This window comes from Rhipicephalus microplus, chromosome X (genome assembly GCF_043290135.1).
Source record: "Rhipicephalus microplus isolate Deutch F79 chromosome X, USDA_Rmic, whole genome shotgun sequence".
NCBI lineage: Eukaryota > Metazoa > Arthropoda > Arachnida > Ixodida > Ixodidae > Rhipicephalus > Rhipicephalus microplus.
The window spans coordinates 320169253-320313431 of NC_134710.1; the positions used below are offsets into that span (position 1 = coordinate 320169253).

At 46.5% G+C, this 144179-nt stretch overlaps 5 protein-coding genes and 1 long non-coding RNA gene across 13 annotated transcripts in view; 2 read left to right on the forward strand and 4 right to left on the reverse strand.

Annotated features, from left to right (window-relative positions):
- Positions 1–16480: 16480 nt before the first annotated feature.
- LOC142776254 (uncharacterized) lies at positions 16481–51661 on the reverse strand. 3 transcript variants are annotated; one of them, XR_012887392.1, is made up of 4 exons: positions 51550–51661; positions 38704–38786; positions 27741–28973; positions 20451–22871 (listed from the first exon to the last, which is right to left on the reverse strand). XR_012887392.1 is itself a non-coding variant. In XM_075879588.1 (3 exons), the coding sequence occupies exon 3, from the start codon at positions 17128–17130 to the stop codon at positions 16555–16557; it is 576 nt and encodes a 191-aa protein (XP_075735703.1). In that variant the 5' UTR covers positions 17131–22871; positions 38704–38786; positions 51550–51661; the 3' UTR covers positions 16481–16554. The 3 variants fall into 3 exon arrangements, 2 of the variants coding, with proteins under 2 accessions (XP_075735703.1, XP_075735704.1); XM_075879588.1 differs by lacking the exon at positions 27741–28973 and having other exon boundaries at positions 16481–22871; XM_075879589.1 differs by lacking the exons at positions 27741–28973; positions 51550–51661 and adding an exon at positions 38872–50597 and having other exon boundaries at positions 16481–22871.
- Positions 51374–93609, reverse strand: LOC142776252 (uncharacterized). Of its 2 annotated transcripts, XM_075879586.1 has the most exons (5): positions 93084–93609; positions 92665–92754; positions 68858–69633; positions 67222–67243; positions 51374–51661 (listed from the first exon to the last, which is right to left on the reverse strand). In XM_075879586.1, exons 1-3 carry the CDS (start codon positions 93455–93457, stop codon positions 68859–68861), a joined length of 1239 nt encoding a protein of 412 aa, XP_075735701.1. In that variant the 5' UTR covers positions 93458–93609; the 3' UTR covers positions 51374–51661; positions 67222–67243; position 68858. The 2 variants fall into 2 exon arrangements, with proteins under 2 accessions (XP_075735701.1, XP_075735700.1); XM_075879585.1 differs by lacking the exon at positions 67222–67243.
- On the forward strand, positions 53335–53727 carry LOC142775314 (uncharacterized). The gene has a single exon (XM_075876663.1). It carries the CDS (start codon positions 53335–53337, stop codon positions 53725–53727), a length of 393 nt encoding a protein of 130 aa, XP_075732778.1.
- Positions 93610–93727: 118 nt separating the features above from the next.
- Positions 93728–103443, forward strand: LOC142775315 (dihydrofolate reductase-like). The gene is made up of 3 exons (XM_075876664.1): positions 93728–94595; positions 99882–99993; positions 102524–103443. Exons 1-3 carry the CDS (start codon positions 94369–94371, stop codon positions 102734–102736), a joined length of 552 nt encoding a protein of 183 aa, XP_075732779.1. The 5' UTR covers positions 93728–94368; the 3' UTR covers positions 102737–103443.
- A 4075-nt stretch (positions 103444–107518) lies between these two features.
- LOC119183739 (uncharacterized) lies at positions 107519–120598 on the reverse strand. Of its 4 annotated transcripts, XR_012887396.1 has the most exons (8): positions 120433–120598; positions 120131–120268; positions 119940–120054; positions 119754–119831; positions 118521–118753; positions 117262–117396; positions 113574–113620; positions 107519–111835 (listed from the first exon to the last, which is right to left on the reverse strand). It is a non-coding gene; the product is annotated as an uncharacterized LOC119183739 (long non-coding RNA). The 4 variants fall into 4 exon arrangements; XR_012887395.1 differs by having other exon boundaries at positions 107519–113620; positions 117286–117396; XR_012887393.1 differs by having other exon boundaries at positions 107519–113620.
- Positions 120599–138629: 18031 nt separating this feature from the next.
- Positions 138630–144179, reverse strand: part of LOC142776251 (uncharacterized) — a 6383-nt gene continuing 833 nt past the window's right edge. Inside the window, exons 2-8 of one of the 2 annotated variants that reach the window (XM_075879583.1) lie at positions 143655–143784; positions 143352–143525; positions 142835–142894; positions 142704–142763; positions 142536–142640; positions 142367–142480; positions 138630–142076 (exon numbers count right to left, since the gene is read on the reverse strand). In XM_075879583.1, coding sequence (XP_075735698.1) covers positions 141412–142076; positions 142367–142480; positions 142536–142640; positions 142704–142763; positions 142835–142894; positions 143352–143505 — 1158 coding nt within the window. In that variant the 5' untranslated portion in view covers positions 143506–143525; positions 143655–143784 and the 3' untranslated portion in view covers positions 138630–141411. Of the gene's footprint in view, positions 142077–142366; positions 142481–142535; positions 142641–142703; positions 142764–142834; positions 142895–143351; positions 143526–143654; positions 144045–144179 lie in introns of those variants that run through there. The other variant, XM_075879584.1, reaches the window with a different exon arrangement.

A 144179-nucleotide genomic window follows, 5' to 3' on the forward strand; every position in this document is an offset into this window, starting at 1 on the left:
ATTTTGCTTTGTTTATCAACTCTCGGCTCTGACTTGTTCTTTGGGCCACAGCCGGCATCCGCTGGTGCGCCAAAAAGGACCACTTATAAATTGTCCACGCTTTCGTAGTGCGGTTCGGGGGGCCGATACTTCGGCTCTTGGAATTAGCCCGGCGATCGCCTCCCGAATTACCTGTGTGAAAGCGTTGTTCGTCTCCCCCGCACCGGTCTCCATCTCCTTCGGCATTGACTGCACCACGAAACAGCCGAAACACGAGACGCCGCTCACCTTCGCCCTTCCGCCGTTCCACTTCTCCACTTCGGCCCGCCTCATTCTCATCTGATATTCATTCGGGAAACTAAGTGATGCAGTTTGTGGAGGAAAAACTGCATTCGGAGTTAGAACTGAAATTCCTCCACCAGGCCCGTGTAACACGCTTTCTGTGGAAGTGGAAGGAGTGCGAGTCGATGCTTTGGTGGACACAGGTGCGACATTGTCTGTGATACGTGCTGATTTGTGCGAACATATAAGGAAAGTAATGACGCCTTACGATGGCCCTACGTTAGTTGCTGCCCAGGGGAACGTCATTCGCCCTTCCGCGCTTTGTACTGTGCGTGTTTTCATCGACGGCATCTGCCATCATGTCCAGTTTGCTGTCCTGTCCCGCTGCTCTCACCAACTAATTTTATAGTGGGATTTTCTATCATCCGCTTCCGCGGCGATTTGTTGTGGACAACGCGTCGTTCACCTCGCTGACACCGACTACATGCTTGACGATGACACTCACAAGCCACTTCGTCTGGTCGCTGCGAAAGACATCGAACTGCCTCCACTACAAGAGCAAATTATCAGCATTACGTCCAATGACATCTATCACGGTGATGTATTGGTCTCACCGTCACCACTTTGCGTTCGTAAAGGTATAGTTCTTCTGTCCGGTGTCGTTCGTTTTTGCAATGGCTCTGCACTTGGCACCGCTGTCAACTCTACCCCGGAGAAGATCTTACTGCCACAGGGGACTACTGTGGCCCGTGTTGCCGACTTCAAGCCTGTATTTGTCACGCCACTTCAGGCCATCGCATCCAAAGAACCTTCCCTCGGTGAGCATGTTTCTTCCTCCGCCTTTACCACCGCTATCAGCATCGAATTGACATATTCACAGAAGCAGCAGCTGCTCGCATTGTTACAGAAACATGCAAATTCTTTCGATTTTTGCTCGTCTAAGCTGGGCCGCACTAATACTACGGCACATCGAATTCAAACTGTTGGGACATCTATCGTACACCGCCGACCCTACCGCGTGTCTCTAGCTGAAAGAAAAGTTATAGAAGAAAACGTTGCGGACATGCTTAAACGGGAAATCATCCGTCCCTCATCTAGCCCTTGGTCGTCTCCTATTGTTTTGCTCCACAAAAAGGATGGCTCTGTGCGTTTTTGCGTGGACTACCGGGCGCTCAATAAGATCACACGCAAGGACGTGTACCCTATGCCACGCATTGACGACGCCCTTGATTCCCTACAAGGCGCGGAATTTTTTTCAAGCATAGACTTGCGTTCTGGGTACTGGCAGATCCCCATGCATGAAGACGATAAGGAGAAAACGGCGTTTGCAACCCCCGACGGGCTATATGAATTCGACGTGATGCCTTTCGGGCTCTGCAACGGGCCCGCGACTTTTGAGCGCATGATAGATACCGTGCTGCGCGGCCTGAAATGGAAAAGTTGCCTTTGCTACCTGGACGACATCATTATCTTTTCGTCAACGTTTCCTGAGCACCCAGAACGACTGGATCAAGTTCTGACGTGCCTTGCCGGCGCCGGGCTTCAAATAAACACTAAGAAGTGCTCTTTTGCTAGCAAATCTATCAAGGTCTTAGGACATGTCGTTAGCAAAGATGGCATCCGGCCCGACCCTGACAAGATTTCTGCAGTCCTTCATTTTCCGCGTCCCGAAAAACCAAAGGAGCTTCGCAGTTTCCTTGGCCTCGATTCCTATTTTCGCTGGTTTATCCAGAACTTCCCTTCTATTGCTGCTCCATTACACCAACTACTCGCTTCAAACGTCTCCTTTCTGTGGTCTCAAGAATGTCAAACGACATTCGAGCTGTTGAAGCGGGCACTCACGTCTGAACCTCTGCTCTGCCACTTTGACGAAGCCGCACCGACTATCCTTCATACCGACTCTAGCGGCCTTGGTATAGGAGCCGTTCTTCTACAACGCGACAAGTCTTCCCTAGAGAAAGTTGTTGCATATGCCAGTCGCGTACTCACCCCTGCTGAAAAGAACTACACTATAACTGAGCAAGAGTGTATGGCTGTGGTTTGGTCGGTCCAGAAGTTCCGTCCCTATCTCCACGGCCGTAACTTCACAATTGTTTCGGGCCACTATGCCTTATGCTGGCTTTCTACACTGAAGAACTTGTCCGGACGCTTGGGTCAGTGGATACTACGCTTGCAGGAGTACGACTTTGACATAACTTACAAGTCAGGCAGAAAACATCAAGACGCCGACGCTTTATCTCGTTGCCCGCTTCCAACTACACATATGAGCGTTGGTGAGAACTCAACCGCCACATCTACCAAAGTTCATACGCTCGCATGAATAACGCAACCCTTTTCGGATGACGAGCCAACATTTATCTCCAGCCAGCGGTCCGATTCATACTGCAGACGCACGATGGACCACCTTTCGGGAGTTTCTCATCCACCAAACGCGCGACTCCGTCGTCAACTCCTGCACTTTAAGCTGGACAATGGGGTTCTCTACCGCCACGTCTACCACCCTGACAGTCAGCGCTGGTTTCCTGTACTGCCACGCTCTCTTCGACTTCAGGTGCTCGAAGCCTTCCACGACGACTCGACTGCTGGTCATCTTGGTTTAAAAAAAACTCTTGACCGCATTCGATGTCGTTATTACTGGCCTGACCTTTCTTCTAGTGTAGCTCGGTACGTCGGTTCTTGCTACCCATGCCAGCGTCGTAAACTCCCCACGTCTGTACCTGCTGGACCTCTACAGCCACTTCCGTGCCCTTCAATGCCTTTCGAGGTTGTAGGTGTTGACCTTTACAGGCCTCTCCCCGTCACATCTGCTGGCAAACGATGGATAGTGACCGCCGTTGACCACCTGACACGCTACGCTGAGACTTCCTCTGTTATTACAGGCTCAGCTGTGGAAGTTGCAGACTTTATTCTTCACGCCATAATCCTGCATCATGGGGCTCCCCGTGTACTACTTAGTGATTGCGGCTAAGTGTTCCTGTCACAAATGGTAAATGACGTACTGCGCGCGCGCTTCTGGAACTACTCACAAGACAGCTTCAAGCTACCACCCTCAGACAAATGGGCTCACAGAAAGATTTCACCTAACCCTTGCAGACATGATAGCCGTTTGCGTCCAACCCGACTACGAAAACTCGGATACTCTTTTACCATTCCTGACATTCGCTTACAACACCGCCGTTCAGCGAATAACTTGCTACTCACCGTTTTACCTCGTGTACGGACGCACCCCGACTACCTTTTTTGACGTCTCCTTCTTTAGCAGCCATGGGAATTCATGTCAGTCTTTTAGCGAAGAATACATTTCACGCCTGGCCCAGTGTCGCCATCAGGCTCGCATCAATACTGAAGCGAGACAGCACGAGCGGAAGATCATCTATGACGAAGCCCACCGCGTTGTGTCTTTCCAACCTGGTGACGAGGTGCTGCTTTTGACACCTACTCGCACTCCTGGTCTCTGTGACAGATTTTAACCACGCTTCATCGGGCCATACATTGGTTTAGAACAGACTTCGCCGGTTAATTATCGTGTGACACCACTCGTCACCCCAACAGACCGCCGCTACCGCAGCACAGAGATTGTCCACGTTTGTCGCATGAAACCTTTCACGCGACGTTCCCCGTCACTTTGACTTACGGCGGCCCGGGTGTCCGCTTCCAAGTGGGGGGAATCAGTGTGGGCATTAGTTACTTATATTGTCCTCATCCCTGCATGATCACAATCACCATCATCCGCTTGTCTCTTTGTCCTCACTGCCACTCTGGGTCATCATCGTCGTCATCGTCTGTGTACTGGCTCTGCCCGTTCGTTTTGCGAGGACTTTCCTCAATTAAACGCTGTCGCAGCCAAGACTACCAAGACTTCATAGTACTGCCATCCAGCGGACATTTGAAGGACTACACTAGAGGTGGCAACTACTACAAACACGGGATGTATGACCCACGTCGTAAGGAGCTTCGCCCTTAAAAAAAGGTTGCCTTTTTACAACTTGGTTGTAATTGACTTCTAGTGTTTCCGATGTTGACATGCAGTGTGTGGTCAGTAACGTAACATGCGTACTTTATCACGGTTTTTTGGCAGTCGTCGCCTTGTAACTGGTGTGGAACTGTGCAAATGACAGATATAATACCGTATTTACTTGAGTTTGATGCAAGGTTTATTTTTCATGTGTGTACCCTCTCATACCAAGTAATAAATTGTGATTTTGTTTCCCTGGACGTAATAAAAGACACCCGCGCGTTACGATCGCGGTCAAGTTACAATAGAATATTTATGGTGCCTGTAATATACGGTATGATGCTTGCGCAACGTAAGTTTTGATGTGCTTTCTTGAAAGTTTGCAGCAAATTATATTTAAACGCTTGGGATATTTTTCAGAACACCAACCCGTGTGCTCTGATGAATATCGATGCCGGGAATCGTCTACGAGACAACTATGCATGGTCTGGATTATTTTTCCTGTTATTAAAATATTTTGTGATTGTGAATTCATGAATTCAACGATAATGTTTGTCTCGAAGATTCTTTCTTCTCGTCCGATCATCGCACAAGCCAGCAGGGTTCACGTTAGCAATTGTTTCTGGCTGCGAATGTTCCCGGCGGCGCTTGCCAGGGCGGCGCTCTATGTCCACGGAAACTGCAGCGCTGTTTCCACATAGGCTTGTGTAGGGTCTTACTATAGGCAGCATTTTCTTGAAGTTTATTTAGAAAAATGATAGTCTTTTTTGGGGTACTTCGACGCAAAACTTGGTCTGTCTGTCTGTCTGTCTGTCTGTCTGTCTGTCTGTCTGTCTGTTTGTTTGTTTGTTTGTTTGTTTGTCTGTCTATCCGTTTGTCCCCCGAAACGAAACCAAAAACGGTCAAAATTCAACCCCATCCGCAGCGCCCACCAATATTGCTTAAGTTTCATCGTTCATATTTGTGCGATTGTCAAGTAAAAAGCAATTATTTCGCACATCTGAGGAAAAATAACAACGCTTCAATATTCTGTATGTGTCTCTTTATAGAAGAGAGGCATACGTCGATAATAAAAAGGACAGTAGCATTGATCATGCTGCGCTGACAATGCAACGCTATGCACAAAAAGGCAAGTGTTTCCAAAGCTTTGCTAAGACGACACGGTGGTGGTACGAGCCCGTCACTTAGCGTTCTATACCTTATCGCCTCCAAGACAGGCGCAGATGCCATCCTTTGTTTTCGAAAATGACTGCCAGATAGCGCTCGTGTCTCACGTTCCTCGATGCACTCGTTTTCCTCCGCTTCACGGATCGAGGCACTTTAATTCAGCGCCTCCAGAATACAATTCACCGATTTTCTCACGCAGAAAATTAAATAACGTTTATTTCAGTCTCTCCAATTGCAAGACTAACGTATTTTGACGACATTAACAGCGAAACATGCGGATATGGGGCCATTTTTTTGTTCAATTACAGTATCAAGGTGTATTGTTCAGATGAACGGATCTGTCTAAGATCACACATGGCTACAAATATTTTCATCACGGCCAGACGGAGCTCTTTTATAACGATCTCTAAGAACGGCGCATTTGCAGTACCTCTATTCAGTGCGCATTTTAGGGTGTAAATGTTGCTGGGACACCTTTATTTTATTTATTTATTTACAAATACTGCTGTCCCATGCCTGGGACATTGCAGGAGCGGGTACAGAAAATCAACGAAAGCACAGAAACAAACAATAGTGGGCACAAATTTATGGGACTAACACATAAAATTTTTCCCGAACTCTAACAGTGTTCATTCTACGCAATGCACCATCAAGCTTGTTCCAAACTTCCACCACACGCGGAAAAAAAGAGAATTTGAAACAATCCAAACGAGACCTGAAGGGTACAAGGTTCAAAGCGTCTGTACTACGTGTTGTACGCGCTGGTATATCAGCGAAAGATAAGGGCGCGTGAACGCTGGTCATTTTGTGTACAATCTTGTGCAACAAGATAGTACCCTTACGTGTACGGCGGTGTTCCAGTGAATGAAGTGACAACAAATGAGCTTTAATTTAAACTTTGTGCTGTTAACTCATAAATAACTGTAGCTTTCCACGGCTCCTTTGCAGCTGTTGCAATGGTGCATGCCCGGCTTGGCATCAATTAAAATAAGCTGTCTGTAGCTTAGCAGCGGGTCTTGTTGCCGAACGCGGCTCAGAGGTGGCTTCTTTGCTGCTACTGATTCAACGCATGCGTAGCTTGGCAGTGATGTCATAACAGCTGGCATGGTTCCGAGGCGAAGCCAGGTGGTGGTTAAGCAACGGGGGGGGGGGGGGGGGGAAGGCGAGGTTTTTAAAGCGGAACAGCTGTATTGATTACATGGTTGAACGCTTCGCAGCAAAAAAAAAATAAGGAAAGGGACGGAGTGCTTCAAATTATGACCTGCCTCTGATCTTTGACATTTCTGTAGTAATGAAACAGCCAAGCCTGCGTGGAACGCACAGCATAGTCACAGCGAAAGCTGGAAGAGCTGCTTTTCTGAACCATTTTAAACATTCTCTGGATAAATGTCACAAGCACACCTGCAGGGTACCCGCTACCGCATATATCATCATTTCTTTTTGTTATAGCGATGCGGTCACTATGCCATCCCTCATATTCGTCGGAGATCGGCAATACCTGCTCCACGCTTCCAAGGAATGTTCTGATTTTTTTTAAGGTGTGGCCCTTGACGATGAAGTATAATGCCTGAAGCTTTTGTAATGGTTTAGGGAATTCAATTACCACCTTCTAACACAATTTAAATTGTGACGTTTGGCCATTCCTTCGCTGTTCTCAAACGCTTTATTAGTGGTACTACCGAGATTCCTTTCCCGACATTAGGTCTGCCTAAGGCCAATTAGCACTGACTTCCAAGCGACGTCGTGGATTGGTGGTAGACGGCTTGAATAGCGCGGAGGGGACAAGGGGGTTACTCCATTGTGTCCCTAGTGTTTTTTATTTAGTATTTTTTGCTTCTTTCGCACGATAGTGATTACAGACACCGGGGGCGGCAGACAACACGCGACTTTTGTTGTGACACCATAACAGCTTTCGCTGTAAAGGAGGAGAAGGCCGTTCTTGGCGATAATCAGGTGAAGCAATGAGGCAGTCTTTGCGTCGCCCTCCCTCCTATGTGCATAAAGTGGGGGGGGGGGGGGTAGGGGGTACGAGACCTTTTTACCCCATCGTGGGAATGTCTGGGCTTTTCTAGCACCATTTCTAAACCCTTGTCATCATCATCATCAGCTGATCATGGGAATGTCTGTGGCCTTTCTAGTGTGATTTCTGAACCCTTGTCATCATCATCATCAGCTCATTGTGGGAATGTCTGTGGCCTCTCTAGGGCCAGTTCTAAACCCTTGTCATCATCATCAGCCTGACTACGCCCACGGCAGGGCAAATGGGTCTCTTATGTTCCACCTATGAATCCGACCTAAACCCTCTTAGGGCAGCTTATACGAGTAAACATGCCAAGTGTCTACCAACGCATATATGATACTTTTGGGAAAGGTGGGAAGCATCCACTATGCCAATATTTCTCATTCTACAGATGAGTCAAGCACTCGCTATAAAGAGTGTTTCAAGAAATGTGTCTAATATTGTTTAAAAAGCTGCAAAAGACGATATTTGCTCGCTGTCTTCAGAGTTGCCTTTTCTGTAACGGCACACGTCTTAAGAAGGTTGAAGACTTATTTTCAAAGACAATTAGGACAGTAAACTAATTTTTTTATTACTGGAGTTCGGCAGTTCAGATAAATAGGAGAATTGAATTCCTTGACGTAAAAAAAAAACTCATTGCTGCTTTGAGATTACAGAAAAGAGGCCCCTAGTAAAAACTAGGAATTAAAGAAATTTTCCTGAATTTTGCGGTGAAACCAAAACCAATAGAGCGAAGAAAAAAAGAAGCAGACGACTACAATTACGTCACAAGGCTGCAGTTGTGTCCCGTTCGATAACGTGTCTACGTAATGTGTGTTGTAATTGCGAGCGCAGCCACGCCCACACAACGATGTCGGTTGATGGTCCCTCCTTTCATTTGCGCTCTTTCGCGTTTCGGTTCCAGTTTCGCCGCAGACTTGGGGAGAATTCAATTATTCCGCAATTAATATTAGAGGCCGCTTTACAAAAATCTCAAAGCTTCAATTGGTTTTTCACACGAAGGAATTCAATTCTTCCATTTGACCAAACTGCCCCACTCCACTAATTTTAACTTTGCTAATTACCGTTCCAAATAACGATATCAACACCCTTAAGGTGCCTGGCACTACCTAAAAACCAACTATGAAGACAGCGACCAAATACCACTTTTTCTTGATGTTTTCAAGAGTACTGTACATATTTCTTGCAACACCATGTACATCGTAAATTGGTAAGTACATTTCTATGATGCTGTGGCTGATGAGGAATCATGGCTCATCATTGTAAGGAGAGGGAAGCTTTACACTACATACTCGTTGCACGATTCACTATGTGTGGTTACTGGTGGTTATCTTACTTTTGGCCACTCTATATTGTTCAAGCCCAATAATTAATATTATTAATATTACCACGCTATATTGCATATGTAACGCGATGTCTTGTCCCTACACAAGCCCCCGACATGGGTCTTGTGTAGTGTCTGAAAAAAGTTTCGAAAATACTCCCCTGCCAAGCAAAGGCCCCGGCCTCAAATTCCTCATGATTGTGCATTTTTTAATGCGAAGCATATTGCCACGTTCCATTTCCAAAGTTTTTGTTATCGTCCCAAAACACCACGCGACTCTCAGCGCAAACCGCGCCTGCAGTTTTCGAGAAGGTTCCGGACTGTAGTAGATCATTTCGATAAGATCACGCCCACTGTGCGAACGGTACAGATTGTTCTGGAACCTACGCCACCGCCAGCGATAACGCTAGAACATTCGACGGCAAGAGTATAAATGCCGACGCGCTTCGCCGCTTGTCAGTTGTTGATCGTAGGCCGACGCTCCGTTCGCCGCTATCAGTCCGAGACTGCTATCTGTGCGAGACTGCTGCTGTAATTGGACTTTCCGTTTACCGGGCACAGGTTCGCCCAAATAAACAGTTAAATCCCAACACGAAGTCTCCTGCCTTCGGCCACGTCACGACCCCGTGACATCTGGTGGAGGTGCTGCTTCGTTCATGTACCGGACGCCCCCGTCAAGCCGTGAACCCAGCCCACGTCGCGGAGAAGACACCGACGCCAACCAGGAGCAGCGAACAAGCCGCCGACAGCAAGGGCTACCACAGGAGTACGGGCTTTTACAAGACAAGGCGCGGAAGCCCAAAGCCATGACCACGACTGCAGCGACAATGACAACCGCAGCGTCCCAGCCCACGATGGTCATGCATCAACCCAGGGAACCACCAATTTTCCATGGGTCATCGTTCGAAGACCCGGAGTGCTGGCTAGAAACATACGACCGTGTGGCCGCCCTCAACCACTGGGACCATGACGAAAAGCTGCGTCAGGTGTTCTTCTATTATGAAGACACCGCAAGGACCTGGCTCGAAAATCGGGAGTCCACGCTCCGAACGTGGGATGTTTTCTGCAGCGCATTCCTGCAAACGTTCGCGAGCGTCGCTCGCAAATAGAGGGCCGCTGCTTTATTAGAGACCCGGGTTCAGCTCCCAAATGAAAATCTCGCCATTTTCACAGAAGAAATGACCCGACTATTCCGTCACGCTGACCGAGACATGTCTGAGGAGAAAAAAGTTCGTTTCCTCATGCGAGGGGTCAAACAGGAGCTCTTCGCGGAACTGATGAGAAACCCACCAAAAACCGTCCAAGAATTTGTAACCGAAGCGACCACTATCGAAAAGACCCTGGACATGCGCACCAGACAGTATAATCGTCGCCTGACTGCAGACTGCGCTGCTGCTCAAGCCAGTAACTCCGCAGACCTGCGTGAAACGATCCGAGCGATCGTGCGGGAAGAGCTGCGCAAGCTGTTGCCTTCGGCGCAACCTCAAGTGGATTCAATTGCCGACATTAGAGAGTTTTAGTACTGCGGAATGGTGCTACGTACGCATCACGCAAGCGCCTTGCGTTACGTGGCGTCGTTTGCCACTAATCGGCTTTTAGTACGCCGTAGTACCCGCGTACGTAATGAGCGTGAAGCGTGTTGCGCCATCTGGTATATCAAAACAGCAGCACGTGTTGTTGACAGCCAATGTGAGCCAATCCAAGTGTTATAGCCAGTTTATGGCCATATTTTAAACCACAGAGCCGGTCGGTGCTTGCCTTCGATGCCGCCATTTTGCAAAACGAAGTCTCGCGCTGTCGCGAACTTCGAGAGCGGCGCGATCAGCTCATACGTACGCACGCACGCATCTCATGCGTGCGTACGTAGCGGCCGCGTACGTAACGCGATACATGCGCGTTGCGGTCTGCGCATGCGCACTACGCAGAACGTGGCGTCCTTGCGTACGCAACGCCGCCACGTACGCTGTGTACGCAGTACTAAAACTCTCTATTGTGCGAGAAGAAGTTTGGCAATCGCTTTAAATTTTTCACGCACCGCTGCCGGAGCCGGAAGCTATGAGCTACGCCGCTGCACTGCGCCACAACGCTCCTCCCCGTCCACGCCAAAACGCCACCCCATCGCACTTCCGTCGACAGACGCCACCGCCGCCATCACCCCCACTGACGTCATACCGTTCGCCAGCGGTCCAGCGCAGTGCACCGAGGAAGACTGACGTCTGGCGCACCCCTGACCATCGCCCACTCTGCTACCACTGCGACGAGGCCGGACACACATACCGCCGTTGCCAGTACCGACAGATCGGACTGCGTGGCTTCGCCGTCAATGCACCGCGTCCACAGCCAGGAGAACGACCTCGTGACATCGCCGACTACCTGACAGGAACTCGGTGGACACCACGAAGCCCTTCGCGTTCGCCGTCGCCCCGCCGCCGCACGTCACCGCACCACCGGCAGTACTCTGGCCCAACGCGGGGCCGGTCTCCTAGCCCGTATCCGGGACTAAGGGCAGCAACCGGTGGAGGTGCGGTTGCTGTGCGACGAACTACCGAAGATCCTCCTCCGACGACGACGCCGCGACAGAGCTTTCCGAACACAACGCCAATCAGGCAAAGCCCTGACGGCGAAAGCTCACTTACCGAAGGTGGCCTGACGACGCAACATGGAAGCAGCGGAACAAGCCGACGCAGCCGTGACCCGACGCCACGCCCTAACTGTAATGCGAGACGGCGAACTAGCGACCTTGACGTTCTTATCGACGGCCACAGTGTGACCGCTCTCGTCGATACTGGAGCCGACTATTCTGTCATCAGTGGGTCGTTCGCCGCGAAGTTAAAGAAAGTTAGGACAGCTTGGAAAGGCTCTGAAATCCGCACAGCCGGAGGTCATCTCGTAGCGCCTGCAGGAATCTGCACAGCGAGAGTCACCATTAACGCCCGTATTTATCCTACAGACTTCGTAGTCCTACAGCGTTGCTCGAGAGATGTCATCCTTGGCATGGACTTCTTATGCCTCCATGGTGCTGTCATCAACCTAAAAACAAAGTCGATAACGTTATCCACAGAAGAAGCACTACCGCTGAGCGGCTTAACAAGACGATCGCCGACATGCTGTCAATGTACGTCGATGTCGAACACAAGACGTGGGACGCCATTCTTTCGTATGTGACCTTCGCATACAACACGGCGATGCAGGAGACGACGCAGATATCTCCATACAAATTGGTCTACGGAAGGAGCCCGGCAACGACGCTCGATGCCATGTTACCAAACGTCACTGACGAAGAAAACCTCGATGTGAGCGAGTACCTTCAACGCGCCGAAGAAGCCCGACAACTTGCGCGTCTCCGTATCAAGAATCAACAGACGACCGACAGCCACCGTTACAACCTTCGACGACGCTTCGTAGAATACCAGCCCGGTGAACGTGTTTGGGTGTGGACGCCGATACGCCGACGTGGACTAAGTGAAAAGCTTCTGCGATGGTACTTCGGACCGTACAGGGTGGTTCGACGTCTCGGCCCACTTGATTACGAGGTTGTCCCCGACGGCATCACGAACTCTCAACGACGCCATCGTGACCTGAAGTCGTGCATGTCTCGCGCCTCAAGCCGTTTCATGCGCGTTAACACACTGAAACAGTGTTTTTTTGTATTATTGTTGTATCGTAATTTATTCAATGTACTTTCTTGCATTATTATTGTACCTTCATCTTTCGTTAAAGCATCGGGACGATGCCTTTTTTTCAGAGGGTGGCAATGCCAGGTTCCATTTCCAAAGTTTTTGTTATCGTCCCAAAACACCACGCGATTCTCAGCGCAAACCGCGCCTGCAGTTTTCGAGAAGGTTCCGGACTGTAGTAGATCATTTCGATAAGATCACGCCCACTGTGCGAACGGTACAGATTGTTCTGGAACCTACGCCACCGCCAGCGATAACGCTAGAACATTCGACGGTAAGAGTATAAATGCCGACGCGCTTCGCCGCTTGTCAGTTGTTGATCGTAGGCCGACGCTCCATTCGCCGCTATCAGTCCGAGACTGCTATCTGTGCGAGACTGCTGTAATTGGACTTTCCGTTTACCGGGCACAGGTTCGCCCAAATAAACAGTTAAATCCCAACACGAAGTCTCCTGCCTTCGGCCACGTCACGACCCCGTGACAATATCCTAATTACCTTCGGCGACTTTAAGCGTATCTATCTATCTATCTATCTATCTATCTATCTATCTATCTATCTATCTATCTATCTATCTATCTATCTATCTATCTATCTATCTATCTATCTATCTATCTATCTATCTATCTATCTATCTATCTATGCGCCTATGATTTGTAGTCTCTCCTGGCCGTTTGGTTGATGGGATCTATATAAAAAATTGGTATAGCATATCGTGACTATGATGAGCACAAGCGACTAGTCATAACATGAAACTCATGAGGCATGGCATGTGTGTCATAATTGTCATGATTCACATGTCATGGTTTGCTGCTCCTGTGGTGGTTTCGTTCACATGACATATCGCAGAACTGGTATGGTACGTGTCTGCATGGCGAACACAAGTGGCAGGCCCTCACGTTGAAATCATGACATGCGTGTCATGTAAAACATGAATACATGCTGCGCTCATAATGCACTCTGGGCTGTTTAGCTAGCTTCACATATAAAAACTTTGGTTGACGTGACGCGAACGGATGACGGAGGTGAATGACACGTCCAAATATAATAATCAAGACATGCCTGTCATGTAAAACATGACTACATGCTAAGCACAGAGTTTGCTTGCGGCCATTTCGCCAGCTTCACACATACCAAATTTGGTATTACGTGATGTGAATGGACGACGAACAGGATAATCATGTGAAGTCATGTACGGCATAATTTACGCCCCCGCTGGTAATGTGCTGATTTTAATGTGACAGTCCACCCTTCCTCATTCGTGCTTCACATATCATCGATTCCCACTGTACGTGGGATCTTCCTGTTTTTTTCTACAGACTGACGCAAACGATTATTGCCTTGGCTCAGTACATTTACAGCAATTCGCTGGCACTCTGAGACCATTTGTTTGTGCAAGCCACGCTTTGACCGGTGCGGAACGCAACTAATTGATTGATATGTGGGGTTTAACGCCCCAAAACCACCATATGATTATGAGAGACGCCGTAGTGGAAGGCTCCGGAAATTTCGACCACCTGGGGTTCTTTAACGTGCACCCAAGGCAGAACGCAACTACTCGGTAGCAGAATCTGGCCATATACCTTTTGTATTAAAAAGTTCGACATGTTTTTGTGATGACACTCGGTTTATTATTCAGACTGATCAAGCACTCTGTTGGCTGAAACGGTTGCCAAATTCCTCCAGACAATTGGCCCAATGGACGCTTATTTTGCAAAGCTGCGAATATGTCATTGAGTATGGGAAGGATACAGGTAGCAATAACAGAGTTTCTGACGCACTTTCATGTGCGCCGTTGTCGACTGGACCTCGGGTCGAGTGGAAAACTGTGTGCGGCAACGACAGCACTTAATACCATGCATTCATGTTGGTGTCTTTGGTTACTAAACAGGAGCTTCTTGCAACGCAGAAGAGTGATGACCTCTTTTTTAAAGTGTCAGAAAAGCTTGCGGCTCGTGATGCAGCTCACGCAAGAAGCGACGAGGAGACGTACTGCTAAGAGGAGAAAGCCTCTTGTTTAGGCATTTTACCCAGGTCGACTATGGTAATGCGGAATTACCATTTCGAGTTGTTATTCCTCACACGCTAATCCTCCATAGCGCACTACCACGACAGTGCCTTAGCTAGTCACTCTTCAGGACAGAAAACTTGAGAGAAGCAGTATTGGGTATGGTAACTTGGCTGGGCATGACAGAGGATGTGTTAAATTATCTGCGTTCCTGTTCAGTTTGTCAAAGGGCAAAACCACGTGGTGGTTGACCGCTATAGGCGCAATGGAATCAGTTAAGAGTATGTCACCTTGGCCAATAGTAGCATGTGACGCAAGGGTCCTTTTCCCATGACTCCGCGGCGAAACCAGTACCTGCTTGTTGTCACTGACCTTTTCACGAAATGGGTTGAATTGTTTTCTTTGTGCAAGCTGACTCTGCAGAAAGTATGGAGCTGCCTTCTTAAAACTTTCGCCAGGTTCAGATTCCCTGCCCAGCTGATCACGGACAGCAAGGTGTTCACGGATTCCTGTGAATTCGTCACAAGAGCACGTCTGTTTATTACCCGCAGGCCAACATCACGGCAAGGGTAAACCAAAATCTTAAATCTATGCTTGTCGTGCATACTGAGCGTCACAAAGACTGGGATCTGAAACTAACAGACAGCGTTTATGACTAGAACGCCAGTGAATCGCCCAACAGGTTTCACACCTGCGCAACTTAACCTGGGCAATGAATTGAGTTTTCTGCAAGACAGTTCTCATGACGTGTACAACTGCTCCTCCGAGACATTATGTAAAGTTTGCAAATGACCTGTGGCAGCGGCTTTCCGACACGGTACAACAATCCCGACAGCACTTCGATGTATCCCGCATAGAACAGGCTGGGAAGTAGAATGAGTGTCGGAAGAATATTGGTTGTTTAGTTTGGTGGCTTGGTGTTAAAACGCTCATATCTCCTGAGTGGCGCTTCAAAATGTTTTTCACATCTCCTAGTTGACAGGCGAGATGGGTATTTTTTGGAATAACTCGGAACTCGAAGCTTTCGTGCTTATTGACAGATTACCTAACTGATCAAGTTCAAGTGTATGACGCTACTCATGTCCCCACTCTCAAACTTTTTTTTTGGACGACAAGGTTCAGCTGCATGGTATCCAGACATTCCTCGTCAGAGTTTGGGCCCCGAGTCCCCAACACCGCCGAGCAAGTGGTACAATCTGCGTTCGCCATAACCTAAAATAGAGGGGTTGCCATGTTCACCTCGTTGTGAACATAGTAGACGTGCGTTGTGAACATAGATGTACTTTTGTTGTTGGCGAGAAGAAAATGTTTATTGGTTTTCTTTTCTCCTCGCTACGCTTTAGGGTCCCTGAGGCCAAACAATATGAGCCGACCTCCGGTCCCCACCCTGACTTCTTGAAGAGGGGTAGGGTTGAACTACATGCACTCGCTATGCAGAGATAGCGCCACGTGTGGCGCAGTAGCGGTGTGCATGGCACCTGCGGTCTTCAACAGGGTCAGCCTGCGTGCTGTGCAGTGAAAAGGTGTCCTGGCTGCCAGAAAGTATGAATGGTGTCACCCGAGCTGGCCAATCGCTGCTACCCGAGAATCATGGTTGCTGAATAGCTGTCTCGTTTCCATGGGCCGACCCGGACGTATGCCGCCTTAAGTTAAATAAATAAATTGTTGTTTGATTTCATGTGAAACTTCCGCAGTCCTTGCGTTAACTACGGATGGGACGCAGCAAGCCCGATACCAGCAAGGTGAGCTATCGGTAAAAAATTCCCAAGCATTTCCCCGAGGGTGAACATGGTCAAGTGCGAATGCATGGGGTGATGCTAAGAGGGGTATTTATTAATTCGTACTATTATATTTATTAATCACACTATGGTGCCTTTATGGTGTAATGGTTCCTGGGAATCGCACTTTGATCACACAGGGTAGTTTACGTTAACTCACTGGCGAATGCCAACGGATTTTAACTTTTCTCCCCCTCATAGCATCACCCCGTGCCTTCGCACTTAACCATGTTCACCCTCGGGGAAATGCTTGGGAGTTTTATTACTGATGATGATGATTAAAGTGTAATTATTGAATTTAAGTGTTGTTTGTCATGAACCATTTGTACACAGATACATTATATGCGAAGTAATATATATTTACACTTCACGACGCGTCCAGAGGAGCAAAGTCCAGGGCTCTCACCCTCTCCCGCGCGGCACGTTCACTGGCTCGAACGGCTTCGGGAACGTCCACTCGCCGTTGACGATTGCGAGCGGCGTCTTGACGCCGGCCTTCATCGCCCTTCTCCGCCTGATGCTTGCGTTGTCGTTCCGCTTCTTGGGCCGCGTTCGCGGCTCGATGCTGACGCCTCATCTCGGCCTGGCGAGCGCGCAGTTCACCATCCGCTGCACGCTTCGCCCGCTTGTCCTCGGCCTCGTGAGCGCGAAGTTCGGCATCATCTGCACGCTTTGCCCGCTTGTCCTCGGCCTCGCGAGCGCACAGTTTGGCATCCGCTGCACGCTTCGCCCGCTTGCACTCGGCCTCGCGAGCACGCAGTTCGGCATCCGCTGCACGCTTCGCCCGCTTACGTTCGGTCTCACGAGCCCTTCGCAGCGCCGCCTTGTCTTCCAACGTCGGCGAAACCACCACGGTACCGTCACCTCCAACGACGGGTGCAGTGCTGGCATTCGGTTGTACTGCATTCGTTGTTGATGGTAGCGTTTCCTCCGGGACATCCATCGCACGACCCGGAGAAGCGAGCGGAGGAGCGAGCGAAGGGGGAGGGGGTATAAGGCGCGTTACTGACACCGTTATCAGCGTTGCGTCCGTGGCTTATTTGGTAGAGCGTCGCGCTGCGGCCCGCCAAGTCCTCTTTCTTTTAAAAATAGAGAGAAGACTGCGGACGCCGCTGACGGCGGTGGATGGTTTGGGGTCGCTTATAAAGTGTATTCACCTTTGAAATATTCAAAGAAACAGGGCTGTTTTACACTATGGGGATCGCACTGCTTGATAGACAAGCAACCTGAAACGATAGGCATTTTTTTTCTTCTCCGTATTCATAAGCATTTAGGGCAATGAAGAAGTACGGGCAGCAGCAGGGATACGCCATAAAAAAGGTGTGATAACGTGCCCGCGTGCGTCAACGTCTTCGCTGTTTTCGTCTGCCTCTCAGCTTGGCTGCTGCTAGGTAAGAACGCCATCAATATTACTTCCAAGTGCGTATTGCATTTGTCACTGAAGCCTTAACCTAACATTTCTGGCATTGTGCTGCTCAGCGCAGAGATCTTCTTGTGCTTTTTTACTTCGCCTACTGTTTTCGTGAATGGTTTCGCAGCAAATATAACTATTTGAAATGCTTCGCAGCGTGTTTGCGAGAAGATTGTTTCTTGGCCCAAGAAATTGAGTTGCCGCTCGCGTTGTTAGGTGTTTTTTTTTTGTGCCACTATATATGTATTTGAATTCATTGCATGAGTGAGATTTTGTGAAAAGTGCAGTTATGCTCAATATCATTATCTGAAACGTTAGCAAATTGCTTAAAGCTCTAACGAGCGCAATAAGAGAGAAGTGGTCAATCTAGAAAAAAAAATGTGTGTTAGCTAAAGCTGGGACGTAACCTTTGAGTAAATACTTCTGCCTTGTTAACGGCTTGCATGACACTTAACATTGCTTTGCGTTCGCTGCGGCAATTGCTTGTGACTGTTTTTCGCGAAACAGCGATGTAAAGTGTGTAGGAGAAAATTAGTGAGAAGGGGGGAAAGAATACGTAGCAACATTCTTCCTTTTTCGGTTCATTCCGGAGTCTAGTGCTGAGGCAACTACTGCCGTTTCGCGTTGTGAACAGTATGTTTAGTTGTGCGCGTTCATTGCAGTTACAAACTGCTGCAGCTCTTCTTATATTGTTGCCTATATGTTTATTTCTGATGTGTAAATTATAATCATGATATGGCAGCTGTATTTTAGCCTCTCGCAGTGCAATGAACCTCTCTTTGTGCCTGCGTTTGTCGAACATCAACAAAGTGTACATGTACTTACCAAGAATATCACTTGAAAATAAAAGTTATCACTCCTCCAATGATTCTCATGTTTAAATTACAATGTGTGCACAGACACACATTGGCATCGTGTGCTTGCCGCTTTAGTGGTGCAGCTTACACGAAAACTCATCGATGCATGCGAACGACGCGTTAGAAAAATAAAGTATGGACTCGGAGACAAGACGCATGTAAAATTGGTCGCGGTGGCTGTATAATATTCTTAGTCAGTACAAAATGTTTTTCGAAAAATCATTTTCTCAGGTCTTCGATCTCTGAGGCTGCGAAAATTCCCTACGACCAATTGGAGCACTGCGAACCTAGGTCATCTAGAGTAAGGTCCTATATACAGTTACTCTAAAATCATCCGCAAGGGCCTATGGGAGTGTCCTCTCTATGGCTAAACTTTTTCGACTGTTTTTGGCTCTTCGTGCGGTGAAGCCAACGTGGCAGAGGAACTTTTAACTCGAGAAGTGCGCATAGATGGCGCATCACTGCAACGTGTGAGGTCAGACAGAAGTTGAGCCTTGTCGGGGTGATAAGATGCTAAACTTTTTGTACTGTTTCTTGGCGATTCCTGCGGTGAAGCTAACGTACCAGGAAAACTTTCAACTCGGAAAGTGCGCATACATGGCACATCGCTGCAAGGTGTGACGTCAGGCGAAAGTTTATCTTTATCAGATGTGATAAGAGGGTAAACCTTTTCGACCGTTTTTTGGCCATTCGTGCGGTGAAGCCAACGTACCAGGGGAACTCTCAACCCGGATAGTGCGCATATATAGATGGCACTTCGCTGCAAGGTGTGACGTCATACAAAAGTTGAGCCTTAGCGGGGGTGATAAGGGGCTAAACATTTTTGACTGTTTTTCAGCCAATGGACTTGCTAGAAGTTTGTAGCAGACTCAACACCACGACACAAGTTTACCGTGACCTGCACGCCTAGACTAACAACCCGTCTGCGTGTGTCATCTGCTGTATCCATGCGTGCCCTCTCCTTCCATGGGACCGCGGCTCGACGCCGAAGTGACACGCCACGGACGCGTTGTGACACGTCGGCTTGTGTAAGGCAAAAGAAGAAAAAAGATTCAACTGTGCCTCCAAGGCAAGGCAAGGGAACAACGGTAAATGTGCCAAACCGCGCCTTGTTGACATTGATACTCGATAGTAGCGCGCAAAGATTGATGAAATTTTATGCAAATATTTACACCTTCATTGGAATATCAGTGAAGGGCCACAGCGCACTTATGTACAATCAGGTGAAGCGTTAATTCTGAAGGTCTTTTTTTATTTGTGGGAAGGAACAACTACGGTTAATTTAGAGGGGTTAGGGAGGCTGGGAACTTATCCGATAAGTTTCGAATGATTGCTCTTGAGGGGTGGGGTGTTACAGAGGGGGCAGACAGTAATATTAGGCAGGCTGCTGCCCCCCTTTCCCCTTCTAACCAATTGCCATTAACTATGAGAGGCCAAACTTACCGTTGCAAAAGTAATTACTGCTGTCAATGCGATACTCAGCTGTCGATTCAAAGTAGGGAGCTGCATCTGATTCTTCAGTTTAGACTTGCCCACTGAACATCAGTATTCGAAGATGTATAATCAGATTTTTGGATAGGTAGAGAAATGGACACTTCCTCAGAAGGAAGAGTACAGGACAAGAAAAACTTTAATCTATTCGTAAAACAAGACTCGCAGGCAGAGCACAATTATTGAATAATGATTGCTGGGAAAGACATGTGGACAAACAGTGTTGTCTAAGCCTCTTGTCATGACTCGTCAAAGCAACCCCAGCAGCACGCAGTGATCAACGTTCATCTCGTAGAAACTCCATATTCTGAACTCGTTTGGATTACCATCTCTTGAATGTGAAATTTTATTTTAGCAATGCATCGTTCTAATGTCTAACAGACTAATTCATTAACGACTCTCTCATACAGGGCAACTGTTTGCCACCTTGACTGGTACTGCAACCGCTCTTGTGCAGAGATGTGCCCAACCAGTTGAACACCAGAAAACTTAAGAAAGGTAACATAACACGCAATGTAGATTTTATTTGAACAAGTTGCAGAGACCAAAATTTATTTTTGAAGCGAAAACTATAAAGTCCATCATGACAGCACAAGCAATTTCACAAAAAATGCAGTTTGGGAAGCTTCAAGTATAGTGTGAACTCAAATAAAGTAGCTACATGGGAATCGACACTTAACTAGCCGAAGACAACATGTAGTAGCACTACGTATTAGAATAAACAATATACTGCTTACCAATAGATAATCTCAATCAAACAAACCTTGTAGTGACAATAGGTGTTAGCCAAATAAAGGAAAAAAGTACAAGTATTGTGGAGGCCTAAACGATTTTGTAAATGTGGATCAGTACTAGCAGAAAAGAACTATATACAGCAGAGGAGCAAACAACCTAGTGATTCCACACAACCCTCAATATTTCAAATCCCAATTTCCCTGAATGGCGTGGCACTGAGAAAGGCATGGAACAAAGCTTTGTATCCTACTAAGCTTACAGTTACAATTTTAGAAGTCCGCGGCATTTTCTCTTTAAACGCAAAGTCCGAAGCCTGCACCGATGGGCATGCCCCCCCCCCCCCCCAGGAAAACTTCAGAAGCCTCACTGCCAGTGACCTCTCTATTCGAAAACATTGTCAAGTGCATGGCCAGGACTTTAGCCACCTATTTAGACACTTCTTTTGTCACCAAGTGACCGGCTGCCATGCTTCAATTATCTGGTGGGTCTCTCCAGATATATAAAGGTTGCCTTGCTATAGTGATTAACATATATTTACGAAAAGAATACATTGAATACATTTGTCTTTCTTGGAAGAACACATGGTTCCCACATATCGCCAGTAAAAAACCAATATGGCAAAAAATTGAAGAACATTCAAAATGTGTTATGTACTTGCGATACCCTGATGAGAAGTCTATCAAATTAACATTCTAGAACTTCACAGAAACAAACAGCATTCACTCATGGAGTACAAAACAGAGTTTCTCCGTCACACTGGTTATTGTGCACTAGCTCTGCATACGTTTTCTACCATAGCATAGAGAATAACCATATAGTTACAGAAAAAAAATGTGCAAGCATTGCACGTCATGCACACCAAAACGGACTCCCATCAGACCACAAGTTTTTGTTTGCCAGAATTATGGGTCGCCCCCCCATACCCCTTCAGTCATCACATTGTGCGCTTTTTGCCATAGTGATGCTCTTAGATGTTCCCCGACAGGGCGAAGCAAGACCAAAGTATGCAAAGTTGAATGCCCAGTTGGAAAGGATATACTACCAGCAACAACAGACTGCAGGACGTAACGGGTACTCATATGAAATCTTGAACCATGAGCAGGTGGCCGAGTGTTGCCACTGAACCGAATACTGATGCTCCAGACGCCCTTTAAAAAGGACAAACAGATTTCAAAGAAGTCAAGACTCGATCTTCATTACGCAGCAATTGGCCATGCTTTAGCTGAACTGCCTATAGGACAAAGAAGAACATGTTGGGCACGTCCGCACAATACCCTCGAGACTGAACCAAAGAAGAGCCAAGTTGAATTGTGAATGGGTGAAATGGAAGAAAGTGTCGGCCAAGATTCGCAACCAACACAAGTGCATGCACACACGAAAAGAAAAAGCCTCTCTGCTGCACTCATTGATAGATGAATGGGCAATGTTGCCCAGCTTTTCATGCAGTGTAGAGCAAAAGAGCATCACTATTCCACTAAATTACACCATGTTAATGAATGCCTCCATGGCTCACAAAAACACCCACTTTGGTCAATGAAACTCACTGCAGTTGTATATGGTGGCAAAATACAGGCATCAGGGTGGAACGTGGCGCCAAATGTTGCGCACTTGCATAACTTAATATTATGGGTTCAATATTTTAAACATAAGCACTAAAACGCTAAATTCCTTTAATGGCAACTAAACAGCATATCATTTTCAGGTGCGATAGATTCTGCAAGCCTCGGGACCACTCTTCTAACAGATCTTTACGATTGTAGGCAATGTATCACCGACGTGAAGGCGTTACGCAGCACTTTATGGGCAGCTGGCAGCCCAGCGCAACTCCAGAGAACGCTGGTAAGTGTCGCGGGGGCAATCGAGATGCAGTCCGTCATGCAATAGTCATCCACTAACGGTCACAGTGGAGGGGCGGCTAACAGCAACGCCAGAAAGCGCTCGCAAAAAGTGAGGACCAAAGGGAGGCCACATCACTAGGTTTTCTTGCATGATGTATTCCCTATAGGACAACCAAGAGGCAGGAACGAGAATGTGAACCCTTGTGAATCAAGGTTTACGCCACGGCAGCAGGGCAGGGGATGTCTTGAAGATTGTCTTGCCCATCCGAGAGGCCCAGGCCGGGTAACAAAGGCAGTGCGGGTTTGGATGCAGCATCGATCGATGGGATAGAAGGTAGTAGAGCTGCAAAGACTTCAAGATTCCACGATTAGATGTCGTGTCGATAGACAAGGTACACACAGCAATGCAAGTTCGCGGGGGCACACACTACCTGAGAACACCATACTTGGCCTAGGAATACACGATAGATTGAGATTTTTTTTGTCTACAATTGGTAGTGCATCAGAAGCGATACTGAAAGGTTGGTTGATTGATTGATATGTCGGGTGTAGCGTCCCAAAACCACCACATAATTATGAGAGACGCCGTAGTGGAGGGCTCCATGCTTCTTTTACGTGCACCCAAACATGAGCACACGGGCCTACAGCACTTTCGCCTCCATCAAAAATGCAGCCGCCGCAGCCGGGATTCGATCCAGCACCTGTGGGTCAGCAGCCGAGTACCTTAGCCACTAGACCACCGCGCTGGGGTGATACTACAAGGTTGTGAGTTCGAATTGCACCGATTTCATTCACTTTATTTCGCTTCAATTTACATCACAATTATTATATACACAACAGCTAAAGACAACAATATTGTCCAGGCTTTCATTGCGGAAATATTTTTCGTTTTGGTCATGTCTAAGAAAGAGATAAGCCTCTGTAAAACTTTATGCTGACAGACATGCTTTTTAATATTGATAAGTAGCACAGTTTGCCGACCATGAAGTTCTTACAACGTTTTAACAAAACTTGTTAGGCTGGTTGGTGCATGTTGCAAGAAAGTTATGACGCAAACCACTCAAGAACGATTGACGAAACAATGACCCTCTTTCCTTTCGCCAGTTCCCCCCCGGTGGTTCATGTTTTCTAATTTTTTTGTGACTGTGACCAACCCATCCATAGAGTTGGCTAAGAATAACTATACAGGACTCTGGCATTACGATGGTTCAGCGACCATGGGAATTATGGGTAGTACACGGATTTGCCTAGTCTTCGTATTTGCGGGCAGTGAATCACACTTGTGGCTTCGTTTATTGCTGTGTTTAGTTTTTTTTTTCAAAGAAAAGAACGAACCCTTTTGAACTTAACCCGATCTGAAATGGTAAGTTCAAAGAAATGAGAATGGTGAAGCGCAACGGCTCAACATTTGCTTATTTTTGTTTTGTGAGAAAACAGCTCCAAACCGCACGGACACACACGGAGCCAGAAGAACAAATATTAGTCATATCCGTGTGCTACCCATCATTCCCATGCTCGCTAAAGTGCGGTGCTTTGAAGATACCAGAGACACTAACGCCATATAGTGTATATTTAGGCAACTCACATTGCAAGGAAGGAAGTTTACCGTTATTCTGAGAAGACTACAGACTGTAAATATGAGTGAAAGGCAGGCGCGAATGTAGCGATTGTATCAGATTCATTGCCAAATTAAAGCGATGTTGGTACACTTAGTAGTACCATAGTTCGCCAAAACTTTCGCCAACAGGCTGAGCCAATCTCTATAATGAAAGTACTATACGAACTTTTCTCCCACCTTTGCTAGATTAAGAAATCTGTACACTTTTGAGTGATGCAGTCAACCGACTAAACGTGACCAATTAGATGTCTCGTTATATATAGCTCTGTTAAAGTTTTTTTTTTAGTTTTAGCGTGGACAAAACTAAGAATTGCAGTATGCACGACACTTAGAGATAACAGTAATTTAACTGTAAGTCCCGCTGCTAAAAGGAGTGTTGACTAACGAAAGTGCTCGCATAAACATTATGCCAACGAGGCACCAACTCAAGATTGCTTAATCCACGACAGCTGCGCTTTACCCTTGGTACTCAGTGTAGTACATATGCCCACGCAAGTCACTACGGATCTTCAAGGAAACGTCAGTAAGAACGCAAGGGGCGCTAGCGTGGAGAAGGACAGCCTGCTGAAGAAGGGCCGTATGAAGAACTGACTGGCGGAATCGTTCCTTCTATGTGTCAGGTGCTACCTTCTGCAACTTCTTGCGCACGTGCGGACACAGATCAGAAGGTATAGTCTTGAGAACCCCACGACCTCAAGCATCAGGAAAAGTCAGTTGACTGTGGTAGGAGATTGATCTACACACATACCACCATCACGTGAGAAGAGCCACGTCGGGCAGACGGAGCGCTGCTTAAATTAGAGCTTATTCGGCCACAGAGTTCCTTCGAATAAACCACCATATCCGACCATTACGCTGCATTGCAGGTACTGCGGCTGCATGTCTAGGTTGACGGAAGCAAGTGCTAGCAAGATTTAAGAAAAAAAAACGAAGCAAGAAATTAAAGATGCGTTCTATATCTACAGAGGTGGTGATGCGTGTGTCGCGAGGCAATCGATAGTATTACTCCATTTCGAAGCTGATTACCAAGTCCTTGTCACTAAAATACTTCCCGTTCTCCTTTTCCGTGGCTGGTTCCTTGAGGATATATTTGTGTATATCCATCTTTAAAGAAATGCTTTAGGAAGGAAGCTTAGGCCTTGAATAATGAGTGGTATTTTCGCCAAGTCCGGAAGTTCCGGACTTTGCCATTTGAAGAAGCCGCCTTTTTTTATAAACATACTCGGGGGGCTTTCCTGATCGAAATTTGTTAAACAAATTGTTCGGTCCCGCCTTTCAACTTGGTGTTCGTCAAAAGCTGCCAGAAACCTCCTTTTCCACTCGTTCCATGTGTCGGTCTTGTGTCCACCGTAGTGAAGCTCGTACCACCTTCGAACCAGTCCGGTAAGAAACGGACGCAAGTTCCTGATGCGCTCTCTGGATTCTTGCCACGAGTTGTTCTTACATGCGTGCTCGTAGAACTTGCTCCAGGTGCCCGGTCTTGTGCTTTCACCATCGAACGGATCAGGATTTGCTATCTCCTTGTTGGGTCTTTGCTGTGTCTGGACGACGGCAAGAAGACTTTCCATATGCATAGCTGCTCTCACTCTGTGTACTGCTGCTGACGGTAGATGATATCCATAAGGCATCAGCCAATGGATGATGGTTGATTGATTGATATGCGGGGTTTAACGTCCCAAAATCACCATATTTATGAAAGACGCCGTAGTAGAGGGCTCCGGAAACTTTGACCTCCTGGGGTTATTTGATGTGCACCCATATCTGAGCACACGGGCCTACAACGTTTCCGCCTCCATCGGAAATGCAGCCGCCGCAGCCGGGATTCGATCCCGTCACCTGCGGGTCAGCAGCCGAGTACCTTATTCACTAGACCACCGCGGTGGCGCCATCAGCCAACGGAACAATCTCTTTAGCGGTGAAGCTCCTTAAGGCATGGGTCATGCGTCTCCTGCATGTAGTAGCCACCTCTCGTTTTAGTCTTTGGAATGTCCGCTGAATGGTGGTACCTTATGATGAGTATATGATGAAAAGAAAAGATGCGATATGGCGGTACATGGCGTGTTCACTAAATGAACGGACGGACAGCCAGACGTACATACATACATACAGACGGACATATAGACATACAGACACAAACAGATGGACGGACGGACGCAGCCAGCGGGTGATTCAGGGGTCGCCGATAACACCCTTCGAAGCTTCTCCCCCCTCATCACCATTCACTCCGTAGATATGCTGCGACTTTTTTTTTGCTTGGCTGAATTTCGGACGGTTCCAAAAGTGGCCACATAAAATATTTTTGAATGTTGGCGTACTTACGTTTCAGCTTCATTGATGTTTGGTGGCCGAGCTGATACAATGTCTTCCAGGCTTTCTGACAGACGAACTCACGCAATTCGGAAGTCGTGGTAGGCTCAGGTAATTCATACGTGTTTCATCCACTTCTTACGTCGAAAATACGGCCTGTCACTTGAATTTCGGGGTAAAGTAAAAGTTATCCACATAGTTCCGTTCTTAATCCTGTCGAAGATTGCGCCAATATAACATTCCAACACTGAGAGGGACAAAAGATTTTTATTCATTCCAACACTGACAGAGACAAAGGATTTTTATTCATTCTCTTTCCCAGTTACCCACCAATGCAGTTCGTCGTTGTTAGGTCGCTACATTATATAATGAAGCGGAGTTTCTAATCTGCACCACAATTTACAACTACAGAAGTGTAAGCATTGTGGTCTATGCTAAATGCAGTCACTGTGGTTTTCGTCGTAGTGCTTATCGGTTCAGTGTCGTAGCTCTAAATCAACTGGCTGCAAGCGCCGTGAAAAGTCAGCATGCTTACACACAGCTAGGCGTAGGTGAACCAAGTCAAAGATTGCATACGAAGTTTTGAAACCTGGTTCCAATTGTCTGAAAGGGGCCCTGACACTGTAAGCAAAGAATTTCTGCTTTTAAGAAAAAATATCGACATATATTCTGTTGCGCTTGTATATATAGGAAGATTGTATTGAAAAATAATGCTTCAGAGCAAGATAAGCGCTGATGTTGCTGGATATAAATCTCTACAGCCACTGGCAACCACCATTGGTCATAGTTTCATTGATATGTGGGATTTCAACGTCCCAAAACCACCATATGAATATAAGAGACGCCGTAGTGGAGGGCTCCGGAAATTTCGACCACCAGGGGTTCTTTAACGGGCACACAAATCTGAGCACACGGGCCTACAACATTTCCGTCTCCATCGGAAATGCAGCTGCCGCAGCCGGGATTCGATCCCGCGACCTGGCGGTCAGCAGCCGAGTACGTTAGCCACTAGACCACCGCGGCGGAACCATTTGTCATGGCTTGTGTGGCGTGCTGCACGGAACCGTGCCGTCGTCTTCAAGCTTAGTTGAAGCAGCCGCAGTGTCCCGGCCCCACTTAACAAAAGGTATGCGGTGCAAACCGATATCGAGAAATAAGAGAACACCATATAAGAATCGGACACCTTGTCCCGGTTACTCTTTCTTTGGTCTCACTTTGCGCCACATATTTTGCAAAGCTGCACCAGCCCGCCCAACATTTTACACTCTGCTAAAGCACATTCACATAGTCATTTACCGTATTGCTCGAAGAGGCTCACGCGAGACAGCGTTGAGGGGATTTCAACCAGGAAGACCACTTCAGCGCCAGCCGGGAAGTGCTAGGAAGCTACGCAGGTGTCAACTTTCCTGACACAAATGCGGACTGTAGTAGGGGGCACTGGATTAGGACCTGTAATGACATTCGAGCCCCTCAACTGGTACTCTTCAATATGCACAATGTACTATGAAAGTGAACACATGAGCATGTGATGACTAGCCTCGAACCCCATTAGACGATCTGATAGCCCTGCAACAAATAAAGTGAACAGGGAGACTTTTTTGTGAATAGTCACTCTGACCACGTGTCTCTTATCATCAGGGGCGGATCCAGCCACTCACTTCAGGGAGGGGTTGGGCGGTCGCGTTAGGTAACACCTAAGAGGGGGTCATGGTCAAGACTGTCTTTACTAGCAGAAAAACCGCTTCACCGCATAAATACTGCTAAAGTGTACGAGCTCGCAGTGGTTTCACTCATCTGTCCTAACTGGCGATGGGAAGTGGACTACGAGCACCGACGTGTGAGGGGGAGGGGCTGACACAGACTTTGAGAGGGTGGCGATCACCCCTACCGCCCCCCCCCCCTGGATCTGCCACTGTTTACAATGCGGAAAACGTGACAAGAGCTTGATATTGCACCACCCTGCACAGCACTTAAGCGCAACAAGCTGTTGCTTTTTGAAGTATGCATCGCTGTATCACAACGCTGTCGCGTGAACACACCAGAGCTCTGCGCCATTTTGCGCAGGCCTATTGACAGCCCACTGCCACGTTTCGTTAGGCACACGTGCTTTATACTCGCGAATGGCCCGTGAATGCGATATGTAATTACCTGCGTTTTTTTTTTTTGCTAGAGAGGCGGGCGTGTCGTCATTTAGCGAAACCACAGCACCCTTCACAGTGTATTTCCGACAGCGGCCACCATGAATATGTATGCATACGCTTTGACGATTGACATGTGGCCGCATGTTTCCGCTCGCACCACCAGCCATAGCACTTTCATTAGTACAAGTTTACAGCGTACAGTCGCTCGCAAGAAGTTACCAAGCAGCCAATGAAGGCCAGATGTCTTGCCTGAATAAGATATACACTCCTGACAGCGAACGAACTTTCTTCCCAGCACTTGAACACCAGCTTCAGGACTTGTACGAACCAGCGCCGGAACGCCATGGCAGCCAACTCGCATTGAGCGTATCGCTAAGGCCACCAGAAACTGTAAGGCAGATGAGGGGAACTTTTGAAAGAAAATCTGAAAAACGTGGTCCAGGCACACCACGTACCAATGCCTACTGCAAGGCCCACAGGTGATCCATTCAAAATGTCCAATGTGAGTACAATTGAAGACAAGACTTGAAGACCAAACAGGAGGGCAAGCGTGACGGTAGAAAAAAATTGGGAGACCCTCAAGCTTCGCCTTTAGGAGTTGAACGCGATAGCGATATTCTTTCCCTAGTGTGTACTGAGCTAAAAATGGCTTGTGTCAGTGAAGCTTTCGCATACGGCTGCTTTCTGTGTAATGCATGGGCAATATGCTTTAAACCAGGGACAACTGTGCTCGTCAAATCTTTCCGAGTTTGCTATGGACACCCTGCGTGGGCTTAAGGTAAAAGGCGCAGTAACGTGTGTGCCTTTTGTAGTGAGTGGCCGGCTTTAAACCATCAAGTCATCATGATTACATGCATCATAACCTCGATATTACATGCCTTTGAAGCATGTACACAGGACGGGTCTGATTGTAAAGTATGCAAGTTACTTTTCCTGCATTTACAAGCAGAGGAAGTTAAAAATGCTGCTTGGGAGAGTTGGTTCATGATTACGACATCTATAGATATACCAGCGCAAACAAAGACGGAATATACAGAAAGGACACAGGCACACAGCTCTGTACATGTATTATTTCGACCGCGGGGCCTTTTTGTGGACACGCGTCGAAACAAAGATAACTCGAAGAAAAGGAGCGAAGACAACCGCGTGATAACTGTTTGCAAAAAATATAATCAACAGAAGGTAACTGCGCAGTCTTTGATTGATATGTGAGGTTTAACGTCCCAAAACCATCATATGATTATGAGAGACGCCGTAGTGGAGGGCTCCGGATATTTCGACCACCTGGGGTTCTTTAACGTGCACTCAAGTCTGAGCACATGGGCATACAACATTTCCTCCTCCATTGGAAATGCAGCCACCACAGCCGAAATTTGATCCCGCGACATGCAGGTAAAAAAATTCCTAAAAGTAATTGGGGCAAACACGTTAAATCTAGAGAAGCCAAGGCAGCACACATACGAAAGATAAAAAAATCTGTAAACTTTAAAAGCTAAAATGAAATATGAGAAAAGTGTGAAAAACGGTTTAAAACTATTGAAAAGGCAAGCGCTAGAGGTATCTTAATTTTTTATTTGAGAGGGAAATGGAAGGCCTGCTTACACATTTGTCCCCAGCCTCTGAATTTCGGCTGTCTCTAAAATCTCTCTAATAAGCTATTCACCGCGCCTGGCCGCAGTCTCAGCAGCGCACCGGTAAATGCATCGCACAGGTTGTCACAAATCCTCAAAAAGATAGCCACTCGTTGCGACATCAGGGTAGCATTTTCAATCTCTGAAAATGCTCCCCAGGTTGTGCCGAGTGGTGAACGCTCTCATTGGGAACAAAGACGTACGTACATGTGCGAAACAAGGCATCGCCATCCTTTTGTGTCGTGTGATCAAGGAGTTGTGTACTCCACGCTACTCTCATGCGGCAAGTACTATGTTGGCAAACGGGCAGGTGCCTTAAGAGCACAAGCTGAACCTGTCAGCCGTTGCCTGCAGTCATTTAGCTATGCACTGTCGAGACTGTGGCTGCTCCATTCGCCTTGGCTTCTCTACTTTAACGTGTTGGTTTTAGGATGCATGCATGCGTGGGTGCATAGACGGACGGAGGGACGGACGAAGGGAGGGACGGACGGACAGAGGGACGGAAGAACTTTATCTGGTCCTTCGGAACGTGCTTTAGCACGTTGCGGGTCACTCTCATGTCAGAACAGAAAGACCAAGTCTCTCTGCTGCGTCGCGGGCCCGGTGGACTATTTTTTAGTCTTCTTTCATGTGGCAATGGAAAGGACCTACGGCCTAACTGAAGGTAGGCCACAGGCAACCTCTTTTCGCATGCTTCAGACGGAAACATACCCTAGCAACGTAACCTATAGCCATTACTACGATATTTCAGAACTTTGTCCGGAATGCCACAATCGCAGTGATTTTAACCACATGCTCTGGAGGTGCCCCTCTGAGGGGCACCTCCAGAAAAATGAGGAATTTTTCGAAAATTGCTTTCATTTAATGCTCACGAGTCCGGCTCTCATACAACAACTCAAGGCTGTCCAGAAGGCCCACGAGGCGGCGGTGAGGCTAGGCCTCGCGGTCCCTACGTGGGAGCGGCCCGCGATCCTGCATTATAAAACGGGGGTGGAATCCTTCAGAACCCCAATAAAAGTTTTTATCCATCCATCCATCGCTTCTTTCATAATCAAGGAGTACCTTGTGGCGTGAGAATTCAGAGTGCGCGGTTACCTTTGGTTGATTATCTTCCTGTGGTTTCGACGCGTGTCTACGAAAATGCCCCGTGTTCGAAATAATAAATCGGTTGCGAATTCAGTGCTGTGTGTGTGCGAATCCTTTCTAGATGTTCCGTCTTTGTTTGCGCTGGTAAAACTATCGCAATCAGAGGAAGTGACTTTCACTTTATGATCAAGGCGACACGTGGCTCTGTGGTAGAACAACCGCTTGCCACGCAAACGACCCGCGTTCGATCCAATATTTTACACGCAATTTATTCTTTATTTCATTTGAATCGTTCTCGATTGGTCGGTCACGCATAAGAAGATTTTTCGCTCACAACTAACGACGCCACTGCAGACACGGGAATTTCTGCGAAACGAGCTCTAACTCTATCGCGTAAATAGAAAAGAGCCGTGGAAGGACAGAAACTGCAATACAGTAACAGGGACTTACATGTGGACCCGAGAGATAAAGAATAAGAAAAACTAACCCTCTGCTTCCATCGCGGCATGAACACTACTCAAGGCCTGAAACTGCGAATTCGATTTTATGGAGGTTAGCCAGCACGGAAGTCATGAAGCAGTTAACTCTGCGCACTATCTTGCATCCACAAAAACCACGTTCCGCATCCTTTAATCTGCACCGAAATCTAGGTATACAGTATTACGAATTGGAATTTGAGGTTAAGCAATCAATGGCTTATTTCCAGGTTTAACAGCTACCTTTAGCAGTCGCATTTGCATATACTTAGCAAACAGTACATAGTCCCAAAAAATGACGTTTGAAATCGCAACTTTGGTACACTGATGTTGCAAGAGTTCACCTAAATGAAAATAGTCATCATTTCAAGCTTAGAAAGAAGGCGGAGATCGGCCTTGCACTTCTTGCAGGGGGGAAAACTTTGGTATACTGCGATTCGAAAAGAACAATTCTGTCCTTCGGAACAGGGAGCATATCCCCGACAGTCGGAAGAATACTCGGTAGCCAACACCTCACCCCGCACTACATCAATTGGTTCCCGGCACATATGGGACCATTGGAAGGGCCGCTACCCAGCCTCAACGAGACAGCACACGAAACAGCAGGAGTCCTAAATAAATAACTCACCGCGCGAGCCCGGATTCCCTCTCGGCAGGATGATACAGCTAGTTTAGCTCACATGCTCTAGGGTTGCCCCCTCGCACCTGGGGTCAAGATCACAAAGGAAAAGTGGGACCGAGCTCTACGCAGCTCGATCCTTGAAGCACAGCTCAGGGTTGTCCATCGGGCCCGAGACACGCCGGAGGGGCAAGGTCTCTCTGTCCGGACGTGGGCACGTCTCGCTGCGCGCTAAACGCACGCACCGAAGGACCATAATAAAATTATTCATCCATACATTCAAGCACAATGCAGTAAAACACTTTAGATAATAAAACACTAAAACTGGTGTAGAGGTGTCGCACCACCTTAGTGTACAACTTGTACTTACGAGATATGCCGTTCGGCAGGCAACAGGCTCGAACCCGGAAAAACGCGGAATCAACTTTCGCCAGGAACGAAAGTCTACAAGCCGAAACACCGGAATAGCTGCTGTCGACCATTCACATGGCAAGAGGACTGTTTTTCGACTTGCATGAACTGATGTAGGGCAGCGTGGGGTCAAGGAGTCACGCGCATTGGTGCAGGACACCCACAACATTGCGCATGGTCGTTGAGCAAGATGCAGCACTCTTCATACACCTCATCTTCTCAAACAAATGAGAATATGAAGAACACCGATCATGCCACCTAAAACGAATGGGGTGATCGTTAAAAGGCTGAAGCGCACAGAGAAAGCACGACGGATATAATACTGCAGTTCTGAAGACAGAACAGAAGAGATTAGATTCGCATGCCCCGTTTTTCCAGTACTATAGTGCCATTTAAAACAAAGAACCTACTAGCCAAAAAAAAAATACTTTTTAAAGCATGATAGGGACCCACCTTCAACAGTGCTCTAGAAAGAATTTTTGTAGCACGAGACGACATACGAAAACGGGAAGGGATAGACTGGCAGGAAATAACGCTACTAGCAACAGCATGTTTATTTTCGAACACCAAGCCGTTTTTAAGCCATAATCGTCAAGCAGACAGATAAGTAGGTGGATTCATTCAGACAACAACGCGACAATGCGACCTACATGAGAGAAAAAAGAAAAAAAACATAACAGACAAAACCAGGTAACACCGCGTACGAAGGAACCCCAGCTTCATGAGTGACAATGCTTACTGATGCAAACATTGCCTAGAGCGTCAATGAGTTCGGCTTCTACTGTCAAACGAGTCATCTCATCTTTATGTCCACCAACAATGATTGTATTCTGGAACAAAGGTCAGCAACCACATGCATGAGTGTGAATAGCTAGAAAGCCTTCATGCGGCAGTTTATTCGACTTGTAACTGTGCTCTCTCAGTTGCTCATTCAAAAGAGCAAAAGATGATTAAAGACAATGCGAATTAGTGCCGAGGTAAAGACAAATATTAGGCAGAAGGCGAAAATCCTAGGTGGTGTATGAAGAGGAAAAACACTTGTGGCTTGAAGAGCCGTGCCCTAGAATCAGTAGAGTCGTACGAGCCTACTCGTGCAAAAGAAATTCACAGAAAAATAAGGAAGGGCTGGTGTGTATATGAAAGGGCGAGGAGCAGTTGCCGACGTCGATCGGCCACCATTGGCGACAGCGTCGCGAAAGTAGCGACCTCCACGCTGCCACGCTTGTCGTTGGTGTTGACTGCGACCCTGGCTTTCTCCAACGCTTGGCGGTGATCACTGGGCAATCCGAAAAGGCAATGATGACGGCGCCCTTTCGTTGAATCTGCCAGGAAGGGCAGCGCGACTCGTCCGCTGGGCGGTTTGCGCCACTGGTAATGATGCGAGGGGATCTCGAGGAACACAATCCCATTTGATTGATATTTGGTGTTTAACGTCCCAAAACCACCATATGATTATGAGAGACGCCGTAGTCGAGATCTCCGAAAATTTCGACCACCTGGGGTTCTTTAACGTGCACCCAAATCTGAGCACACAGGCCTACAGCATTTCCGCCTCCATCAGAAATGCAGCCACTGCAGCCAGGATTCGATCCCGCGACCTGCGGGTGAGCAGCCGGGTACCTTAGCCACTATAGACAACCGCGGCGGAGCTCCCGTGGGGTATCTGCCACCGCAACTAAGGCAGCGCTCGTCCCGCGAGCAGGTGACCTGGCATGGCTGAAGCAGCCGCAGCTGGAGCACTGAATGGCCTGTGACAGACGACAGAGCGGACCGGCCTCTTGAGCTTCTACAGGTACACCTCCGGCGGAACAATGATGCCCTCAAAAATGTTCGTGAAATATGGTGGTTTTGGGACGTTAAACCTCACATATCAGAAATGTTCGTGAAACACCTGCCTCAGCGGACACAGGAGACGACAGGGACGGCAGAAACCAGGTTTGTCACGTTGTCGTCCATGTCGAGGTTTGCGTCGATGCCGTAGATGGTGCCGATGCTGGTGTTATCCACGAGACGTTTCCCCCTGACGTGGATCTCGCAGAGCCGGCCCACCTGAAAAAAAGTGCAGGGTTCGCGAAGAGTTGAATGCCCACACCGACGACGTTGCAGCGAAAATTGGCGCGCACGCACCGAGTAGACTGGAAACCAGACAGAAATACCGCGTTGGCATCGCGGGTTGCCATCGGAAAAATGACCCTCTTCCTAACAGGGCGAAATAAGATGGTGCCGCCACGCTCTCCGACTGCTGCAAGAATGGCCTGGAGCGGTGTCACAGGCACCGATGGTGTGTCAGAGCCCGGCTGAGGCGTGGTGTCGCAGCTCTCTCTTACTGCTGCAGAAGGAGACGGGGGTTGTGGTACGGGCACCGCTATGTCAGCGTCCGGTTGGAGATGGGGTGGGGTGAAAGCGTGGAAACGGAAGCTGGGCCTCTGACGTCTTCCCCGTCATACAGAATGTGTTGGACGTCGACGAGGCTGGTGTGCGATGCTACCATGAGGAACTAGAGGTGAAGGATATTTTCGCCTCGGTGTTGCTGCGAGAAACTAGTCCCTCGCTGGAAGCCACGGTCGCGGCAAAGGAGGAGGAAGGGCCGGTTGTCACCTTCCCCTTGCTCTGAGCCCGGGAGGGGTTGGCAGCGACATGGCTGCTGTTCTCCAGAGGCTGGGATTTGGTGCATGCAGGCATCGGTTGTGCCTGCTGTTGCTGCGTGGACGCCGATGTCGAGGTTACCGAGACGGCTTCCTGTTGATTCGCCTTTCGGTGACATCTGTAGCCCTTAAAAGGGCTGCGCGCAAAAGAGCGCAGAGCGATGGGAGCGCAAGAAAACACGTCCTTCCTTGAAAACACACTCGGCTCCACGCATTTCTCCCTGGAGCGGACATACTTATTTTCTTACACTAGCGTATTGTAGTTTAAGTGTAGCGATGTCGGATCCAAAAGAGTTAGCTGTCAGCCTTCGTATTGCCGCGCGGGGTCGTGATGTCAACGAAAGCAGCCGCCGCTGCGTTCATAAGTGAACATTTTATTTGGGCTAACCCGTGTTCTACAAGCAATGCACGCTGTAGTCTGCTAGCAGGGAACATCGCAGTGTCAGCCGTCCATTATCTGCCAGCCGCAAAGTGCGTCGGCATTTAGACATGTGCCATCGAAAACACCAGCGTTATCAGTAGCGGCCGCGTAAGTTTCAGAACAAACCTTAATGTACGCATCGTGCACGTGATCTCATTGGAAGGTTTTATGATTATCTAAATGGTCTGCAGTAATTCGGGCGCGGATTGCTCAAGGCAGCGTTACGCTCGTAATGACGCAGCAACAAAAATAGAAAAGAGTGCTTGCGGCATCATCATTACAGAATTACAAATTGTTGCTATTTCAGTCATCGCTTTCCTGGTGACACTGATGTTTTTCTCAGTTTATATGGCCAAAAACTCCCCGCAACGGTTGCTGAGAAACTGCTGAGTACAGCACGCGCTCGGTGGTTGCTCGGCAACGGTGCGGCGAGTTTTTTGCAACACCACTGCCGTCTTGATAGTTTGCCTAACTTCTTGGCTGTTAAAATATACAGAGAGTCGCATAATGAGGTATGCAGACGAACGCCACCTTAACAAGAATCATGCATTGTGTTCACCTGGCGCAAGGCTCATGAATGATCTGAAATACGAGTTTTGGTATGGACGCGGAATTTTATATCTTCCTTTGTGTAGCCCACGCGTGTTGTGTGGTCGCTGATAAAGCTCTTGACTAAATTTGGCGCTGCACGGGAAAATTGCCGTTTAGGCACGGCTTGACGTAGCAGGTCGATTGGCGCAGCATGGCGCAGTTGGTGCCACACTTTCACCCTTGGACCGCAAAATAACTAAATTGATTAACGAATACCGGCAAAGAAAACGAGCGATAAGAATGGCGTTGGTTTTTGAATGCGGGTGCGAGAGAAAGAAATAGAGCTGCACAGGTCATGCTATCAGAGGGACAGATTCGCTGCAATGGACACCAGGAGGTGGAAGGCATGGGGCAGCACTCTGTTAGGTCAAGCAATGAAGTTACAGTTCCAAACACGGAACCAAGTCCACTAGCACAGGAATGCGTGAATTCGAACTCGTTGAGCGAGCACACAGTGCTGCATTGGACGTAGTACAAGCTGATAATAAATTCAACAATTTGTCTTACAACGACACTTCCTGTAGTTCTAGAAGTTTCTACTGCTGTCTAGGCAAAAAATGGCAGCATATCCACGGGGTGAATGATGGAGAGTGGGGCGAAGCATCCGTCCGTCCATTCATTCTTGCTTCCGTCCGTCCATGCGTCCATCTGTGTGACCGTCCATGCGTTCGTCCATCCATCCATGCCGCCATCCATGTGTCCGTCCATGCATCTGTGTTTCCGTTCGTCCATCTACAGTCAACACTCCAAGTACCAGCATCTCGCATCAATTCATAATATATTTCGCATATAGAAGCACCGTCATCCAGCGGACATTCCAAGGACTAAACGAGAGGTGGCACACGCACACTTTCTTACGACTTGCACTTCGTGTCTACTTGCCACCTTTAACCACCTCGAGTTCATGGTATATACTAGTTCACTGTATTCATGGCACTGCGGCCCAACGCTCGCTAAACCTTTCTGAAACCAACGAGGTTACGCCCAGCGAGTATAACCTAGCAACCCTTTCTTCCAAGGAGGTTACGCCCAGTGAGTATAACCTAGCAACCCTGTCTTGTCAGATAGTGCTCAATGTACATGATAATGGCTGCTAATTGAGAATGAGAGACGGGATGATTTGGCTTTTAGTTAACGCACACGCTGCGAATTTTTTATTGCTCAACAACGCACAGGAGAAATCTCCCACCGGCACCACCTTGCAGGTCAAAGCATAAGACTGGTTACGCACTACGACTTCGACGTGGGACGAATGGGTGCCGCTTTAAGGAGCTTCACCCCCAAATTACTATTGCACATTGTAGTCCCGTGCTGCCCTTGATATCATCAGTCCTTTCACCATCCTTCCCACTTTGATATTGCGTTGTACAACACACTAAAAGCGCCAACGCCCGAAGCACGAACGAGCATTTCTCATTAATAACTGTAAAATTTCTTTGTGTATACTATATCTTGTGACCAGGAACAGACGCAAACGCCTAACTCGTGCTTGACTCAGATCAGATGCCTGCATTTAGCGAGACTGGAAGAAGCAGCGCTTGACACAGGACAGAGAACTACAAATTGTAAGCGCCCTGTCTATCGATCTATCACTTGCCCAGTACTGTCTGTTCTCATATTAACGATTTTCCGAAAATCTCAGTTAGGTGCACTCACACATGGGCAAAATACTTATACTAAATGTTTTCAAATAGCTAGATTTTCTTAGTGTGCTAACTATAGGTGAACACATAGGTGCTTCTCCCATAACAAAATATATGCACTTACTATTGCAGGCGATCATAACCATATCCTTCGCGTCTCAGCTCATATTAGCGCGAACCCTGCCGCGGTGTTCTAGCGGTTAAGGTACTCGGCTGCTGACCCGCAGGTCGCGAGATCGAATCCCGGCTGCGGCGGCTGTATTTCCGATGGAGGTGGAAATGCTGTAAGCCCGTGTGCTCAGAATTATGTGCACGTTAAAGAACCCCAGGCGGTCGGAATTTCCGGAGCCCTCCACTAAGGCGTCTCAAATAATCATAAGGTGGTTTTGGGACATTAAACACAACATGTCAATCAATCAATCATATTAGCCGTACGTTATAGCCCCCTAATCACTTATGGTGGGTGTTAGGTATACGAGCACACTTCCGACAATCCTATGGCAACTTTTTCAGGGACCGACGGCTGCGAATAAACCTGCCACAAGCAATATCGTTAGTTCAATCGATACTCTTGGAGATATGAGAAAGTGCTTACTCGAGGGAGTGCCGTGAGGATCATCCACCGGGTGATCTACTGTCTTTATGGAACAGGGTGTGGTGTGAAGACAGCCAGCGTTCCTATGGGGAAGAAAATGACTTCATTAGCGAATGCATTCAGTGACCTCACACAGCCATTGCACTCATTGAGGCTCAAGGTACGTACACATTCGAATGCAAGTGGAGTTTCGCTGGTTCATGGACGAAAAATAGCAAGATAGAATAATGACGAGCTGAGCTTGTTGGTTCTTGTAATGAACTGACGTGTGAAACGCAACAACACGGAACAGGGGTGTGTATTGAAGGAAGGACACAGCTTATATAGCTAAGGTGGTGATATGTATCAGCACAGTTTGTGATAACAGAAAACAGGCATAGAACTGGCGCAAGCTCTCTCACTGTCCACTGACGTCACATCACGTGATTTCACCGACTATCACATCCCTTCCCCCATAGTCATCGATGCCATAATGTCGCACTGACCGGCGTTAGCGAGTGTAACGCCTGAGATACGGCAACGTCTCAGGCCCAACAGATCCCAGGGCGGGGCTTGGTGTAGCCGGGAGAGTAAGCTAGGGGGCCGTTTCATGGCTTAAGCCTCCGGGCTCACAGTGCCATGCTCGGCGCACATGGTCCTGGTGGCGTCGGTGCAAATACCGTTGATTGATTTGTGGGGTTTAACGTCCCAAAACCACTATTTGATTATGAGAGACGCCGAAGTGGAGGGCTCCCGTAATTTCGACCACCTGGGGTTCTTTAACATGCACCCAAATCTGAGCACACGGGCCTAAAACCTTTCCACTTCCATCGGAAATGCAGCCACCGCAGCCGGGATTCGATCCCGCGACCTGCGGGTTAGCAGCCGAGTACCTTAGCCACTAGACCACCATGGCGGGGCGATAGCAGAAAATTGAAAGGCCAGTGAATAAAAAGACCCGTTTCCTGCTTAGCTCTGCGGTCGTCAGTACATGGCGTGCCGCTAGATGGCGATGATAAGCACTTTGGCACGCGCTCGCGTAGTCCACAAACTTTTCTGGTTGACTGTACGTAGCCAAACATTCACCGATACAATTTTTCAGCCACCTAATTGTGCTTTGCCCTTCCAAAAAAAGGAATACGGAATATAATTATACCCAAATAGCTTGCAGTTTCTTTTTGTTTTTCGGGGCATGCCTGGCGGATGGCCTCGACCTTGGCCTTCGAAGGGTATGTGTCCTTAGCGTCAATCCGATGCACCAGAAACTGGAGGCTCTCCTTGAAAAACTCGCACTTTCCGGATTGAACTCCGAGCTCGGTTTTAGACAATTGGCTGAAGATGTCGGCAAGCATCCGTTCATGTTGCTCGACAGACTCGCTGACTATCAGGATGTCATCCAGGTATACCGCTACTTGCGCCATTCCGGCCAGCACCATGTCGATCGTTCTTTGGAAAACCCTAGGGGCAACACACACGCCGAACTGCAACCGACAAACCTTGTATAGCCCTTGCACGGTATTAATCGTGAGCAACTCCGCCGCTTCTTCATCCACTAATAGTTGCTGCTAGGTCTGCGTCAGGTCGAGTTCGGAAAAGACACATCCCCTTCGTAATCTGGCAAACAATTCTTTGCTTGTTGGTGACGGGTATACATTACTTTTTACGGCCTGGTTTACCATGCTTATATAATTCCCGCATATTCGTGGGGAGCCATCGTCCTTTCACAACGACGACAGGCGTTTCCCAGTCTGAATATTTGGTGGCTTTTAAAATTCCCAGTTCCTGCAAGCAATTTAACACAGCAACGACTTCATTCTTCATGGCGAACGGAATGCTGCGGTATTTCAGGAACCGGGCTTGGGCGGCCTGCTTTAGATCGATGTGGATGTGTGGCGTGCAGATTAGCGCCTGGAAAGGTTTCACTGAACACGTTCAACCATCGTAGAGGCCCGACATTTATGCTATGAAGACCTGCTAGGCTTATGGCTCGAACCGATTTCCGCCCAGTGGAGTGTTCCCGTCGTTCTTCAGTATTAGCAGCGGCAGCTGCGATTCTCGGTCTTTAAACTTCACGGGCACAGACATTTTTTCCAGCACGTCCAGACCTTCCTTTGACCAGGTCACCAGTTGTTTGTCGATCTTGTTCACATTGATCCGGTTCGCCACTTGCATTGCAGCAAATTCGTTCACGCTGATATTCGAGCTGGCAGCTCGAGAATCTACTTCGATCGACAAGATTTCATTTCCAATCTCTACAGTGATGACGTACAGGCATGAGCATAAGTGTGCAGACCACATGATCACGCGGCCGTAGCCAGCGACGCGCCATCTGGCGAGGAGAAGCCTGCGGCGGTGCGTATGCGCTTCCCGTCGGATCAGTTGACCTCTCATGTCGCTCTCTCCCACCCGCTCATACTCAAAACGACCACTCAGTGTCGTTGTCATTGCTCCATAAAATTTGTGCCTTTTCGATTTGTTAACGTGTATAGTGGCTGCGACGGCGCCGGTTCCAGCGCCGGGTTCACGTCGTTATTTAAAACGGGTGATCAGCATAACTAAGCGTAGCCGTCATCGCCAAACCTCATGTAGTCATGCAGATAAAATTAAGTTTCGTCAGCTGAGCTTGTCTTTGTCGCCTTAGGCCTTGAATGAGCCGAGTTAAGTGAACGGAAGTGTAGCCAGATCTAATGTATCCTAGTTGAGCGCGGCATCACCTAATAAATTCGGGCGTAAGCAATTAAGCCCAGTCCAGGTTGTTCTCTTTATGTGAAGCATGGCACAGCTTCGATGCATCCAGATGTGTTGAGAACAGCACCTGTACAGTCAAATACAATGAAGCATAGTTGATCATGCTATACGACGGAGAGCAAGCTGATAGGCCGAGCCGTAGTATACAAGCTATATACAAAGGTAATTTGCTAACAGAATTAAGACAACATTAAAATTCAATCAACCTAAGGAACAAGCAGAATTTCGAACAGGCTATTCAACAATCGACCAAATTCATACAATCAATCAGGTAATAGAAAAATGCTCAAAATACAGCCAACAACTACACATAGCCTTCATAGATTGCGAGAAGGCGTTTGATTCAGTAGAACTATCAGCAGTCATGCAGACACTGCAGAATCAGGACGTCGATGAAGCATATATAAACACCTTGGAAGAAATCTACAGGGGATCAACTGCCACCATAGTGCTCCATAATGAAAGGACAGAATACCAATCAAGAAGGGTGTAAGGCAGGGGGATACAATCTCACCAAAGCCACTTACCGCGTGCTTGCAGGAGGTTTTCAGAGTTCTAGAAGGGGAAGAGTTGGGGATAAGAGTTAATGGAGAGTACCTTACTAACCTGCGCTTCGCCGATGACATTGCATAGAAGAGTAACTCGGGGGGACGAATCGCAACTCATGATTACGGATTTAGACAAGGAGAGAAGAAAGGTGGGTCTTAAAATTAATCTGCGGAAAACGAAAGGAATGTACAACAACCTCGGAAAAGAGCAGCGCTTCGAGATAGGTAATAGTGCACTTCAAGCTGTAAAATACTATGTCTACTCAGGGCAGGTAATAACCGCGGAGCCAAACCATGAGATGGAAGTAACTAGAAGAATAAGAATGGGGTGGAGCACATTTGGCAATCACTCTCAAATTATGACAGGTAGATTGCCACTATCCCTCAAGATGAAGGTATATAACAGCTGTATCTTGCCGGTACTTAGCTACGGAGCAGAAACCTGGAGACTTACAAAGAGGGTTCAGCTTAAATTGAGGATAACGCAGCGAGCGATGGAGAGGAAAAGGTTAGGCGTAACCTTAAGAGAAAATAAGAGAGCAGGGTGGATCAGGGAACAAGCCGGCGTGAAGGATATCATATAGTTGAAATCAAGAAGAGGAAATGGACATGGGCCGGGCACGTAGCGTGTAGGCAGGATAACCACTTGTCATCAAGGGTAATTAACAGACTGAATTCTTAGAAAAGGCAGGCGGTTAGAGGGAGACAGAAAGTTGAGTGGGTAGATGAGATTAAGAAGTTTGCGGGTACAAAATGGCAGTGCAAAGCACGACCAAATTGACTGGCAGAACATGGAAGATACCTTTGTCCTGCAGTGGACGTAGTCAGGCTAATGATGATGATGATTATCATGCTATCATTCATTTAGCTGAAGAAAATTAGCCCAAATCAGGCAGAGCTTGTGGAAGATTAAAATGTAAGGGATGGAAGAGGACTTGTTTTTTGGAGCAGCTTTGGGAGGAGGAATAATGCGGCTTTAGATTCGTAAAAAGGGAGTTTTGGAGCAGCAAAATATGTGTTTTGAAGCATAAAAATTTACTTTTGGAGCCAATTTTTCGGGCGTCACCTCACCGTTAGTTAGAAGTTTTGCTATCTAGTAAACAATAAATGTTTCAGAGGTTTTACTAAGCATTTATTGCTGATCAATCGACCAGACTTACCCGAAATTCATATATATTAAACCTTACAACAACAAAGGTAAAAGCACCACAACCTAAAGAAAAAAAGATTAGCGACGTTCCTGACAGCTACACCTTAAACGAATGAAAATAAATTTAAGGTAAAATGTTCAAAATGTGAATAAAACACCGCATGCAACATGAACAGCAACTAAAGACTAGAGACGATCTACTAGAAGATAAAAGTTATCTTCATACTAAACCCACAGAGCTCTATAAAAATTAATCTTACAAACCTATGTTCCGGCCAAGTGCCACAGCCGACATGAAAACTACGAGGAAATTCAGATGCGCTCACCGCGCCATCGCTAGGCAATTGCGTTTTTTTACGATAGGAATAACATTGACACTGGACAGGTTTCTGCCGCCACCACCATGTTCCGGTTCGTACGACTGCCCGCGTACGTATGTTAGACCCACGCGTAAAATTGCGCAAGCTGGGGTGATCAGCGCTGCTCAAGCAGAGATTAAATGAGACCGCCGATCTTCTCCGTCGCTCGGAGGGCGCTTGCGTTAGCATACCACCGCGTGTGATAGAGGATACACACCGCCTGTCTTGAACGAGCACGAAAAGACGCGGGGGAAAGGGGGGTCGCTCCAGCAGCAGCTGCGAACTTTGATTTTAATCAAGGGCATGGTTGTGATAGCTAGCACGCGCGATATCGGCCAGGATCGGCACACGGATCGTAAACAATTCTACGTGGTGCACTCTCAACTGGAAGATATAGTGCGATAAGAGCAATCCTCCCTGGAGCGCATGTACTTATTCTCCAACGCCAGCGTGTTGTATACTTGTTAGTGTCGCGATGTCGGATCCAGAAGAGTTAGCTGCCAGCCTTCGTATTGTCACGGGGTCGTGATGTCGATGAAGGCAGCAGCCGTTGTTTTCATGAGTGAACTTGTGAATGCGGATACATTTCTTAGTCGGGCTATGTCAGGCATTCGGCGGCGGCGGCCGTGCGCCGGCAGGTGTTATCTCTTCGCTCTCACGTCCTCTCCCATAGCAACAGCTGAGGGCGTGCGTGCTTATTCTCGCCCCTAGCAAGCGGAGAATGTGGTGCGAGAGAACGTAGGAAAGGTAGGTGCAGTGCTTCGCCGCTCCTTATCTCGCCGTTTGCTCTCTCTTGTCCCTGCGCCCGATTCTCCTGTACACTCGCGCCTCACTCTCGACCGTACACTGGCTGGGCGCCTCTCGAGAACATGGAGGAATAATGCTCAAGAACATCCGGGAATGTGTGCCCGAGACGCCGCTCTGAAACGTCAACGCACTTATAGTGCGAGAACAAAACGACGACACAGTGACAAGAAGGACACGAAGTGTCTCTGTGTCGTCGTTTTGTTCTCGCGCTATAACTATCGTCATGCCATACCAACTAGCCTAAGCTGCCACACGTCAACGCAGAGCCGAGAACGTTGGTGCCCCACTCTCCCTTCCGCTGACTGGGCCACTCTCAAGGCGGTGGCACATGGAGGAAGGAAAAAAATCTTTCATTCCTCCGTGGGATGGCAGAAGTCGGTGCAGGCGAATGTCTGACGGCGACGGTGCCCTTTCTCGGCGCAAGATATGCATGCGTATTTCCTCACGATTCCCTTCGGGGAGGTGGGGGAATTTTTTGTTTATTTGTGCTAACCTGTTCCCCATAAAACAAAACGTCACTCTACAGTAGACGCTGTAGCAGCGAACGTAGAGCGTCGGCCGTCGATAATCTGCCACGCAAAAAAGTGCGTCTGCATTTATACATGTGCCATAGAAGATTCCAGCGTTCTTGGCATCTGTGCTTACGCCTCGATAGCAGTTCATGAGCATAAGTGCAGTGGCAATCGTTATCACAAAATGATACCTGACCAAAGGAGTGCCTTTCGTGGCACGCCGCGGTAGCTCCGATCTTGATATGAAAATAGAAATGTGATGGTCACTGCAGATAAGCGCTCCGCGAGAAAACTGCGAACTACAGCAATGCGCTAAGTGATAGCAGAAAATGATGATCGATATGTGGGGTTTAACGTCCCAAATTCACCATATGATTATGAAGATGCTCTAGTGGAGAGCTCCTGTAATTTCGACCACCTTGGGTTCTTTAACCTGCACCCAAATCTGAGCACACATGCCTACAACATTTCCGCCTCCATCGGAAATGCAGCCGCCTCAGCTGGGATTCGATACCGCGACCTGCGGGTCAGCAGTCGAGTACCTTAGCCTCTAGACCACCGCGGCGGGGCATCGGAAGGTTCTTGGATTATTTAGATGGTCCCCAGTAGTTCGGGCGCGGTTTTTACGCGAGGCAGCGTTAGGGCCTGTTCACGCTACCGGAAAAAGTTCTCAGAGTTTCAGTTCATTCTAGCGGCAAGCATGCCTCGCCGTTTGACGTTCTCAGGCCATGCGCGGCTGTTCTTCGCGTATGTCTGCCGTTCTTCACCGTTCTAAAAATGAGCGCGAGACCCATTTGTGTGCCATTTGCCGGGTAGTGGTTTAGCCAATCAGTGACGGAGAAGCGACATGGCTGAGCCGCGCCGTCTTCATTCGCCTCTCCGCATTGTCTGCGTGCTTGATTCTTGCTCCACGGTTTTTTTGGATATGTCGTACGTATTGTTCTCAGACTACGTTTCAGCAGTGAATAGAGCATTTTCGCCTGTCCGGTGTATAAAAAACGCGCAGAGCAATTCAAAATGACGTCCCCAAAGCAGGCGTTTGGACAAGTGGCGCCAGCTATCTAGCGTTAGCAACAACGAACATTTAATGTATGCCCTCCGAAATTTGGGATGGCATACACTCCCAATTGGTTATGTTGGTCAGACCCATTCAGAACAATTGGGTGTCTGGACCCATTGGATTTTGTAATGGGTGTTAAGTGCTATTGGAAATTTCCCCTTTATTCCAATTGGTTAAATTGGCTAGACCCATTCAACACAATGGGGTAGTCCAATTGGAATTGGCAATTAATTTTTCTAAATGCAACGGAAATTCCCCATTGCTTCCGATTGGTCAAGTGGCTAAACCAATTGAAGAGAATTGGTTAGTCTAATTGACCGATTGGAATTTTTCAATTGGTGTCCCAAATACGATTGGGAATTTCCAATTGGTTTAGGCAACTCTTTTTTACTGGGCTGTGAAACTCGCTTCGCCCCGGAGAATTACGCAATCCAGGCTTAAAAGAGATGCACGAATAATGACGTCTTCTCCGATTGGGTGGGTCATCGCAATGGTGGGCTCGGTGGCTACGCCACGGAACAGTCATCTAACCCGCTCCTGTTTGCTATGCAGGTGTGCGTGATGCTTGCCATTCACGCACTTGCCTCCGCCTCACTGGGCACAGTGCCCCACAGACAAGCAGCCTGCGAGCCTTTGTGGCTCGATATCAGCGCGGATACGCCTACCCAATGCGGTTTCAACATCGATGCGCTGGCCTGTCAAGCGGCGCCCCCACGCGAGGAACTATGGATACGGCAGCCACTAGTAGCCCTATCGCCATCAGCATCACCAACAGCTATAAAACTGGAGCATCCCCGCGCGGCATGCTGTGGGCTCGGTGGCTACGCCACGGAACAGTCATCTAACCCGCTCCTGTTTGCTATGCAGGTTGGTAGAAAAAGCTCTTTCTTTTCAAAAAAATCAAGTAATTACTGTCTCGTCCAGCTGCCGAGCCCGCAGTACTGTGTATGCCTTGCTTTTGAATGTATCGATGCCATTCACTGTTTATTACTGCTACTGTCAGGAGACATAGAAACCAATCCAGGGCCTACTGACCCTGTAATTCTGGCTGAGCTGAAAAAAATATCTACCGGGCAGTCAGCACTCCTTTCCGAAGTGCAAGACTTAAAAGTACAGCTGCATACTACGGGAAAAACTATTCGTGACCTAAATGATAGAATAGCACAGTTGGAGGAGCACTACAAAACCCTTTCATCTGTGCGATCAGAACTAGTGACATTGCAGGCCAGTACGGCTGCAACCAGCCGTCACATTGAAACCTTAGAGGCTCGACTTGAGGACGCTGAAAATCGCTCGCGACGCAACAACCTGCTATTCCACGGACTTCCAGATACTAACCACTCTGAAACTTTCTTGGAATCGGAAGGATTAATTATGAACCTCTGCAGTGAGCACTTAAACATAAAAATTGATCCGAAGGAAATTGAAAGGGCACATCGGCTCGGCCGCTACAAGGCTGGCCTGCAGCGTCCTATCATAGTAAGATTTACATCTTCTAAAACTAAAGAAGCGATCTTGTCTAACGGTAAAAAACTAAAAGGTACTACTTACGCAATCAGGCAGGACTTCTCACGCTCGGTTCAAAATGCACGAAAACACCTAATAGCCTTCGCTAGAAACAAGTCAACCGCTTTTTCATGCCCTTACAAAACGTTGTTTCTTGGTTCAAAGAAGTATGCCTTCGATGAAGTATCGCAAAAAGTCAAAGAAATCCCATAGCAAACCAGGCAGCATCGCGAACTGCCACACCGCCCCCGTAATAACGCCCGAGCAAATGTTACAACTTCTGTGGTCTACACTAACGTGCGCAGCTTCCTTTCAAAACGCGAGGAAATATGTAGTCTTGCCTCGTCATCTAGCAGCAATATAGTCGTGCTCTCCGAAACGTGGCTTTCTGATGACGTCACAGACGACGAAATCCTGACCGATCTTCCGAACTTCAACGTTTTTCGTAACGATCGTAAGGGCGCCCGTGGGGGAGGTGTTCTGATCGCCACTAGTAGGCTATTTTCGTGCCCAGTCATCGACATTGCGACTGACTTAGAAATACTATGGCTTCTCATTCGTTCTACACCACTAACTTTGCTACTTGGAGTGTGCTATCGGCCCCCGCAAAGCAACCCAGACTTTCCACAGAAATTTAACCACATATTGAATCATCTCATGTTGAAACACCCCAACGCGCGCGTCCTAATTTTCGGCGACTTTAACTATCCTGACATCGATTGGCAAAATCTGGCAGCTTTGTCAGGAACAAGCGCGGAATCAAAAGAATTCGTCAATGTCTGCCTAAACTTTAACCTCACACAGCTGGTGTTGGAGCCAACCCGCGTGACAAATAGTTCAGCGAACATATTGGACTTGATATTAACAACACATCCCGAAACGCTATCTTCGCTTACATATTTGCGCGAAATCAGCGACCATAAGGTTATACACTCAGTCTTCAATTTCAGTCACTCGCCCAGCCTGATTCAATCCAAGACTATCAATCTATATGATAAAGGGAATTACGAGGCAATCAACAACGAACTTCAACGTTTTTTACCAGACTTTGAAGCTCGCCATTCCAGCAGAACAGTCGAAGACAACTGGACAATCTTCAAAAACAAAATAGGGGAGCTAGCAAGAAAATTCATACCTACAACTACATTTCGTACGTCTTCCCAGAAACCATGGTTCTCAAAAACCTTGAAAAGACTAGAAAATAAGAAAAAACGGTTATTTCGCGCTGCCAGGTTAAAACAGAGTGCTCACAACTGGGAAAAATACTATGCGGCTGAAAAAACATACTTGCTCGCCTTACGCAGCGCCAGGCGCTCGTTTTTTCACACAGATTTACCCAAGATACTTACTAATGACCCCAGAAAGTTTTGGAAAATAATTAATCCACAGGAAACGCGCAGCATTACACTGAAAAGTGAAGTGGGCGACGTTATCGGTAATTTTGAGAGCGCTGAGCTATTCAATACTGCTTTTTCATCTGTGTTTACCCACGAAACCCCTATACCATTCCCTGTGTTACCAATTTGTGTACCGTCTTCTATGTCGCGTATAACATTTATGCCAGACGGTATAATGTCTGTCATTGAAAAATTGAAACTGTCCTCTTCAGCAGGTGTGGATGGAATCAATTCGAAAATTCTTAAAAACACTAAATGTATTTCTTCAGTGATTATGTCGCTAATATTCTCACAGTCACTTCACACCGGCCACTTACCAGCCGACTGGAGGACGGGGAAGGTCACTCCGGTTTTCAAATCAGGTAACAAAGACAGCCCTCTAAACTATCGCCCCATTTCTTTAACAAGCGTACCCTGTAAAATCATGGAGCACGTCATCTTTTCCCAAATCATTCATTTTCTTGACGGCAATAACTTCTTCCACCCCGCACAGCATGGTTTTCGCAAAGGTTATTCTTGCGAAACCCAATTAGCCCTTTTTGTTCAGGATTTGCATGCCAATCTTGACATTAATCTGCAGACGGACGCCATCTTTTTAGATTTCTCGAAAGCATTCGATACTGTACCCCATAAGCGGCTCTTAATGAAACTTAGATCCTTAAATATACATCATGACATAGTAAATTGGATTGAGGAATTTCTAACTAACCGCTCGCAGTTTGTCTCCATCGATGAAGTACACTCTAGTCCCGTTCCAGTAGCGTCAGGTGTCCCCCAAGGCTCCGTACTCGGGCCCCTTCTCTTCCTGATTTACATAAACGACCTAGCTTCATGTGTCTCCTCTTGTATCCGTTTGTTCGCCGACGACTGCGTAATATATCGACCAATTACCAACCCCACTGATCAAGCCGCTGTCCAAGATGACCTAAACCACGTGCAAGAATGGTGTGACCTGTGGCTCATGAAACTTAATCCCAACAAATGCAAGATCGTTTCATTTCACCGCCGCCACAACCCCCTTCTGTTCCCTTATGTAATTGCTAGCGTTACCCTCGAACACGTGCAGTCATACAAGTATCTCGGTGTCACCATATGTAATGATCTAAACTGGTGCACGCATATTACTAACATTATATCATCAGCGAACAAATCTCTGGGTTTCCTGAAACGTCACCTCCGGCACGCACCTAAAACTGTCAAGCTACAGGCCTACAAGTCCCTCATCAGATCCAAATTAGAATACGCATCCGCAGTCTGGAGCCCACACCAAGCCTATCTGATCGACTCACTCGAGGCAGTTCAAAACCGTGCCATCAGGTTCATTCATTCTTCATATTCCTACAATACAAGTGTAACATCACTCAAAAAAGAATCGGCTATTTTAAACCTTGACATTCGCCGCCGCATCTATAGTCTCAGCCTTTTTCATAAGTTTTTTTACAGCACCCTTCGTCATCCCTACATCGCCCCACCGGCCCGCATATCTCACCGCACGTGTCATTCGCTTCAAGTTGCCCGGCCGAGGATTAAGACGACCACCTTTTCTATGTCCTTCTTTGTTCGGACAGCAAAAGACTGGAATGACCTTCCCCATGATGTCGTCACCACTGAATGCTCATCATCATTTTTTGATCGATTATGTGTCCACTTTTCGTGATAAAAATTTGTGGCAACAAAAAAAAAAATTATATGTTAACCCACCCCTTATGTAATACCCCCTCGAGGGGTCTTTAAGGAAAATAAAGTTATGTTATGATGCTTTTTCGAAGACTGCACCTGTCTGCCGTTTAGAGTATTTTACTGCAATTACTTTACTTTATTCACAAGCATACACATGGGCAAGGGGGGGGGGGGAGGCTCATATGACTGATATACATGTACACAAGCTGCTCAAACTAGCGCCGATGGTCAAAGAGAAAAACTGTTGCCTGTCCCCCCCCCCCCCCCCCCCCCCTCAGTCGTGTCTGTGTGAACCACCTCGGAAAAAATTTCTGGATACGCCCCTGTTTCGCGGCATGTGCAATGTATCAAGTTGCTTGCCCTTCTTTGTGCCACATATTAATTCTATGCGTTTGCATTCACTGCTTTGCTACGAAACTTTTTCTCACACGCATTTTCGCAAAATGGGACCGTGTGTTCCCACGCCGCATTACTGCTCCGGAAATGGGGAGTTCCGACGTGTTGACACACCGATACACAACACTTAGGAAGTCGCAAATGACTATACGAGTGTGCACTGCTCACGAAATTCATGGATTTTCAAGGATGGCAAAAATTTAATTTTAAAGGGCCTTGCATATTTCAAATTTATTGATTTTGAAGGACCTGTACGCACAGTGTGACAACACAATTTCCACATTGCCCTTTAACCTAAGGCCTACCGTATACATTCCAAGCAAATAATACCCAAGGACTTCCATAATCTTCAGATGAACTACTTGCACAGATCTTGAATATATTTGGAACCAACTCTAGGACAATACCGTTTACAATCTACATATATTTGCCATGCAAGTTGAACAAGGGAAGTTCAAGATGGCTACCAGTGTGCAGCTAAGATCAAAGAAATGCTGTATTGTGCACATGCACACTAATCACACACAATTTGGTTCAGCAAGGCTTTATTGAACACTAAGAACCACTGGCACAAACTGCTACCACTGCAGATGCTTCGTGTGGTGGCGCATGAAGCACATTGCTGAGACAGTCTTCTGAAGCACTGCCTTTGTAGTGTCCTGAAGAGAAATCACACACTTCACTGAGAAGAGAATGGAACAAACCAAAACCGGGCCAGCATCCCAAGGCACTTGCACGAACTGCACAGCAGGCAACCCCGCAGCTGCAACTCCCGACGCAGCAGGCACTACCACGCAGCATCACGGCAAGCCCCGCCTGTTGGCAAGACTCTGTCAATTTCCCAGTCAGGAGGAGTACCCCACAGAGTTTCGCAATATTGCACCAGAGGGAAACCTGCTGTATGTATTCAAGTTGCAATGCATGACACTTCATCCAGCATGGAAATGATGGGTTGTACAGGTATGCCTAAGCTTTGTTCTTTGGCTACGTGGTGCCAGCTGCCACTCAGTCACAAGACAAAGTTCGGCAAAAGTTCAGAAGTCTCACTGAGCCTTCCGTGTCCACCAATTCAAGTCTACTCACGAGGTTCACAACAGGTAGTTTTTCAGTCCGAAACAAAAGCCTTATGCACAATCAAAAGGCCACAAGTGTGAAGACACAAACTAGGCAAGTCCAATTACTACCAGTCATTCCCACAACAGCTGGGTTATCGCATTGCCACAGTTCTCTCTAGTGAGTATTGTAGGAAACTCTGTGGAGTACAGGCTGGGCCCCTCTGAAACCAGTGTACTTACACCGGCTGGACATCAACCGTGCGCCGCTCCATCCGCAGCGACAGTCTGCAAATGCCGCCTTCTGCCGGCCGCAAACTGGAACGCCTCCCATCCACCACACACACACACACAAAAAAAAGGTGCACCATAACCTCGCCCGTCCCTCTTCGCTATGGCTTGAATGGTTAAAGCCAGAAAGCATGTGTGTAACCTCACTTATCGCTAGCAGATCTTAATCACGAAAACTGGGATCTAACGATTAAGAAGGCTAAATGAAACACTGTATTTAAGGTTCACCGTCCCCTTTAATAAGCTGTCATTTTTTGTAGTTCGTACTTGTAATTATATTAAGGGGGGACGCGGGTCTTAGAATGGTGAAAAATGGCCAAAAAGTCGATTTTGAGAAAATGCGATAGAGTAAAAGCTCGTTAATTCGGATTTCACGGGACCGGAAAAACTGTCTGAATTAACTGAATGCCGCATTAACGAATGAACAGGGAAAACAACATTTAAAATCAAGCTGCAGAAGCATACCTTTATTTGTTGAATTATTTTATAATTGTCGTCTGCGTTTTCGCGCAGATTCCGACTGACATCACAATTTTTCGAAAACTGTTCCAAATGGCCAACAGCACACAAGCTGTCAAGAGTGTTCAGGCAAGCGTCCTCTAATATTAACAGCGCCTCCGAGACTTCCCGTGAGGTGCAATGAGGTCGCGGCTGTATCTCCACGCATGATTCTTCGTCGGAATCGTGGTCTTCATGGGCGCTCGTGACATTATTAATCTCTTCATCGGTCAGGAGACCACTCGGGGCGACACCATGATCAATCGCGATGTAGTCCTGAAAGGTTACATCTGTGGGAAGGACAGCATCGAAAGTTGGGCAGTCGTCGTCGGTGGACTCGGCTGACACCAACGTTACTAGATTATTTTCAGTTGTAAAACTGGCCGGCGCTGCCCGGAACCGCCACCGATCTTTCTCTCTGTGGCGCTGCAGTCGCAACCGGCTCGGTTGCCGGGGCGCTCGCAGGCGGTTTCGCTTATGCGCCGCAGTAGCCAGCGCATTCGGTGCCCCGGTCTCCGGCGTTTCTTGTTCGCGCGGTCGTTTTCAGAAGTGCTGAATGAGTGATGCCGTTCGAGTGGCACATTTAGTGATTTTCCAGCGACTGTATTTCATTGCTGTGGGCCTCTGCATGTGAGGCTGAGGCCGACAATGCCGACCTGCTTCGTTCCCGGGTGTACCAGGGGCTACAGCAGCAACAAGAACAACACGGACAGGCACTTCTTCTCGGCTCCCAAAGATGCGACGCTTCGCTCGCTTTGGAATAAGGCCATCCCGCGTGCGGATAAGGAGCTTTCAACGAAGTCCAAAGTGTGCGACTGCCATTTTCACGAGCAGGACATCGACAAATGGTACGTGCACACCATCAATGGCAACACTGTTCAAACGCCACGTGGGAAGTGGAGCCTTGTTGATGGTGCCATTCCCAGTGTTTTCCCAAACCTGCCTGCTTACTTGTCCAAGCCGCCTCCGAAAAAACGAAAGCGACGGGAGGGTATTCCAGGGGCCGGACCCAAGAACGCTGACGCAGGCGACGCGCGCTGACAGCGCGCGTCGTCTGAACGCTGACAGCGCGCAAGACGCAGGCTGCAGCCCATGTTTTGCTGCTGAAAACGTGCAGGAAATAACAGTAGCTGACATGAAGAACGTTGAGTTGCCCCCTTTGTGGCGCAGAATCGCTTTGGAAGATAGAAGCGGCGAATATGTAGCCTCCTTCACCGTCACGTCAACCCATAGAGCACTGCAAATTGAAAAATGTGTGTGCGTCGGAGGAGACAGTAAAGCATCGGCAAGCGCTCACGGGCGTCCAGTGAAGGCATTTTTTAATCTCAGCCTGCACTCCCTTAACGACCTGAGCATTCTTCTAGACAAAGTTGACAAGCTGCTGATTTGTCACGGACAACAGCACAACGGTGGCTGCTTGTCACCAAAATGCAAAGTTCTGTCACCCCAAGAGACTTGCTCTTCCTGTCGAGCTCAAAAAAAGAAGCTCCTGGGGAATGCCTTGCGAAGAAAGGAGCGACTGACATGGAAGCAGAAGAAGATGAAGAACCTCCAAAAGAAGGCCATGAGAGCTGCAGCAGCAAAAGTTGCCTTTCTGAAGGAAATCAAAAACTTGAAGGAGGAGTTGACATGCAGGCCCACAGAAACAATCAAGGAGGCAATTAAATCCCTTCCACCAATTCAGCAGGTGGCCTTTGAAACGTCACTGAACAACGTGAAGGTTAAAGGACCACAAGGGGTACGCTATGCAAGAACATGGGTCATGAACTGCCTACTCCTACGAATTGCTAGCCCCAAGGCGTACAACTTGTTGCGCAGCATGAAGCTGCTGCCACTTCCCACTTGCAGCCGATTAAACCAGATTCTTTCAGGCGTTCCTTGTGAGTATGGATACAACGAAGTGGCCCTTGACACTATTTGTGCGTTTTTTAGGGATAAGCCGGCTGTGCAACGGTGTGGGACGCTTGTCCTTGACGAGATCAAACTGAAAGAGTCCCTTGATTTTAATAAGTCAACGTACAAGTTTGATGGATTTGTGAATTTTTCTAGTTCGCAAGGAGAGGCTGCCACCGTGCCTGCTGATCACGCTCTAGCGATAATGTTCATACCCCTTTTCCACAACTGGGTGCAGCCAGTAGCAAGCTTCGCCACGAGAGGTGCTGCTCCAGGCTTTGTTCTGGCCAAACTTGTCTTGGAGTGTGTGATTGAACTTGAACGCCATAACGCATTAGTGATCGCCGTGGTCAGCGATGGCGCAGGGAACAACCGTTCAATGTGGAAACATGTTGGAATATCAGGAAAGCTGCACAGTCCGGTGAACAAGATTCCACATCCCACACTTGAAGAGGGACGGTTTCTGCACTTCCTGTGTGATGTGCCACACATTCTGAAGTGCGTGAGGAACCACCTTCTGTCTCACACGTATGCAAAGGTAAGTAAAAATGCGCATGGGCATTCAACTGTTCAATATTATCAAGCTTCGGGAAACCGATATGTTAGTTCGTTGAAAATGTATTTTTTTTTCTTTTTTCGTGCATCTGATTTCAGGCGGGCCCTCACTGCATAAACTTTAAGCACTACGAACACCTGTACAAGACGGGAGAAAAGGCGCAGCTGAAGGTGGTTCCAAAGCTCACAGCCTCCCATGTGAGCCCCGGCAAGCTGGAGAAAATGAACGTTGGGCTTGCAACGCAGGTGCGCAAGCTCCACATAGTGCCTCCACTTGCGCTATATAATCACCCCCTTCCCCATGCTTTTTTTATAATTGAGAGACGCGTGCCGTGCTGTCAATAAGACCACTCAGAGGTACTTCCTCAAACTTTATCGCAGCTCTTCAGCAGAAGCGTTGCCCTGGGACTTCGTTTCTACAGAGAGCAACGTGAACCTGGTTTCGAAGACACTGAAGGCACGGAGAGGTTCACTGCACCCATAAATGAGCTGTTTGATGTCCTCAATGCCAAAATACTGGTAGAAGGCATCCGCAAGGGCTCGCCGAAAATCGAGGTGAGACAATAGTCGCCTTTGACACGTCGTCCGCTTTTGGTACATTTTTGCTACCTTGAGTAAAGGGGTGACTAATGTCTTATTTGTTGCAGGTGATCCGAACCTTTCTCTGGCTTTTAAACACCACAGAGGAGGACAGCATACGGCTCAAAACAAAGTTGTTTGCCTCACAGATGACCACAGAGTCTCTGCGTGTCACTTTAATGTCCGTGCTTGACATCATCATCATGTTGCATGACAAAGACGTGATATACGTTCCGACTGCCAAGCTAAACCAGGACCCGTTAGAGGTAAGCAAGCGCAAGCATTGCAGCTAGCCAGTTTGGTGACTAACCAAATGTATCTTTGCTGTCATTAACAGCGCTTCTTCGGAGTCGTAAGGAGCTTCGGCGGCGACGAGGACCACCCGACGATCAGCCACTTCAGCCAGATAGATATTCAGGCTCCTGAGCTTGTACACACCGCTCAAGATGGCAACCAAGGGAAACTGCACGGGGGACCAGGAACAAGCTCTGGTGACGGTCGAGGAGAGCCTGAACATCAAAAAGCTAGCTGCTTTTGCAGAGAGGCAGGCCCGTCAAGACAAGCTGGCAGGAATCGTCAAGAGAATTCAACTGAAGGAACATTCCGAGGGCGACACTCTTCAGCACAGCTACTGCAGGCCTGCTGCCACGGATGCTGTCCTTTATTACCTTGGGGGCTACATTGTGAAAAAGGCTAGTAGGTTCTCAGACTGTGACGACTGTAAAGCGACCGTTAAGGGTAGCGGTAATGTGCCAGCAGCAGCTATCCTCACAGAAATGAGGTCGTTTGTACCAGGCGCCCTTCAGCACCCATCAGATGCTCTAACCTGCTTGCTCTCGGGCATTGAGCAAGTTATTGAAGAGAACACAGAGGCAAAGCAGGTCTTTGGGGATTTGTTTTGGTCTATTTTGGAAGACCTGAGCAAAAAGTCCCTCGTGCAAGTGGGGTGCGACGTTCACTCTGAGGAATTCTCTGCACGCGTCATTAAATCGTATTTGGTGACGCGCATGTATTTCTAATCCAGATTCCTTCAGCGAGAGCGTGCCTTGAATGTGCAGGTCAAGTCGGCGCGCAAACGCGCTAAGCTGCTGTAAGCATGCTGGCAAAGTTGTAGAGTTTGTTGTAAATAAAACAAAAAAAACCTTGCATACATGTATCTATGCATTACTTTTTTTCTGTCAACATGATTTCGTATTTTGTAGCCATATTCACTGTAAGCAAAAAAGATGTGGAGTTGATTTGTAAATAAAAATGCTTGCATGTATCTATTCATTACTTACTCTGTTTCTCTTAACATGCTTTGGTATATTGTAGCAATATTCACCTCAAGCAAAAAAGGTGTGGAGTTGATTGTAAATTAAAAAAAAAAAAAAAAACGCATATATTTTTCTACTTTGTGTCTGCCGTAAAGTGTGCACTGTGAAAACCAATAAATTGCTGAAAAGAACATTATGCTTATTGACATGTAAGCTGGTTTAACTTCGTCAGTTAATTGACTCAATAATTCTTTCAATTAAAGCTATTTCGCCTTTTGCAGAAATGTCGCTTCTTGGTGGCGTTTGGTAAAGCTAACTGTTGTCAGGGCAAGACATGGAAAAGATACTATTCCAAAAAGGGCGTTGAGACAATTGGGAAGTTTCGTCTTCGAGTGGCCATAATTACTAGAGCCACTAAATGACGTAGCTCCAATGGTGACCTTGCTTCTTTGGCTGGAAACAAAATGAGCGGTTTCGTGATTTTTTTATAAAATTCGGAAGAGACAATCAAAATAAGTTTTAACGGAGGCTTATTCCATGCTACCAGCTTGCGGCAGACCGTTCACGCTCAAGGTTGACTGCCGGCGAGCAGCAGACGCAAGCGCGCGCAAACTACGATGCGCTTCGGCTGACCTGTTGTAGAAAGCAATGCAATGAGCCGTAACGGACGGCTTTTCTGCCCCACATTAAGCGATCCTGAGCAGCTACTGGAAAGTACTCTGGCCTAGATGTAGTCTGGACGCGGACAATTTGACGGGTAGCGGGTAATCTTTGATGTTATCGTGCGCTGACGTCATGAGAAGGCCGAAGCGGCGTTGGGAGAAGCGCTGTTGCACGCGATGAGCAGCGGTCGGGTAGAGCAAAATGCGGCGGTCCCGCCCTCTCGCGGCACGCCGAGAAACGGAGACACCGGCGGCGCACGGCGCATGGGGAGAGTTTTACAACTGAACCTATCTAGTAACGTTGGCTGACACCTCCTTGATGTCATCGTCAGCTACTACTGCATGCTCGGGCCTCACAAAACCGCTGTGCCGAAAACAGTTGGCGATGATGTGCACTGCACCGAGTAAGTCCACTTGATACAACTTTCCAGCTTCTGAGTATAGGATCATTCGCTCTAGCAGGTGCTTGCGGTACTTCCGACTTCACGTAGTGAATGATACCCTGGTCCATCAGCTGAAGAGCAGACATAGTGTTGGGCGGCAAAAAAACTACTTTGATGCTCTTCAGTTCGACTGTACAGTTATGGCCACTGCAGTTGTCAACAATCATAATTATCTTGCGGTCCTTCGACGTGAAGTGCCGGTCGAACTGCTGCACCCAGCTACGAAAAATGTCCGATGTCATCCATGCCTTCCTGTTCGCTGTGTACTCGACAGGAAGGCTTTTGACGTTCTTAAAAAAATGTGGCTTAAGCGCCTTCCTGACGACAAGTAGTGGCAAGCGCTCCGTGTAAGTCATATTGGCGGCAAGAAGCACAGTTATCCTTTGCTTGCACTTCTTGCCACCAATACACGCGTCCCCTTTGAAAGTCACCGTCTTGTCGGGCAGAGCTCTGAAAAATAGAGCAGTTTCATCTGCATTAAACACGTCACGTGGTTCATAGTGGTTCATATACGGCGATGTGCTCCAGCAGCTTCACATTTCTCCACTCTGTGGTCACGCTTTCGTCAACACAGGCCTCTTCGCCGCACACGCCCCTGAAGACAAGTTTGTGTCTCTCTCGAAACCTCGCAAACCACCCTTCTGACGCTTTGAACGATTCAATGTTCATCATTGCAGCGTACCGTAATTACTTGAATCTAACGTGCACCTTTTTTCCGGTTAAGCGAGTTCATAAATCGCATGCGCGTTAGAATCGAGTACGAACAAAAAAATTACGGTCAATCTATTGCCATCGCAAATCCAAAATGGCCGCCCCCTACGTGCGTCGGCATGGCGCGTCGGCTATTTCTGCCTATGTGTTTCCCATGTGCGGCACTTCGTACGTGTGCTGAGGAGTTCGTCATCTAGTAGTGCATTAGCATCGACGGCGTGGAAGGGCCGACTCCAAAAACTCGAGTGCACCACGATGCCGCTTTTAAAAGAAAAGTCATCGCGTGTGCAGAAACGGACGGAAATCGGGCCGCATCGCGGTCGTTCCCGAAACGTGCGTGCGGGACCGGCGGAAACAAAAGCAGAAGATTGTCGACAGCAAAGCTTCACGCAAAGGCTTCAGTGGACCACAGCAGGGTCGGTTTCCGCAAATTAAAGAACTGCTCGGCGAGTATGTGCTTGAGCAGCGAGCGGCACAGCGCCCCGTGACGACAGAACTGCTCCAAGTGCGGGCTATGCAATTAGTCTTAAAAAAAGGTCTAATGCGAAGCCAGTTTAAAGCGAGCAGGTGCTGGAAAACTAACTTTATGAAGAGGAAAGGCTTTTTCCTCCGAAGGGGAACATGCATATGCGAAAAGTTTTGCGGAGGAGTACGATGAAAAGCTTCACAGTTTTCAGAGGTTCGTCCTAAACTTGCGGCGCAACAACGGCTACCTGCTTGGGCAAATCGGGAATGCCGATCAGACGCCTCTTTACTTCGACATGCCTGGCATTACAACCGTCGAGAAGAAGGGGGCGAAGCAAGTTCGCGTGCTGACATCGGTCCACGGCAAAACTACAGTGACGGCAATGCTCTGTTACACGTCAGATGGGCACAAGTTTCGCCCGTACCTCATATTTAAATGGAAGACGCTCCCGAAAGGAGTCGTTTTTTCGAGTGGTGTGATCGTGCGGGCCAGCGAGAAAAATGGGTGCGCGTTGCAATCGATGTCTTACGTTTTTTTTTTTTTTTTTCGCGGTGGAAATCGGGTGCGCGTTACAATCGAGGGCGCGGTAGAATCGAGTAAATACGGTACTTCTCCCTTGTGCCATGATGAGAGGTCCGCTCAAAGGCAGATGCGCGTTGCGACAGTCAGTAATCCACCGGAGCAAGGCTTCTTCGAGCTGGGGATGAGCTGCAGTTTGCAACCGCTTCCTAGAGGCATGAAACTTCTCGCTTTCGAAGGCTTGTCGAATCTGGTGTTCATTCTTCACGTACGTTCCCAACATGCTCCGCTTCACGTTGTACTTGGTCATAACCTGCTGTCGCGATTCACCGTTCTTCAGTGCTTCCAAAATTTCCATTTTAGTCGCCAAGTTCTTCGCGTCGTAGTTTTGCCGCTTTTTTGGCGTTGCCATCACTGTAGCGCACGATGGTGGTGGCATGCAAATACGGTCACAATGGAAGAAAAAAAAGAACTCTGCAAGAAGAGATGGTTCCGACACGACAACACAAGGGAAAATGGCGTCGGAGGCGCTGAGTGGAAAAGAAAGAAGACGCAGACATTCGGTGCCGCTGCGATCGCCACCTCTAGTTGATGATGATGGCGATGCCGCTCAGGTTTCGGTTTCACTCCAGTGGTGCCAGCACTGCTTTATCACACTTTTGTGTAGCAGCAGTCGTCAGCATTTGTCCGAATTAAGCGGTACGGAGCTGAATTCCGACGAAATAACGAAGGTTTGGTCCCATAGATTAACGTGCACTTTGGCCGGGACCAATAGAGCCGTCCAAATTATCCGAATTAACGGGTGTCGAATTAACAAGCTTTTACTGTATTTGAAATTTTTAGACCTATAAGCACGTGTCCTCAAATCGTGAACGCTGAATTCGATCAATGAATGGATTAAAATTGATTATGAAGTCACCACGGGAGCCGCAAAACAACCCACGGCAGCTCAAATTCGGTCAAACTTCTCGCGCGCGCCGCCGGCAAGGCAGTCTGCCGATCGCCGCCATCTTGGGCTTGTTTTGAAGCTGATTCTTTTGTGCACATTTTGCCACCCTTCAAAATGGCGTCACTTAAACAGAACGGCTGTCCTCGCCCCTTTTCCGGAGCCCCCGCCGGGCCGCTAATTGGCCGGACCGCGCGCGCACCAGGCGAGCCCCCTGTTCCTCGCTTCCCATTGGCTGATGCGGCCAAAGTTGCCCGCACTTTTTTTTTTTTATATTGTTCGTCGGCCGCCGGTTCCTTTAGAAGTGTGGCAGCTTGGGCTAGTTGGTATGGCATGACGATACGATAGTTATAGCGCGAGAACAAAACGACGACACAGAGACAAGAAGCGCTCGTGTTTCGTATCCTTGTCTGTGTCGTCGTTTTGTTCTCGCGCTATAACTATCGTCACGCCGGTTCTCGTTCGCGCACGTTGTTTGTCTGCTTCCCGCACGTGCCTGCTTGTGCTACGCGACCGGCGCACCGACTTTCCGTCTTTTGCCAGCATGATTGGAGATGCTCGTCTAAAGAAGAAGACGCGCCAAGCGTACGGCAAGAAACGGAGGCACCCGTGGAACGCCCGCCAGAAGAAAGTAGCCGACAACGTGCAGCCGATTTCCCCCGATGCCGCCAAAGCGGCGCATTCTGACAACGGCCCGCAGCCGCTTGTGTCTGAAGCGGTGCATTCTCCTGTGCCTTGCAGCAGCACGTCATCGGATTGTGTCGTCGTCGGATCGTCATCTTGCACTTCCAGCAGCATCCTAGACCGCATTGACACGGCGTTTTATTCGGCGGAAGTGTTTGCGGAGTGCACGAGAACTGCAGCAGGCTTGAAGGCATCACTCACATCGCAGTGCGCGACGAAACGTAAGTTCGAGTTACCAGATATTGATCTGGAGGATGGTGGCAAAGAAAACGGGACAGAATTTGTTATTGTTGATCTGGCGGCGATACGCTCGTTACTTGGATTTGTTGCATGCCCAGAATGCGGTGAAAGAATCGTCGCTATTTTAAGGGAGATGCGAGTCGAAAAATCCCGTTTTTAGCGAAATTTCTCGTATTTCTGATTTTTATTGCATTGTAATCTTCAAACCTCCTTCTTTCATCTGTGAAAATTTCAAAACTAAATTCGAACCGCAAATGTGTATGAAGGCATCGCGGTGGTTCAAAATTTAGTGAATTTGCGCCGATATTGGCCATCTTTGACTGCGCGCTGCTCCCCATCGCAGTGCCGCCCGCCATCGCGATCGGTTGGGAAAGTTGCGTCCGGCTTTCTTCTTACAACTCCGACGACCGCCAGTTTCGTACGTGGGCAAAAAAATAATAATAAAAAAACGAGGCCTTTTTATCACGTGGTTTGAGCGGTTTGAAACGCGCGGCACCCTAAGCCGCATCGCCATTGGCTACCGAGTCATTGTCAGCTGTGTTGGTGGCGGCCATCGGCATTTGGTCCGTCTCCTTTTCTGCGCGCCTACGCATATTTCCGCGATGACAAGCCCGAAAAAGTGCAACGTGAGACCGCAGAAGTTTTGAACGAAACACAAGTTCAAGGGAACGCGCCTACATGTGCTAGGCCTGACGGCGGCATCGACGAGTGCGCGAGCGACAGTGGCTGCGATGAAGGGATTGACGCTGCGCTTTCTTTCGGCAGTGCTTCGGAAAAGAATCTCGGCTTAAAAAGACGAAAGACAGCACGATGAGGTTTGTGCAACGACAGTTTTGTGCGACACCCTCTTGCTGATGGCACTTGTGGCAGGTGCAGCATGCCCTGCTTGCGGTATTCAAAAACTTGCCGTTCGGGAGTCGGCAGAAAAGCGCAAGGGACTTTCGTCGCTCCTCGAACTTCATTGCGAAAACAGCGAATGCTCAGCGACTGTTCTTTCGTGCTCCTATACGTCACTGCGTGTTACGGCGGACGGTAGCAGCCGAGTGATTCAACGGTACGACAGTGGGAGCTCCCGAGATAGTTTCGGTGTAAATGTGAAGGCGGTGGTGGCTGCACACGATGTCGGCATTGGGCATGAGCAATTGTCGAGATTTTGCTCCATTATTGGACTCCCAAAGCCAATGCACCACCGAGGATTTTTTTCAGTAGCAAAGAAGGTGCACACCGCTGCCATGGCAGCCGTGAGTGAAAACTTGCGCCGATCCAGAGAGTTGACGAAAGAAGTAGCAGGCGAAACTGATGTGGCTGTTATGTTCGACGGCACTTGGCAGAAGAGGGGCCACAAAAGCCACAACGGGATTGGCGCAGTTATCTCCTTAGATACTGGCCTCTGCTTAGACTTCAAGGTCATATCAAATTACTGCCTGACATGCAGTAGGCACAAGGATATGGGCCCAGACGAGGAAGTGTGGCAGGCATTCCATGGCCCAGTCTGTGTTCCTCCCATGCCATGGAAACGGAGGCTGCAATGTGCATTTGGCAGAGAACATTGACTTATGACACCCCACTGCATTTCATGACATTCTTGAGTGACGGTGACAGCAAAGCATATAGTGCAGTTGCAGAGTCAAAAGTCTATGGTGCTGTCAATATAGAAAAAGAAGACTGCACTAATCATGTGGCCAAGAGACTTGGCACCGCGCTACGGAAGCTGCATGTGCCATTACCACGAGGGCAGAAAATGAAAGAGCCAGCCATTCAGAAGCTCCAAACATACTATCAGATTGCCATAACAAGCAACAGGGGGAGTGTACGGGATATGTACAATGCAGTATGGGCTTCGTACTTCCACTCATGCTCTACTGACAATGCTGGCAGCCACAAGTTTTGCCCTGCAGGAACAGAGTCGTGGTGCAAACATCAACGCGCTGAAGCACTTGGTGAACCTGTACCACGCCACACACCTCTCCTGACAAAAGCACAGGGATTGGCTGTTTTGCCCATTTATAAGCGGCTAACGGATGAGAAGCTCCTTGTTCGATGCATCAAAGGGAAAACCCAGAACGCATCGGAATCTCTGAACAGCAAAATTTGGCTACTTTGCCCCAAGACTAAGCTTGCCTCCGGAACGGTTGTCGAGACTGCCGCAGCTATGGCAATCCTGTGGTTCAACAAGGGTCATGCTACTTTCGAGCACATCCTGGAAGAGCTCAACATACTGCCATCTAGAGATCTAATTACTTTCAGTGATTCCCGCGATGCGAGGCGCATCAAGAGAATGTCCGAGTGTCTGACAACAGAAGCAAGGGCCCACCGTCGTCGTGGAGTGAAAAGGGCACGGCTAGAAGAGAGTGCTCGCAAGGACCGTGAGGGCACAACCTATGCTGCAGGACAGTTCTAGTAACTTGCAGTGCTTTTCAAAGTTCTGTTGAACAATATGGCCAAAGATTATGCATTTCTAACAACTCTGTGATAAAAAAAAAGGTTTCAAACTTTCAAATGCGTTTTTCTCCTTTTGCAGTTTTGTGTGATCTGTGCTTCTTATACATGCTAGTTCGTATACTTAGAATTGTCATACCTCTATTAAATTTTGCACATAGCAAGATGAAGGCCCATGGAGTGCAATTATCTATTCAGATTGTCAGTGCTGCTTATGTTTTTCAAAAATTACATAACATTGAAAGCCCTTAGCAACTAGAGCCATAGTAAATTTTTCTATTTTATTATTGTATTTCACCTTTTTACACACAAAATTTATATAATTTTTCGCACTCATAGTTCCAAAGGATCATAGTCAGCTATATCTGCATGCTTTATCTCAAATTTTTATAGGTCAGAATTGTTGCATAACAATGGCCATAATTTTGCAGTATCTGACCAGCAGAAAGAAAACCAAGCAATCTACATGAAAATAAATGACATATTTGAAAAGAGGAGAAAAAACTCTATTAGTATGCTAATTTGTGTTAAATTCAGACTCTTATTAAAGAAAATCGTTTTTCGAGTAGCATCTCCCCTTAAAGGCCAAGAAAGAGTACGGGCTGTGTTCGAAGCTCATAGTCACGTGCGGCAGTTGTGACTTTCGCGAAGAGCGTTTTTCGTCCCCACGTATAGCCAACGCCAAAATAAGGCCGTTTGAAGTTAATATGCATGCCATGAAGGCTATCAACAGTATCGGCAAGGGGGCAACGGCTCTTTCTGACTTCTTCGCTGGGATGTATATTTCGCATCGAGGGCTTCACCACAAGAGTTACCAAAGCCACATAAATATAATAAAAGAAGCCTGCTGTGCGACTGCTGCCGAATGCGAAGCGGCGAGTCTCGCGTCAAGGAGCTCCATGCGGAGTTCGGCAACGCGCCCGTAAACGTCGACGTCATTTATGACGGCACCTGGCTTACGCGTGGACATAGCTCGCATATATGTGTTGGCTGCATTGTTGAGATGTATAGTGACCTTCTGATAGACCATATCGTGCTATCGAACTTCTGCCTGGCTTGCACCACAGGACCCAAGGAAGGAGAAGCAGGACATTCTGCCTGGCTCATTCAGCATGCCCCTCTGTGCCAGAAGAATGTTGATTGTAATGCTGGCCAGATGGAAGTGGAGGCAGCAAGCTTGTTTGAGCGGTCACTTGAAAAGCACAAGCTTCGTTATACGACAATGCTGTCGGACGGCGACAGCAGGACATTCCATGCACTCGCAGAAAAATAGGTGTACGGCTTCATAAAGGTGGCCAAAAAGGACTGCATAAATCATGTACACAAGCGTATGGGAGTTGCCTTACGTACCCTAGTAGAGAAAAAAAAGCTCAAGGTGGCTCACTTGGTGGAAAGGGCAGACTTACACAACAAAAGATAAAGAAGATCACCTCATACTATGGCTACGCGTTGAGAAGCCACAGGAACGATGTTCCAGGTATGCAAAAGGCTGTTCAAGCAACTTTGAACCACATGCCTTTAACTGACGAAGCACCAAAGCATGACCTTTGCCCTGAAGGCCCTGAATCCTGGTGCAAAATTCAGAGAGCTCTTGCGAAAAACGAGAAGCCGCCACCACACAAGGACAGCCTGCCTGATTTCATAACTGAGGCATTGGAGCCTGTGTTTAGGCGGCCGACCGACAATGCCCTCTTGGAAAGGTGCAGCGATGGGATCACCCAGAACCCAAGTGAGAGCCTGCACGCTATGATTTGGCAGCAAGCCTCCAAAACTCAGCATGCATCCTTGCGGAGCATTGAAAGGGCAGTTGCCGAAGCTATCAGCCGCTTCAACCTAGAGCAACGTGGAAATTGCCGAGAAGCTGGCAAGAACTTGATGCGTCGCAGCCTTGAGAAAGACAAGGGCAGGCTGCGAAAATCGCGAAGAGAGCATCTCGATAGCAGTTCAATAAAGGGAAGACTTTCCAAGCGTCACAAGCCAGCAGGGAATTCTGCTTACAGCCCTGGTCTACTGTAATTAGTCATGATGGCAAATAGTGAGAATTTTTGCAAAAATAAATATCCTTGGTTTTAGACCTAAACATTGTGTCAATCCTATTGTCTATCCAAGGACATTATAAGATGATTTTTTTGTGTTTCTTTCACTTGCAAGGCACTGGAACGACCACAAAGTAAAAAAATAATTCTCATGCTGAGTTAATGACTATATTATAGTTATAGAACAAGCTGTGAACAGTATTCTGGATGGGTACAGTGAAATTTAGCATGGCAATTTATCCTATAATATAGAGCTACAGAATGATGTCATTATTATCGCTGTAGCTTCACTTTAACAAAAGTTAAAGTTGCTAGAAACTTCAAACGCGTTTTTCTCAGTTCGATGTTTCTGCACATTGCACTCGGCCTTACGGGGTTTTTCCTATGTTAAACTTGAGTGAATGCCACAAAGTTGGTATCATTTTATTCGTCTTGACATGATCTAGGGGGTGATGCTATTTCTATTTCTCCAGCATCACTTAAAAATTACCATTGAAAATTTTAGTGAGAGAAATTTATTGTAAGATAGTGACCATAAGTGTTCGTCCGTTTTCTTGCTTATAAAATGCCTTCAAATGGATAAAAATAGCATCACCCCCTACAGCAAGTCTCTAGCATTGGGATTATGCATTCACTTTTTGGATTTAGAAAAAATAAATTGCCAAGAAGTCTCGTTAAGAAGTATGCAACTAATTAAGATTCAGACCATATTTTCTAAACCACTTGAAATATTAAGAAACAAATTAGCGATTTGAAATTAGCATGAAAAACTAGCTTAAGCCGTGAAGTTTGGTTAAGACTGAGCAAAAAATTAAAAAAAAAAATTGAGAACCCACGTCCCCCTTTCAGATCCTGCAATTTTTATCCAAAATTTTACGCAAGTGATATTTAACTACAAATTTAAGACCTAACACAATATTAGCTCATCTTACTCAAAATTACCAGCCAATCAGAAAAAAATGAAAAAATATAAAAGGAGGAAAAAACCCGGAATGATCGCAAACACGACGTGCAGCCCGGCAGCACATCTCCGCCCGAAGCCGGCACAGGCTGCAACCAGTCACAGCAGCAGCAGCAACGCAGCATACGATCAACCACCGCCTTACCAACACCCTCACAGCTCAGCGCCTGCAGGCATGACAGGGGGCACAACCACAGCACAAGTCAGCAGAGAAGTGCTCTTTCGAAATCCCAGCAAAGGATCCCAACAACCCAACAATCCCACGCCACGTATCCGACAAGAGCACAACAGCCCGTGGCAGCCATTCTTACACAAACTTTCACAACAAATACTTTTCAATTGAATATTTCATTCAGTGTTGCATTCACAGGAAGAGTCTGACATAAAAAGTTTCTCAGGCCAAAGTGTTTTGCTGCTTGTGCTTAAGTTTCTGCACCTTTGCTGTCTTCAAGGATGTTGACGTCAGAAGCTTTCTACAATCACGTTTTAAGATATACCCACGCCACCCTGCTATATCCAGCAAACGAGGCTGTAACTGCCGAGTGCTGTCAATGCAGACACACAGTGTCCTCCTCTTTATTGAGCAGTGTGCCCGTGCTAGCTTTTCACGTCACATGTGTTAGCGCCTCACAAGTCAACTCTACGGAAATGTTCATTGTGGGGCGGCTGTACTTCATTCTACCTTGCACATTTATTGTCATATCCTGCTTGCTTGTGAATATACTTAGCAAGATTGAGATGTAGAAAAATGTAGTTTTCCCACTAAAGATGCCAGTTTACAATCTGTGTTGGACGAGTTTGATCGCATTTGCCAACCAAGATAGCTGCCAAGCAGCATGCGTCGGACAAGAATGTCACCTCTGTCTGAATGCACTTGAGAACTAGTGCATCCAGCTACCATCTGAAGTCTATGTAATTTATCCCGCTTTTGGCCTCTCGAACCATTTATACCAGACTCTCAACAATAAAATCCTCCCCATATCAAGATTTCTATAGCGTGCAAACACCACCAACATAACCAGCATAGTGTAATGCTTGGAGCCCTGCAAACCCTTGGGTCAAGTTTCGGACAGTGAAGATACGTTGTATGCAACACATGAGTTGTTGCATTTGCATGTTAAAGCACCACCAGTAACGCAGCACTTTCAAGAGGTAGAGGCAATGCAGCTGTGACAAAGCCTTAACCTCCGACATCCAAAGATATTGTGACGTGCAAAATACCAGGTCAATACTGAGCCCATAATTAAGGAAACCTCAGTATTCCCTACTACAGTGCAAAGGGATAAAAGTACCATTACGATGCAGATGCTTGCTTGCACTGCTCAGAAAAATAGATATACATTCATGACGATTTTTAATGGTCACAATGTCAATGAGAGATACACACAGGTAGTAGGTACTAATTTGAAAGCAATGGTAATGAAGAAATGAATTAATTTAGTCAAAAATAAAAAGGCAGAAATTAAAATTCCTCAAGAATTTCTCCTACCTTGCCTTTTTATCTATTCTCAACAGGAGCAGACACTTTGACAGGAACTGCCTTAGCTATGAAAATATAAAAGCCATTTTGCAATATGCGTGAAAAAGGGAAGCTTGGGGATTAACAGAAAACAAATTTGACAGTAGTCCTTCTTGTGAAGACAAAGCATGAAGAGGCTGGATCGAGCAGGTAACTTTTAAGAGAAGGCACACAGAACACACACATACATGAAATGACAAACAACGTTCCCATAATACAACCCAGCCTGGGGTGAATACCCTCAGCGAGGACTCTCACGTGCCTCAGTTGGAGTCCTGCGACTTGGACCGCGACCGGTCCCTGCTTTTGAACTTCTCCCTGCCTGCCTCGTCAGACTCTCCCTGCGCTGGGCTACCGCTCTGCCTCGGACTGCGCGACCGTGAACGGGACCGCGAGTCCTCTTGGCCCTCCTCTCGTGGGCTGCGGGATGCACTGCGCATGCAGGAGTCTCCGTTCACCGCCGGACTGTGGCTTCTATCCCGTGGCTCGCTTTCCTTGCGACTTCGGCTACGGCTTCTGTGAGACTTGCGCGAGTCCTCTCGGCCCTCCTCTCGTGGGCTGCGGGATGCATTGCGCATGCAGGAGTCTCCGTTCACCGCCGGACTGTGGCTTCTATCCCGTGGCTCGCTTTCCTTGCGACTTCGGCTACGGCTTCTGTGAGACTTGCTCCTGCTCCTCTCCTTGGTCCTGGAATGGCTCCGGTGCTTGCTGGGGCTCTGCTCCTCGGACTCGCTGCGCCTCTTGCTTCGGCTGCGTTCTTTGGACTTGGAGCGACTAAGGTGCCTGCTCCGGTTGCGGTCCTTGGACTTGGAGCGGCTGCGATGCTTCGAGGAGCTGCGCTTCCTCGACTTCAAGCGGCTGTGGCCTCTGGATTTTGATCGGCTCCTTTTGGTCTCGCGGCGTCGAGAGCGGCTCCGATCCCTGGACTTGCTGCGGCTCTTGCGCCTGCTACGACTGCGGCTCTTTCGCCGGCTTCTGCTGCGGCTTCTCCTGCCTTTGCTACGAGAACGCTGGCGATGCCTTGATCGGCTTCGGGACCTGGATAGAATATAAGACCAAGAGAACATTTTGGTGTCCATGGGCACCTAATTCTAGAGAAAAACATGAGCGTGGCTAAGAAATGCTACGTCTGTCTTTAAAGACCAACTACGGCGATTTTTTTAACCATTATGAGATAATGATGCTATTTATGTTCCCGAGACACTCTTGCCACGTCCTCGATAGCTGAAATGCTCAACAAATCCGAAAATCATTATTGATTACTGAAAAACTGCAATACCGAAACCAAAACCCAACAGAGTGCACTTATACGTGCAACATAATTATTTGCCTGAACCATCTTGAGTGTGCATAACGCCCGTCAGATGGCACTACCTGTCCCTGCCGTCCATGGTGATCGGCTAAAGCGCTTACGCTGTTATGGTGGATATATGGCAAATCGTGTGTGGCTCACACACACCTAACTACGGAGCAGAAACCTGGAGACTTACTAAAAGGGTTCAGCTTAAATTGAAGACGACACAGCGAGCAATGGAAATTGATTGATTTGTGGGGTTTAATGTCCCAAAACCACCATTTAATTATGAGAGACGCCGTAGTGGAGGGCTCCGGAAATTTTGACCACCTGGGGTTCTTTAACGTGCACCCAAATCAGAGTACACGGGCCTACAACATTTCCGCCTCCATCGGAAATGCAGCCGCCGCAGCCTGGAATCGAACCCGCGACCTGCGGGTCAGCAGCAGAGTACCTTAGCCACTGGACCACCGCGGCGGGGCAGCGAGCAATGGAAAGAAAAATGGTAGGTGTAACCTTACGAGACAAGAAGAGAGCAGAGTGGATTAGGGAACAAAATGGGGTTAAGGATATCACAGTTGAAATCAAGAAGAGAAAATGGACATGGGCCGGGCATGTAGCGCGTAGACAGGATAAGCACTGGTCATTAAGGGTAACTAACTGGAGTCCCAGAGAAGGCAAGCGATATAGCGGGAGACAGAAGGTTAGGTGGGCAGATGAGATTAAGAAGTTTGCGGGTATAAATTGGCCGCAGCAAGCACAGGATTGGGTTAACTGGCGGAACATGGGAGAAGCCTTTGTCCTACAGTGGACGTAATCAGGCTGATGATGATGGTGTGGCTCACAACGCGGCACCCGTTGCCACCTATCACACGACCACTAACGCGGAAAAAGAAATCTCACGCTCAACCAATGAAGCGCCTGCCGAAGTCGCACAATTCATAGACAGACGCTAACGTGGCACGCCAATTCCGACACCTTCGCCAGGCGAAACGCATGTCCCATGCACAATGTTGCCATTAATTCTGGCAAGAGAGATGAGGGTTTCGAGACAAGCCATAAAATTCATTTGAAAAGAATCTGCAAAACTCTGCACTTTGGCATGAATGGTGCAAACGAACATATGAATGTACTCAGGGAATTTCACTAAGATCCATCAAACCCGAAATATCTCCGAAGTTGGCTTTTTTAAGCATGGTGAAAAAACACTGCTTCTGAATACACTGCTTCTGAGTAGTGGCTTCTGAAAACATAGCACAGCAAGCAGCCTGGAGTTTTGGCGCTTTCTCTTCTCTCTACAAATGACCCTACTGGCTCAAAATCACAGGTCCCAGGCCTAGTATCAGCCAGTGGATGATTCGAGCATGGCACGCTCGGTGGTTACTGAGACCGCCACGGTAGGCCGCGACCAGCCCAGGTGTGCGCGCATGATCCCACGTATTCAATGAAAAGAGAAAGCAAAAGAGCTCGAAGTATGCAAGCGTCTGTGACCCATTTTGTTCCCTCCTGCCATCCCTTTCAGGGCTTTTGTTAATACGAGAAAATGCGACAAATATTTGCTGCGGTGAATTCACAAGGCGAAAAGTTCCTGTAGTGAACCCATCACATGAATAAACCGAAATACGTTTTACGGCCAGATGGTATTATTTATGGTCGACTATCCATGTGCATGGAACATGCCCCTCATCAATCTACTACTTATCAGCTTAGCAGTTGGGTTCTACTTTATAATAAACTAGCTGCATTCAAAGCCTGCACTCACAGCGCGTGCCCGGTATAATCAAGCCCGATGATCAATGACTCCACCATCCGAAAACACCGCAGAGTACGGGCTGAACTATCCTCTTATTATGGAGACATTCCGTTGCCACACTTCCTCCTAGAGGCATCCTGCTCCTGCTCTCCAAGTGGTGACCGAAACTTTGTAAACTGTTTTTTTGTTTTTATTCAATGGCTACCACCTCGTTAATAGACACTTTTCTAAATTGCAACGTTAGCAATCCTGCTATGCAGTTTGAAGAAGTAACGGTGACTTGCCATTTAGCGCGGCTTGCTTACGCAATGACGTGTGAAACGTTATGTTTGCTCTCTCGTTATAAACACTCATAATAGACAAGCTCCAACACATTTAACTAGGACCGCGCCTCTGCTTGAACAACTACATGTGTCGCCATTACCTGTTCAAACATGCAGTGCAGAGAAGTGCACTTGCTAATTATGAAAAATGCCAGAGGCAACAAAACTCATTTGTCCCAGCACGTGAGACAAATGGTAATGATATGCTTGAATGTTGAGCCCGGAGGCAATTTCAATTTTCTAAGAGCTCCTCAGAAGCCCCGTGATTTAATCAGTCTACTTGTTAAAGTGACACTGAAGAGATACCACCGTGAGATTACCGCATCAAACACCATGATGTCAATTTCGAAAGAGTTTATGGGTCCTACATAACTTCTACTCGATAGAAACTAAGTAAATTGTAATCTGCGCACACCATAGACCTAGCATACTAAGTGTCAAAAACATTTCCTCGAGCAATGTCGCGAAAACACGAAAAATACATTTTGAAAATTCATACGCTGTTTCGTCAGCTGTTTGTAGCTTTGAGAGTGCTTGTTTCCTCAATCCTAAAAACTATGTAGCTCACTTAGCACGGCGATGGAGAGAGGAGCTGGGCGGAGTGTAGAAATCAGTCAAAAAGGCTCGATTTACTTCGCAAATCTCGCCGGTGGCTGTGATTTTGTTCTTGCCACCATCCAACTGAAACAAGGTTACTGTGAGGCCTGGAGCAGCCACAGCATTAGGTGTTCTGAAACGTGGTCGCTGCAATCACTTGTGAAATAGCACATTGGTGCTCACACAATATTAATTTGTAACATATGAACTCAAAGCTCGATATAATAAAACATCGGTTCTAACGAAGTAAATAAAGAATAGTCTTGCAATAGATAGTGTGTAAAAAATAAACCTTTATAACAAATTCTCGCATATAACAAAATTATGTTCGTGTAAGATGCAACTTTGTTATATTGAGGTTTGAGTATAACGTGCTGTATGCTTTACCGAGTTCCACGTGATCGGCAATGCTGCGTTCTCAAGGCATATCAATACCACGTATGTGCATTGAGGCAGTTATGAGTCTGCTACGTAATATGATTCCGGCAGTAGAGAGCTACAGTTTATCTCCCCACTTCCTATTGCCTGCGGATACATGGTTCCCGGAGCTGTTGACGCTGTAGCAGCAGCCACGGAGAGCCTGTAGTGATACCTTGTGGCATTTTGTGCAACTACAACAATTTCTTTTCCCGTTTTTTTTTTTTTCCAATTGCATGGCTGCTCTAGTCGAAAAAACAAGACAATGTAGTACAGTTGAACCCCCCTACCAAAGACACCGGATATAAGGGCCATTTTCCAGCATACTTACGATTTTCCTCTGCTGCATATTGATTCTTTCGTTACCGTGCAAAAATGGTATTTTTCAATTGTCTAATAGAGATCGTTTTTGCCAGTGTGAAAAGAACTAAAGCACGCATTGCGGCATACCAAATTTAGCACAATGAAATGCTCTCTTAAAAAAAATATGCATGTTCTAGAGTAACAAATATATTTTAGCATGAATCCAAAATGTGAAATGTGTGACTTTTGGTTGCCATCTGGTAAACAGTATGGTAAAAACTACAAATGCAAAAATATTCATAATAATGAAAGTTCAAAATATACATTCCGAAAAAAAAAATGACCCAGGAACAGTATAAAATATTAAATGTTGTATAAAATATTCCTATCCTAATAGACGAAGAAAATAAGAACTGAGGTCCTGCTTTGTAGCTTGTGCCATGTGGTGAAGCATTGCTTGATTTTTCGTGAGACACAAGTGAACTCGTACACTTTTCTCAGTGAATGTTTGCTTTTCTTTTTATTTGCAATAAGAGCCTCCAGGTCTTCTAGCAAAGATGGATGCCTGTGATGTGAACAATCCCTCTACATATCGAATGTCTAATGAACTTCGCTATTTCGTGTAGCATCACCTCTTTCCAAGAGCCAGTTCACTCTGCATAGGTTGGCATATGCATCCAAGCACATTTCTTAGCAGTTAGCTCATCGTCTTAAAAAATGAACAATATCGTGCGCAGTTCGAAAACGTTTCACACTGCTCCGTAGTCAGAGCCAGGACGTGCTCCAGTGGCCTTACGTTGTCGTTAGAAGCTCTGCAGACGACGCCAGCACACCGCTCCCCAGAGAAGTGTGGACCTCATAGGTAACCAGAGTAGCTATAAGATTGCACACAAAGGTCAGCAGCTACACACTTGCAACAGAGGAGACAAGTTGAGGTCGTAAACAAAACAAACCCATGGACGGCTGCGGATGTCCCCGGCTGACGCAAATCCTGGTCGCTATAAAATCTGAAGCTGAGGTGCTATCATCCTCGAACTCTGAGCTTATCCTCACTCAATTCAGGTGCGGTTGCAAAACAGTTTCGAGCGGCACGTGTGTTTTTCAGCACTACTGCACATCCATGTGCGCATGCTGATGACACCATAGGAGTAACTAGTGATAGTGGATGCGACTTTGTGCCTGATATAACAATACAAGCAAAACCAAGGCTGCTGGAAACTGGCTGAGGCCACCTCGACACTTTCAACAAGCGGCGGACTTTTGGAAATATTTTTTGTAGAATGAATTTCCCCGACTTTTCGCAACCAGTCTCTAATGAATAGCTGGCAGGAATATATAAGCAGTGGCAGATACTCAACTATTTCACCAAGGCTGTGGTGGGTTAAGATACGCCCAGGGGCCTTTGCAGAACCTTACAGGGCTACCTTTCGAGATGAGTAAGGAGAAAGAACAGAGCACCGGGTTGGTGTACCCCACTACACATAGGGAAAAAGCGGAGGGTTCCCGGTCCGCACTGGGGATCAAACCTGGCAGCTCCCGCATTGAAAGCGGACTCGCTAACCATGTAGCCACTGCTGCGGTCCGAATTAAGGTCACCCTCTATTTTATATTCAATTTGCCAAGGTGACATAATCATGCATCTGTTAATGTCAGTGTTATAACGGCATCACTGTAACGTTATTGGGCCACTGTGCATGAATAACAAGGGAACCAGCAAGCAATCTACGGATAACGCAAATATAACATCACAAACTTTGCATCCCACGATGACCATTTACCAATGTGGCCGTTTTAATGCAAACAATCTACCATAGGATGTATTCACTGAGCAACTACCACTTGGCGGTGCCAGTGAGTGCGCCACCATAGCTGTGGTCATTCAGTTTTCTGGCATGTTTGGTCTTGCTGCACCACACTACGACACTGTGTTTAAAAAAAAAATAACCTTCGGTTGTAGCTTAACAATGACATCCATGTAGCAGACAACTAATTTGGAAACTGCTGCGCTAGTGCCCCTAGCAGGCAACGTCGCACGAATACCTTCTATGGAGCCGTGATGACGGAAAATGAGTTTTTCATACTGACTGTAACACCTGTCAGTACTAGAACTTTCGGCATAGAACAATTCGATAGACTCTTTTAGCTTTTCAGTGAATTATACATACAGCAACACTGAAGGCAGGGCAAACTGCACAAACACTTCAAAACTGTACACAAGAAAAAGACTACTACGTAGTTATTATTATTATTACGTTAAGTTTTATTGGCGCAAGGGCATCTAAGGCCAAAGAGCGCCAGTACAAGTGTTGTTTCATTTCGGTTATTAGTTTAAAAATTAAAACAAATGATGTGTAGCAAATATCTACAAACCATTTAAAACACAGTGCAATTAAAAGAATGTCACTTCGATGAAAAAAAAAAAAAGACTTCATTTCGTTGGCTGAAGTCTGTGAGGATAAATTAGTCTGCCAGGCCCAAGACCCTCGCAGCTGAAGTCCTTGCTTGAGCAAGAACTGCGAAGGCTCAGACATACTTTTTATGCACCAGGCGGTACCCCACACTTGAGGTGCAGCCTGGTGGCTAAGATGGAATGATATTGTTAGAAATTTGACTTTCCCAAGATAATGAAGAAGTCTCTTAAAGTCAACCACTGCATCAAGTGATAAAAACAGCGCTGGCAGAAGTGGGATAAGATATCGATAGAGCTCCCTGAAATGGGTCAGTCGTGCTTGGTGAAGCACAGCCCATTGTATGAGGACATGCACAACGGTTAGACTCTCTCCACAGTGTATACATGTAGGTGGATCAGTGTCTGTCAAAAGGTGTTTATGTGTGGCATACGTGTGGCCTATTCTGAGCCGTGTTAGAGTGACTTTGGCGAAACTGTTGAGTTTTTGTGGGACAACTTTTCTCAGCTGGAGTTTTACAAGGTGGAGTTTGTTGTCGACTTCTCTCCCATTCAGCTAGCCAGTGGTTGTGTAGACCTCTACGTACAACAGGTTTTAGATCTACACCCGGAACAGAGGTTATATCTATGGTTTGCCGACCAGCGGCTTCTCGTGCATTTTTGTGCACTATTTCATTGCCCGCAATTCCAGAATGACCTGGAACCCAGCAAATAACAATAGAAACTTTTAGGTTGTAGGCTGCATAGATTTCGTTAAGGAGCTTGTTGAAAGTAGGGTTCTTGCTGTACTTGCCACAAGACAGGGCCCTGACAACACTTAAAGAATGTGTACACTATAGACTTTTGTATCTTGTGTTGTTTAATGTGTTGTATAATAAGCAGGATACCTTAGGCTTCCGCTGTGAAAATGCTGGTATGTGTATGCATGGTTCTGGTGTCCGAGAACTTTTGTCTATAGGCTGCACAAGATACAGATGTTTGAGACTTTGAGCCATCAGAGAAGAACGCGGTTAAACGATATTTGTGTTCAAGGGCCAAGAAATGTTGCTCAATGAGTGCACTTGGACAATTTTCCTTTATGATGTCTTTGAAAGACCAGTCACAAGTGACTGGACACTGCTGCCAGGGAGGGATGAGTTCGACATGGTCACTTTCCTCTAAGTCATTGAAAAAAATTTCAAGTTTTTCTACTGCAGGTCTTATTGCCAATGGAAACGATGGGCGATAGAAGGACGGTTTAGGTATAACTGGGCAGTAGACACATCGTTCATAAGTGTTTTGCATAGGTGCTGCTTCAGAGACATGATCTTAACTGCATAGTTGACTCCTAGATATGTGCGCTGATAGTCTAGTGGCCACTGATCTGACTCTGCATAAAGGCTGTGAATAGGGCTGGTACGGAAGGCACCAAGTGCAAGCCGGATACCTAAGTGGTATACAGGGTCCAACATTTTCAGTGCTGTCCTTGAAGCTGACTGATATACTATCCATCCATAGTCTATGCGTGACAGAACCAGGCTTCGAAACAGAGATACGAGACAGTGCCTGTCTGTCCCCCACGGCTGATGCGATAAAATCTTTAAAAGGTTCATGGTCTTGAGACATTTTAACTTCAGCTGTTTTATGTGCTGGATGAAGATGAGTTTGGAATCAAAAATTACACCGAGGAATTTTTGTTCTTTCGCGATGACTATGTTTTGTCCATTCATTAGTATGCAGGGGTCAGGATGCACACCTCGTCGCCTCGAGAATAGCACACTAGTAGTCTTGTCAGTGTTAAACTTAAAACCATTCTCGTCAGCCCATTTTGCAAGTCGGTTAACACCTAACTGTATCTGGCGTTCGCATACAGTCAAGTTACACGATTTGAAACTAATTTGAATGTCGTCCACGTATACAGAGTACGATATTGCAGGTGGAATAACAGCGCGAAGAGAGTTCATTTTAACTATAAATAGTGTGCAGCTTAATACTCCTCCCTGCGGCACTCCATTTTCTTGAAGAAATGTGCGCGATAACAGTACCTATTCTTACACGGAACTTCCTTTCAGACAGGTAATCTTTTAAGATGGTAATCGACCTGCCACATATTCCGAAAGACAGTAGATCTTGCAGGATTCCGTATCGCCAGGCAGTATCATATGCCTTCTCAAGATCAAAGAAAACAGACAGACAGTATTGTATACGACTCGAGGAGGACAAGATTGTCGGTTGTGGATTTAGCTGTACGGAAAACAGACTGGCACGAGTCCAATATGCCGTTGTATTCCAAGTAATAGACCAAGCGGCAGTTAATCATTTTTTCAAACACTTTGAGTAGGCAGTTTGTGAGGGCGATAGGCCTGTAACTTATTATCGAAGAGGGATCTTTGCCCTGTTTAAGGATTGGTAGTACTATTGCCTCTTTCAAGCAGATGGTATTTTGCCGGTGTTGAAAATCTTGTTGTAAAGTGCTAAAAGGCAGTTCAGGGTTTCATCAGGGAGATTTCTGATCATTTCATAGGTAATTGTATCAGAACCAGGAGCAGAACTTCCACAGGAACCAAGGGCAAGCTTCAGTTCATATAGTGTTAGTGGTTTATTGTATCTGTCTGATACAGGCTTGTTCCGGCACAGAAGTACACTTTCAGCTACGCTTTTGTGGCGTAAGAACTTAGTGGTAGTTTTCTGAGCTTGACATTTTCTCGAAGTGTCCGCCAAGAGCGTTTGCCTGTTCTATTCTATCACCACAGTCATTCACCAAAGGGAAGGGATTTGGGCCTTGTCCTTTAAGTTTATGCACCCTATTATAAACCTTGCTGACGTCTGTGTAGGAGTTTATTGAGGATATATAGCATGTCCAGCTTTCCCGTTTGGCTATACGGCGAGCATGCCTGCCATTCGCTTTGCAACTTTTAAAGGTTATCAAGTTTTCTGCTGTTGGGTAGCGAGAAAAAGTCCTCCATGCTTTGTTTTGGCGTATTTTAGCAATTTCACACTCCCGATTCCACCATGGCTTTGTGTTAACCATATCATTCCTGGACTGCGGTATGCACTTTTTTGCACAAGTAAGAACATATTCTGAAATATAGTTGGCCATCTCTTCCAAATGGTCTACCTCTTCGAGGTGTAGTGTACATAGCTCTCTGAATTTCACCCAGTTTGCAACATGAAAATTCCACTTTTTAGGATAAGACGGCCAGTCATCCCGTTGTTTTGTTACTAAAAGAGTTGGAAAATGGTCACTTCCATATGGATTATTAATAACTTTCCAATCTAAGTAAGGTAGGAGTGACAGTGACCCAATGACTAAATCTATGCATGAATATGTATTGTGTGTGGTACTGAAGTATGTTGGCTCTGCCTTATTGAGCAGACAGGCTCCAGATGCGAGAAGAAAGTTTTCTATTGCACGACCTCTGGCATCACATTTGGTATCACCCCATAGCAAACTGTGAGCATTAATATCTCCGATTAACACATATGGTTCTGGAAGCTGATCAATAAGCTTTTCGAACTCCGTTTTATTGAATGGTTCGTCAGGGGCTATGTAGATTGAGCAGATAGATATGAGACGGTTGAATAGAATAGCGCGAACAGCAACAACTTCAAGGGAGCTTTGTAGCACAATGTGCTGGCATGCTACGCTTCTTTGTGCAATGATGGCCACCCTCTAGAAGCGAAATTGCCACCATTTCGATCTTTACGAAAAACCATATATTGATTTAAGAAATTCACATGAGTCGACTTTAAATGAGTCTCTTGAACACAGAACACTTTTGGCTGATAGTCATTAAGCACGTCTTTGATATCATCTAGGTTTTTAAATAGGCCTCTGGCATTCCACTGTAGTATTTGTGTGTCCATTTTAGATGCGTTTTGTGTTGTGTGCTCAAGGACGGAAAGTAAGCTCACGGACCCTTTCCAGGGGCCGTGACACGAGATTTTTCTTTTTTTAGATCGGTCGACAGAGTCACGGCGATCCTTAGGACGCCCTCACGCTCGGTGTTGCGTCCATTGCCTCTTGCGAGGCGCTGGACAGGCGCTCTTGCGAGCGCTGCGTTTGCTTTGAGGGCCGCGCCTCAAAAGACAAGACCTTCGCGGCCCCCAGCCCGGAGGTTGGTGGGTTTTTCTTGGATGGCGGAGCAGCACTTTCCGCAACCGCCGAGGGGGCGGATGGCGTCACCGCTGGCTCACTACGCGTGTGCCAGACAGGCGCCGGGGGCCGTCGTGGCGCTGCCCCCCCCCCCCCCCCGACGCGCCACTTCGGCAAAGCTGGCTTCTGGTAGGTAGGACACCTGCCTTCGTGCCTCCCTAAATGAAATGTTTTGTTTTACTTTAATTGTGACAATTTCCTTTTCTTTTTTCCAGCATGGGCATGACCGTGAGTATGCGGCATGCTCCCCATTACAGTTCGCACAGTGAGGAGAGTTTTCACAGGTATCAGATGTGTGTTCTTTAGCACTGCATTTCGCACAAGTTAGGCGGCCTCGGCAGTTCTGAGAACTGTGGCCGAACTGCTGGAATTTGAAACATCGGAGAGGGTTCGGTATATATGGCCTCACTCGAAGCTTGATGTACCCAGCCTCAACGGAGTCTGGCAGTACACTTGAATTGAAAGTATCAAGTGCTTAGTCTGGATTTCTTTGCCATCACGCCTCATCCTAATTCGTTTCACGTTTACGACATTCTGTTCGCTAAAACCCTCAAGGAGTTCAGCCTCCGTCAGCCCGAACAGGTCATCATCTGAAACAATGCCACGGGTGGTGTTCATGGTTCGGTGTGGGGTTACTATTAATGTGGTATCTCCAAATTTCACTAGATTACACAATTTTTCATATTGTGTCTGGTCGCGGAGCTCCAACAGGAGGTCACCACTTGCCATTCTCGATGCTTTATATCCTGGGCCAAAGATTTCTGTCAAAGACTTTGAAACAAGAAAAGGTGAAATTGTTCTCACTGGTTTGCCGCGTGTGTCAGCGTGGATAATGTGGAACCGGGGAAAGGATACTCTCTGGTGACCAAAAAACTGGAAGACTTCATCCGTGCGCCCTCTTTTATGAGGGTGATCAGGGAGTGGGGGGAAGGAACTAGCCATAAGAAAAGGTTTATTTTCGGCAGCGGCGCCAGCCACCCACCATGGAGTCCTACAAGGGGATGCGCTGCAGGGTCTATAAGCACAGGCCCGGCAGACGCCAGCTGTACACCACCACTATAACCGAATATGGTGTACCCAAGGTAGGATAGCCACACAGGGTTAACCCTTGCCACCAGGAAACACGCAAGTCAACGGAAGTACAGGACAGGAAAGATTTTAAAGTAAGAGAAAAGACAAGATGTGAGGGGGAGACAGGAAAAGGCGACTCTAGATTCCCCCCAGGCGGGTCAATCCGGGGTCGCCTTCTACGTGAGGCCAGGGCCAAAGGGGTGTGTTGCCTCTGCCGGGGGGCCTTAAGGTCCAATCACCCAGCGTCAGCTTAACCCCCAAGATCCCCTTTTCCCGGACATGGCAAAGCTACGCACGGCTAGGCGTGGGAGGGAGTCAAAACTCTCCCGTTAGCTCGGGTCCATGGTGTCGCTACACACCAAGCACCTACTTGCGCAGGCACCCCTGTGGGGGACTACAACGTAGTTTTTTTTCTTTTTAAATAAAGCACATTTCACCTTGGCCAGATACCACGCACAGTGTGCACATGCATCACGCAGTGCCTCTTCGTCACTTCCGAAATGCGCCGCGAACATGCCCGGGTACCTACCAACTCTCGTCGCGGTACTATTCTTACAGAATAGCCTGTAATTCTTACACAGAGCCTGGAATACCGCTGCCGTGTCGTCTCCTCGTGCTTGCGCCCATTTAGTATTGCTTCACGATGCAAGGTTGAGGGCTGCTAGTGAGGCAAGTTGATTTAGTAGTCCCCGAAGAGAAAGCAGAGCTTCGGGGTGTTTCTTCGCCGAAAGTTATTACCCGAAATTGTGAACGCATATTGCGATTTTCCTAAAAGTACTGGCGTGTTTCGCTGGCGCGGATTAACAAAAAAACTACTTGAAGAAACTCGGTGATATTTCCGTCTTCAGGTGTCACTTCATTCCGGGTAAGTGCTATAGCCAAGCACTTACCTGCAAACATAGATAGCTTACCAAGATACTGATGTACATACAAACTTGTCCGCGACCACTGCGTGCACAATCAGCGTGTCAGGGAGGCAGTTAAAATCGTGATGGCGACCGCGGAAATTCGGGTATTGCATTCAAACAAACTGTGAAGATGGATGCGAAACAATGTTAGTTCCCTTTGAAGTATAGCCGATCGGTTCAAGTTGGGGGGACAGGATTTTGAAAAGTTGGTCAATTAATTCCCTAACACGGTCTCCATCATTTTCAGGGACTCCACTGTACATTAGCGTACAAAAAGTAAAACACAAGGTGAAAAAGGTGTAAACACATGTGCAAAAAAAAAGTGATAACCGGCACTACCGTGGCATGCACCACGCGAAGGCTCTATCTGCCTCGCATAATATTTTCCTCAGCTGTTTCCACAAATTTCAATCAATTAGGCTTAACATCAGCACTGTTTGAAACACTTGGGGGGACGGGGACGGGGGGACGCTGCTACTTTGGTGGCGTGGGCCGCAGCAATACATAAATATTAATATTATGTCTCTTCTAAACTTGGGTTGCCGCTTGAGGGCCACGGAGTGCGGACGCACGTTGTATCGGCTCCGCAGTTTTTCTATGATTATCGGCACGATATCGAAGTTCCTAGCACCATTTTTCACACCAGTGGACGACGGAAGTTCTGGAGATCTTCTGGACACCACGTTTTGACAGGTGGGCTGCATTTTTTTTTGGTGCAACAACGGTGTTTTCTGGGTCGCCACGTCGACGCAGCAGCTAAGCTCAGCGAATGGGAACTGGACGCTAGTGTCTCCACCGCCGTGGCAGTGTGGAGAGCTCAGACGAACGTGCCGTCAAAGCTGTTCGGAGCTCTCCTTTCCTCTTCGAAGGCCCGATTTATGCCAAAATGGAGGTCGTAACTGTGGATGGAGAAGCCATATCACCAGAAGAGTTTGAAAAAGGGTCAAACTGGTGCGAAGTGCGAAAAGGCGCCAAGACGCAGGTCGACCGGGAGCCCAGCGCAGCGGGAAATACACAGCGAGAGACGCCCTTCGCAGAAAAGGCGCCAGGAAACAAATGAAAGAATGAGCGAAACGCTCAACAAATCAAGGCGAGTCGACTGCCTAATCTGCCAACGGAAGACTATAAGGTCATTGTGCGGCCGCGAGGTGAACTTAACGTCTAAAAATACAGGATGCATCGCATATATTGCTGCCTGCGCAACGTTGCAGGGGTCGGCCGGGAGGGGGCTGTGGAAGACAGTATGTGCATCAACAACACACAGAACATACTCGTCATCAGTACACCGTCCGAGGATCGAGCCCGGCAGTATGGAGCTATTACCAAACTACGAATAGATCAGCAGGAATTTGAGACCTGTGCGTACAGGGCAGCCCCGGAGAACACGTCAAAGGGACTTATACGAGGGGTGTCCAAGGAAGAGAGCCCAGAAGACATCCTCAGCAACTTGGTCACTCCACGTAACCCAGGAGTCCTTCATGCAAAAAGAATGAGAAACACGGACAATATTATTGTGCTGTTTGAGGGGTTTTGCATTCCGAGATATGTGAGGTATGGAGCAATGCTCGTTAAGTGCACGCTATACAGAAAACACTTCGATGTTTGCTACGGTTGTGGGAGACTTGGACATAGAGCAGATGTGTGTCCCTACCCCAACGACAAGGTGTGCAGGGGATGTGGAAGCGGTAATCCAGCGCAAGATCACCGTTGTGAAGTTAAATGCAAGTTATGTGGCAAAGATCACTCCACTAGAGACAAAAGATGTAGGGCAAGATACGAGATACTGTACCTGGTTAGGAGGCGTTGCTGAGAACGGACGAGGCGAGACGAGGAGGAAGCACGGGCAGCGTGCACTGAAGCCTGCTACCAGTACAAGGAAGTCGGCGTATGACATGACGAGGACAACACAACACAACAACCAGCCAGCAGTCGGACAAGGACACTAACAGGCAAAACAGTGCGAACGGCACGCACGAGACGACTCCGCATCCTTCTCAAAACTTACTGGGGGAAAGAGTCTAAGACAGTCCAGGTCTCGCTCCAAACCGAGATCAAGATCAAGGCCAAGGTCCCACTCAAGAGCCACTTGAGGGAGCGGCAGTACGCAGGTGAACTTTGCAAGTGTGGTCTCCGGCACTGCTTCTCCAAGTAATGTTATAGGGTCTGCCTTAAAAAAAGAAATGATACAGATTAAAAAAATGTTAGAACAGATCACTAGAGAGAACCTAACACTTAAAGAAGAGATTAAGCAACTGAAAAAAGAAATGCAAAGCTTCAGGAGGTACGCAACGCGGGTGCGACGCCTAACACTCCCTCTGTTCGCAAAATACCAACGCTTAATCGAGCCCCAACATCTGTTCCTTCGCAAACGAGTGGGGAGTCGCCACCACTAAAAAGGAGGGCGCAGGAAGAGGCAGAAAAAGCCGGTAATTTTTCGATTGGTGAGGTTAAGGGATTGTGCAAAGAAATGTTTGATGAAATGCAAAACCAAGTTACTTGCACGCACGTCGAAATAACACAGAGATTTGATGGACTCGAGCACAGGGTATTAGCGATAGAGAGCACGCCGAAGGACATTAGGTCGTCTGGTGCAGGGCCAGTTAAATTAAAACCGTACAGCAGAACAGTCACAGTAGAACCTAGCAAGACCACCGGGGAGGATCCCATAAATAAGCATGGCGCCACGTAACCAGTACATTATTTGGCAGTGGAATTGCCGGCGGTACCGTAGGAAACGAGGGAACCTGCAGCAATTCGTGATAAACAGGGAGGCGCCAGATGTCATCACCCTGCAGGAGACCGGGGGGACGGCAAAGTTATCGGGGTACAAGTCGTATAGCACTTCTGGTGAGAAGGCGACTGTCACAACTCTGGTGCATAGAAACGTCACGGCTGTAGAGCATGATACCGGAGTGCACAGCATAGACCCCCTCCTTATAGAAATAATACCCTCCCTTAAGAAAGAGGGAAGCCTCTTCGTGCTTAACATTTATAGCCCGCCGCGACAGAAGCTCAAGTTTGGTCCAATTTTCCACAAAGCCTTGAGCATAGCGGAGAGACAGGCTCTTGTCATAGTTATCGACTTCAACGCACCGCACACTGCTTGGGGATACACTGTTGAGAATATAAAGGGACGCAACTTATGGGCAGACGCTCAACATGAGGGCCTTACGCTGATAACGAATCCTGAGGAGCCCACAAGAATAGGCAACAGCGTTAGTAATGACACAACACCGGACCTAACTTTTACGAAGAACGTAGCAGACTTGTGATGGGTAAACATGCAGCAGAATTTTGGCAGTGATCATTATATTGTAGTTACAACGGTGCATGCAGGCCCTAAAATAAGCAAGGCAGAAAACTGGCACTTGGAGAAAGACTATTTCCGCAAGATTCGAGAGGAGGATTCGGATGATACCATAGTAGATATAGAAAAATCGGTAGAGAAGCTCCAACAGAGTGTCAAGAAAGCCACTAAAATTGTTCTTGAAGAAGCGGGAATGGAGGCGATGGACAGCAAACTGTTGCATCTCTGGGAGGCAAGGACTAGCATCCAAAAGCGCTGGAAAAGACAAAAATACAATCGTAATTTAAGAAAGAAAGTAGCTGCATTAGACAAGGAGATAGAGCTCCATGCGAATCGGCTGACCCAACAACAGTGGAAGCCACGTGTAACTTGATGGATAGAGAAATGAAGATGTCAAAGACTTTGAACATTCTCCGAAGTCTCCTCGATTTGCTAAGTACAAAGACTGCACAGAGGCATAAGCTGCAACACGTAGTACATAACTATGCAGGAACAGAGGAGCTCTTCAACGAGCTACGAAAAAAGTACTTCGCAGACGCAACAAAAGAACCACTTTCCGGTTACAAAGGGCAGGACAACCTTGTACTCGATGCTGATATGACGGAGGGCGTGGTTAGGTTCGAGCTCGCTCGACTAAACCCGAGGTCTGCTCCGGGACCTGATAATATAACTAATAAGATGCTCAGGAACTTGGACGACGAATCCATTAAGGCGCTCACTGAGTACATGAATAAGTGTTGGAAGAGTAAGACTATCCCACGTCAATGGAAGACTGCTCAGGTCACCACGATTCCGAAGCCGGGAAAGAAAGCCCAGCTGGATAACCTTAGACCAATTTCACTGACTTCATGTATAGGCAAACACATGGAGCACGTAATCCTTACACTTCTCACTACCTACATGGAGGAAAACGGACTCTTCCCACATACCATGATCGGCTTCAGACCTAAACTATCAACGTAGGACATCATGTTACAGATTAAGCATCAAATACTCGATGTGGGGACCAGATCTTTAGACTCTAAGGCTATCCTCGGCCTTGATCTCACTAAGGCCTTCGATATTATCACACACAGAGCCATATTAGAGAATCTTCAGGGACTGGGGATAGGACAGCGCACCTACGCATATGTGGGAGACTTCCTATCCGACCGTACTGCAAGAATTGCGGTCGGAGAGGCAAGGTCTGAAGAGATTGAATTGGGCAGTAGGGGGACGCCACAGGGTTCGGTGCTGTCTCCACTGTTATTTAATGTGGCGATGATTGGCCCACCCGCAAAACTTGACCAGATTGAGGGCCTCAGACATAGCATATGCGCAGACGACATCACCCTCTGGGTGACAGGTGGAAGTGACGGCGACATTGAAAACATACAAGAAGCTGTTGATACTGTAGAGAGATATGTAGAAGGTAAGGGGCTAAAATGTTCTCCCGAAAAGTTGGAATTGCTCGTTTATAGGCCCACATGTAGGGGATGCAAAAGCGTACAGGAAAGGCCAGACATCTTGATTTTTGCAGGGGAAAGTAAAATACCCATGGTAGCGAACCTGCGAGTTCTCGGCCTCCGTATAACTGAGAATGGGCACAATGGAGAAACTATTAGAGAACAGCGTCTACCAAACAAGCAGGCTGATCAAACGAATAGCCAACAAAAACTATGGTATGAAGGAACACAACTTAGTTCGTTTAGTCCAGGCTTTTGTAGTCAGCGTATCGTGTACGTTGCCCCATATCTTAAACTACACGCAGCCGAACAGAGCAAAATAGATTGCATAATTAGGAAAGCCTATAAACAAGCAATAGGTCTACCGTTAAATACGTCGAATGACAAGTTCTTGGCTCTAGGGCTACATAACACGCTCGCAGAGCTAATAGAGGCCCACACGATAGCACAGTATGATCAGTTAACCCAGAGCCCTACGGGCAGGCATATTTTGGACACAGTTGGCGTTGCGTACAATGTGCAACATGGGGTAAAAAAGGGCATGCCGCAGGAGGTACCTCTATATCGTGGTACCTCTATTACCTAGAAATATGCATCCTGAGCATCACTGCGCTAGAAGAATAGAAAGGGCGAAAAGCCTACATAAAAAGTTCGACAACGTCCGGGACGTGGTCTATGTAGATGCAGCAGAATACGAGAATGGCCGAAGCATGGTAAATATAGCAACAAATATTCAAAGGGATTCCAACATCAGTGGCAGTGTACGTACAGATAGGGCAGAAGTGGTGGAGGCGGCGGCTATAGCACTAGCAATAGCCTCCACAGAAGCCGAAGTCGTGATCAGCGACTCCAAAACTGCTGTTAAAAGTTATGCCAAGGAAAGGATCTCACCGGAAGCGCTGAGAATCCTGGCAAACTTTTGCGATGAGCGGGTAGTTCATATTGTTTGGACACCTGCTCACTCCTCCCTTCCCGGAAATGAAATCGCGCACGACCTGGCTCGAGAACTGGCCAGCCGAACAGGCGCAGCGCGAAGTATGGGGGCGGAGAGGGACCGCATGATTAGTTATGAAGAGATCAAGATCACAAAGCACTACAGACTAGGAAGGGTCCGATTCCCCCCGGCACATACATCGCTCAACAAAGCAGCAGGCGACGGCATGGCGCCTCTTACAAACCAACAGGTTCCCGAACCCGGTAACTTTTCACTACATCTACCCAGAGATATACTCAGATTTGTGTGAGTTCTGCAATCAAAGGGCGGATCTTAATCATATAATGTGGGCTTGCCACTCAGTGACAGGGCAATATAAAAAATACAGCAATGGAGAGCAGTGGGAGACCGCACTGCTAAGCGCAGACCCATAAGCGCAACTCGACGTCCATCAGCAAGCCGAGGATGCTGCCAGAGCTCAAGGACTCATGGCTGCCACCTAGGAAAAGGAGACAATTCTTCCACATCTTGCCTCTTTTTTTTTTCTTTAATGAAGTTATTTTCCCTTCTTTTGTAAACTTGCCTAGCTCTGCACGACTCGTTTTCGATGGGAGCTGCTATGCTTCACTCATCCACTCTTAAAATTGCGGCACAAGAGACATTGGGCTTTCACTTGTTCTTGGGCCACGCGATTTCTGGTGTTTGTAGTGAAAGCGAGATAATAGGCCCTCGTAGGTCGTGGCGGGCTGCCGGTGTATGCGGTGGCTGGTATACGTGTCGCACATCTCAATTTTCTGGTCTTGTTTCGAGTGAACAAACGAGGCCTTCCTGATCCGATAATCTCGTTGAAGTACGACAACAAAAAACCACAATGCTTCCCTTTCAACATCGTACACAGCAACAGATGACGAGCCCCCAACAAACCGCCCTGCAGCACGCGAACTGCCATAAGTACCCAGCACGGAGGAAGGAAATGTAAGGAGAGGCCCTAACGTCGCTCGTGAAGCTGCGATGAAGGCGGAAGTGGGCCATATTGACTAGGCGAATTCTCCTCTCTTATTTACATGTGAATGCGAAGCAGATGGCGCGACTCCCTCTCCGTCTCCAAAAGCACGTGGCCTGCGCGCCGGTGCTATCCGAAACCAACGAAATGGATTTCAACAAGCTATCTTGCCACGATACGGTTGACGAAATCTCTGCGTGTGGCTGTTGTACTCTTGCACTGCCGGTGTTTACGATAAACACGGCAAGTTGCACATCAAGCTTTTTTTATTGATGTGTTCTTTGTGAGAATGAAGATGATATTTCGGACATTGCCGCACGACGAACCAGGCACCGAAATTTGTACAGCTTCTTTCAGATCACTTTTTCCCCCCTTTTGCGCTTCTCTTTAGCTTTTATGAAATTTTCGGTCAGGCTGTGGGCTAGACACAACGATAAAAAAAAGAAGAAAAAAAAATGTCTTCCCAGCAATAAACCCGGAGGTCCGTAATTATGCCAGTAAAGTCAACGTCGGTGGAGCTTGTGTGCGTGGCAGCCCTGTTGAGTTTGCGCCAACCTCTGTTTTTGCCCCTCTTTTCCCCGACGTGCACCGATTCCTACAAATATCCCAAAGGCCATGATTTCATTAAGATGAAAGCAGGGAAGACTCCTCGAAAGTGCATGGGAATACGTTTCTAGTGTGAGTCACGCACACTAGTAGCTACGGAGAATGGAGAATGATATGTGGGATCTAACGTCCCAAAACCACCATATGATTATGAGAGACGCGACCACCTGGGGTTCTTTAACGTGCACCCAAATCTGAGCACACGGGCCTACAACATTTCCTCCTCCATCGGAAATGCAGCCGCCGCAGACGGAGACCAGGATCGAGTGAGGATGAAAGGTGGGAAAGTTAGCCGAAGGAATGCGTGAGAAAAGGTCTGTGGGAAGCTTCACACATCGACACAGCTGCCAAGGACGGCAGGGAAAGCCAGCCAAATGCGAGAGAAGATGTCTTCGGGATAAGTGGCTAGTCATTAGAGGAAAATAAAGAGAAGGGGCTTGTTTCTGTCTTCCTTATCTAGAACACAGCTCAGCGCCAAACAGGAACATGAAAAGAAAGATTAGATTAGTCTTAATAAGGGCCTGTGGACCGCAAATGCATCGTCCGTTGTCATAAGAAGCAACGCCGCATAACTGTCACTAACCTGCAAAGCATTCATTGAACGAATTCTTGAGCACAGTCGTTATTTTCTATGATGGCTTTTCAGCATAATTTTGACGGACGCTGCAAATTCGGAGTACGTATACGCGCGCTCGTTCCGTGGTTTCTAAGAAGTTCAGACACCTGGTTACAACCACCACCGGAGGAAAATCGCGTAGCTAACAATGCAGCACAAAGAATGGATGCTGTCGAACACCTGCAGTACGCCACGGTTAGGTGCGAGGCCCATGAAAACGCGCACACTGCCGCTGGACCGCCTGAACGGTGCCGCACCGCGCTACATCAACAATAACAAAACGCCGCCATTGTGCCCAGTGAATATGGCCGCGCGTGACACAATTTCCGCCACATTTTTTACTCCCTGCGCCGGCTGGGCATGCCCTTTCCTTACCTTTCTTTCCTCCGTGGTACCCAGGAAGATACCCAAACATGACGGGAGAGGGCGGCAATGGCGGAAGTGACATCACATGAACACTATGCATAGAGGGTATTCATGTGACGTCACCACGGACGTCACATACTGCTCTCTGCCATTTTGGCGTCCTTGGATCGGTGGGTCTGGCGGCGACAGTGGTTCAGTCATCAACGCCGTGTTAACATTGTGGCTGATTCCTTTGTGTTTTCGGCTCTTCGTGCGTCAATTACGTGAGTGGGATGGCGACACAATGCGTCGCTTCGTATATGAGTACCTTGTGCGGCTCTGACAGGCAGCGCTATGAAGAAAAAATTGAACTGTGTGGCGTGGACCCCTTCTCTCCTGGCGTGCGATATGTTGCAAACTTCTATCTTTGGTCACGCGTGGAAAAATGCGACATCATGAATTTTCTTGTTTTGAGGACAAGTTTAGTGACTCGAAAGCAGCTGAAGGCGTATAAATCTATGGAGCCCCACAATTACGTGACCAGCGGCTAGGTGTAGGAGCTACTGCTGACACAAGTCAACGCGGACACCGTCATCGTAATCACTCAAGTGACCGCTCGTTGTCGAATTGCCAGATTTTTGTCGCATTTTTATCTCCTTGTTAAAGTAACCAACTTCCTGAATTGCTAGTTTTTACTACGCGGTCACGAGTAGCTGAATTTTGATTTTTTGGCTGCTGTGTTGTATGCAGCCAGTTGCGAAGGGCGTTAATTTTATTTCCTCACTGTTTTATTTTGTACGCAGGTAAACCCCTCACAGAGCCTGTCAGCTCCTCCTGTCAAGGCATGGATTTTGTCTAAAAGCGATGGCGAAGTAGTCGCAGCCCATTGCTTATGTATGGCCGGCAATGGCGAGGCGTGTTCTCATGTGGCGGCCCTGCTATTTTACTTGGAGTACGGCGTGCGCGCGCGAGACGGCGACTCGTGCAAAGATGTTTCAACAGCTGGCTCCCGCCACACACACGCAAAATCGAACACGCTCGGTACTTGTCGGGGTCAGTCGTTACCGGCCGGTTGATCCGGGCGATCCACTCGCGACGACGCTTTTCCAAGAGGAGCTTTGTCTTCTCGAAAGTGCGCACTGCGTTATGCGCACTTTCGGGACTTTGAAAAAGCCTGGATCTTTGCTGCTGCTTTCAATTTTCATCTGTTTGTTCAGCATACGGCTGGAGCAACTGACTATAGCACAGTAAACCATTGTCGCACATAGTATTAGAATACGCTACCACGATAAGTTCGCTGAGCGCTCCCATCATCGTGTTTCCCGTGCTTTGCTGCCTAACTGAGGAACCGCGCGCTGCGCGTCAATGAATACCCCCTATACTTTCTCAGCTTGGAAATTGAACCAACCTTCATTTTATCTTCGACTTTTCTTAGTTACATAACCCTCAATCTGCGTTATCAGCAGAAAAAATTGTATGCTGGGCAAAAGCAAAATATAAAATTGACCAATGAAGATGCGTGGTTTATTAACAATAAGAGGGCACGAAACCAATCAAGAAAATCAAAGCATAAACAATGGCTTACGAAGGAGGGAACTTTGTATATTTGTGCGCAGCCTTTTCTTTAAAATAACACGGTTTAATTTTCTTTCAATAATTTTTTCGGCAAGGTCCGTTTTGGCGTTGCATAAGTGGTTGCCAGACTGGAAGGGTGGTTGTTGCCAAACTGCCGCTAAATTTGGCAGAAAATTTTTCTTTTGTAGTTGTGGCTTTTCTGTAAGCATTTGGTGCTATCCGCGGTGCATTTTTTGGCTGAAAATGCGCTGCTGCGCAATCAAGAGGCCGTTTTAATTAACGGAATGAACCGCGCATACAGAATTCGTTTTATTTACCGAATGAACCGCGCCTAGCAGAAGTCGAGCGCGGCGCTGCTGCGCAATCAAGAGGCCTTTTAATTAACGGAATGAATCCCGCCTAGCAGAAGTCGAGGCGCGTTCTCTTGCTGTGTGCGCAGCTGTGCGATTGAGATATCGCGTCTCAGTATTAGGGATTACGGGGAAAACTGAATAGAGTCGCAAGAGGTGGTGCGTTGCACCCCTCCCCCCTTACTTTTTCTTTTTCTCAGCTGATCGTGTCGCGTCGACCGCGCGCTACGAGAGGGAACGCTACGCTTCCCCTAGCTGTGTCAGCACAAGACATATCGTTCGGACTCGTATATACATGTGATGAATAAGCGTTCCAAGGCTGGTTAATCGGGGTACGTCGGATATGCTACAGCTATGTACGCCTGGAAGGCTGCTTTATCGAAGCAGATGGAGCGAATTAAGCGCGAACCGACCCTAGCAGAAGTCGAGCACCATGCTCGACTTCCGCTAGGCTCGGTTAATTTCGGTAATAAAAACGGCCAGCGTCGCTCATGCACTCGCAAAATGCACCACGGATAGCACCAAATTCTTACGGAGAAGCCACAACTACAGGAAAAACTTTTCAGCCAAATTTAGCAGCCATCTGGCAGCAACCAGCCCAAAGACTGGCAACAGACTTATGCAACGCCAAAAGGAACTTTGCCTTTTTTCCACCACGTAACGAAGCAAATCTCTCTCACCTTCTAGATCGGGATCTTGAACGGTGTCGCCGCGACCTAGAACGGCTCCGCGATCGCCGACGTGACCTGGACCTTGATCGCCTGCGGCTCCTGAAAAGCAAGATTTGGAGCATGCGTTTGTCCCAACGGGAACTCCCTATGGACAGCTTTAGAGAACGGTGATGGGCGAGCAAGCTTGTTTATAATGAGACAAGCCTCGACCACAGACTAGTTGGCAAACTATTAAATTTAGCCGTTTACAATTAACCCCTGTCTTTCCTTTCTGCAAACACAGTGCACTCAACAACAAAAAATCACTTGCGATAGTGATATCACTCGCGAACCCAGAGTTCACGCGTTGACGCGTGAACTCTGGGTTCGCGAAATGATCGTGATTGCAGCATATTATAGCCCGATAAGAATAAGTAACGATCACTCACCTCGACCTGCGGCGGCTGCGGCTGCGCGAGCGTGACCAGCGACTTGACGGGCCGTAGTAGGACGACGTGGATTGGCGGTACGGGTCGGTAGGCCTAGCGTAGCGCGCCATCTGCACGCGAAGTTCGCGGCCGTCCATGATGTAGCCGTCCAGCGCGTCCATCGCGTCTTCGCAGTCGCGCTTGTCGTAGAAGCGAACGAAGGCGAAACCACGGCTCTCCCTGGTGTACGGGTGACGCGGGATGTAGACGTCCCCAACATCGCCGTACCTCTCGAAGACGCGTTTCAAATCATCCGGCGTGGTGCGGTACGTCAGGTTATCGACCTTCAGGGAGGTCATCCCGTCGATGACCGGCGGGGCACGGCCGTAGCTCATGGCGTCACGGTAGCGCGATCCGAGTCGCGACTTGCACAAGCGAGAGACTCCTTCAAGCGAACGGCGAGAAAAGGAACTGCGAAATTGCCAACACAGCAAGCGACGACTTCACTATACGCGTACTTCCAATAAAATGGTACCACGCGAGTAGCGGCGACGACTGAAATGGCCTGTGCTGTTTAACATGTCATTCTTCAGTTTCGCAGCTTACAAAAAAAGAAGCAGCAATGTTTCTTTTCCCCTTTTACATGTTGATCTCATTGCTTTTAAAAAAAATTTTAAAATGAAAGCAAGTTTTTGGAAATTTTCTTCAAAAGTTACAGCGCTTTATCAGTTTCGGTGTCGAAGAGGTGTGATGTGAACATAAATGCACACCGCATAACCACTGCTGTTGTCATAGAGGTAATAAAATTAAGCCTAATATATTCACTGTATGGTTGTTATAACGATAACAAAACCTTATGGCCGCGGCCGTAACACCATAATACGTATCTCTAATAACGTGCGTGCGATGGGCTAGCAGGGCCTCCGAGAGTTGAACGTTCCTGCGTCACCATTACCATTACTGTTTACTGTTACTGTTTCTGTGTGGTGAAAACTCATTGAATACGGCATCGTAAATTACTGCATGTGAGAACTGCATTCGTCAGCTTGTTTGCACAAAAATAAAGTCAGAAGTAAATGATAAAAAGGGTGCCGCTGGCGGCTTTGAATGTTCGATGTTATCGCGCGCTTTTTGTATCGCTTTTACCGCCATAAACTTTCTCTCGGTTTAAAGTGCACGTCCTGTTGCGTGCGGTCACTTATGACAGCTCGAGATAACTGTCTACGGCGGAAGGTGAAGGTCGCGGAAGAGTCGCCCAAAGCGTGCCATTCTAAACAGAGTGTGCCGGAAGTCAGCGTCCCGTAAAATGTGTCCAAGCAGTGCGAAGGACGTGGTGTCGTGCTTCGCCATCGTCGCCATGTGCCGCAACCGTGGGATCGGTGTCAACAACAGCCTATCGTGGCGTCTCAAAAAAGAACTGGCCTACTTCTCGCGACTCACGAAGGAGGCGGCGGAGGGAAGGCAGAACGCCGTCGTCATGGGCCGGCTCACGTGGGAATCACTGTCGCCGAAGTTCCGGCCCCTGAGCGACAGGTAGCGTCAATGAGGACAACCCAGATGAGGGGGTGCTGGGGTAACTCCATAATGTGTTTCGGAAACACAGGAGGTAGGAAGACAATATGTTTTCACTGACGCAGTGCATCGAAAGATTAGAAAAGGAACACAGGTCCCTGTGGCTAGCATTTTTTGGATATCAATGGAGCGTATGATAGGGTGGTTCAAGAGGACTTGTGGGGAATACTGGGCACACTAGGTGTAGAATATGGAGTCACTAATCTTTTAAAAGATATCTATAAAAGCAACAAGGTAGTTATAAAATGAAAAAACAAAAAACAACAGGTATGCAAACCCACAGAAATAAAATGGGGGCTTAGGCATGGGTGTCTTCTGTCACCCTTGTTATTTGGGATGTACGTACTAGGATTAGAGGCCAAATTAGAGAGGAGTGGACTTAGCTTCAACTCCCTTTCATCAATCAAGGAAAACTCATTGAACAAGCACTACCAGCATTGATGTATGCAGATGACATAGTGCTAATCGGCAACGACAAGGAAGATTTGCAGTGATTGATGGACATCTGCAGCAGTGAAGGAGATAGGTTACATTTCAGATTCAGTAAGGAGAAATCAGCAGTCATGATTTTTTATGATAATGAAGGTAGTGAGCTTAGGATACAGGAGGTCACACTAGAAATAACAGATAAATACAAATATCTGGGTCTGCGGATAAGCAATGGGATCGAGTACCTATGGTAACACGAAATATACGTAAGGTCTAAAGGTAGCAGGAATGCAGCGGTGATGAAAAATAGGGCACTGTGGAATTGCAGTAGGTATGATGTTGTGAGAGGAATATAGAAAGGGGTCATGGTTCCTGGTCTGACTTTTGGCAGTGCGGTCAGAGATCAGAGATTCAAGGAAGATTAGGAATTAAGCAACATGGAATAGGTAGGCTTGCTTTAGGAGCTCACAGGAACACACCAAATCACGTAGTACAAAGGTGATGTGAGATGGACATCATCTGAGGGCAGGGAAGCTAGCAGCAAGATCAAATCTGAGAAGCAATTGAAAGAAACGGGGGTGGAGTATTGGGCTAGAAAGGTTTTCAGCTACTTGTACATGAGGAATCACGATACAAAATGGTGGAAGCGAACCAGAAAATTGATGGGTAAGTACTTATAAATGAGCAGGGGGCCAAACCAAAAAGAACTATCACTTAAGAAGAAGGCGAAGGGAACGGAGACCTATATCTGCAGAATCGCATGATTAAGAAGTCCGCACTAGAGATCTATAGAACTGTTAGGTAGGAAATCGCCAAGGAAAGGATTTATCATAGTACTCGGGCTCGGGGTAGTTCTCTACTGTTTGAGGCCAAGATGAGAGTATTGTGAACCAAGACTTATCGGGCCAAATACGAAGAGGTATACACGGTATGCAGTGCGTGTGGAGGGGAGGTGGAAACTGCCAAAAACCCGATAATGTTCTGTAAAGAGCTTCACCCTATAGTTCAGGATGATGGCACAAAGTTTTTCAAAGCACTGGTGTTTAAGGACAACGAAGGCAGAATAGGCTTTAGGTGGGTAGAAAAAACTAGAAGGAGCTTATCTGATTGGTGGCTAAAATCAAGGCACGAGTGAAAATTAAATGCTTCACTGTAAAGTACCAGTCCTCAACTTCACGATTTAACAGAAAAAAAAGATAAATCTAGTTGTTGGTTCACTAAGTATTACGGCTAGGTGGCCTTAGCCAGCACCCAATCTAAAGGGTACAGCCATATCAATCAATTTATCCATCCTTCGCCACTTGATCAGGGCTCGATCCTGTTGCACGGAAGATAGCATATTTAGGGAGTGGCACAGTGCAGTATCAAATACTTTCTACGTGATTGGCCGTCGTCTGCAGCTGGCACAGAAGAGCCAATCGCAATCTTTTGCCTGCAGACTTGACTAATTAGCACAAAGAAATAAAAGAACGAAAAAGGTGAAGGCAGCAAACTGGACGCTGCGCTGTCGTCTTCACCGTTCTGGTGTTCTTTTGTTTGCACTATGTCTGAAATCATTTCGCACTTGCTAGCCCATTTTTCCAATGAGGCCATGTGACTTTGGTATTAATTGGCTTCACTGGCAAACTATTTGTGTTGATTAGCTGTAGTAACAAGTAGCCCTTGGGGCAGTCGGAAGCAGACGCAGTTCTTGTATAAGGAAAGAAGGAAAACGAGAGAAAAAGGAAAGGCAGGCATGGTAATAATTATAAATTAACTGGGAGACAGACGGTGCACTTTTAGTGAAAATCTAATTTCTTGAATTTGATTGGCTGACATCTTCAGCTACTCTGGCATTAACTAGCTGCAAAATCTGCACTAGTAACTATATGTCTTAGAGCCGCAGGAACTAGCATTGGCATTGTGGGAAACAGTTGTAGTTTTCCTATTGGTTGTAAATTAAACGAGTATCCCATATTGCACTTTGAGTCGAGATAGAATACTGTGATAATGATTGGCTGTCATCTTCAGCTTGCGCCGGGAGGGCCAACTGCAATCTTTCGGGTGTGGTCATGCAATGTTGGCATTATTTAGCTACATGGTCAACTTTGTGTTAATTAGCTGTGACCAACTAGCGGTTGCCATCTTTGGAAGTGAGCGTGGTTTTTGTACAATGTGGTGTACATCAATTGCGAGTTGTACGGTGTACTTTCAATTAAAATCTCATGTCTTGAGCATGATTGGCTGCCATCTTCAGCTTGCATAAAGAAACCAATAATCCTGTTTCGAATATGACCATGTGCTATTGGCATTAATTAGCTGCACTAGCATCTATTCCTGCTAATTAGCTACAGCAATCAGCCATTGGGGGAAGTAGGTGTACGTCTTGTACAAAGTAAGTTAACAGGGAGCTACATGGGGAACTTTATTTCATAAGGGAATCTCTTGGGCATGATTGGCTGTCGTCTTCAGCTTATGCAAAGGATATAACTGTGATACTTCGAATCTGAATATGGGACTTCAAACATTAATTATGAACTATACGTGTTATAGCTTTTGTAATGAGCTGTTGGCGTTGTCAGAAGCAGTTTGAGTTCTTGCAAAGGATAGCTATAGCACACGGTGCCAGTAGTAGTCATGGTAGTAGCCGAGGCTTCTGGTACACCTACCAAGTTTATAGATAAAGAGTAGCCTGCTGTAATAGCACCATGGCCCAGCATAGTAGTGCTTGTGCTAGGTAGTTATGGCAGTACCATGCATGCCTGCTGGAACAAATGACCAAATGTAGGAGTACACAGTTACAACCGTAAATGCAGTGCTTGTACGAAAGCCGTTGTGTACTTACAATAGTGATAACCAGCTACCGCACTAATAGTATGACATTGCACGGCTGAATACTCGTTACCATTAGTGTTCTAACACAAAATCACAGTGTGACATCACAAAATAAGTATCCGGTTAAAGAAGATAGGCTGTGTTTCAACAGCTTACACACTGTAAACTAATGCCATATTTTAAGTACGTATTTTGCTCTATGCAGCGCCAAGACGATTTTCATATTCTCTAGGATTACTTCTTACTAAGATTGTTGACCAGGCACGGTCATTCCCCACTCATCATCTTTAGTTCAGTTAACTTAGTTAAACGAACACTCAAGAAAAATGCTAAGTTGACGGTGATTGTTGAAATTTCCTTGCCAAGGAAATGCTTAGTTTGAAAGAAAATTGCATTTTAGTGACCTGCATATCGTTATCACAGTTTGAGCTGCACGCAATGAAAACTAGCCTTTTAACGTGGCATTCGCCACATCCTGTCCAATTTACTACCCGGCAGCCAGCACTGTCATGCAGCAGAGCACAGCTGGGCAAAAAAGGAAACTTGCATCATGCTCAAAATTATTGTCAAAAGGTTCATTTCTATTTTCCATAAATCAAACTGAAATGTGTGTGCTGCATTTTATTTCATCTTCTAATCCAATGTAGCGCTGCTTTCTTTCGTGGATAGTACAAACAATAGCGCATAATTTTACCGAGACCTTTCTACGCCATCGGGCGATTGTACATGAATATTCCACAAGTGGTTTTGAAGACACCCCACAGCGAACATTTTATGCACAACTTTTTTTACAGCAATTCATAGCTTTGTGTCTGGTAATCCCAAAATCGAATTGTAAATGCTCTAACACAGGAGTCGGCAGTCTTTCCAGACGAAGGGTAGCAGACCGAGGGGAGTCGACAACAAGAAGAAAAAAAAAGTTGGAATATTAGCGATAATGTACAAAACTGGAATAGCAATTACGCTTATTTTCTGCTGGTATGTGACAAGATTGCAATTTACAAACATAGGTTACAAGTGTAAACATCATTTCAGGTAAAAAATGTCAAGTCCACCTTCAGCTAGTAAGTAATTGGGGAGGGGGGGAGGTAGGTACTTATGTTGTGCCAGGGGCCGCAATACACTGCCATGTGGGCCGCATGCGGCCTGCAGTTTGGCGATCCCTGCTCTAATGCATCATATTTTATAATGTCAGACTCGCTAATTTAGAACGATCATGCATCAGTTTGAAAAGCCCGTGTGATTATCATGAGAAACTAGCGCCCCACAGCAGGGGAGCACCCAAGATTACGTGCGCTCTAGCTTCGGTGACAATGAACGCATCATTTTTAAATTAGAAGGAACCCAAGGGCAGTTAAGAATTAAACTATGTAGGCGCTTTGAGCATGTCTGCTCCAGAAAAAAAAAAAGCATTCCTGGCTTAAGCAGCCAAAACCACCTCAAGAGCAGCCCGACAACAGAGCAAGAGGGGTGATGAATAATAGTCCTTGCCGGGTGCCAGTTGAACTATTTTGCGCGCCCTGCAAGTGTCCTCCAACGTCGACAGTGCTCGCCTTACTCGTGGAATATCTTAAAAAGCCTCCGTCTTCATCAAACCAGAGAAGATGTCAATTGGCACTGATAAATCAGATGAGCGCTATTATTCAAAACCAAATAAAACTATCTCATAGGCAATGCTCGTCACTATTAATCGGTCAGAAGTGCCCCTGCACGCAGGGCTCTCAAACAACGCAAGAATCTCGAGTTTCCAAGTTTGATGTCGGGGGACCTCTAATTTCTTGATTACCAAAAGCCTGCTGTGCATAACATTTGTGTTCTCAAGTGTTGGCTTTTCACTCCGAAGTAGATGGGTATTTGTCTTCAGTGACCCTTTAAGCAGTGTGTCCATTTCGATTTTTTTAGGCAAGGTATCAACCGCTTCATATGAAGCTGCCCAATAGTTCCGGCACATTTTTAGATTTGCACCAGGTTGATGTCTCAACATGGTACACTTGTTTATGACAGAATAAACATTGTGGTAAGCAAGACAATGACCGAGATTCCAGAGGGACACCACGTGGCACAAAGCTTTCCAGGCAACGTGCAGATTTTGCAGAATCTTGTCGATGCCGGAAAGGCAAGTGCTGTGTGGCTGCTTTTCGTTAGCGTTACCAGTTTCTTAAAGCACAACCAGTGTCATTAACCCTTTGAGACACTACGTACACAATTGAGTACATTACTCGTCTTCACTATTTGCATCAAGTAGATGCTAGGAAAGAGCAAGATATATACTTTGAATGAATTTAACCTTCTGCATAAAAATTAGTTTTTATTTAACCTCATTTTGCAGTATACTGATACATATGATGACTTTTCTGAAAGGACTACCACGTTTGACGAGTTGTGTGACGTGCCACTTCTTGCGAACAATGTGAAAAGAAGAATTTTTCTGAGCTCAAAATGAACATAGCAGAAAATAAATTTGTACTAAATTCCTTGCCTGGGAGCTTGTTTCATGTATCTATGACTTTTGGGTAAAGAGATATTAAATTAAAAGTGAATTGGAATGAGTTGCCATAACACCCCTAAATTCGAGAATTATCTCATTCTTGTCGTAATAGCATACCGAGTGCCTTGCAGTAACGTAGCAATTTGACACATTTACAAACAGTCCTTCATAGATGGCGTCTGAAAGGGTTAAATTATTGCTTGTCAGAAGACGAGTTTTGAGCCGTGCGGTTCCTTGTTTATGCATAATCATGAATTACGTTGTTGATTGCCTGTCTTGCAAACTCTCCTGGCAAAGCTTACGTAAATATAAACTAGTGAGTGTTTGAAATGTACAATTTAAAACAAAAGGTGACCATATGTAGTTCATACTGAAAAAAGTTTGTTTACTGTGCTAGAAACACAGACAGCCTCTTTCAAGATGACCATCTGCCAACGAGCTCGACTTGATGCTCTAGTACGACAATAAGTGGGTATTGGCACATTAGGTAATGAAATAGTTTCGTGTCTGAACATTGCCCGCTCATTAGCACCCGCTTGGAGATCTTGCAGAAGCTTTTTTGTCTTTACGTCTTAACCAAGCAGTCAGAAAACACAGAACCACTCCGATCAAAACTTCGAGAACCGAATTACATGCGACAGAGCAAAGCCACGTCGTTTCATGTTGACCGACGGAATAAAATCTCTTTATAGGGGTGATGAACTACCCACGTAACCTTATGAGAAAACATCTTTCGGAACGCTGACACTGCTATGAATAGCTCAGCCAAATCTTGCAGTTGTGTGTGGCAAGGAGAGCTTAGAAGCGCAGCGCAAAGTTGATACTTTGTCAAGCACCTTCTTTTCGTACAGAGGCCCGTGCTGACTCTTCAAAGCTGGCAACTCACCTGTTCCACGTCGAACAACAGATGGCATGACATTGGCCAATAGCCAACATAAATCTAGAACGCTGTTCGAATCAGACGCGCTTTTTGGCACTGGCCCTATGCCGGTTCCGCGGTCCAATAAAATGGCGAGTCGGGCTTGTTGGCACATACCGCACACTACATTGCAAAAATAAGCAAGACACGAGAGGAACAAATGACAACAATCACTAAATGTCATCGTTGTTTGCGTTCCTTCATTTGGTTGCGTATTTTTGCGTTGCAGTGTGCCATAAGTTTCCTTGAACCATAGTCTGCCAACATTGCACAGTAGCAACGCTAGCACTCCCAGGAATCGCAACGGGAGAATGCGATCGCATTTTATCGCATGCGCGCTCGGAGTCACAAAGTGTGCTGACTTGGCTTCTTTCCCTTGTGCCGTCTCTCCCTGTGTATTGGCAATCACGCTCATCGGTACAAGCTAAGAAAGTGCTTTAGGCATGTGACAAACCTCTCACACTCTGCTGGTTCTTGACATACTCAAGAACACTAAAATATATAACAAAATGGGTGTCTTTTTGTCTCACAGCAATAATCCTCATCTTGCTTGCACTTCCTTACTTGAGAGCTCAGCGCTGACCACTTTCCTGTCAAGAGTGATGAGTCACGCCGATAGGGCGCATGTCGTCTAAGACCTAAAAGGGCCGAGCACGTGGCAATAATGCAAGAAAGGAACATCAAATCTACGATTATTTTTGTGGGACAAAAAGATCTCGTTTACAGTGAAGTTCTTGTGGCAATCGATTTGTCTGGCTACAAATTCTCATGCTGAAGTCACTTGATGATTACTTGAAAAAATGGCTCATGAGCCCTTCAAGTTCTATGGATATGTGGGGTTTGACGTCCCAAAACCACCACATGTTTATAAGAGATGTCCCAGCAGAGAGCTCCGGAAATTTCAATCACTTGGTGTTCTTTAACGTGCACCTAAATCTTGGCACACTGGCCTACATAATTTTCACCTTCGTCCCTTCAAGATTACCATTTCACATTTGGCAGAAGATAACTGGAGGCAATCGTCCATCAAAACAAAACTGATGTTTCTGCCCAACTATAGGGGCCTTGTTGACAAAGTTTTTTTGTGAACAAGGCCCCCGTAATGGGGCTGAAACGTCAATTTCGTTTTGGTTCTTATGATTGGTTCACGTTCGTTAATCTCTGCCATGAATTTTCCTAACCACATAGGTTTCTGTCGAACCCTGAATTCCGTTTCACTTTCGTCATCCATCCTTGCAGGTTGACAAGGTGTTTGTGATCGGAGGGGCTCGGCTGTATCGCGAGCTGATGGACAGTCCTCACTGCAGTAGCACTTACCTCCCCGAAATCGATAAGGAGTTTGAGTCCGACGTTTTCTTCCCGGAATTCGACACCAGCAAGTTCCGACTCGTCAAAGAAGAGGGCGTGCCAGAGGAACCGCAGCAGGAAGGCGACATCACATACCATTTCTGAGTGTATGAGCGCATGAGAAATTGAACAGCTTGTGTTGGGCTCGGGCGATGAGAAGTGTTACTGCATCACCAGGGATGATGCTGCATATAATTGCCACGTGTTTTTGTGGGAGTGTCACTTGAAATTACACACCTTAGTATTAACAGAATGGAGAAGTTTGCTAACCTGATCTGGTTGGCACATTTTCAAAACAAAATTTAACGTTGCTTCCAACAGGATGATGCAGAGATGACAGCCTGTCTTTGTTTCACATTCAAAGTTGTTCAATTCCGCCCGTCAGCTATAATGTATTTCTGGTTTTCGTTCGGCCGTTTCTTCCCCTTTGGAGAAAACGCGAAGTACTTGTCACATTTGTATGTGCTTGTACTCTATCGGTAAATTAGTTGGGGAGATTGAATCGAATAATTCAATTTGACTTTTGAATATTTGTAGTTTCGAATAATTCGACAGGACGAATGTCTAAAATGCGGCCAAGGCCAAATGTACATGGTTGACTAACACTAACGCTAATGTTCATTTACAGTCAAAACTTTCCTTCCATACTAATTTAAAAGCAAGCACATGTTTATTTAAGGGGAGACACTGGTCTGAATTTTTTTTTAATTTTCAGTATTTCCAGCTGAAGTTTTAATACAATTTGTATTTTTCACAGCTGAAAACAAATATGCAATGAGTTTTTTGCTATAACTGTTAGATTTTTAAATATTGACTGTTACATAAGCTTGCATTCTGCCCAGCCTTTTGACATCTTCCTCATAAAATATCGCTACAAATTTGATATGACAGGATTGCATGAAGGCCAGGGAGTGCAACAAAACCATAATTTTATTTTTAGCTTCATTGGTACCAGAGTTATGGCTTTAACAAGTATACTCATTAGAAATCTGAAACTGTTGCTTAAGTTTGTTGCTAATTAAATCACTATTGTAAATAAAAATATTACATTTTTTTGGTTTTTTTGCACTAATCAATGTATAAGCTTTCAAATGCTGCAAGAATTATCAAAATTCGGCTGCTACATCAAAAGATACTGTGGGCAATGGCTTGGGGTGTGATGAAAAATGTTTTGAAAAAACGAGAAAAGAAGTTTAGGAACATGCTGAGCACTTATATTTAACAAGAAAAGGTGTGAATCGGTGTATTAACCATGTTAGAAGCCACCAGGAATGTAGTCATCATTCTCCTTGGTGTGCTTTCTTTTCATGCTTGAAGTTTTCAGCATGCTCATGCTTCTTCTCCGATGCCACTAGTCGGCGACTGTCCTTTTCTGAGCATCTTTCAGCGGCCACAACACTCTGCTGCAGGTGCAGCTCCTTCAATGTGGTGGCATCTGCTCTCCCTTTGCCAGCGTTGAACCTTGCGACAGCTTCGGCCACAGCAGCTTCAACGGTGAAAAGCGACGCTTTTGGACATGAGCGACCAGATGACGGAGTGCAGGCTCTCATTTGGGTTCTGTGTTTTGCCTCACTGACAATGCTCCAGCAATTTCTTGTGAGAGAGGCACATGTAAATAGGCCGCAAGGCATCAACCACATACTACGGCAGGTTGTAGCGATGATTCGGAGGAGTCTCCTGCTTGGCAACAGCCTTGTTGTACTTCCACCATGACTCTTCACCAGTTGGGCAGTAAGAGTGCTGAGGGCTTGCATCAGTAGATGCTACGTGATCAAAGGTTGCCCAGACAGCATTATTCATGGCCTCAATGCTTCCTTGGTTGCTTTGTAAAGCCCATCGATAATATGACGTGAGCTTTGTGACCAGCTCGCTTGTCGGTTTGCCCTTGCCACCAAGGCTTGGCTTTCCTTCGGCTCTGTTTTTGCAGGAGGTATGGAAGTGCTGTGCCCATGCACTTGTGCACATGGTTGACACAGTCCTCTTTTTCTATTGGCACGAAGCTATATACCTGTGCCTCCTGCAGACTGTTGAAGGCCCGGCCGTCTCTATCACACAACATGGTTGTGTAGCGGAGCCCATGTCTCTCCAATGAGCGGCCAAATAAAATTTGTGCTGCTTCCACCTACATTTGTCCTGGATTACTGGAGGTATTCTTTTGGCAAGTGTGACCAGCTAGCCACTCGGCATACCTTGGGTTGTCCTCCCTCGGCCCTAGCTGGCAGCCCAAACAAAAGTTCGATAGGACGACGAAGTCGAGCACATAACCCGTGAATAGTTCAATCAAGGTCCCTACACAAATATGGGATGAGTGGCCCCTGGTCAGCCAAGTCCCATCAAAGGAAACGGCGATATTTCCTGGATTTCCATAGTTGAGTTGGGAATACACCGTTTTCACGGTGCTCGCGCAGTCGTCAATAAAGCGCACGACAGCCTTCTGCGCGGCAGGGTTCATTTTCAATTTCAGATAATCCTGGTATGCCTTGGTGTGCAGGCCTCTCCGTGAAATATTTAGGGCGGAAAAAATATCGTTGAGTGCAGTTGGCCCGTTTCCTGTGCTCATTGCCGCGCGAACCGCGAGGACGTTGATTTCAAAGGGCCGTGCGCTGCGTCCCCCCTGGTCTCAACGAGCTCCATGCGGTCCTCAGTTTACCGCACTCGTCACATGTGAGAACAAGTTTCGCGGCTATGCCATATTCGCGGTCTTCCTTGGAGATTCTGCCAGGCCCGCCACACACACTGCACTTCATACACTGAAGAAGTTCGTTGACCAACTCTAAGCTAACGACAGTGAACGGCATACCAGGCGTTGCGGCTCCATCAGAGTCTCGAAAAAAAGACCGCTTGCGGTTTGTGGCAGACTTCAATGAAAGATCTTGCAGAACATCGCTCGCACGGCACTCGATGGCCACTTTTTCAGCGTCGGAAACCAGGGGAGTGTCGACGCCCACAGCTCTCGTGTGATCTTGGAACGCGGCTATCGCGTCCGCAATCGCGGGTGACGCGGCGGTGATAGCACTGGCACAGCCTGCTTCTTCCGAGTTCTCGGCGGCAGAAGGTCTCGCTGGTGATAAGGTGCGGGCTCTCGGACGCCGTTTTCGCCTTTTTCCGAACGCATGAGCACTCCAGAACTTCCGGTGACCGCCTGCCATTGCACCGAATGCACAGCCGTTGTTAGGCCTCTACGCAAAGTGGCGGCTTGCACGCCGCTCTCTAGCAGACGAAGCCCTTCGCGTCCAATAGGAAACCGGAAACTGCCGACAAAAACGCACCAATGATGTGCGAGTATTCTGTTTTTCTTTATGCGCGATAGCTGCGTGTTGCTAGACGAAAAACGTTCTTCTACTAGGAACAGATAATAGAAAAATGCGTCTTTAAAATAAGACCAAAATGGCCGCACTACTTGGTGTGGTTCTCGCGCGCTGCGGCGTTGAATACGACCGTTTTTGAGGTGGTTTTGGAAGCGAAAATGGTCATCAAACTGACTTTGCGACCCAATAACTCGACAAATACGCATAATAGGGCTATAATATTTTAGGAACAGCTTCCTTAGACCTTAATGATTATGAAAAAAAAAATACTTCAAAAAATCGGTTTTTCGGAAAATTTTTGGCCTACCATACCCGTGTCTCCCCTTAAAGAAAATTATCTTGTATACGCGTAAACAAGCACACACGTGAAAATAGTGCCAAGCTCTTCACAAATAAGCTTCCGAAATGAATGCACCGACTTGTTGCACTGTAGCTTAGTTACATGTGGCACAAACGCTGTAAAATGTCCCAACTTCGTCCTGATTCACATCACACGTAAAAATTTCTTCACCCCGTGCTGTCACCGCTGCTACATATCGCAGCATGGAGCTGTACATTAAACGAGTACTGCTGAAATTGCTTTTCTTCCAATACCTTCCCATCCCTGTTACTGAGGTTCCCAGTTAGCGCATGTTTTCAACTACAGAAAACACTGTAACATCACAGCAAAAGAGTCCAAAGCCAAGTCACGTGGACAGGCTTGTAGTCTTTCAGTAGCAAGCACTCACCACGTTATGTGCTCGAGGACCTGAGCAGATTTCCTTCTTTTGTCCTTTCGTTCAATTTTCAATAATGTTTTGTATTAGAGATTCGACTTGACGTGAAATTTCGCTATTCGCACACTTTTAGAAATTACTGATGAATATCTGAAATGTACAGTATTGTCCGTTGCCGAACAAAACATCCAGTGAGTGATGAGGTGGCATAACTTGGCATGTCTTCATAGCTAGAAACAAGTACCCGATACTATAATCAAGTGTACTGCTTACCCGCAGAAAGCTTGTTTGTGAACTTCTGTGCCATGTGTGTCATCATGGCACTATTAAGTAAATATCCCCTTTAAAAGTGGACTGTACAACACTTGCTAACATGTGCTGTTCACTTTGGCTCATCTGAAGAGGTCATTTTTTAGTGCACGTTTCATTTCACATAGTAAAACACTCGTTTTTTATTCGTGTATCTTCATGTTGATGTGTGGGAATATATGTTCAAGCATTGAAGATTGTCTCATGTGATAAAGTCGATTAAGATATCAAAACCTCTCAGTCATGGATAAAGAATGGATCGAGTGAAAAGGTACTCCGATTCACCGCAAGGTGAAGCCTTTTGCATAAAAGAGTTTTATAAAAAAGATTTCCACATTTAGTCTTCAAGGCACAATCTAAACTGGTCGAAGTTCTATGTCTGGTGTCCGCCTCTTCTTAAATAAACAATGGTTAGTAACTGTGATAGGCAATACAAGACTCGGCAATACAATAGGAACACTAGAATGATAGGCCTTGTTGAAAATAAAAATATATTATTGATGCTGTAATTGGGCATCACACACTAATATTCGTAAGCACGCTGCACACACATCTACCAGGAAGTATCACTTTATTTCTTTTTGAACCCTCTAAAACATCTGCCACCCGTGCGTACCTTTATTTTGAGTCATGAAGGCTGATGCACTCATTGTTTCCAAGAGCAACTAGAGAAGATTATCACACTGCTGTCTTTTGACATTGCGACTGTATTGCACATCTCATGTGTTCTCATTGAAACAGTACATTGCACATGAACATTCGCCAGAAATCATTGATCATTGGTCTAAAAAGTGGGGCTTTCACTTCGAAATTGTCACTAGTAAAACTGATGAAAGGCAAAAGCAATCCAACAGCTACCAAATAAACAGATTTTGTCATGATATTGGTACAAACGGTGACACAAGAAGCTCATTGATTGTTAAAATGACGATCGATACAAAGTACAACACGGTTCTCCTGCAGATTTTCAATGTGAATCCTGGCACCTTCATTCACTCCATATACACGTCAAATATTGCACGTTATTTGAAATCTTCTTTTTTTTACTAGCAACCACCATGCTTAAAAACGGCACTTTTTTTTTATCATATTTGAAGATCGCTCCCCAGCTTTATACGTTCAAAAAGAATGTTCGAGCATCGAACTGTACAGTAATTTACTGACAGCCGAGAGTTGTAGGAAAGTCGCAAGCTTGAAAGTGATAAAAACTCCAGTATGCATCCACAGCCTAAATGGAGCAGCACTACATAATCTGTGGCTGCCACTACATACAGGAGAGGTGTGGCACTCTCGTGCATGTTATGGCAACTTGTGCAAGTCTTTAACATGCGCGACAGTCACGTGACTTTCCAGTACGTGATGGCAGTTGCCAGTTGATCGCATATGGCATTGCACGAGAAACATTGCATACGACGTCTTAGCACCTGCAATATCGCCATAAGAAAAGATGACACCGAAATGCCACTCTACCAAAGTTATATGTGACGTTTCTATTCAGGTCACATGACTATTCCACACGTAACAATGACCGAAAGTTGTGCTGCTGATTTTCAGAAAACAGAAACTTGCGAGACTGTAACAAACATATCAGTTGCCAGTGATGTGGCCACTCGTTATAGTGTAATGGAATAAAAGGATTGAAGGTGCTTACCCGTGACACATGCCAGACTAAACCAAATGCAAATGAACATGCTAACCAACACCACCATAGCTCTATATCCAATACTTGATCCTGCCAGCAACCCCCCTTTAACCATGGAATTCACGAAACGTGGGGAATAAGTGGACATGTCGCAGGTGCTCCAGGACTGCGCTTCGCTGTCACTCCACACCTCCTCACAAACTCCTACTTAATCTTTGCTTATTGAAAGTATAGCTTCTCTCCACAAACTGCCATATCATGCTCCATCTACTCCACACCACACGCACACTGTACATACAGCCAAGCATCAAAAGTTCACAAGTCCACAAGGTTTGAGGAGATCTTGGACTTCTCAGCCATTTTTGACTTCCGCACAGTAGATGTTAGTGCGTTTTGCACCAGGTCAGAAGTCTGAGTTCAAGACTGCACACAGAGGCGCCCCGCCGCAGTGGTGTAGTGGCTAAGGTAATCGGCCGTTGACTCGCAAGTCTCCGTATTGAATCCCGGCTGTGGCAGCTGCATTTTCAATGGAGGTGAAAATTCTGTAGGCCCGTTTGCTCAGATTCGGGTGCACTTAAAGGGCCACTCACCAGGCCCCATACCGAATTTTAGTTAGACAGTGGAAGTAGTTGAGTGTCCGACGAGGAACATTTTGTCACAAAAATTTTTCGAATTGGTTCATCACGAGCAGAGAAAACAGGTTTTTTGAAGCGGCGTGAAACGAGGATGAGAGGAGGCGAGCTTGAAACCCTTGCTGCTCCTCCACGTACCCTTCACAAGCCAAATCTATTCTCCACCCTATCCAGCATCCGACCATGAGGTGACGTGCGCATAACGTGCCCAAACAAGTCCAACCCCCGAGAACGCGAGCAGCGTTGCTTTGTTGACCAGTGTTATTTCGTGGTCTTCTGCCTGTTTCTGCGGGGTGGTTTGGAAACGCTAGCTTAGACACGGTAGAGTAGACAAGCACAATGAGTCCGCGAAAGCGTAGGAGCGTTCCACAGCGGTCGCCTGCTCAATGCGCTCACCGCGGGGACACGAACGCATGCGAAATGCTGGCACATTATCCTCGCATCTCGTAGCACTTCTTCGAAAAAAAAAAAAAGAAAAATGCGCACAATTTTTTATTGCGTCTCATTATTTATTTCAATTTTTATTCATCTGTGAAAGCAACAAATACATAACCTATGCATGTTGTGTTAAATAATTTTTGCCATGTCACGAGTTATACTGTTGACAACGTCAGAGCAGACTCGTCTACGTAGAGGACCAACGTCACTGCATTGTCGTGTACCTAGGGCCATTCCTACACCTACGTCATGCCCTCATTCTCTACGCGTGCGCCAGCAGAGGGGAGGGGGAGCAGCTTTCATCTTGAAATTCGACCCATTTCCGCAGCGCGTAGCGTTGCAAAGTTTGGCAGACGTGATCATGAACCCCTCGTCTGCGCATCGCGCTTGTCAGCTCAAAATTGTCAAACCTGGTGAGTGGCACTTTAAAGAACCTCAGGTGGTCAAAATTTTCAGACCCCTGCACCACGGCGTCTCTCATAATGTTATGGTGGTTCTGGGATGTTGAGCGCCACATATAGATCAGTCAAATCAATGCACGCTGAGGCAGCGGTAATATTCAGTGTTTTTCTTGCATATAGCGATCCCCAAACTTTTGACTCTGGCTGTGCAGTAAATGCTACGTTTAGATACCACTTGCTCCATCTAGAGAGTTTCCCTAATAATACGTTACAGGGAATTGTGGCGCTAGTGTCTACGGGAACTAGAACGCATGGTGTTTCAGCAAGCACGGGTGGTATGGGTGGTTTGCAGATTTGTCTAAGCTTCGTACTTTCAACTCTGCTAAACTCCATGTGGCCGGGAGCCGCTCCATCACAAGAAGTAGTTTAGCAAATGTTCGACAGTTTCTAGTTGACCATCCTAACCTTTTAGGCTCACCAATTCAAATCGGCTCGTAAATTTAGCAACAATCAATTTTATCTGAAACAAACGCCAAAACACGACAATACACAGAGCCACGAGCGGGCTTGAAGTTGCAAGCACGAAGATTAGGCAAGTACGTGCACTAACCATCATTCCCACAGTGGCTGAATGATCGCACCACCACAGTTCTCACCAGCAAACTCTGTAGGAACCTCCATGGCTCTATCAATCGTACTGTATGTTGCCCGATACCAACAAGCCACCGTACGGGAAATCGAGGCTAATCAATGAACTTTAGCCAGACTGTTTTGCCATTTGGCCAGTGAGGTCCTGGTGGGAAGTCCCATGATTAATGTACAATTAGGCTTCATTTCTGTCACTCTTGCTACATTCAATAACTACTCCCATAATAACTAAAGATATTGAGCACGTAGGGCGAATCAATCGTGAAAAGGTGGAACTTGCAGTGCTTAGTATAGTAATCACGTATGTAATCACGTATGTAATCGGACTTAACTGGCGGAACATGGGAGAGGCCTTTGTCCTGCAGTGGACGTAGTCAGGATGATAATGATGATGTAATCAGTGGCTTTGCCTGGCAAAGCCATGATGTGATCATAGTAATCCTGTCACAAGGGCGTTAAGATCGCCTTCAAACCGATAGTCTATTGACTCAGTGGTCAAGCATGAGCGACTACACGGGTCAATTCAAAGGCCATCGAGTCAATAGTCTTATCGAGTCAACGGAGCACCCCACAACTTTATTGAAACTGCAACGCCAATTGAGCAATGGAAGCGGAAACGGCACGTACGTACCTTTTCCTTTGTAGTATGCTTTAAAAGCATTATATACGAGCATTATTAATTAATTAAAAAGACTGTCTACCTCCAGTGTTTTTCTGTTTTGTGTCACAATAAAAAGGGTGCCATCTGAAGTGTCTAACCTTGCAGCGGTTTCTCCGGAAAGTCTGTAGAAATCTATAAAACCAAATTTTTAAATCAGCGTTTGGTCTCCTTCCATAAGTGGGATGAATACCCACAACACTGGTCATTGGAGGCGATGACAATTGTACTGGCGGTGAAAGTCAAACTCAAATGGCGCGCAGGTTTTGCGGGCTTCTTTAACTTTTGTTTATTAATAAAACAAATACCTTAGTGGTGGTGTAAGGCACGCACACACTTTTTTTTGTTGTTCTTATGAGCTGGGGCGGATGCCATGCTCGCGTTTTTCCGCCGTTTTTGCATTTAGGCTTGCAGGCAAGTGACCCCTCTGCCGGCAGTGCCATTGGGCGCCTCTTTGAACGTGCGTGAAAAAAAAAAAGCAAAAATTAGTCTCTGGCACAACCTAAAGCTGCATCAAGTCGGTAAAATATAATTTCACGTTATAGACGTTTGTTTTTAAGCAAAATAGGTCCATCTGCAAGGACTTCTAGTCCTGCCAGTAGATTGGCCAAATTGCTGTTGGGTGATGCTAGTGGTCATTTTTTGTCGACTTTCAACATCAAGTTAAAATTAAAATTCATTTTTTCTGGCACAAAAGCATGCTCGTTGCCACCGATGTGACGAATGATCTTCTCATTTGCAGCACAACCAGAAAAATTTTTCTGTGGTAGAGTGTTTAAAAACAAAATATTTGCTTTTAACTAGCTATGATAAACAGTATATTAAAATGTTTAAACAAAAACAACAGACATTTTTGTGCTTTTAAAGAGATTTCTATTGCCTAACTTTCGGTTACTTGACTGCGAAAATAATGATCTGTAGTGTTCTACACTTGTTTGTCAGAACCACCTGAACCACTCCACGACCGCTGAAAACTGCTGTGTGGTAGCGTGGCAACTCTATCGAGTTGACGGTGTTGTGTTGTTTCGATGGTTCTCTATCGAGTCGACGGGGTTGTGTTGTTTCGATGGTTTTTCAAAAGTTCCGCACAACACGGGTACAACACATGCAACATGGGTATAACAGCAGTATATATACCCGTGTTATACCGATGAGATTCGCCGATGACATTGCATTTCTTAGTAACTCAAGGGATGAACTACAACTCATGATTGCAAAGTTAGAGAAGGAGAGCAGAAAGGTAGGTCTTAAAATTAATCTCCAGAAAACGAAAGTAATGTACAACAACCTAGTAATGTACAACAATCTAGGAAGAGAAGAGCGCTTCGAGATAGGTAATAGTGCACTTCAAGTTGTAAAAGACTATGTCTACTTAGGGCAGGTAATAACCGCGGAGCCGAACCATGAGATTGAAATAACTAGAAGAATAAGAATGGGGTGGAGCACATTTGGCAAGCACTCTCAGATTATGACAGGTAGATTGCCACTATCCCTCAAGAGGAAGGTATATAACAGCTGTATCTTGCCGGTACTTAGCTACGGAGCAGAAACCTGGAGACTTACAAAGAGGGTTCAGCTTTAATTGAGGACGACGCAGCGTTCGCTGTGTCATCCTGAAGAGAGCAGAGTGGATCAGGGAACAAACCGAGGTTAAGGATGTCATAGTTGAAATCAAGAAGAAAAAATGGGCCGGGCACGTGGCGCGTGGAGAGGATAACCGCTGGTCATTAAGGGCAACTGACTGGATTCCCAGAGAAGGCAAGTGGATTAGGGGGAGACAGAAGGTTAAGTGGGCAGATGAGATTAAGAAGTTTGTGGGTATAAATTGGCAGCAGCAAGTACAGAACTGAGTTGACTAGCGGAACATGGGAGAGGCCCTTGTCCTGCAGTAGACGTAGTCAGGCTGATGATGATATTATCATCATCATACCTGTGTGACACGGATATAAGGCACACCATAGTGGGGAATCTCCGGAATAAGTTCGGCCACCTCAAATTATTTAGCATTCACCTAAATCGAAGCATAGAGAGGCGTATTTGTGTCTGCATTTTAACCCTATCGAAATGCAGCCACTAGGAATATAAATTTCCTGTCTTACATAACATGATACAGTGTGAATTATCGTGTCATCTAGAACATGCTGTGATCTTGTCTATGGCAACTGAGCAAGAACGATCATAGAAGAAAACCTTTTCCCGTGGACCTGCACATGGTTCGTATTGCAGCGATGCCTCATCTGCAGAAAGAGAGAAGACAAAAACAAAAAGTATTTTTGCAAGGTGAACACGCACAAGTAGCTGGTAGCTGCTTAAGCAATTGTTTTACATCAGTATATATTGATATTTACTACTGCATTTCATATTAGATTTACATCCTGCTGCATCACAAAAAAGTTGCACGTTGGAACAAAAACTTAAGGAGTGTATTTTCTTAAATATGTTGCTTAAATTATATGAATGTACTTTTGTCATACACGAGAACTAATTTAAGCTATCTCCTTTGATTCAAGTTCTAGCTTTATCGTTGCCACACCTATTCAAATCGATCACCGGTGATCGACGCTTTTGGATCGTCCATTTTGGCATGTCAAATTTATTTTTCATGCACCCAGCCCATTCTAGTAGTTAGTTCAGGCATTCAACTTTCAGAATCAATTTGAATTTGCTCGTTTCGGCAACATAGTGATTTTTTACAAACCTTTGCAAGAACCAATGTGCGTGTATTATTTGATAAGTGCACTAGGCTGGCGAACTTGACAGAAGGGCATGCCCCTTGTAATTATGGTACAGTAATACCGAAGTTCTGTAATGAAAAGAACCTTTGCAAGCCGAATATCAAATTAAAACGTCAGCTTTGCTATTTGACAGTGTTAAACAGTAATAATGGCCATAATAATATGCCAAACATTCAATAGAGATCTCTTGCTAGGAGTTGGGGAAAATTTGTGCTACAAAAATTATTTGCCGAGGTCCGCCACATCTTTAAAGTGTCGAAGCGGCCCTCTATGACCGTTTCCAGTCTCTTTTGCTGTGCTCTCATTGTTATATCAGGCACACGGTTGCATCTAGTGGCACTAGTCGCTCCTATGACATCATCATCACGCACGCATGGGTGCGCACCAGCGCTGCAAAACTAATGCGCTCGTAGAAACTCTCTTGTTACCCCACCTGAATTGAGCGACGACGAGCTTAGAGTTCGAAGATGACAGCACCTCTGCTTCAAGCTTTATGGCGATGATGTCGTACCTGAGACATTCACAGCCGTTCATGGTTTTTTTTGTGTGTACTATACATCCTCAAGTTGTCTCCTCTGCCACAACTGCGTAGAGATTCTGACCTTTGTGCACAATCCTATAACTACTCTGGTTACGTGCGTGGTCCACACTTCGCTGGAGTGTGGTGTGCTGGCGCTGGCTGCAGAGCTTCTTCTAACTACAAGAAGGTTTCCGAAGGACATCTTGGCCCTGACTACGGAACAGTGCGAAACCTTCTAGAACTGCACGCAATATTATTCTTTATTAATACGATACGTGCGAAAACGAAAAACAAATATGCTTGGATGCATATGTGGGAACACCAACTTATGCGGAGTGAGGTGGCTCATGAAAAGAGGTGACACTAAATGAAATAGAGAAGTTCATTGGACACTTAGTTTACAGAGGAATTATTCACACCATGGGTATCCATCTATACTAGAACACCTGGAGACTCTTATCACAAGACAACAAAAATTTACTGAGAAAAGAGTATGAGTACACTTGTGTCTCACGAAAAACTATGCAATGCTTCACTGCATGGCACGAGCAATGGAGCAGCACCTCGGTTCTGATTTTCTTTATCTATGTGAAGAACATTTTGTACAACAATAATTATTTTTTACATTGTTCCTGGGTCACTTACCTACAAAATTTATATTCTGAATTTTCGTAGTTCTGAATAGTTTTGCATAGATAATGTCTTTTATTGCACTGTTTACCATCTGGCAACCGAAAATTTCACATTTTTGTTCACCCTAAAATATTTTTGTTGTTCTACACTATATATTTTTTGCAAAGAGCATTTCATTGTGCGAAGTTTGGCATGCTGTGGTGCATGCTGGAGTACTTTTCCAACTGGCAAAAACGATGTTCCCGAGACATATAAAGAACAACCATTTCCACGTGGTAACGAAAGAGTTAGGTGTCCTTTCTCTAATATTTATTTATAATTTTTAATCTATTGGTTCACCAGATTATAATGAACGGGGGGAAGTGGTGGCTTCCATAAGACCTAAGGATTGCTGTAAGGCCTACCCTTTCGCTCTGACCACCACAAAACAGTAATCCCAAGGCTTTAAAGCTGAAAGTTGACAGTGTTCTGGTGTCTTTTCACTTTCTTGTCGCAAATCCCTTGTCACAATGTATATCGCACTAATCCTATTCTTATAAATCGCATGTCTTGCCATTCATTCTATACAACTGCCATGAAACAACTTGAAACTAATTTCGAAGAAGTGCATGAATGTGCCTTTCAACCCTGTCCTTGCAAGAACTACTAATAACTTAAATATAAAGCCAACGCTCTGCCTTCTCTCAAGTGGTGAACATTAAAGCAAGCTGTCATTAGCTAATAGCTATAATTCACTCCTATCTGTAAATGCCTTCGGGCTCCGTAGTAAGAAAAATAAATAAGTGCAAACTTGTAACAGAGTGTAGCATACTGGAGGATGCGGCATACTATGTGGCATACAAGGTTTTACATTTATTTTCGTGTAAGGTCTTTCTAGTTCTGAATGGCTATGAATGTAGCTCCGTGTTTTGAATAAATACAAAAAATAACAATGAACACTCGCTAATAAAGCTGTTGACAAATCCAATTTATTCTATTGACTTGCGTTTTTAATGTCAGATACGATCCTGTCCCGCTCTTGATTGAAAGGGCATGTTTTGAGCAGTCATTGATGCATCAGCCGGTTTGGCCGACATAAGTTTTGCTTCATGTCAAACAGACTGCACCCATCCCAAAGCGCTTAATGAGCATGGAGCGAGGGACGTCAACGTATGTAGGGCACCCAGGAATGTAAGACAAGGGACATCGTAATATACATTCGCTCGACTCCACTGAGACATCACATTACACACGACATTGAATGAATTGACCTCGTAAAGTACGCTTGCGTTTAGTACAACAAGCTTCAAGGTTGTAACATGCACCAACTTGGGTGTTCTGCATTGAGGTATCTGTGCTTGTGTGTAAAAGTATGCGTATTTGTACGATTAAATCTTCCATACAATTAAAACATTCTTCGCATGGTAGGATGTTTTCATGACCATGTAACATTTCACCAAAGAGAATAATGCAAAATTAAACTCCAGATTTCAAATAATTTGGATAAACTCAGAGAATTTGTGGAACTAAATTCTGATAAATACTGAATTTCTGCCAAAACATTAAGTTCAAAAAAGATTCCTCTGAATTCAAAGACCAATTCCGAAAACATGGAGCCCAAGTTACGTGCCTATCTAACTAGTCATACTAGAGCACAAAATACAGTGCCTAGCTGTCTGCCCAATGATCATGACCAGTGGGGCAGCACCACTAAGAGTGGTGAGCTGTTCGTATCTAATCTGAAGGGGATAACAAAAGAATTTTCTACAGAGGTAATTTGATGCATAAAATAATTTTACATATCGAAAGTACTAGATTCAAGGGGATTTAACAGCTGTCCTTTGAGCCCAATACCTAATTCTTTTACGTTGCTTCAATATATGTAGGTCCAACTGTATAACAATGTGAGCAGGGTAAAAGAAATACGTGTGCCCCAGCAGTGTAACAATCATTGCCCACTGGCAAAATCAGCACGCCAGCTGCTCATCACTCGACCACGAAAAAAACATACCTAGTTTACTGAGGAACAACGCACGTGTTTCAGGATTGCGGACGGTCGACGCGATGCACGCTGCGCTGCCGTGCGCCAGCACAGCCGCCAGGGACGTGACGAGGGCTGACACGACTTCCGGGCCGTACACCTGGTCTGAAGGAATTTGCAAATAGCAAAAGCAGAAGGAGCATGAATAAGATGAGCCAATTACGGCGAAACTGCAACTCGAGCCTGTGAAGCACTTTGTGAACCTGTCCGTGCACATGTCACCAGTGCGCACGAAGTATGTGATACACACAGAAAATATCAATTACTGAAGCGTCGTTGTAAATACAGTGGAAACCGACAAATATTTCGCGTGCCCATGCGGGTAAACTTGTATAACTGGTAATTGTGTAACCTCTACAAGTTTCTAGCATTGGTCCTATACAGTGCACACTGCAAAGAAACAAGAGGTTTCTCACTCAATCAACGTACAGGATGTTATTCTGGACATTTTTTTTTTGAAATGAGAAAATACATATATTATGCATTACTATGCAAATGTTTAGTATGAAAAAAATAGTTTTATAAAATTTAATTAACTACAAGCATAGATTGAGAAATGTGTGGGCTTCTCTTAGTATACTGTCACCACTTTTTCTCATGACCAAACTTGGAATGCTTCTGTGGGGAAAGATGGCGTATACAAACTGGCTGGTAAACTACTAACTGTACAGAAACAATTTACACATCTACAGATCTACTGAATAATGAGCACACGTACATAACTATTTTTTTATGCAGATGGCCTTTTCACAACGAAAGGCCATATTCATAATCAGTTTACATCTCATTGCATTCACAGTGTGTTTTGCGTATCTACTATTGATGTAACGCCCAAAACATATACTGTGCACAATATGTGGTGTGTCTTTGCCACGTCTTCTAGAATTTTTTGCAGCCACTTGTCAAAATAAAGGACTACAAAGCACTGAAAGTTTCCCAGGGCCTCTGCGAGTGAATTGTGGCAAAGAATATACTGCACGGTCCTCTTTCACTGCCTACTTAATTTTTATCACTTTAATACGTTTAAAATGCATGAACTGGCCTGTAGAAAATGAAATGTAACACATGCATAGATGCTTCTTATGTGTTTTTTTCTCTTTGTCCGGTTTGGACTGTTTTAAACCTAATTTTTTTAAACATAATTTGCGGATTATCGATGCTCCTGAACAGTCATTCTGGTCTTATAGCATTTTAGTTTTCGTGAATTTCACCAAAAATCTGCAACATACCAGCTCTGAGGATTACGTCTGCTCAGCAACACTCCTCGAAATTTGCATGTTCGCCCCAATGAAGCGCTTCAACCCTTGCATGGCACTCCGTGACGCCGTTCCACTTGAGGTTGTCCACTAGTGAGCGAAGAACGGCGCCGTGGCCATCAGTGAATGTGTACGACAAGGGGCGACAGGTCTTGCACACGACGATGCCAGTCAGTCCGACGCCACACCTCAGTTCTAGAATGCGCCTGCAGTGAAACGATTTGCTGCGGTTACCGAAATCTGCACTCGAATCGAGCAAACGAACTGTCTAGAAGTTTTCAAGCTTATTTGCCATGCAAGAAATGCCTGTTTTTGAGGCACCATTCAGACAGAAACTTTGATGCCTACAAGGAAAAACGTAAGGTCATCATAATCATCACCTAAAGCAAAGTTAAAATGGTAAATCCTAGTTAGCAGTAGCCCCTGAAAGGCCATACCAGCAGTAAAATGTGCAACAAGCCCATGGCTGACAAGCTTTTGGTATCGTCAGATAATCTAATGAACTGTGCAAAGTTTTAAGCAGGAATATATAAGACCAACCTATGCATTTGGTAAGGACGTCCATGTGATTACGTGAATGTCTCACAAAGAAAAATTGGAATAGAAACAAGTTAATTAAATTGAGACCCTTCAGTAAAAAGTCAATAAAGAAAAATAAAATAAAAAGCACCGCTTAAGCGCTTTGTACAGACGGTTAACCAGCGAAGTTTAAATGTGCGGCTCCAGTGTTTATCGCGAGCTGGGATCTATTGAAGGGCCTTCAGTTGTAGCTTTGGATTTCTCTGTCACTACAATCAAGAGATGCGTGCTTTAATCTTAGTATTCAGTGACATGTGCCTTAATCTTTGTGCTTGGTTACATATACTTTAAATGTTGCTACAGACACCTAAAGGAAATTTATTGGTACTGATTGATGGTGCCACAGGTAGCCTTCTTCGCTAGCAATCCAGAAACCTTTCGCCTGTTTAGCCTCTCCGCCTTTCACTTGACCTTTCTCTATGCTGACAAAACCTGAAGAGATGCTAGTGCGGGGGCCTTTTAAGATAGCGCACGCTACTATCGCTTCTTCGTTCTCAAGTGTAACTGTGGTAACGGCCGATCTCGGTGCCAAAATCCGTGCAGTTCCTGATGGATCCTACGCACTCACGGATCGCCACATACACGCACCTTACAGGCATACACGGCTTCGTAAGCAAGGGGTCTCACCTGTCATGTTGTGAGGCTTGTCGTCCCACCAACCACAGAAGCCGTATGTTCTTTTAAAGTGACTGTCATGCGAGCGTCCTAGAACGAATACAATCGATCCGCCATGTATAATTACGCCATCGCTCGGTTGAAAAAAAAAAAAAAAAGGTGAACTGGAACAATCAAACGCAGCGGGAAAAAACTCACGATGGTGTACGTGACGAAGCCGGGAATGTCTTCATCGCTGTTCACACCTCCGAGTTTCTCGGCAAAGTGGACGTACATGCTGTCCGTGATATCGACTTTTTTTTTTTTCTTCTAGCTGCGAAAGCGAGGGTGATTCTGCGGTTAGTCAGGAGTCGCCGGAGACCGAGATGTCAGTCATTGGCGAACTATACCTTGTTGATGAGACACTTGAGGAAATTGGTTATGTACGCCGGCCTCGGCGGGTACGCTGACGCAGTAGGATGGAGAATTGTGCGGTCGATCAACGCTTCCTGAAATTCCTGCGTCAGTAGTTCCCTCGGCACTGTATCCTGCATGCGTGAATGTTACGAGGATTCGTAAGCGATCATTCGTGCGAGTTGTACCAACGAACTCCATCATCGATCTGTGCATCCTTTCTTGAATATGAACTTGTCGGCTATCACACATATGGCGAAGTTTGAGTCATTGAAGAAGTCCATCGCCACCGACTTACCAGCAATTTCCTCAGTTCGGCAACCGGAACGCAAACGAGGAATAACGTCGAAATAGATCTCAACGTTTTTTCAGTCATAGTTGGGCAACCGAGTGTACTGATTGTCATAAAGAATGGGTGACACTCGAAGCCATTCCGGAGATCCGAAAGCAAGGATCAACAAATACACGTGGTCTCTGTTTAATAAGGTAGGGTTGCCAGGAGCAGCCAAAACAGTAGCCAACTAGCAGTCGTGATTTTATTTTGGTGCCAGAAAAGCAGCCAAGCGTGATTTTAGTTTAGCTTAAGCAACGCCTCCTCTAGAAAAATGCCTGCCGTTTGAGAAGAAAAACAGCTGCCACAGCCTTTCACCCTTTCATTATGAAAATGTTCTGAGTCGCTAGCGTCACTTGTGGCGGACGGTGCAACAACGCAACTTTTTGAATAGCCTCTAAAATAGTGGTGGTGCACATTTGCAGGTCTCGAACAACTCTCGACTGACGCTCCCCTATGGGCCGCAGATGAAAAACGCTTAGCTGGTACTAGGGTGGCTAGAATGGAGAGGTGTGAAAAGCGGCCGCTGAAACAAGCCCCAAAGCGCGCCGATGCCGCTTGGGGCACTGCATGCACCGGCGTGGGCTCCATTTTCACAACAAGAGTGGGAAAGGGCTGAGAAAGGGTTCCTGGTAGTACATCAACAGGCCCAGAAGCATTCCAATTAAGCTGATAAAGACATTAGGTCCGAAGTCTAAGCAGGCTTTGAGAGAGGCAGTGAGCACGATAATAATCGATGGTGAAGTTCCCGATGGATGGAAACTTAGCATGATGAGCATGATCTATAAAGGAAAGGGGGACAAAGCTGACATAAACAACTACCGTTCTATAACAGCGACATCAGTGGTCTACAGGCTGGCGATGCAGATTATAAAGGAAAGACTGCAGGCATGGATAAAGGATGAGGGGGTGCTGGGGGAACTGCAGAATGGGTTTCGGAAACACAGGACGTTGGAAGACAATCTGTTCTCACTGACGCAGTGCATCGAAATAGCAGAAAAGGAACACAGGCCCCTGTGGCTAGCATTTTAGGATATCAAGGGAGCATACGATGGCGTGGTTCAAGAGGAATTGTGGGGAATACTGGACACACTAGGCGTGGAACATGAAGTCACTAATCTTTTAAAGGATATCTATAAAGGTAACAAGGTAGTTATAAAGTGGGAAAAACAGGTATCCAAGCCTGCAGAGGTAAAACGGGGGCTTGGGCAGGGGTGTCCCCTGTCACCCTTATTATTTATGATGTACCTACAAGGATTAGAGGCCAAATTAGAGGGAAGTGGACTGGGCTTCAACCTCTCTTTAGTCAAACAAGGAAAACTCATTGATCAGGCACTACCAGCATTAATGTACGCAGATGATATAGTGCTAATGGCCAACAACAAGGAAGATTTGCAGAGATTGATGGACATCTGCGGTAATGAGGGAAATAGGTTAGATTTCAGATTCAGTAAGGAAAAATCAGCAGTCATGATTTTCAATGATAACGAAGGTAGTGAGCTTAGAATACAGGAGGTCACGCTAGAGATAACAGATAAATACAAATATCTGGACGTATGGATAAGCAATGGGACCGAGTACCTGAGGGAACACAAAATATACGTGACGACTAAAGGTAACAGGAATGCAGCAGTGATTAAAAATAGGGCACTGTGGAATTACAATAGGTATGATGTTGTGAGAAAAATATGGAAAGGGGTCATGGTTCCTGGGCTGACGTTCGGCAATGCGGTCTTGTGCATGAGATCCGAAGTTCAAGCAAGATTAGAAATTAAGCAACGTGGAATAGGTAGGCTTGCTTTAGGAGCTCACGGGAATACACCAAATCAGGGAGTACAAGGTGATATGGGATGGACATCATTTGAGGGCAGGAGAGCTAGCAGCAAGATAAAATTTGAGAAGCGACTAAGAGAAATGGGGGAGGAGCGTTGGGCTAGGAAGGTTTTCAGCTACTTGTACATGAAGAATGTCGATACAAAATGGAGGAAGCGAACCAGGAAATTGACTGGTAAATACTTAGAAAACAGCAGGTGGCCAAACCAAAAACAACTATCGGTTAAGAAGAAAGTGAAGGAAACAGAGACTGACATGTGGAGAATGGGCATGATTAAGAAGTCCGCACTAGAGACCTATCGAACCTTTAAACAGGAAGTTGCCAAGGAAAGTATCTATGATAATACTCGGGGTAGTTCTCTACTGTTTGAGGCCAGGACGGGAGTACTGCGAACCAAGACATATCGGGCCAAATACGAAGGGGTAGACACAGTATGCAGTGCGTGTGGAGAGGAAGAAGAAACTGCCGAACACTTGATAATGTTCTGTAAAGGGCTTCACCCTATAGTTAAGGATGATGGCTCAGAGTTTTTCAAAGCACTGAGGTTTAGGGACAGGGAGGGCAAAATAGACTTTAAGCGGGTAGACTTAACTAGAAGGAGGTTATCTGATTGGTGGCTAAAGTCAAGGCACGAGTGAAAATTACTCTTCACTGCAAAGTACGAATCCTCAAACCGACTTTTTAAGGGGAAAAAAGAGATATAGTATTTGGTTCATTAAGTATTACGGCTTGGTGGCGCTAGCCACCGCCCGATCTAAAGGGTACAGCCAAATCCATCCATCCATCCATCCATCCATCCATCCATCCATCCATCCATCCATCCATCCGGGTAACTTTGCGGAGGAAACAAACGAGACAGCACGCGCCGCTCTGCACAAAAATTGCTCTCACGCTGTGTGGTGGTGACCCGTTTTCGGTAAAATGATTTTGATTGAGCAAATGTAGGGCAGTACATAGCACCTAAGCTCTTTAAAGTCTCATCTCTGAAAACCATTCTTGAAAAGGCTTTGATATGTTTAGTTTAAGGTCCCAAAACCACCATTTGATTATGAGAGACGCCGTAGTGGAGGGATCCGGTAATTTCGACCACCTGGGGTTCTTTATCGATTATACTCCAAGATCAGAAGTTAGAATCAATGCCCCGACGCTGCTGGAGCCAGAATATCATTTTAATAAACCTCGTATTTATAATTGACATGTCATAAAGCATTCGTTAAACATGGTTGTAGTACCATAATTTATCTTGCTCTGATAAACGTAAACCCAAGAGTTTGTTTCACTAGGCACGAAGAATCAAATGTGGATTTTACCTATTCCTAGAAGCGTTTAGGATGAACATTGTCCTACAGGCCATATTAGCTATTAACCACCTTAAACAACGAAGACATTGACACTTTGTCCTTCCTTCTGCTATTGAGAGCTTCCTATGAATCTATTTAAATATTGCAAGAACGATTGGCTGTCTTGCGCATTTTTTTAAATAATTCTTATTACTGTATTGTATCTTTCACTGTGATGTCTCTGTGCAGCAGTGCATAGTTTTGATCCCGATGATTTCCGACACTTCATTATAATATTATCTGTAAATAATTTTTTACGATTAATTTCCAACTATATCGCAGTAGATATATGTAATTTTAAATAATCAAAATCGTCATATTAGATGCTTCACCCAGCTAATTCACTTTCCCGAATAGCAGATCTCCTCGAATTTTGGTCACACTACTTATTCATTTTTGTTTTTCATGTTCATGCCAAGTCATGATACATATGTATTCCCTCGCTCTCTATTTGTGGAGCTTTGTTTCATATTATTTGTATTCTTACTTGGTGTCATTTCATACGTGTAAAGTTTTTTTTTTTTATTCTACATGTATGAATGTCTGTAGTGTATTGCTGCTTTACCAACTTGTGACTGGGTCGGTACTTTGTGAACGCCTCGAGGTTTTAGTCCCATGCTCCTCGACCTAATGAAAAAAATGAAGTCTCCGACCAAAACAACTATAGCTAATTTAGCTGAAATAAACTAGCGAATTTTGCACGAGATGCCGGACGTAGAATGCAGTGGCCTAATGTGCACTGGAGAGTTTCATGCGATAGCTTATAACAATGTGGCGCATGTTAAATCCATTTCCCATTGTCACAGAAAGCCGAAATATTATTTAACCATCAACCCTCTCCGCAAAGATATGATCACTGAGCTAAAAAAATTACAGTAATTTTGCAGCTTGCATCTGATAGCGGACCATAATCGCAGGTATTTGCAGTTTAAATAATTTTTCCTCTTTTAACCTACACAGGCCCCGCTAGAATTGCAACTGTTTATGGAAACGTGAGTTTTCCTTTTCCAGGTACTGCAAACTTAATGCTCCGCGACCTGTACTATCAGCAGAAGCAAATTTTATTTTGGAAACTGTTACAAAGATGTAACGAAGTCCTTGGGCCGGCTGCCCTCAAGCGTGCCTTCGCGTCATCTCGGACATTCTTTTGTGGGGTGTGGGTTGTCCCCTGCACCGGCTGTGTTTGTCTCGTCTGTGCGCTTCGCCTGCGGGGCAGTGGTTACGGGTGGGCCCCTCTGGAATGTGCGGAAGGCCAGTTGTGTGCTACAGGAGCGACTGCCATGAATTTCTCCTGCGTGGTCGCTTCCTAGTCCCCGCGCGTGTGCCACGTTTCATCTGCCACGTGTGTGAAGGGATACTTGTGTTGTGCTCTCCATGAGTGGTTGGTTCCCCGAAGTGACATTCCACCCCTATCTTCGGAACGGCACGGCTAGGCAGCGTGAGCAGCCCGCCAGAAGAAAACAGGAGAGTGTCGCGAGAAGAGTCGTCGTTCGGACGTTACTGTCCAACACGTTGCAAATAAACGTCTTGCTAAGTTTTCCTTTACGCCTGTCCCTCTGCCTCAGCTCTCTAGAGTTCTGAACGTGCCCGTGGCCTGCGGAATGACGACCACCACCCAGCTCCATGCTACCTACTGGGTCCGCTGTGGCCACCGACGCGGCTCGCAACAACTAGATGGCAGCGACGGGATTCTGCTCACGCCAAGTCGCAACAAGCTCGGGCCAGCATCGGGATCGTCTCCGCTGAGATCATGGCTGCAGGGTGCGGTGAGTGCTTGACTTTTCTTCACTGAGATTTTACCAGGCTTTATCTAGAGTTTTGTAGGAAAGGTGGTAAATTTGGATAACTACTCTACGTTGACCTGTGCATAGGAACGTAGCGTCCTAGTAGTAGTGAAGTTAGCAGCACTTGTAGCAACCATGAATCTGAAGGCACTGAAAAAACCGCTTTTGCTAGAGTTAGCTAAAAGTTTGGGTTTGGATGTTCGTGAACAAATGAGAAAGCCAGAGATTATCGAGGCTATTGAGAACCTTAACGCAGACGACGACGAGCTCTCAGAGTGTCTAGAGCTGATAGACGAACATGAAAGGCGCAAAGCTGAAGAGAGAAATGAGAAGCTCATACGCGAAGCAGAAGAAAGGGATCTTGAGATGAAGCGCCTTGAAATCGAGCTGCTCAAGGCTCGAGGTAGTAGTGAAGGTAGCGAAGCGTCTAGCGGAGTAGAACGGAAGTCGTTCAGGATGAAAGACCTAATGCAACCTTACCGCTCCGGAGAGGACATGGGTCTGTTCTTCGTAAATTTCGAGCGCACATGCGAGAAGGCGCGTGTTACCAAAACGATGTGGCCGGAGTGCTTGCTTGCCGTACTACCCCGTGAGGCTGCCGAGGTAATGGCCCGCTTGACAAAAGAGGAAGCAGATGATTACGAACAAGTTAAGTCGAGCCTGCTAAGGAAATATAGATTGTCAGCAGAAGCATTCAGGCAGAAGTTCCGGAACGCCGTAAAGCAGAAAGACGAGTCGTATGCTGATTTCGCATACAAGTTAATGTCTAATATGAGGGAGTGGCTCAAAGAGGCTAAGGCGTTCGAGCAAAAAGAGAAAATCGTGGAGTGTTTCGCACTCGAGCAGTTTTACCATCGTTTGCCCCAAGACGTTAGGCTCTGGGTGCAAGACAGGGAGGAGGTAACCACTGTGTCGAGGGCCGCGGAGCTAGCGGAGGATTTTGTTTCGCGCCGCGCGCTTGATAGAAGAGAAATTCCCCAGCGGGAGGGCCAGATCAAAAAGGCAACTGGGTGGAGGGGACATTCAGTCCAAGAGAATCGAGAGCGCAACACTGATCCCGAAAAGCAACGGGAGGTAAGTAATGAGACCACGGTTGAGGAAAGGCACCAAAACAGTGCGTTTGAAAAGAGGCGACCACTTGTGTGCTATAAATGCCACAAGCCAGGTCACATTGCGGCCGTCTGCAAGAGTCCAAAAGTTGTTTGCTTCTCAGTCGACAGCGACGGTGAAAACATGCGACTGCTGGAGCCATATATCAGAGAGCTGATAGTAAATGGAAAAGAGTGTCGCGTGCTGCGGGATTCGGCAGCGACAATGGACGTGGTCCATCCCTCGTATGTTGAAGCTGAACATTTCACAGGAGAGTGCGCTTGGAATAAACAAGCAGTGGAACCATCAAGCGTATGCCTTCCGATTGCTAAGGTATGCATCGAGGGCCCCTTTGGCGCATTGCACACAGAGGCTGCAGTATCTGCTTATTTGCCAAAGCAGTATGCATACTTGTTTTCAAACAGATCCGATTGGTTACTAGGACAGAAGAACCTAGCGTACAGGGATGGAGTTGTGTGCGCGCTCACTCGCTCAAAGGCGCGAGAACTCGCAACTAGAGCCACACCATTCGATGTTCCCTCGAGAATCACCGAGAAAAACAGAGATGGAGAGCCCACGAACACGGTAGACACGATCACACCAAGCACTGATCAAGTGAGCGATGAAGGCGCGGATGAAAACGAGGAAGACCCTCTTGAATCTGGAAGTGTGTGTGAGGAAATGATTACTCCTGCATCTAGTAGCCTGCAGACTTTGCTGGGAGTGGATCGATCGTCCCATATAGCGCAGCAAAGAGCAGACCCCACTCTTCAAAATATAAGGAGTCAGTGTAATGAGGGTATTTCAAAGAAAAACGTGATGTATCAGAAGAGGGCCGGGATACTTTATCGTAAGTATCTAGATCGCAGACGGGTGCAGTTTGATCAGTTAGTGGTACCGGAACGTTACCGCCGTGATCTTTTACACTTAGCTCACGGTAGCTCATGGTCGGGTCACTTGGGGGTCAAAAAAACGAAGGATCGCCTGCTGCAGGAATACTATTGGCCGGGTTGTTTCCGGAAAATAGGGAATTTTGTCAGAACCTGCGACACCTGTCAGCGTGTAGGAAAACCAGGGGATAAGGTTCGTGCCCCAATGAAGCTCGTGCCAGTGATCACTGAGCCTTTTCGACGACTCGTGATCGACACAGTAGGGCCTCTTCCAACAACAACATCCGGTTACCGTCATGTCTTAACAGTAATTTGTCCCGCGACCAAGTTTCCTGAGGCAGTGCCTTTAAAGGAACTGAGCTCGGTAGATGTGGTAAACGCGCTGTTGTCTATTTTCGCACGCGTTGGTTTTCCCGCTGAAATACAGTCCGATCAAGGGACCGTTTTTACGAGTGCACTGACTACAACTTTCTTAGAGAAATGTGGAATCCGATTAATCCACAGCTCGGTGCATCACCCCCAGTCAAACCCAGTAGAAAAGTTACACTGGGTAATGAAACGCGTCCTTCGAGCACTCTGTTTCGAGCGCAAAGTCGACTGGGATGTGTGCTTGCCAGCAACCATGTTTGCGCTCAGGACTGCACCTCATGAAGCCACTGGATTTACCCCGGCAGAATTGGTCTACGGTCGCTCTCTGCGATCCCCACTCTGTATTCTTCGGGAGTCATGGGAAGGGCGAGCGGAGGACCCTACGGTGGTTGAATATGTGCTAACTCTGCTAGAAAGGTTGCATAGAGCACAGGAGCTCGCAGGGGATGAGATGAGCAAGGCACAGGCTCGGGCCAAACGCTACTACGACAGGTCGGCAAGATCACGCCGGTTTGAAGCTGGAGATCAAGTAATGCGGCTGAAACCTTCACCAATGAATAAGCTAGATGTCCAATGGGAAGGTCCGGCGGAAGTCGTTCAAAGGCTGTCCGACACACTATCTGGTAAGGATGCCCGGTAGACGTAAGACGCAGCAGATCTACCACAGAAATCTGCTCAAACCGTATCGGGAGAGAGAGGTTGTCGTAAACATGGCGGTAAACAGGCCGAAGAGCCACCACTAGGTTTCCCCTTTTCGGGAGCGGAAAGAAAGGAGGATAACGCTGGTCAAACGCTCAAGGCCATGGTTGAGGTAGCTGAGCTCACAGCTTACGAGAAGCGTGACCTAGAAAGCCTCCTGATAGAATATGAGGACATGTTCTCGGAGAACAAATTTGGTAGTGCATGACATAGAGCTTACGGCCACTCAGCCCGTGCGGTCAAAGGCGTATCGAGTGTCGCCGCGTCAGCGTGTCATTATTGAGACCGAGATTAAAAGAATTCTCGAGCTCGATGTGATTGAAGCTTGTGAAAGCGATTATACCTCTCCGCTGATATTAGTGGAGGTTCCTGGGAAAGATACGCGACCATGCGTTGATTACCGGAGGTTAAATCGCATAACGAAGGATCAGACCTACCCCATACCAAATATAGAGGAAAGAATTGAGGCAGTAAGCAGTGCTAAGTACATCTCTACCTTCGACCTCGTTCGGGGTTATTGGCAGGTGTCTTTGACGGAAAGGGACAGTAGATATGCGGCGTTTGTTTCTCACATAGGAACATACCGCCCTAAGGTGTTGAGCTTCGGCTTAAAGAATGCCCCCTACTGTTTCTCGGCTCTCATGGACAAGGTATTGCGGGGTTTAGAGGGGTTCGCCCTGCCTTATCTGGATGATGTAGCAGTATTTTCAGGGTCATGGTCCGAACATCTCACCCACTTGCGAGCAGTGCTTCAACGTTTCCGCGAAGCAGGTCTGACCGTGAAGGCTCGGAAGTACCAACTTTGCCGAGCAGAGGTTACTTACCTGGGTCACATAGTGGGGCAAGGCCACCGCAGACCTTCCGATGTCAAAGTGGCGGCAGTTAATAATTTTCCGCAGCCCCGGACAAAGACAGATGTGCGGTCGTTCCTAGGATTGGCAGGGTACTACCAGCATTACATTCCCCGTTATTCAGAGCTTGCCAGCCCGCTTACTGACGCTCTTAGAAAAACCGAACCTCATATTCTGGAGTGGGATGAAAAGAAAGCGAGGGCATTCTTAGCGCTGAAAATTGCGCTCATGAGCAACCTGTACTTCAAGCCCCCGACTACGCTAGACCCTTCGTGGTTCAGTGCGATGCAAGTGACCGCGGCATGGGCGTAGTATTGTGTCAGAGAAAGGACGCAGGAGAGGAACATCCCGTGCTATAAGCTAGCCGCAAATTAACTGTAAGGGAGGAAGCCTAAAGCACTTCAGAGAAAGAATGCGCCTGTGTTGTATGGGCGGTTCAAAAGCTCGCATGTTATCACGCGGGATTAGAGTTTATTATCGAGACGGACCACTGTCCCCTGACGTGGTTGCAAACGATGTCGCCTAAGAACGGCCGGCTACTTCGCTGCAGCTTGCTATTGCAACAATACTCTTTCGAAATTCGCTACAAGAGAGGCAAATTGAATGGCAACGCTGACGGCTTAAGTCGTTGTTTCTGGGGATCTTGATGGCATCAGGTAATCTGGCTTGGGTATTTAGGTTCCATTTTTTTGTGTGTGACAGGTTTACAATGGCTTTTTTTGTATTTGTGCTTCATCACGACACGTGTTTGTGAATTTGAGCAGCCTATTTCAGGTTGAGTTGTTGGAAGTGCTGCTGCTATTGTAATGAATAACAGGTCGTTTCTGATGAAGTAAACGCCTGGTGGGTCTCAGGAAGAGAGTATGGGCGCTTGCCTGCTTAGCGGTTGTGTTTCTCGCGTGGTGGACACAGGTGCTGTCTTTCGAGAAGGAATGTTGGCCAGCAGAGCGGGAGCCTTTCTCCCATTTTGGACGACGCTACCAGAGGCTCCAGTTCACCAGTGGTGGCAGAGGAATGCAACAGAGCCGCATCGAGGTGTCCACGGCTTCAGCACACCAGCATTGTCTTCATCGACCTCTCCCCACAAAGGTGGATGACCTTCGTACGTCGAGGTCTCGGCCGGCCGCCGGAGAAGCTGTTACAAAGCAGTAACGAAGTCCTTGGGCCGGCTGCCCCCAAGCGTACCTTCCCGTCATCTCGGACATTCTTTTGTGGGGTGCGGGTTGTCACCTGCACCGGCTGTATTTGTCTCGGCTGTGCGCTTCGCCTGCGGGGCAGTGGCTACGGGCGGGCCCCTCTGGAATGTGCGGAAGGCCGGTTGTGTGCTACAGGAGCGACTGCCATGAATTTCTCCTGCGTGGTCGCTTCCTAGTCCCCGCGCGTGTGCCACGTTTCATCTGCCACGTGTGTGAAGGGATACTTGTGTTGTGCTCTCCATGAGTGGTTGGTTCCCCGAAGTGACATTCCACCCCTATCTTCGGAACGGCACGGCTAGGCAGCGCGAGCAGCCCGCCAGAAGAAAACAGGAGAGTGTCGCGAGAAGAGTCGTCGTTCGGACGTTACTGTCCAACACGTTGCAAATAAAAGTCTTGCTAAGTTTTCCTTTACGCCTGTCCCTCTGCCTCAGCTCTCTAGAGTTCTGAACGTCTCCGTGGCCTGCGGAATGACGACCACCACCCAGCTCCATGCTACCTACTGGGTCTGCTGCAGCCACTGACGCGGCTCGTAACAAAACATAACTTAAATAGGACTACCGTGTTGCAGGAACGACTTGCTGACAACTTCAACTCACACAATTTAAGCAGCAGCTCCATGTCTATATGTATAACTAGTGCGTCAAATATTAATCGCCGAAGTAACGTGCTATATCAGCAACGGTGTTGCTGATAACGCGTAACCACCAACACTGCGAAACAAGGTAGGCGTTCTTGCACTCATCACGACTATAACGAAGTACCAGATTTCTCACAGCGGAGCTTTCCACATAATATACAACGCGACCATCCGCCACTCAGCGGTGTACGGTTCATCAGCGACAGACACTGCTAGTGCATCAGATGGAAGTCTTTTGTAGTCTTCCTCATTTTATTCCATCTCATGCAGCAATTTTTCTACAGACAGAGCTTCTCCTCCACTAAGTGATCCACGTTGCCACCCTTGGGGACCCTTCAAGAGGCTGAACTTCAGTATTAAGTTTTACGGACAAGCATAATGCAGCAACGCTGGATCTACTTTTTTTTGTCGTTGACATCTTCAGGCATTTCAGAGTAACCCAGAACAATCACCGACTGACGAAGTACATGTAAAGCAGCGCACAAAAAGAAAACTCTGCGAAGTGCGCCGCTCACTACCTGCGCCACTGCCATCAGCGCCCCTAGCGGCATCGGCGCGCCGAAGCTCCGGCAAGCAAAAAGCGCCGTGCTCTACACACCCCTCCATACTAGCCACTCTAGCTGGTACCGCCCGCCGCCGTGATAGTATGGTGGATCTAGCCACCATAGTGATAGAGTGTACTAGAAGCTCTGAGTGGGACGAGCAGCCGGCTCTGCACGTGTATTGCAGCGAAGTGCGGTTCGTTGACAGTTGGCGTGGCGGCGCTGCGGACGCAGTACGTGGATTGGTAATGCTCACGCCTGTTGCATGAGTTCCAACCAGTTCCAAGTGTGTTCTCTCGTCGGATTCTGCTATTAGCTGCGTTGGCACGTAATGTGTGCGACAGCGCTCCTGCTATGTGTCTTTGTGCGCTACTGTGCTGTGGTGGGAGCCTTGCATGTTCAAATAAGTGAGTGCCAACGACTTCGGCATGCCTAAAGCTAAGCTTCGCCATTGCTACGCGCCAGGATGCCGCAAAGATTACACTACACTTATAAACAGATTGACCTGCAGTTGCTTGTTCTGTTGACACGAATCATCAAAAAGTTTGTAGACTTGGCCCAGAGCCAATATATAATAAAGTAGGACCTTCTGCTGCAAATCTGGACCCTTACTCATTTTCTCCCAATGATGCATGTTAAGCGATCTTAGAAACCCTTGTTTTCAGCCTTCAATTCCGTCGAAGCACTTCTCTCAGGTATTCACTCTCGCTCCGCATTCGTCCATACCTTGGTAACCTAACCATAGCATTTATTATAACATTTAAGCTCCACAAATTTTTTTTCATACCCTGGGTAAAAGCACTAAATTGATTCAAGTGTTGGCTCTGGTAGTTTATTTCTGTGTAGTGCACTCTCGGCATATCCAAGTAAGTTTGCGAGGGGTCACTGCATGCTCAAAATATTGTAATTGCGATAATGAAAGAAGATACTGGAGCATTAAGGCAGATTTGAGGGGTGTACAGAAGTGCAAAAGTACGTCAACGGCAGCGATCACTCTCGGGCGTTCAGACCAGCTGACGACGGCCGCTGTGAATTTTCATTGAAAAAGTTGTAGCGCATTGATACTGCCTTCACTTCTGAACTGCAGTGGCCGCCACGACACTTCGGCGATTCGTTTCTTAGAGAATTGTGACCCAATCAGTCAGTTGGTATCATTGACGCATCGCAGTCCGTGTTCTAAAGCAAACACAGAAAATAGGCAGCACTCATTCGTTGGAAAGCCTTGCAAGACACTTCGAATTTATTCTTACTTGTTGTCTTCTACCCTCGGGTCTGTATGTAGATCCTGTGAATAGTATCCTGTGATCCTGTGAAACAGGGCGCAATGCGAGAACGCGTGGCCGATGTGCGTTGTCGCGCTTGATCGTGACCAATCCACCTCGCCCGCAGCGCCCCCTAATCAATCGACGAACGCCGCCTCAGCAAGAGCGCTCCGCTCGTCCCACACAGACCAAGCCGTGATGATGGATGGATGGATGTGGCTGTACCCTTTAGATTGGGCAGTGGCTAGCGCCACTAAGTCGTAATACTTAATGCACCAAAAACTAGATTTAGTTTTTTTTTCTTTTAAGAAATGAGGTTGAGGATTCGTACTTTTCAGTTAAGCGTTTATTTTCACTCGTGCCTTGACTTTAGCCACCAATCATATAACCTCCTTCTAGTTAATTCTACCCGCTTAAAGTCTATTTCGCCCTCCCTGTCCCTAAACCCAACTGCTTTGAAAAACTCTGCGCCATCATCCTGAAGCATAGGGCGAAGCCCTTTACAGAACATTATCAAGTGTTCGGCAGTTTCTTCTTCCTCTCCACACGCACTGCATATTGTGTCTACCCCTTCGTATTTGGCCCGATATGTCTTGGTTCGCAATACTCCCGTACTAGCCTCAAACAGTAGCGAACTACCCCGAGTATTATCATAGATCCTTTCCTTGGCAATTTCCTGCTTAAAAGTTCGATAGATCTCTAGTGCGGACTTCTTAATCATGCAAATAGTGTCGGTCGCGAGCGTCATTACGCGGAGCTTGTTTAAAACTGAAGGCAAGTCAACTCCGCTGGGAGCGCGAGCCATTCCTCAGGCATCTTTCTAGAGCAGGCGTTGGCTAAAGTTATCACTGCACCGTGGTTCTTAAAAATACAAAAATATACACCAAAGCAGTGTTTAATCACTTCTAAATAAATAAACAAAAAGATCAGACGACTACCTAGACGATGCATGACAGTTACAGTACATAATCGAGTTCACTTTTTGCCAGCATGCTTCGAAGTAGAGTGAGCAAAAGTACTTCGTATTTCGCAGTACATGTAAAGCAGTTTTTTTAACACTTTAATGGAGAGCGCTGTTGTAACACCTTTCAGCCGTAGGCCAAGTTTGATGGTTCTGCGTAAGATTATTTAGAGAAAACAAGAAGTTTCATTGCTCTGTCTGCAATGTCTTGCATAGAATTAGCCCCTGACCACGTGTTCCTGACACATCCCGGTAGGTTTATATTTCGATACATAATTTCATTAGTGGCATATCGGATGGACGGACGGACGCTTCGCCCAACTCATGATGATTCCATCCGTGGATATGTTGTGATCGCAGCATATCCTTTGATTTCGTCCATCCATGCTTCCGTCCGTCCGTCCATTCGTCTGTCTGTCTGTCTGTCTGTCTGTCTGTCTGTCTGTCTGTCTGTCTGTCTGTCTGTCTGTCTGTCTGTCTGTCTGTCTGTCTGTCTGTCTGTCTGTCTATACATCCGTCCGTCCGTCCGTCCGTCCGTCAAACGGCGTCAACTATATGAAATCGTAAACTAGGATGAACGGATGCTAGCTAAGAGCGTCCACTTTATAACGGGGTGGTGACACGTATGCCACCAGGCTCGCAATAAAAGAAGATGAAAACTTTCTTTTTATGTTGGCCTAACGCCTTATTTACTACGATTAAATCGGTCTCACTATAACAAAAAAAATATATTTATGTTCCATTTCCCTGCCTCTTCAGGCAGAATGACCTCATTTTCCCACTATTTTTGTCCTTCATCTCTACTTTTCTGCCACCAATACTTTACCCGTCTCTTAGTTGCTTCAATCGCGGACGTGTTTAGCTTCCCATGTTCGTCCCTAAAACTCAAAGCCTCATGTAGGCTTGTACCCACACGTATATATCTAGGTGGATATCACCGCATTCAATCATAACATGTTCCATCGTTTATTTAGCTCCCCTACAGCATGTGCACTGTACTTCTTCATTGAATCTCGCTTTATAGTTACGCGTTCTAAGGCAGCCTGATTTCACTTCGAACAGTAAAGCGCTTCCCCTGAGTTATCTTAAGTTTCTCCCGCCTTATTTCGTTCTTACCCTTTCGGTAGTTACTGAGAGCCCACTTCTTTTCCATCGCTGTCATCCAATAAATCGTCTCCGGCTCTCTGACTTTTCTCTTAATTAATGCTACTTGTTTCCATATCGCCTACATTGCCAGCCGTATATTTACTGGTGAGCCTCCTATAGCTCTTTTTCTCCACTTTGTGTCCACGCTCTTCTTATACAAACACCTGAACACTTACCCTACCTATCTACTCTCCTTCATATTCCTAAGCCTCGGTTCAAGTGTCATTTTGCTCTGAGCTTCCCTTACTTCAAGGCCTGTCCATTCCATACCCCCCCCCCCCCCTTACAGCCTCAATCGTCGTCTTCTGATCATTGAACACCATCAATCCACATTTTGTTGCACTAAATTCTGCTCCTAGAGTCCCGCCTTCCCTTCTGCATATATTTGCCAGCCGCTGTATATCGTCTTGGCTGTCCGCAAATGGGATAATACTGTATGCATAAAATAGACCTGCAAGCTTCTGTTGAACCATCGCGCCAGCCTGTTTGTGTGACAGATGAAACCTAATGTTCCTACCTAGTACTTTCTAGCGATTTTTCCATCCTCACCATGAACAGCATGGATAATAGCGGGAACGGGACATCCCTGTTTCAGCTCCTTGTTAATTTAAATCCTGTCATTGCTACTTATTCCTTCCAATTCTATGCAAACTGTATTTTCTCAGTATACCCCTTTCAAAAGCTGCATACAGTCGTCACCACTTCCTTTGATATGTCCACAAAATTTCCTGATTAATGTTTTCATACGCCCCAGTGATGTCCAAACAAGCTACGTGTAAGGGCCTGTTTTATATTTTAGATATTTCTATACGCTCATTGAGTAAGAGCAAACAGGTTATCGTCTAAGCGCCTGTCGATTCGGAATCCATTCTGAAGTTCTCCCAAAATATCATTTGGCTCTGCCCACGTTTATATATTTAATTTTACTGCCTGCATCGCCAACCTGTATAGCACAGATGCAAAGCGGTCTATACGAGCGGATGTTAACCTTTTCTCCCTTGCTTTATACATTAGGTTCATTCTACAAGTTTCCGCCAAGTGTATGGTATTTTCTTCTCCTGTAAGCACTTTTCTACGGACTACAGCAGTGCTTCTTAGTCAGTGCTATGTCATAGTCCTATACAAAACTGTACGAAAACCTCTAACGCTATCTAGCGATATTGCCCCGCCGCGGTGGTCTAGTGGCTAAGGTACTCGGCTGCTGACCCGGCGCAGGTTCGAATCTCGGCTGCGGCGGCAGCATTTCCGATGGAGGTGGAAATGTTGTAGGCCCGTGTGCTCAAATTTGGGTGCACGTTAAAGAACCCCAGGTGGTCTAAATTTCCGGAGCCCTCCACTACGGCGTCTTTCATAATCATATAGTGGTTTTGGGACGTTAAACTCCACATATCAATCAACCAATCTAGCGATATTATTTTCAATGACACACACACACACACACACACACAACGCCATCTATTGTGTAATTCATAAACTAGACGTGGCTACACACTATCACTAGAGGAGACTACATACTATTGCTACTACACTCTACCACTACTATAGAGGAGAGAGCGATCCACAGACTAAGGAGCTTCGCCCCTAAAAATCCGAAGGCGTGCGCTGTATCACAAGGCGCGCCGCTTTGACGAAATGACGGTCAGGCTGTGACCTACCACCGCATCACGGGCCCTCTGCACAGCCCAAAAGTTGTGACTGTATGTCCGGACTCCGAGGTCCATGCTGGCCGATGCTGTATCAGTCACACATACCGAAGGGCACTCCCAAAGTACGTGGTGGGAGGTGGCTAAACCACCACATTTCGTGCAAGAGTATAGTTAAGCAAGCATTAGGATAAAGCTCGTGGAAAAAGACAGGGTTAGAATACGTTTGCGCTCTATTTAACTTTCTATCTGGAGGTGAAAAAACCTCTCCTGTTCATAGCGAAGTTCTGGGTTTACAGTTTTCCGCCGTTCAAATTGTACTAGTACCAGATGTTCTTCGAATTAAAATTACGCGACTGCTATCAAGGCCACGCCCACTCGAACTCGCAACAGATATCTCCTTCAACAGAACCCGATACTCAATTGAACTCGCAAGATTATCACAATGCACCACGAACCATTCAATTTAATACGGTCGCATATACAGTAGTGAGCAGTTTATTGTCTAAAATCGGCCTCGAATATTCAATACGAGCCGAGACGGTTTCGCGTGAATGTTTCAATTCACATCACCTTGCTCGTCACGGGTCCGTTGATATATCCCACCACGCTCACGGGGCATCACTACTTGAGTTCCACGCTGACAAATAAAATACCCAGATCTACGGTCGCTCGTGAAGAAAGCATACGCACACCAGCAGCTGAAAGGCAGAACGCATTCACATTCGAAATATACGCCGAATCCTAATACACGATATCAAACAGACCGTGCACTGGACGAAGAGTTTACCATCGTTTGATATCCGTCTATCAGCTTTATGAACTCTCACCACGTCTCGTTTCTTTCCGTCCTGGTATCGCACGATCCGACCGGCACGAAACGGAATAAAAGAAAGAAGAGACGTCATACAGGCAGCCACGGCAGAGTGCGAGCCCGCCTGGGGATTTTCAGGTGTCGAGGGAGCAGTGGCCTGGCCACCACAGTAAAGCCCGCCGCGATTCAACCTTAAAGAAAAACGGCCTGATTTCGGGGAATCACGGAGTCGTAACTACAGTCCTACTGACCCCATGCATTTGTGTGTTTTATTTGAAATTGGTACCTAGATGATATAAAAAACTGCTGATGAAATGTGTCTGGATCGTTCATGGAATAGAAAGAATGCCGATGAAATGCGTCTGGATCGTCTGGGGCCCTATTTAAGGGGAGCCGAAACGAGTGCTGTGTGAAGGCCATACCTTCAAAGGCACGCAAGGCGTTAGTTTGAACGCGAGAAACCGTTGGAATCGCTTCGACGGACGGCGTTCGCCGGTCGCCCTTGGCTGACCAAGAGAATGTTTGATCTTGGTCGAATTTGAAGCCGCCTCGGCTGGCTCTTTTGAGATTGAACTGGCGGGGCTGATATCTTGTGAGGTTTTGACTGATGATGGACGAATAAAGAGAAATATAACCAGCCTCGAGCTTTCGTCGGCGTCACGGCCGCTTCAACCCCTACATAAGAGGTAAGTCATAGAGAAATAAAGGTTAAGAGTGGACACTCCCGTAGACCCCAGCGGCCCAATCGACCCTAGCGCACCTAGTGGTTGGTGAGAGCAAGTGGCGTGCGCTTCCTGTTTCGGTTTCACTGGCGCAAATTTTGAATTACTTTGCATAACCGACGTTTGGCTATGACGAAAGTTCATGATTTCAGACCACTATTCATCGCCCAAATGGATAGTTTTTGTAGGTCATTTTGATTTAGCGATTCCCTGTTTTGTTTTGTTCAGTGGTTAGTGCGGATCGGTCGTGACGTAATTTTTATTTCGATTAAGTTATAATAAAAAGAGATGCAGGTAATGATAATTCACTACGGTTTTATTCATCACGCTTGTGTTTTTCTTTTGGAACGAGTGATCAATGTATATATCAGTCAAAGAGACAGAGTATCCGTAATGTTTTATTCAAAGGCAAGGTAGAGTCTGAGAATATAAAAAGCACAATATGACAAAGGTAGACAACAAATGCATCTCGCCTTACAAATAAATTGTAACAAATACAGAGAGAACACAGACAACGCACACATCGCTAGAGTTGGCAGAAGCCCAGAAGCTGGTGAAGTATGACACACCGGGCCAGTGGGTAAGTAAGGATCTATGGCAAAAACACAGCGCACAATGCTGATTAAGAAGGAAGAAGTGACAAATACACAGCAATGAAGTCGCGAATCACGCCTGGGGTTAACCGAAATAATGCATAGAAAAAAAGAGCACACAGAAACCACACGACACAATATAGCAGAAAGGCAAAGGTGCAGTGTGCTGGCTGTGCTTAAGAACAGCTAATCCAAAATGAAAAAAAGCAAACTTGATGCCTGCTTGTCCTCAGAAAGGTAGGGCTTTGCAGCTTGCTCGCTACGTGAAAGACAAACTTTGTGCTACAACACTGGCAGGTTTTGTGGCTTTTGTTACGCGTCGCCTTCATCAAAAACTTAAGATCCCAAGTGATTTGCGTCTGGGTGTTGCTGTGACGCTTGGGAGCTAAAATAGATTGTAGTCATCACTTATCCAGAATTGTGGACCTTAATTGGTGCTACGAGAGCGGTATTACAGGGCTAATAAATAGCAGAAGGAAACCACTTTGGCTCATTATTTTTCACAAAGGCTCTACATCGTACGTTATCACTCAAAAGCTATATAAAAATAAAATGGCAGCGTCCGCAGCCCCATCAAATGCTACAAGTTTGAGTATTCTTTTGAAAATTTTGATGGGCGAGATGAGGAGGTTGATGAGAAGCTAAAATACGAAAAGCGTGATAACGTGAACCGTGCCCACTTCATACTGTGTTCCTTACCCGCTCGAAGACATTTCAACAAGCGGTTTTGTTATCGATATATTACTTGAGCTGGAGAGATAAAGCATACACAGTGACCAAGCGAGCCACAGTAAAGTGTACAGTTCGCCCGCATTTGCTACAAAAATACAGACAGGATACCCAACATTCTTTTTAAGGTTATGCAAATCACTTCGAGCGAATACACAGTGTCCCCACTCCTCCTAGCGGGTAACCTAAACAATGTATGCAACGAAGGAGTGGTTATTCCAGTTGAGCTGAATATAAGCATATAAGACCATAATGAAGTCTGCTGTAACGAAGTAATAACATAAAAAAGCTATTGCAGGATTCGGCTCAACTCGAATACTTTAGTGTAAACCCGCCGCTAATTGCTAACCTTTGAACTTGTCAAGCTGTATGCCTGAGATTGAAGACTGGAACCTAACCCTATCTAAGTTTCGGTTCACAAAACGCACATGCCAACATAAACGAACCCGGCAAAACATTTTCAGAAACTTCGCGCGACACCCAGCAGAGCAGAAATGAAAATCGCCAACACTTGACAGATGGTGATACAAAACATCGCACACTTTCAGGTGATGTGCAGTGGCCTCAATTATGGCAAGAAAGTAAGTTTCAAGTTGTTGTACGTATGCAAAAGCTGCTTCTGATGGCACAGTGAGATTCCCAAAAAGTTTGCTGGGGACGTGGTATGCTTTGAGCATTGTGAAATACAGGTGGGTACCCTTAAGCGTCTCACTGTCGTCTTTCAGTAACTGTGGGCAACTGCAACCGTCACATGCATTCCGAAGGAAGTGTTTGATGAGAAAACCAGCTACATAATATGCAGCGGAGTCATCGATAATATAGGAGTGAACGTTTGTCGCAAGTTCAGAGAGATCGTCTAGAGCGGGAAAGTCGTCAGGCTGTGGCTGTGCACACTCCTCATTATCCACAAAAAACGCACTGGTGAGAGAGAATGGCGAGAGCTGCTCCTGGAGGAGGTCACATTCATCATCCTCGACATTTCCGTATTCTGACAGCTTGAAGAGTTTTCTTATGCAGATGTGCTTCAGGCCACAAATAAATTGTGCTACATTGGGGTTGGTGTTGCAACCCTGTTTTTGCCTAATGTGGCCAAATATGTTCTCCAGAGGATCCTGTTGAAGCCTGCGTGTTAACAGGTATTCAAAATTGTAATTTTTTGGAGAGGTCGTCCCATAGTTGACAAATTGCCTGAATTGTAATTTGCCAACCTACGATGGTTTGTGGTTGACGTCTGCCAACAAACTGCCATGATGCAATCCAGGGAAGCTGGCCTCGGAGGAAGTCAATCAGCTCTGAATCATTTTTCATGATTGCATGCCGCAACTTTTGCGAAGTTCTTTTTTTACTCGAGCTGTTCAAGGCATCGAAAATCCTGTCCATACGATCACAAAATTGAGCTGTAGTGATGGCCGAGGCAGGCAGCACCTTCGCATACACCAATGCCGTGATAGCAATCGAAACTGATGCACTGAGGACCTGAGTTGCTCTGCTGACCTTCATATTAGAAAAAGGTTTCTGATGAACGTGCCTTTCAGTCAACTTTGAAGCCAATCGCAACCGCAACTCATGTGAGGATTGGTAAAGGCTTACAATGTGCGACCAGTTAACGATGTCATCCCCAATGTATAACTTGTGTGCTTGGACATTATTGCGCGTTGTTTTAATTAAATACGGAACATCAAAAATGTAATATACCCGCTCACCATTAACTTCAAAAAAAAAGGCTTTGCTACAGTCACTCTTAGTTAGTTAGCGAGACTTACATTTAAACTGACCTGGTCACAAATGACTGCTTTCACTGCAATATTGATGCTCCTAAGCTCCAAAATGGGAGACACCAGCAAGTTATGCATAACAGATGATGGTGTTGATGTGTGCCCTGTAGTAAAAGCAACCGGTTGAACCCACTTTCTCGAAACGCCAACAAGAAGAAAAAAACAGTGCTCGATCAGCGATGGTTGAAGTGCGATGAGGGCCATCATATGTAAAACCATGGACAAGGTCTCTTGCAGCATCATAGTACAAATTCTTTTTGAGTGCTATTTCGTCGAAAACTAAAGCGCACACTCGGTCCCGTTCATTCCAAGCTTGAGTATTTGTTGCAATGGAAGAAAGGATTCCTGGAATTATGCCTGCAATCATCTTTACATTAGCTAGCCACCTCCTTAATGAACGCCGGGAGGGCAAAGAAAAATATGGAGCCAGAAATCGATATGCTCGCGGACCTCGGAAGTTTAAGTGAAGAGCAAATTTCTTGAACCACACGGGAAACCACTTGCCCTTGCGTTTGGGCCTCAAGCGAACATGTGCAGAAAGAAGTTTAAAAACCTCCTCGGTGACGTGCGGTCGGATAACTTCAAGGGCCTTTGAAGTCGATGACGGTGCTTGGTGAGGCTGTCTCCGCAGTCTTTTGATAGTTTTCCGCTGTGCTGCTACTTTGGCTTGCAGATGTTTAATGGTTTGCTTGTACTTCATTGATGGAGACATTGTCGCTGGCACACAGGAACGCACTGCAATAAACAAATAAATGGATGTAAAAGCGAAGAACAACTAATCCCATACGAGCACTTTCCTTTCTCTTTCAGACCCAAGGTGCACAACTTTCTGTGGTGCAAAGTTTTCGATTACCTAAAAACAAACCATTCGCAATGTTGACAATGCACAAAAAAATAAAAATCACTGAGAGCCTACCCTTACATTTTGTAAGTGCACACGTAGTGTCCTTTTGAGGATAGTTTCCTCAGAATGTCCTAAACATAAAATAGCACATTAAAAACAGCTGCAATAAAAGCATAGTCACCATTTTCTCTAGGGCACTCAGGCGTGGAGCTGTTGGCGGAGACGTCTTCTGGAGGGTTTTGTGAAGCTTGTTCAGTGCCTCGGACAGTGCTGTCGGAACAATCTTGCGAGCGGCCTGCGGAAGTCTCTATATCAATCCACTCTGGTGTTGAAGTGAACATACAACTTACCGGTCACACAAGTTCCTTTTGTGACAGCTGAATGACTGGTTAAGGTTTTCTCCGGCAAGACGAAGTCAGCGGAAATTCTTTCACCAGCTACAAGGGAGCTGCCACCTGCAGAGGTTTGGTCAACAGTCAATTTCGGTAAAAAAAAAGAAATCGCGACACTGAACGCACCCTGTTCATCGGGGCACCTCAATGTGTGGGAGCCGCTTTTTGAAGCCTCTACCGCAGGTCCTGAAGAAATGAAATTACGACAATGTATCAGTAAGAGGCTTAAAATAACACAAACTGAAGCTCATCCGCACCTTGCAGTGCAGCTTCTGCAGCCATGTCACAGTCACTACTTGAAGCGACGCTCAGAGAACCTGCATATATGTGCAGTTGGTACAAGTTACAAAGCTTGTAGCATGGGGAAACTTAAACAGCTCTTTCAAACGCATAAATTGGTCGAACGTGGAAGAAAAAAGAAGGCACCAACTAGGAAACAAGTAATTTGTGATTTTTGGAATTATCCACAGTGGCAGCTTTCACTGATGAAAGGTATACGTACATGTGCACTCAGGCTTGAAGATAACGTGAAATAGCCCTTTAAAGTCTTTTAAAACAAGTTGCGCAGGTCAAGAGCATCAAAAAACGGCAGAAATGTAAAGCTGCTGTTAGGAAGGTAATAGCCCACAATTCACAAAATTTAAGACTTTCCAAGTGTTACTTCTATAGTGAGGCTTCTCCATCGGCAACAAAGATCTTCACGGTTAACTGTCGCCACTGATTCAATACAAGTGGCTGCTATTGCACATATTTGAGTTTCAGTCAATCACTTACATGGTGCAACTGGTTGCACACTGGGAACAGCCATTCTTGTAAGCCTTGTGTGCCCAGGGTCCATGAAACTTTGAGCAGTAAAATGGTCGCTACAAACCCTGTACGTTGTACAATAGGCTGGCCGGCTTACTAAGGAGATCATCGCGTCCAGCATACTGCATCCATGCTTTCATCCTGCATTGACAATGAACTATCAGCTGAAAGGGGAAGTGCTTGAATAGTGATTTTTTATTGTTACCCTCACTGAGCAAGTACGAACAGTAAGCCTAAAGACATGCAAACAATACAAAAGCTTTAACACACCTGCCGTCCCGTGGTATGCGGAAGAAACTCGTCCCAGGCTTCTTGTGGGTTCTGCCATTGTTGAAGCACCACGATACACAGCAGTAGCTGCCGTAGCTTGGACCACCGGACGGCATGGCGTCAGCGCGGTCTGAAAATGTTAGTAAGTGGATGCTTCGCTGTCAAATTACGAAAAAGATATGTGCACGTCATAAGTGTACCAACAAACCCCTTTGAATGATTAGCTAATCGATGCACAATACAAAACCAGTGATACATCTCTGACCCATAAAACTCTGACTTGCAAAGATATACGTCAAGACCACGTACAAAGATCTTCAGAAGTTTCCAGGCCGCTATCTTTTGTAATGCAATGGTATCGCGGCCTGGGAACTTTAGAACACCTTCGTACGTACGCAGTATCAGCAGCACCTTGGGAAGAAAAATCGTAGTTGAAATTTATGCGGTAAAATATATTGGAAACGTCAAAACAATTTGTGAGCAGCTTGCACTAGTGGCACAAGGCTAGCGAAAAAACGAAGATGA

Coding starts and splice junctions, on each gene's coding strand:
- LOC142776252 (XM_075879585.1), bottom strand. CDS start 93,457: ATGAGCTACGGCCGTGCCCCGCCGGTCATCGACGGGATGACCTCCCTG. Junction 92,755..93,083: donor CGCAGCCGCCGCAGGTCGAG/GTGAGTGATCGT, acceptor CTTGCTTTTCAG/GAGCCGCAGGCGATCAAGGT. Junction 69,634..92,664: donor TCAAGATCCCGATCTAGAAG/GTGAGAGAGATT, acceptor TATTCTATCCAG/GTCCCGAAGCCGATCAAGGC.
- LOC142775314 (XM_075876663.1), top strand. CDS start 53,335: ATGCCGACCTGCTTCGTTCCCGGGTGTACCAGGGGCTACAGCAGCAAC.
- LOC142776254 (XM_075879588.1), bottom strand. CDS start 17,130: ATGGATGTCCCGGAGGAAACGCTACCATCAACAACGAATGCAGTACAA.
- LOC142775315 (XM_075876664.1), top strand. CDS start 94,369: ATGTGTCCAAGCAGTGCGAAGGACGTGGTGTCGTGCTTCGCCATCGTC. Junction 94,596..99,881: donor TTCCGGCCCCTGAGCGACAG/GTAGCGTCAATG, acceptor TGTTTATGACAG/AATAAACATTGTGGTAAGCA. Junction 99,994..102,523: donor ATCTTGTCGATGCCGGAAAG/GCAAGTGCTGTG, acceptor CCATCCTTGCAG/GTTGACAAGGTGTTTGTGAT.